Raw genomic sequence first — 144179 nt, forward strand, 5'->3', positions numbered from 1 at the left:
ATGGATGCTTCGTTGAAGATTTCAAACATGGATGTAGAGTCATTGCTAAAGGCAAAAAGAAGGCAGATTGTTTAAGCTGAATGCTGGAATTCCTGAGCTAAAATCAGCCATGTTTTCCAAAAGTAAAAATGTGGTACAGGACATTGATATGTGGCATAAGAGGATTGGACGTGTCAATATACAGAGATTAAAGAACATGCAAACAAGAGGCATTGTCAGTGGATTGCCTAGATTCAAATATGATGGAAATATGCATGTTTGTGAAGACTGTCAGTTTGGAAAGCAGGCAAGGTTGAGGTTTCCTAGAGAAGGAAATATGAGTAGCAGGCCACTTGAGATCATATACATAGTGATGTATGGGGTCCTGCACAAAACCCATCTATCAAAGGCAGTTTATACTCTGTGACATTCATAGATGATTTCAGCAGGATGACATGGATATACTTTCTGGGAGAAGAGTGAAGTGTTGGAAAAGTTCATGGATTTCAAAGCTTTTGCAGAAAAGCAATATGGCTGTTGGATTAAATGTCTGAGGACAGATGGAGGTGGTGAATACACCTCAAAGGCTTTTGAGCATTTCTTGAGGAAGCATGGAATAAGAAGACAATTGACTTGCAGGTATACACCTCAGCAGAATGGTGTGGCTGAGAGAAAGAATAGAGTCATATGTGAAGTGGCTAGGGCGATGCTCAATGAAAAGAGCATGCCAGATTATTATTGGGCAGAAGCATGTGCTACTGCACTGTATATACTGAACAAAACACCTACAGCAGCCATTCATGGAAGCACGCCAGAGATGCGGCTTACAGGTTATAGGCCAGACATTGGACACCTCAAAGTTTTTGGATGCATAGCTTATGTACATGTGCCTGATGAAAGAAGGAGGAAGTTGGATCCTAAGGCAGAGAAATGTGTATTTGTTGGATATGCACAGGATCGAAAGGCATACAAATGTTACAACCCACAAACTAGACAAGTGGTCATCTCACGAGATGTGGTGTTTGATGAGCTTGCTAGTTGGTACAAAGCAAAACATGAGGGTGTCATTGAGTCACTTGAGGCTGATGTGCATGTGAACTTGCCACCACAAGCAAGTTCTAGTTCTACTTCTAGTAGCTGAGAGTAGCAGTGTATGTCCATGGTCAGGACGTTTGAGGCATGAGAGTGTGACCACTGGGAGTAGTGCTATGGATAAAGGAAAGAAGAAGGTCGAAGGAATTAGAATCACAGGTTATGAGTCATCTAGTTCAGAGAGTTTGGATGAGGAGCTTGGCATACCTGTTTTACGCACACCTGGTTCTAGGCAGGACAGATATGTGCCACCACATGCTAGAGTTACAGGTGTACAGAGTGACCCGCATGCATTGCGGAGATCCCAGAGGGTCAGATATCCTGTTGATAGGTTGACATATCGAGATTTTGCTATGCACTATGCATATATGACATCTATGGTGAAGCATGTGGAACCTACATGCTATACAGAGGCTATTGGAGAGCATGTATGGGAGAAAGCAATGGATGTTGAGATGGATGCATTGGTCCATAATGATACATGGGATTTGGTTGCATTACCAAAGGACAAGAATGTTATTGGATGTAAATGGGTTTACAAAGTGAAGTGCAAATCTGATGGTTCTATTGAGAGACATAAAGCAAGATTGGTAGCAAAGGGTTATGCACAAACCCAAGGTTTGGACTATGATGAAACCTTTAGTCCAGTGGCTAAGATGGGCACAGTGAGAGCAGTCATTGCTATGGCTGCAGCTAATGGCTGGGAAATGCATCAGATGGATGTCAAAAATGCATTTCTGAATGGAGAACTACAAGAGGAAGTGTATATGGCACAGCCAGAAGGGTATGTACACCCTAGATATCCCACTCACGTATGCAGATTGAAAAAGGCATTGTATGGTCTGAAGCAAGCACCTCGTGCTTGGAGTGATAAGATGAGCAGATATCTTATCTCTCTTGGTTTTCAGATTTCTACAGCAGATTCTTCACTCTATGTGAAGAAGACAGAGCATGGGATTGTTTTACTTGTCATCTATGTGGATGACTTGATTATCACAGGTGATCATGGTGCAGATGTGATGCATGTCAAGAAAGCTTTGAGTGGGCAATTTGACATGAAAGATCTTGGTGAGTTGAGATACTTTCTTGGAATAGAAGTGGTCAAAGATCATGCAGGTACATGGTTAGTACAGCGCCAATATGCATTGGATATGTTGGCAAAATATGGCATGACAGGGTGTAAGCCTATGAGTACACCTTTGGAGCAAAATGTGAAGTTGCGGGTTGATTATGGTGAGGAGCTTGATGATCCATCTATGTACAGAAATATGGTTGGTAGTCTCATTTACATGACTATCACACGCCCGGATTTGAGTTATGCTGTGGGGCTAGTAAGCCAGTTTATGCAGAGCCCCAGAAAGCCTCATTTGGATGCAGTGAGACGCATTATGAGATATGTGAAGACCACTGCACATTATGGTCTACTTTATGAGAGTGGTAAAAGCTTGGACATACATGGCTACACAGATGCTGATTGGGCAGGTAGCGCATATGACAGGAGGTCTACTAGTGGATATGCTTTTACACTTGGAAGTGCCGTGGTGAGTTGGAGTAGCAAGAAGCAACCTACAGTTGCTTTATCCAGTACAGAGGCTGAATATAGAGGTGCAGCCATTGCTACTTGTGAGGCAGTATGGTTAAAGGGTCTCTTGGCATATTTATGTGAGCCTATTGATGGCAAAGTTGTCATTCATTGTGACAACATGAGCAGTATACAGTTGGACAAGAATCCAGTGTTTCATGCGAGGACCAAACACATAGAGGTCCATTATCACTTTGTCAGAGAAAAGGTGCTGGATGGTATAGTTGATCTTCAGTATGTGAAGATTGATGAGCAGGTGGCTGATATCTTTACAAAGCCACTTAGCAGGGAGAAGTTTGAGTACTTCCGTACTATGTTGGGAGTACATGGGATGAGCTTGAGGGGGAGTGTTGAGAGTCTTGATATCCCAAGCTCATCTACATCTTCATCGGCAGTACATCATGAGCTTGAGAGGGGCTATTGAGATTCAAGCTCGATGTCAGTGTGAGCCAGCTATGCTATGTGCTGGCATGTTAGGTGGGAACATGTGTGAGACATAAATGACCGCGTGTCCAGCTGATCATAGTGTGCGGACATTAGCTAGGGTTAGATGTGTGTGGACACAACTCATAGTGTTGTGTGTATTATGGATTATGGCATTATGCTTTGTGTGAGAAGGGAGATGGGGCAACAACTCACTCGAAGAGCGATACTGCTAGTGCCCCTTACCAATGGAGTTACCAAGAAGAAAGAGGAAGGGGAGTGCCAAAGTCAGAATCAACAGGTATACCACCCTATGGGTGGAAATGGAGTCAGGGCAAGAGAGAGCTAATGCAAATAGTTTTTGAAGATGACGCCATTGCCCCAGAGCAAACAGAGTCCCATACCTTTGTAGCAGGCATGGCTTTGGTGGACACAATGAGAAGGGCCAGGGCAAGGTATCCGGAGATGCGTTGCATAGATGTGCAGTTCCAACAGGTAGATGAAAGAACCGAAGTGGGCCATGCATGGGTGCGCAGTTGGAAAAGGGCCTATGAGCCAAGATATGCTAAGGATCACCCAATCCAATTTGTTTTAGGGGGCATCGCAACAGAAGCAAAAGGCAGAAGGCAGATGGGATAGGCCATAAGCATCTAGCCGCAGGATCCAGAGTTAGGAATATCTGGATGAAATTTTTTTCTAGAACAACAATTGTGGGCTTTGCTGCCTACTAGCGTAGCGTTCATCGTGATCGCTAGGTGTTGGCGGCCAACCACACCGTTTGGCCACCGCCCAAATCGTCGCCCGAACTGAGCGTTGTGCAACAAACCGAGCCTTCTTGTTTTGTAGCAAACTTAACAGTTTCTTGAAGAACGGGTAGTACCCATACGGATGTAAGTAGCAAAGGGGGGATTAGTGGGATATGTGTGGATTAGAGGATAAGCAATAGATGATAGTTGGGTATTGAGTGAAGGAGTTAAGTTTTCACCATTGTACTACTTTGTATTTGCAAAAGCTAATACTAAAGAATGTTGTTGGGATTGGTCTCTCACTTGTCTCTACTCTCTCTCATATTATGCTATCTATTATGAATCATTCCATGTTAAGTGCATTCCTGTCTGGACGAGAACCCCCCTGTCTAGAATCATGACAGGCCTAGGAGCTAGCCTATAGGCAGATATGATTAACTCCTCTAGATTACACAGATGTGTAGCTCAACGTGTCAGTGTTGGCTCATTGCATTGGGCAAAGTTGCATTAGTCGTGCTCTTCAAGAGTTGACTAGGTGGTCCAGAACCATGCAAGTGCTGGGTCTTGACCGGACATCGACAATGGTTGTAGTATAAATGAAGAATATCTTTAATCACTTCATACACCCTTTTTATCTAGCCATTTGTCTGTAAATGATCAGGTCTAAAGATGTTCCCACATCTTCAAAGAAAGTAGTCCAAAATCATTAGGTGAATTTGGCATCTTGATCACTAATTATCCTTATGCACAATCTATGTAATCAAAAAATTCATTAAAAAAAACCTTAACAATATCTACTATAGTATAGGTTGTTTTCACATGTATCAAATGAGCTACCTTTGTCAAATGGTCAACGACTTCCAAAATGGAGCCATATCCTTTACTATACCTTAGGTAAGCTTATGATAAAATCCATGATGATAGATTTAAATTTGCATATTATCTATAGACAATTTTGAATTTAGCATCATAAAGATATATATATATAATCTTACATATGTCACTTAATTATGTAAATCATGCTAGATGCACATTGGCTCCCTATAGGAGAGATCAAGTCCTTATGTAGCCACCCTCACTGCCTGTGGGTCGGGCACCCAAGCCCGTGAACCCCCAAGATCGGGCATCCCCAAGTCGTCATCCCTCACTGCCTTTGGTCAGACACCCCAAGCTCGTGAACCCCCAAGATTGGGCACCCCCATGATCAGGCATCCCAAGTTTGTGAACCTCAAGGGCACGCCACAAGGCCACTCACCAGTCAAACGAGGTGGGAATCTCCTGAGGCCCCACTTCCCAAGTTGGCTACCCACTTGATCGATGAAGCGGCACTCACCTACTCGTGTCGGCACCTCTCACCTACTCCAATGGCATCTGTCACCTACTTGTGCTCGGTGCTTTTCACCTACTCCAACGGTATCCGTCAGTGAGACCACTTTTAGCACTTGGCTCATGATAGGCAAAGGGGCCTATTGTATATAGAGAGACTATGGTGTACCGAGGGGGATACCCAATGCAATGCATGGTCTTGTGATGTCCCAACTATTGGCTACTTCTATCTTGTATGCGTGTATGTCACTTAGGTAGCTCTTGTGTGGTGTCCCATTCTTGAGTCTGTTGGAGTGCGTAGTGGAGTGGGATAGAGAGGTTGCCATCTCCCTAGCCTGTGCCAACTCCTGAGGGTATACTAGCGTAGAGAGAACCCTAGTGATTTAGTGTGCTTGCACGATGGGCATCCCAGTCTGCTACACCTTATATCGTAAAAGCAACATTGATCTCTTCACACACATTTACATGATTTGTCCTTAATAAGAGTTTGTTAAAAAGCTTGTCTCACATTTTTTTTTGATGGATGAAGAGACCTGCTTCTCTCCACTTTGCTATTTAGTTAAAGTATCATTTGCTTATAATGTATGTGTACTCTCCTAATTAATGTACACCCATGTTATCATGAAATCATTTTAGTTGTAAACGATCAAAGAACAATCACCATCCTGATCAATGGTCTTGACCCCATTGACATAGACTAAAGGTGGTTCAACAACCATTAATTTATGATCCAACTAACGATAATGTAGACTTTTTTCTTCTTTAATAAAGTAGAGATAAAGTGAAACGAACTAGTTAGATGTACCTTGATTTAGTGTGAATCCAACATGTAGCTAATTTGTAATAAAGAAATATTTGGATTAATATACATGCTCAAACTCTCTGGAGCGTATGGTTAGGAGTCACCAACCAGAGAATATGTTTATTGTGCATTTCTTCCATGTAAAGTTGGTAGGAGTCACTAACAAGAGAGTGTATTAATTGTGCATTCCTTTGTATGCTTAGTAAACAAGTACCATAACAATTGACCTACCTAACTCACTTGCAATAGCCCAATCGGTAAGGGTTTTGAATCTCTATCGGAGTATCCTCTTTTAGATGTGTCTATCTTTGTAGAAGAATTGTTTTCAATAAGTACTCTTTTTAGAATTCTACGAAGTTCTAAGAAATTTTTTTGGAAAGATTTATGAGATTTGATATTTGAAGCTACAATAGTAGAATCACTGAGAAACCTACCCACGGGCGTGTAGGCGACTTGGTAAAATGGTTGGGTCTTATTGTGAGGACCCAGGTTCAATGCCATCGAGTTGCGCGATGGGGATACTGTGTTGTGAGCCGTATATATCTTCCACCGAGAAACCTCATTTACTATTTTTTGGGATGTGAGAGTGGATATAAAATTTTGAACCCAATACCTTTTTTTTTTTTTTTGGGTTTTTTTTTGTTTTGTTTGGAGGCACCTCACGCCTAGGGCGAATGGAACTCATACAAATGTGTTCAGTGCCCGTTGCCAACCCACATTTGCTATGGGTTCAAACTTCACTAGAGGCCTTCTTCCACTCAGCTGAACAGCACGCGGAAGCTCGGTAACAGAACCGCTGCTCGCTCCTTGTTGCCCTCGCCATAGCCATGGATTACGATCGCTCCGACACCAGCGGTATTCTTCTCTCTCTCTCTGTGTGTGTGTGTGTGTGTGAGAGCACGTATCGGACGCGTTAGCCCATGTACAAAAATATTAGCGTGTACAGAAGAATCTCCTGCGCCAATGAACGCAACATTAGCATTTTATCTGCTTCATGACCTAATCTGCATGTTGAACCAACTTGTTTGGATTCTTTCAGATTGTAAGCCATGGATAAACTTCCTCATCTCCATATTTGAGGGAATGTCATTGAGAGATGTGAATTTGATGCAGCAAGCTTATTGATATAAGTTTTAACATTCTCCCCTTGGTTCTACTTCAATTCATACCATTCCTGCTGCACATCAGCGTCAAAGGATGAAGGTAAAAACTTCTTATGGAACATTTCCTTGAAGTCCTTCCATGTCTTTGGTTCTGTCTCTTCATGGACAATCTTGAGCCACCAATTTAGGACAACATCCTTCAAATGCATTCTCGCCATCTTGATCTTGGACTTTTTTGAATAATCTTCAGCGCCAAAAGCAACATTGAATTGCCTAACGAAAGAAATAGCTTTTTGCGAATCTCTCTTTCCATAAAAAGCATCAAACTACGCTCTTTTTTGCGAGCTTGAACTCCTACATGGCAGCTACTTGTGAAGTTACTTCATGAACCGCTACTCTTTTTGCCCCATAACAGCCTTAGACAAATCAGTCACCATGGACATTTGTGGTTCTTTGTCTTTCTTCTCGTCCTTATGAGGATTTTCAGTACATAATGAGGCGGCTTGGGTATGGTGGGACTTTGAGGTTACAGCTTGACTACCTTCTCTGATGATGGTGGGTGAAGTAAACTTCATGGTTGTCAAATCTCCACGGATCTCCTTGTAGAATGCTCCTAGAGCTCGACTTGAAACCTGCAAAATAAAGCTAAACAACATGAAGGGGGTGCAGGCTTGACTCACCACCTAACCATGATAGCCGTGGGCAAAAACCCACAAGTCTTGGCTGTCCCCACCGACCAGTCTCCACCCCGTGACGTCCCATACCGCCACGGAGCTACCCTCGTGGGCCTCGAGATTGCTGCTAGCCTCGGCTACATGAAACAGGTGCACTTCTGTACTAGATCCAGGCTTCTAACCGTAGAGCTCTCGCAAAGACTCACGAGACTCTATGAACAATTGGCTAACCTTGGCCACACTTCTATAGGCTCCGCCGGTCACTAGGCGTCCACACTTGGGCGCCTGCCCATCCATACTTGGGTGCTCGTCTGTCAGTCTATCCCTAGTCCAGCTCGCTAATCAGCTTGCCTAGCTCCAAGCTTCCCTAAGCCTCGAAGCTAGTCTTGTGTGCGTGTTACACATGGTAGATACACTTTGTGCACATGACAATGGTCTTTGACTTTTCTGCAGTAGAGACTCCTTTCATTCTGAGGTAGGCTTTTATTGTTGCAACACCATCAATCGCTTGGAGCAGAGCCTTCTCAGCAAGAAAGTCTTCAAAGACTTTAGCTTCAGCTCTTCTCTCCATCAAAGCTTGAATCTTTGGATCTGCTTCGAGCTCCTTGTATCTTTGAATCTTCTCATAGTCTGAAAACGGCACCGTTAAAGAACGTCGAGAGTCCGCAGATTGTTGATGAATACTCTTCTCTCCTTCTCCCGACAAGGTGAATGTAATCTGTGGGTTGGCCGAAAATTCTGTCACCCCGGGAAAGTTCTCACAAGAGAAGACTTAGCTTTGATACCATGTGATGTAGAGACACGTGAAAGTGACAAAATTGATGAACTACTTGTAACAAACCCACTTTATCAATAATACCAAATAATACAAGAAAGTTGGATTCATAGAAAAGAGAAACGTGATCTCAATGAGAGGGGAATAGGTCCCTCCTCCTTTGCAGGAATTTATCGAATCAAACCACGGACATAAAGTACCTGAACCTTGACAATAGATGAGAAATGCTCTACAAATGAAGAGAGAGTGCCCCAGTTTATAGGTTTGAGGCTTCAATGCTCTAGAATATACTGGCCTACAGCAACACCACCTCTTCCATCAAATAATCTCCTGCCAAAACAACACTACATGCTCCTAAATTCTGGTTCTAGTGAGTCTTTATCATGTTGCCTCTTTAGGACTAGTTTTGAAGTATGCTTGTGCATGTCTTGCACATGACATCCCCCTCTGCTAAACTTGATGACGGGATTTCAATATGCTTCTTGGATGACTATCATCATCCTATTCCATTTCCGGAGTCCCTCTGTCATCCTTCCTACCCTTTTCACTGAATACCTGACTTGATCTCCAAATCCACTCTAACTCTGAAGAAGATCTATGCATCTGTTTCATCCACTGTCACGATTGTGACCAACTCTCTTAATCTCTCCTTAATTACTCCTTAATCTCTTATTAATTGAAAGGACACCTGTGAAGGGTCACACCCTTACACATGGGTCACTATCAAAGGACATGTCTATTCATTAAAAGACACACCCCTAAGTCCAAAGGACATAACCGTTGATTCAAGAGCCACACCCCTTCCCAGGGATGTGTCTCTTCACTTGTACCCTTTCGGCCTCTATTTAAGAAAGGTCCCTGTCTCAATGCAAACAACTCAGTCTTTCATGCAGTATTTGTCTTATGTTCATTAATCAAGTCTTAATCATATTAATAAAGCTATAAAAGCTTTACTTTGGTATCAGAGCAAACTTTTTTCTGCCTTGTGTTATGCCCAAATCCTAACCCTAACCCTAAAATCAGTCCTAATCCTAACCCTAAAATTAGCCCGCCCAAACCCTAAAATTGGGTGTAGTAAGTGTTGAATGGAAGAGCAAGAGAGAATGCCCCATTAAATTCAGTCTCCCCCAATTTTTGCTGATTAAGTTTGGGCCAGCCATATGCAAGACACTCTTGCATAAAGGAGATAAAAAAAAAAAAAGCCTTCAATCCGGAGGCTTACCTCTTTTCAGGTGGCACCCCTTCATGAACCGGCACCCCTCCCAAGAGCAGTCGCACCCCTTCGTGAAAGTGTTTCCAATCGACTGCCGACGGTGAGCACATGACGATTCGTTGATTTTTTTTATTAAAAAAAACCCAACATACCTCATAATCTCAACCAAAGGTCAAGACTCTAAGGCTTTAATGCCACGTGTACAAACACATAAAAAAAAAAAACCAAACTTACCTTACGGGCCCCTACGAAACGGCGCCACCTTGCGTGCAGTTTTGGCCTGCACCCGCCGCCTTCCTGCATACAGGTTCCCTCGCGCCAGCGTGCAGCGGTCCTCCACGAATTCAGCACCCGTACCTCTCCTCATTGTTGGCATCCTGCCGTCAACGCTTGTGTTTGGATTAGCCACGTGTAGTTGGTGTTTTCCGTGGATTGACGGCTACTACCCTTGGTGCTTCTTCTCCAGCAACACTCTACTACCCTTGGTGCTTCTTCTCCAGCAACACTCTACTACCCTTGGTGCTTCTTCTCTAGCAACACTATTTATTATGGCAACCTCCTTTAGGTGTGATTTTTCCATTTTCTTGGTATAAACATCTCACATAATGTGGAGTATTAATATATCAGAAACTCGCCATTTCATTCTTTGGCGGGCTCTCCACTCCTCCGGGGCCAATATCCCTTTTTACGGGTTCAAAAGCACTAGATCACGTGAACACACATTAGCCTCTTCTCCGACGGCTTATGGCAGAGGAAACCTATGATTTCAGTTATTTACAAGATACACCCTCTCAGTCCATAGTGTCCTCTCCTACCCGTTTTTCTCCACCAGCCTTAGCCCCTGTTCCAGTGAGTGTGCCCCCCTTTTCCCAGCCCATTCATTACCGCATTCAAATAGCCACACCGACTTCTCACTTCCGAGAATTCGACGTGTGGGTGATCCGTGTTCGTACTTCTGCACAGGATCTGGATCATTATTGTTTTATACTCAGGCGTCATCCTTATCTGGGCGCTATCCTCCCTGAGTGTAGCATCATTTTTCATGAATATTGCACCTATTCTAAGGACGTTAATCCATCTTCATTCACGGTGTGCCCCTCTACACCAGAGTATACACCCTTGACACCAATAGCTGTCCCTATCCCTGTACCTTCTTCTCTCGTGCGCAGACTCTCGTGCGAGCCCAGTCCCAGAGGATCGCCCTTACTATACTCGATGGTCTATAGCTGCTTCACCAGTACGTAGTCTCTCCTCTCGGGATTTCCAGATGTTGCACCCTCCAACCGATGGTTCTTACTAGAGCCCAGCGGCGTCATCAACAGCAAAAACCCCCGGAGCCTCATCACCCTGAAGCCTCTACATCAACATCTTCTCTCATGGCAGAACCTGCTGACATACCAGCCCCTCTGGAATGGCAGCCAGCTTTGCAGCAACTTCAATAGCAGTTCCAACAGCAACTCCAGGAGTCTATGGCATCCTTGGCTTCTCAAATCCGGCAACTCCACACGGATCGCCACTCCTACACAAGTTCCGTACCAGCAGCAGATGTTTCAGCAACCGTACTAGCAGGTGCAGACGTCATTCCTTCCGAGGTAGAAGGTGACGACCTTAAAACTCTTTATCGTCTTTTGCAAGCGAGTAAAACAAAGAAATTGGAAATTAAACCCCCTGATTCTTATGGTGGTCAGCGCAATAAGCGCATCTTAGACCAATGGCTCTACAAACTGCGGTTATACTTTGAAACCATGACCCTTTCTGATTCCAAAAAGGTGATTTTTGCGGTATCCCTCCTGCTTTATTGTGGTGGCAACGACGACAGCAAGCCCGAAAAACGGTTACAACGTGGGAAAAATTCGAGCGGGTCCTCCGTAAGTAGTTCATACCTGCCAATGCGGATTTCCAAGCCCATACTCGCTTACGCCATTTGGACCAAACTAGTTCCTTGGCCTCTTATATCTCCCAGTTCACCAACTTGATACTGGAGATTGACTCTTTGTCCCCAGCGGACGAACTTCATGCCTTCGTTGAAGGGCTTAACCCCACACTGCGTGCCGATGTTCAGAAATATAACCCTATCGATCTTGCCGATGCCATATGATATGCCGAGCGCGTTGCAGACATTAATTCTCGCAATTCGGCCTCTTCCGGTCGAGCTAATGACTTTCAAAAAGCCAATGGATCTCGTATGAGGCGAGATAGTCGCAGAGAGTCATCTGGCACTGCTACCTCCCGGCCTAATCCCCAATGGAATAATTCTCAACACCCTCGCGATCAGAAGGATCGTTCTCTTTTCGGTTCCGACGTTCTCAAACCTTCCAACCACGCAGTTCGGATTGTGGACGGGACCAAAGACATGACCAGTCTCGCAATCCTCGTCCTTCTACTGTTCCTTCTGGACGGGATCAACAAAAGACGGGATTGTGCACAATTTGTAATGGACCTCATCGTTGGTTTGAGCGTCCCAAAAGACCAACCCATCGACAGAATTCTAATGCTGAATCCTCCACTTCTGAGGAGAAACCCCTAGTTGTTGACAAAGGAAAGCGTGCAGTTAATCACCATGCTATTGCACATGCTTTAGTGATTACCGCTACTGCTATAGCACAAGCTGTCTCTTCACCGTTGCCCCAGCGGTCTACTCTGGATGTGATGGGATGTGGATGTGATGGTGATGGGATGGGGGGCTGATCTGCTACTTCGTATAGGGATCGTGCATATGTGTGCCATATGGATGGAGATGTGATGGGTGTGGGTGGGCGTTTCTCCCGGATTTTCTTCCAGCCCTCAGTATAGTTCACACCTTTGAGAGATTGGTAGAAGTCCTTGTATTGGCCCTTAACATGTGCTCGTTTCTTACGTCTGGTTGTGTATTGGTTAATCCTTTGAGCATCTCGCTCTCCGATTTGGCGAGTTGCAACATCGCGTAAGAGACGCTCACGTCACGTGTTGTGCGGCATTCCTCGTCATACCAATCGTTTTGGGGCATGGTGCCGCTGGGGGGTTTGGCGGTAGATCGGTTGGTGGATGGGAAAGCGGCTATGGCAGAGGTGTGTAAGATTGTGGTGAGCTGAGAGGTGGGGTCGGTAGAGATGGTCAGAGTAAGTGGAGTCCCCATCATGGTGGAAGTGATCTGGGTGTAGTGGGAGATGGGCGGTGGTGCTGAGGATGGTCAGGAAAAGCTGAGGTTGAAGGAGAGATAGGCATAGTCGGCTCCAAGTGGGTGGGTAGGAATGGTGAAGGTATGTATGGATTTGGCTAAAGCCGGAGAGAGAGAGAGAGAGAGAGAGAGAGAGAGAGAGAGAGAGAGAGAGAGAGAGAGAGAGAGAGATTTTATTAACGTCTTCCAAAAGACCGAACTCGGCCTATGAGACAAGTCAGTGTACCTGTGTGGGGTATCCTCTGTCATCCCAACAAAATGAAAAAGTACTGAACTAAAAAGCTGAATCTGGGTGTGCAATAAGTACAATGAGTGGGGGAGGGGATGGAGCTCTACTACTAGGAGAATGCAAAGCTATATGCATGGAGTATACAATCATGATATGCAACCTAGCTAGCTCCATCTTGTACCATACTGGGGGTATAAAATGATTTTATTAACGTCTTCCAAAAGACCGAACTCGGCCTATGAGACAAATCAGTGTACTTGTGTGGGGTATCCTCTGTCATCCCAACAAAATGAAAAAGTACTGTACTAAAAAGCTGAATCTGGGTGTGCAATAAGTACAATGAGTGGGGGAGGGGATGGAGCTCTACTACTAGGAGAATGCAAAGCTATATGCATGGAGTATACAATCATGATATGCAACCTAGCTAGCTCCATCTTGTACCATACTGGGGGTATAAAATGATTTTATTAACGTCTTCCAAAAGACCAAACTCGGCCTATGAGACAAATCAGTGTACCTGTGTGGGGTATCCTCTGTCATCCCAACAAAATGAAAAAGTACTGAACTAAAAAGCTGAATCTGGGTGTGCAATAAGTACAATGAGTGGGGGAGGAGATGGAGCTCTACTAGGAGAATGCAAAGCTATATGCATGGAGTATACAATCATGATATGCAACCTAGCTAGCTCCATCCTGTACCATACTGGGGGTATAAAATGGTATACATCAATGAAGGGGGTGTCCACAGCTCCTTGAAGAACATGCCTGGGTTTGCTCTGAAGCGAGCCAGTCGCTCCGCACCCTCTCTGTGAAACTGAGCTCTGATCTTTGTCATCTCTCTCAAGTAAAGGCGTGGTGTCCGAAAGCCAGGTGTCCTCTGCCTCCTGCGGGCTCTGAGTGTCTGCTCTCTGGAGAGTAATTCCTTGCTGTGTAGGGGCTGGGAGTGAAAGAAAGAAAGTTGTATTAACGTCTTCAAAAGGCCAAAATGACCTATGAGACCAAAAGGTTACATCATATCCATGAGGTACATAATCCTGGGTACAAAATAGTAATAAAGAAAGATAACAAAAATCTAGAACTTTAAAATCTGATCTAGGTACATGAGCACAGAGCTGTCATATCACCCTAATACATCCCTCATGGGCCGTTGTGACATGGTGCTCAACGTGGTAAAATTGAGCTGGCGCGAGAAGGTCCTGCGATGATGGGAGATGATGGCCCGGATCTTCCTGTGGTGGGGTGGCCATGGGCGGGGGCCATGGGGTCTGGGGCGTTGAGCTCTGCATAACTCAGTGGCTCTGTCGAGTGTAACACCTCTTGGCTGAGCTCCTACACTAGCCTGTGGTCTGGGTATTATGGGTGGATCGGTCCTCGGAGTGCTGGTATGGAAGAAGTCAGTGAGAGCTGGTCCTCGAGCAAGTACAGCTGATCTGGATCTCACTAAGGACTCCCTGTGTCTACGGAGCTCTAGAAGAAAAAGTCCCAAGCATCTCTGATCCGGGAAGTCCATGATCCTGGAAAGTGGTCCAAACCCAGCTCAGAAGAGGCAGTGGAACCTTTCCCGAATCTCATAGTCACGGGGCATCGGCATATGTAATGGTCCTCTGTCTCGGGCTCTATGTGACAGCTGGCATATCCTGTCCTCTGGTGCGGTTGCCCTAGGCCCATATCTGGCAGTCTCCACTCTCAGCTGGTGGGACGAGGTGCAGATTTGGCCGATCGCACATCTCACCCCAAAGGATAGGTGTGTGATCCCAAGGTATACATATGAGGTAACATACTCCACAGGCTCTCCACTGTATGTAAACTGTACTGAAGATCTAGTTATCCACTGTGAGGAGGTGTTAAAGATCATGACCTTGGTCTTTCCAAGGTTCACAGTAAGGTTCCGGTCCTCTGCAGCCCCTCTGGTGAATGAGAAATAAGAACAATATGATCTGCATACAAGAGGATCGGTATCAAGACTCTTGCCAAATGTGCTCCTGGTCCTCCCTGTCTATCTATGTAATCCTAGATCTCGTCAATGTATAGACCAAATAGAGTAGGAGACAAGGGGCAGCCCTACTTCACCCCAATAGTGCTGTGTATGATCTCTGAGTCACCTCCTGGAGCCCGTACTCTACCTGTGACTGACTCATAGAGTGTAATGATCCCCCACAGCATCTCTGCTGGCACTCCCATATCCTGCAGTCTCCTCATCAGTCTGGCCCGTGGGACAGTGTCAAAAGCTTTGCGGAAATCCACAAAGCAGCAGTATATCCATTGCTCGTGAGCTCTCCCCTCCTTAATGATCCCCCGTAGTGTAAAGATATGATCTAGTGTGGAGTGCCCTCTCCTGAAGCCTGCTTGCCCCGGTGCTCTGAGTCTCTGCTCCTCGGACCATCTACTAAGCTCATGCTCCAAAATCGAACCACAAATCTTGGCCAAGGTGTGACCAATCATGATAGTCCTATAGTTGTTGGGGACCATGGGGTCACCTGCTTTCAAGATAGGTACAATAGTGTTCGATGACCAGCTGACGGGGAAGCCTTCACATAAAGCCCTGTTAAACATGTGAACCAGTAAAGGGGCTAGCGTGTCTCTAGCATGGGAGAAATGCTCGGTGAGGAGTCCATCATGATCCTGTGCTCTCCCAGTCTGCATCCTGTCAATAGCATATCTCACCATGCTGAGGTGAAAGAAGGAAGAGGTGGCTGAAAGGCTGCACTTGGGTGGGGTGGGTTGGCACGGTGGAAGACGGGTGCGAGGGGTGAAAAAAGGATGGCCCAGTGCACTGAGGGTGGTTGGGATGGGATGGGATGCTTAGCAGTCTGAAGGTGGGGGTGAAAAAAGGATGGCCCAGTGCACTGAGGGTGGGTGGGATGGGATGCTTAGCAGTCTGAAGGTGGGGGTGGCGACGGGCTAGGGAAGAGGTGGCTGAAAGGCGGGTGAAGAGCTGGCTGAGAGGTGGGGACAGCGACAGGCTGACTGAAAGGCGGCGCAAAACGCGGAAAGGTGAAGGGCTGGCAAAGGACAGGAGGAGGGCGGAGGGATGGCCGGGGTGCAAGAGTGTGCAAGCTGGGAGGGCACACTGGTCGAGGGTGGGAGCTCCAAGCTCAAAGCTTCTCCTTTCTCGCATAATGTATGCTTTTCTTATGTTAGTGTCCCGAAAAATAACCCTTTTTCATGCCTTTTTCTAGGCGCCTAGGTTTTGAGAAAAACCAGCTTTTCTCTACACACGCATGTGTGCACTGCATACCCGACATGCCCCAGCTGTGCGGATCTGAGCAACGTCTCTACTGTATGGACAATGCCATGTGGCTGTACAGCCCGTATTGCGTGTACGGCTGTACCGCATGCTGCGCCTGTACGGCTTGCTGTACCTCCCTGCTTGCTGCAGCAGTACAATCAGCAGCAGTGCCGCTGTATGGGCCAGACACATACCTAGGCTATGCCGATCATGTAGCAACAAACGGTGAGTTACAAATGATGGAGAAGCGTTTTTGGAAGTACAACATAATTTTCAAGCACAGTGTCACCATTTGGGCATTCTCAGAGCTTGTGACCTCTGGACGAGATTTGGACCTATGGACAAGCTCCATAGTGGACATGACGTCTTATGGCAGGGGACTTATGTCTACGTCAAGGGTCATGTGGATTGGCACCTCATGGCATGGCACCTCACGTGCACACCTTACTCAAGTGCCACATGGACATGCATCTTACTTGTAGCCACCTAAAGGGTAAGTGCAGAGGCTGGATATGGGCAGATTGGAGGAGTTTTGGTAGCTCAATAGGCGCCAAGCAATGTCTAGGACATGCATCAATGTTGGGACATATATTGGGTACAATATGAACATGTGTTATGAGATTTTTGATGATAGTTTTGGGTCTGAAAAGGCCTGGCCAACTGGCAACTGACCACCGTATCCAATGCTTATTTACAAGCATATTCATGTTCCTTCATAGACCATCTTGCGTATGGGAGATGTGTGTTTGCAGCCATTGTTCCCCCAGGCAAGAAACAAGACATTTCATCAGCAGGTAGCTTCTTCCATGAGCGTTTATCTCATGCTTTAGTGGAGGACAACAATTCATAACCAAGTAATCTGTAGTCCATGCACATCATTATTGTTCGCATGGCATTCATATTCCATATCTGATGTAGATTTGTGGACAGCTTTGTAGTAGGAGTACGTCTTAGGTAAAGAGTCTCTTTCTTCTACTTCTCTCTACTTCTGTGTCATCATTGCCCATGTGATTTGCATTAATCTCTATAGCTTCTTAATCGTCATCAATGGCGCTTCCGCATAGTTAGCATGCTACAACTTTAAAACTTGTGTGGAGTGCTTATTTTAGAAGTTTCCTACAACCCTAGAAGGAGCAAAACACGCCATTGTTGGTGGTGAGAGTTGGAAGTAGGCATCATGCCATCTATAAGACTGGTGCTGGTGCCATTCCTGTGGATTGACCACAACCTGGTCTGATGCTGTGGGCTGGATCAATCGGTTTGAATAATACTTTAAGGTAGCATATTCGAATTGAAAACAAAGGTGCTCCAAGATTATCTGTTGAACTGACGAAGGAGGTAACCTAGGTGCTGCAGCTCAATTCACAACAAACATAATCATCGGGAGGTTATCCATGGGCGGACTTTGTTTGTCAAAAGTCAAGCATGTGAATAGAGAGCAGCAGTTACAAAAACCAAGCCAACTTTAGTACTAGTTGTCATGTTAATGCTACTATTTCGACCTTTTTTTTTAACTTTTGGTTATTTTTTTTGAAATTTTGATAATTTTTTCATTGCAGCAGGTACAGATGATGACATTCCACCTACTCAACCTGGCCAGGCATCTAGAAGTGGGAGAGGTGGTGGGAATGGAAGGGTGATTAGTGGAGCTTATCATGGACAACAACAAACTGCAGACCAAGATCTTCGCAAGCTAGAGCAAGATGCATATTTTGCTGTTCTTCAGGCCTTTAACAAGCAAGCTGGAGTTCTCACTTGGGTATTAATTAGTCCCCTCCCCCTCGCCTTTTAAAACCTGGTGCTACTTACTTGTTTATGTGTTGCCTTCAATAAATTCCAACCATTATGGTGTTAATAAGTTGGTAAGTGGTGTGAAGTTTGTTGTTTGTGTAGAGAGCTGGAGCTCCCCTCGCCTGCGCACCTGTTCTCCCCAACCATCACCATTCGCCACACTTCCCCATCCTCCGCTTCCACCACCCCCCTCCTGAGCGCTCCCATCCGCCTTCACCTTCGCCCGCCTTCCCCTTCTCTTGTGTGCTGCCTACCTGCCCCTTCTCCTCCATCCTCGCCTCGTCGTCCTTTTTCTCCGCCTCCTTCCTTGCGCCCCCCTCTGCATCCGCCTTCTTCCCAGTGCCGCCCTCTATGTGCAGCAGCCCCCTTTCCGCACCCTTTTATACCCCTTTGTTTCCTGTGTCACCTGTCCTCGCCTTAGCCTTGCCCCGTCGCACCTCTTCGCCCTTCAGGTCCGCCATGGGTTTTGGTGCATTGGCATTGATCGGCTCTCTCTCTCCACCCTTCCAGGACTCCATGGCAGCGGCTCCGTCACCCCCGACCGAGGCCGCCGTCCCCTGCCTTTTCTCCGAAGCAGATCTCCAACTCTCCTAGCATCAACTGTAGCCTCCCTCGAAGCCTCAACACTTGTTTGCAAGATTGTGGGTAGCTGGCCCAACCACCAGCATGCAGCCATCTTCGAGACTTGCTCTAGGCCAGTCTCCTTGGTGAGCCAAGCAAGATCCTCGGACGCGGCTACTACCTGAAGTTCGACACCTATGCAGCTTCGGATCACATGCTTCAGCTGAGCCCCGTTGCCTTGCACACGGCCTAGGTGTTTTTCGCATGCTGGCAGCATGGCTTTGATCCCGCCTCCGACCCTCTCGCTAGAGTATCCAGTTGCAGTCTGTTTTCCAGAGCCTCAGGAAAGAGTACCCTCCACTTCTCCTTGTCATTGGGAGAATGATAGGTCAAATATTGGAATCCCTGGCGATAGCCGCCTCGATGTTGGCGCGTGTAATTGGGATCTCTTCACTTCACTTCAGCATTTCCTCACCACAGACAATACTACACGTTGTCAGGCGTTTTTCTGAAAGATCTTTTGGGCTCCTGTATATATGGTGTGCATGGCAGGTGTGAAGGTTTTGCTTTTGAGGGCGTTGCCAGGTGTACAGGTGGAATGGTTTGGTGTTGAGCGTGTTGCAGGCCTGTCGGAAATGAGATAAGCTGCAGGTGCTATCAGCCGTTCGATGGCTTGAAATGTGGGCGTGTCAAAAATAGAGTGGGCACTGGAGAGTTGCATTTGAAAAGGGTGTGGAAGCCTGGGGGGTAATTAAAGATTAAAGGGCCAAGGTAGCATTGAACAATGAAAAGGAATAACATGGGCCATTTTTCATAATAAATAAAATAAAAAAAAATAAGGATGAATGTGGCCTTCTGGAAGGTTGGCGTGGAGCTTTGAATGGCTGCCAGCGGGTTTTCTCCAGAAGGTTGGCGAAGCGTGGAAAAAGGCGAGCGAGGTGCAGCTGCAAAAAAAGGACGATCGCCTTGTGGTAAGGGGGGGCTCTCCAGTGGTTCTACTGCTCAGGCGCTGCAGCTGCGGAAGACGTAAAGAAGACTGCCTTTGGTTCGAGGCCTGGCGAGGAAGCGTGGAGTGTTGGCTGGGGCAGCCCCTGGGGGTGATCGAGCGAAGGCTGAGGCGAAGCAGGAGGGACGCTGCAGTAGCCAGAGGCGAGGGAAAAGGACCGCCTTCCTGGGGAGCTGGCGGGTCCAAAAAGAAGAGCTGTAGGGACAGACAAAGAGCGTGGTGGCCGCCCAGGTGTGAAGAACTGAGCACAGAAAGCTGGCTGGCGGGTGAAAGTGGACTGGCCGCCTTGGGTCGACCAGAGGGGCTTTGGTGCGTGTGGAGGCCGCCTAGGTAGCTGCTGGCGAAAGGAGAAGACTGGCTGGTGATGGGCTGGCGTTACAGGCAGCAGACATGGTTCTTGGGGGTTCTCGGGCGTGTGCAGCCACAAGCGCGTGCAGAGGAGGGCTTTGGTGAGTTGCAGCTAGGCGGATAAGCCGTCGTGTAAAGCTGGGGGTCCCCCCTTTGAAGTGCAACCACAGACGCGGACAGAGCCGTGGGAGATGTGGTGTAGCCGTCGGGTAGAGACTGGGTCGGGCTGACAGTGTGGGAGAGCTAGCGAGCGAAGACAAGGTTGGTTGGCGCAGTGGGTGGCACAGAGATGAAGGGAAAAGGTGACAGGCGAAGGGCGAAGGACAAGTGGCTGGCGCAGAGTTGTGGGAGACACTGTGAAGGTGCGCGAGTGGCTGGCACAAGGTGAGCGCCTTTGAGGTGTGGACAAGTTGCTTGGGCTGGAGTGTAGAGGCCGCCTATGGGCAAGGTGGGCGCAGCTGTGACTGGCGTCAAAGGTGACGAGCAGCTGCAAACGCAAGGAGAAAAGCAAGGTTGGCGTGTTCGTGGGTCGGGCTGACAGAGACAGGTCAAGAGGCCGCCGCCTTGTGACGACTAGTGATGTGAAGCGCAGCTGAGGAGCGCAGAGAAGTGGCAGAGGAAGGGTGGTCAAGGTAAGGCTGGCCGTGTAGGAGCTAGTGGAAGCACTGGCGAGCTGGCGGGTTGAAAAGGAGTGTGGCCGCCTAGGTGTTGAACGCAAGCAGGCTTGGGTGCAGCAAAGGCTGGAGCGTGGACGGACTGAGGTGGTGTGGCCTTGGTTCGGTTAGTCAGAGTGGACGCTGATTGTGGGCTGGTGTGGGCCGCATAAGTGAAGACTGGAGCGTGGACGGACTGAGGTGGTGTGGCCTTGGTTCGGTTAGTCAGAGTGGACAGAGAGCCGGGTGCCGAGTGAAGAGAAGAGAAGAACAGGTGTTGCTGCTTGGTGGTGGGCCGGTAGCACTGCAGAGAAGCTGCAAGTGGGTTTGGACTGGCTGGCAGAGGATCAGCACACAGAGAGAGACAGAGAGATGATGGTCGAGCTGTTGCTGGCGACACATGCAGAGGTTGATGGGCTGCAGAGACTTGAAGGTTAGCTGGTGGGGCGCCTTCTGAAGAGTGAGTGGCCGGGTTCATTCTGGTGTGGTTGGTACAGCATGCAGGCGAGAGGTTTGTGATTGGGGATGTGGTGTATCCTCGGCAGCAGTGACAGGCCTGAGTGTTTTGTTTATGGTTGTGTGAGTAAGGCTTCTGTGTCGGGAGAAGCTTGTATGATGTTTTGATTTGGAATATATTGCTGGGTGTTTGCTTTGTCTATGGTGCCCCTATTTTCTGCTGTCTGTCTGGCGTGGGTTGGGTGGTGAAGTGTGAGAAGGTTCCAGCCGGTGGCTGGTGGTGCCTCCGTTCGTGTTGTTATTCCAAGTTTGCGGGGTGAAGGGCTATAGAGGCAGTGGTCTTTCTTTCTTTTTTTCACCTCACAACGTCATCTCCCTTCAATGCCTCCGGGGAGGCTCCATCCTTCAGTTGGTGGAGTACTGAGGCCTTCTTGGCCATCAGTGCTTCATTTGCTGTCAGATGGGCCACCTCGGCAGAGCTTGCCTTTGTTGGGAGTCTAGGTGAGCTTTGCATGTTGGTCGTGCCCCTTCCTCCCGCAGAGTGGAGAGACCGGACCGAGTGCCACAATGCCACCTCCCTCCCCCAGCGAGACAGAGTCCAATCACCCTAGGCCTGAGGATAAAGGTGGGGGTAGTTGGGAGACGAACCGGTGGAGACAGCGCCGATGCCCTGCTAGAGTAGCAAGCCCTCGCCAAGCGAGATAGTCCGACGGGATCTAGGCAGAAACGGTTGTGTGAGCATTTACCTTAGGATCACGTAGGAGTGGAGGCCGCACGCGCCCCCAAGAGGGACCCAATGTTAGTTCCAGTCAGGAGATCAGTCCCACGGAGTGGTTTGGTACCAATCTTCCCAATTTTCCGGAACTACAACCCCCCCAACACCAAAACTTCAGGAGGATATGATCCCATAGCAGCAGCAGGTGCCCTCTCAGGATCAAGTGTAGGTGCCGTCTTCCTACTCTCCCCCCCCCCCCCCCCCCCCCTGACGGGCTTCCTTCGGTTCCTTGCCCCTTCTCCCCCGGTGTTTACCTTCCTTGATCCCCCCCTGCCCCCCCTTGGACTAGTGTAAACCAGGGTTAGAATAATCCACAGTGAAGGAAAGGTAACCCGTGGTTAGGGTTAGGGCTTAGAGCCGGGCGCTGGACCAATAGGACCCGCCCATAGGGCTAAGGGCTGTTAGGATTTGGAGCCTAATGTGTGTAAACTTATTAATGTATATGTGTGTGTGTACATGTGCTTAGGTGTGAACACCCCTTATATCTGGATAAGATAAGTGTGACATGTGTCATAAGTATATTTGTGAGTGTGATTTGTTTGGGTCAAAAGATAAGGTTTATCCATGAATGCCTGACGACTGGAAAGATCTGGGAAATGAATGAGCAGAGGGCTTGGTTGTGTAGTGTCTGTTCCAGCTCTCCATGCATCCGCAAAGGGATGTCCATCAACCTTGAGCTTCTTGGAAAGCTCTAGAACATCGGCCTTAGGGGAGCTCCCCTCAGGCATGCCGGTAACTCACACATGAAGCATGCAAGTCCTCCTTTTTTCTTCCTCCAATGTCTCATTGATAATCTCCGATAATCTCCGAAGAGGGTGTAGACGTGTGATTCGTCACCTCTATCCACTCCTTAGCGGCATCTTGCTTGACTACTTCAGCCCACCCTTTGGTGAGCTCATCCTTTGTAGCTTGAATGTGTGCTTCCATGTCCTTCGTTATCTCCTCCTTGACCTCCATTCTCACCATCCTCCTTCATCCGGGCTTTGCATTCAGCAAGCTCTTCTTTGAGCTTTGCGATTTCCTCTCGGTGAAGCTCCTAGAGCTCCTCCATCTCCTGGGCTTGGTGTTCTTCTTGCAAGAGAAGAATGTCCCGCATGTACAACCCTTTCTTGGACGCGGTGGCGAGTGGGTGCTTGTCAGTGGAGGCGGCGGGGTGTTTTTGACATACAGTGGATTGGTTGAGTTGCCCCAGGGTTAGGCTGATGGTTAAACCTTTGGCTATTCCAATTTCTTGCTTCTGTGAGTAAGATCTTTTGTAGTCCCAGTGATTCAATGAGTTGCATCCTGAAGCAACATATGTAAGAACTGGTTGATAGGATCTCCTTGATTTCGAGACTTAAGGTACTGCCCTAGGAGTCTACGAGTGTCGTTAAGATTCCAGTAACGAGTAGCATGAGGAAGCTTTTGTTGAAAAGCTTGCCTCAAGTTCACACCCAATTTGGGGGGTGGAGAGTAGCCTGAACTAGTTTGTCCATGATAGTCGGTTGAGTTAGGCTACTTATGGTTTGCATTTGGAGAGAGAAAGAAGAAAGAAGTTATATTAAATGTCTTAAAAAGACCCAATGGGTCTATGAGTCCTTTGCGAGGAGTTGTAGAGAGCCGTAGTGGGAGGCTCTATCAACATTCTCTTTCCTCAGGAGCATCACTTGTCAGCTGGTCGTACTTGTAAATGCGGGAAGATTTTGTTGGGCAGAAGCCACACTTTTGGTTACCTGGCTTCAGCCTGTCTGGGATGATACAGGGTGGAGTATGTTTCTCAGTAACCGAGCAGCTTCTTCTGGTGGTGGAGGACTCCGGCACCATAGTCCCCAGAAGGGCACAGTGGGTGATTACCAAGGAGGATCAGGTGGGCCTCAACATTTATGCCCCTAACTCTGTGGCAGGTCGAGCAGACTTCTGCAGGACGATTTAGCAAGGTCTCCCTTGGGGTGATTTTTGGTGTATAAGGGGCGACTTAATATGCTGGAGACCACGGAGGATAGACAAGGAGGTAGCCAGGACACTGTTTCTGGTGCAGGGCTTGCAGCCTAGGAGGAGCTTGTCTTCACCATCAAGGGAAAGGACCCTTGGAAGCTCCCGGAGTTTGGGCGTAGCCTGTTGAGTTTAAGATTCTCCAGATGTTTCAGGAGTGCATGCCCCAACCTCTCCCGTCTGGATCGATTCTCTGTTAATAACGAGTGGGCTTGTGGATGAGGCGGTTTGGTGGGTATTTTAGCCGGTACTTCCTTTTCATACCATTCATCCGTCATGCTCTCTCTAGAGGACCCGTGGCGATAGGATAGTAGTCAACAGAGCCTCTGCATACCTGAGAGCTTGATCCAAGACCCTAAGATCTGCAGTAGGATTGAGGAGCTATGGGAGAGCTTGGTATTTCATCAGGGCATAGCGGCGATGACTCTTGACTGGGCTGAGCGAGATCAGCGCCATTTTCTAGGAGGCAGCACAGACCAGGTTATCAGAGTTTATAGAGTAGGAGAGGAGTCTCCACCGGAGCCGAGCCTCCCTTCAGCACCTACAAGAGTGCACACTAGACATCCTTGGATTGAGGCTGAGATGGCCACAGACCGCACTGAGATCAGTTCCATAGAGGAGAGGAGAGTGGAGTCTAGATTCCATGCCCGCGTGTCCTTTTGGTCTCAGGCTGGTGACAGAGGCGCAAATGATTTCTTTGAGATGACAGGGCCTCACCATCGGAGAGATAGCATCCGTAGGCTTTGGGGATTGGACGACACCATTCTTTCTGACCAACTGTTGAGTCCATCAGGAGCATATGGACGGACATCATTCACACTGTCCGTGGTGAGTGGGAGAAGCTTCGAGGTGGCTCTAAGTGTATGCAAAAATGCTGAGAGGCTTTTTTGTGGATTTGGAGCAGCGCTTCTTTCCTCAGGGTCAAAGACCGCGAGGTTACTTAGCATTAAAGGCCACCTGTCTGTCTGTTCCCCCCTCCCCCCCATTGTATGAGATAGCCTTCCTCTGAGAGCTGCCAGCCAGTGAGGAAGAGTCCCTCTCTGTACCCTGTTGTTTTTCTTGTCTCCCATGATTGAGACTGGATCTTGTACTTAACTGTTTCAGCTGCATTTTTGGTAACTAATGGAAGGATCTTTTCTTGGAAAAAGAAAGTTGGTAAGTGTTATTAATGTCGGGATGATACTTAGCATTGGTGGGCTTGTGTTTCTTGCACAGGCCAAAGTACAGCTCATGACGACGTTACGGAAAGAGTTGAGGATTTCTGATGAGCAGCACTTGAGCATTGTGCAGAGCATTGAATCAAACGGTAGATCTTGTCCAATCAGGTTTGGTGTGCATGTTCCGTGTGTGTCTTAGTGTAGGCTTGGGACCGTTATGTTGAGAGTTAAATTCACTGCTTCTGTGGTCATTACTATGAGCTCATGTTTTCTTAATGATTCTGCCATTCCATGTTTTTGATTATAAATTGTCTAACAGAGAGCAGAGGCTGCAGGGGGAGGAACGTGCAGGTCCCATGTATGCCATGCCACCAATGTTGGACCCTGTTTCAGCTTTAGTTACAGATGCTTCTCGAAAGAAGCAGAAGGCTACACATGTTTCACAGGCAGCTTTACCTCCCCCTGGCATGAAAGCCACTACCCTTCCCTCTCCCCCATCAGCTCCTGCTTTTTTGGGAAAACGAGCAATGCCTGCTGGATCAAGAAGCAGCAAGAAGAGAAAAGGGGGGGTATGTTGAGTGCTCAGTCTCATTTGCCGTCAGAGAGACACAAATCAAATCTGAGTATCTGCCTTGGTTTTGCAGGCTCGTCAGCAGACAAATGTGTCCTCTTTAAACACCAAGCCAGTTTCATCTGCCGCTTTTGGTTCAGCTCCAACAATCAATCCTTGGATAGGAAGAAGAGTGCAAACAAGGTGGCCTGCTGACAACACGTTTTATGAAGCAGTGATAATGGACTACAATCCAGAAAATGTGAGATTCTTTGTAGTTAACTCCTTCATAGTTAGCTTTCACAGAGACTAGAGTAAAATAAGTCCATCCACTTACAGTCAAGATTTCTCAGGAAGGTGCTGATATGGTGGTTAAGTACTTCTTTAGCAGCTCTATAGTCGTCATTGGTTAGCCTCATTACTTGAGCAAAATCTCACATCGTATTGTCTTTCTATTTGCTTGTGCTGATCCCACTTCTAACCATAGTTATGAGAAATGGGAAAGGGAAACAGAAACGGAATCTTGAGAGGGCTGAAATGGGAACACCACATCAGCAAGGGAGGTAACAAGCAGGGGAACCTGGAGAAGGAAAGAGAATAAGCTAGAGAGGGGAAAGGTAAAGGAAGGGATTCAAGAGGAAAGGAATGGGGAGAGCAGAAGAAAGGTGGGTGAGAAAAGACAAAAAAATGCAAGTCATTTGACATAACCATGGCCTTCTTGGGGGCAGGGGGCATTTTGCAGAGGGAAATTGGTAAACACACCATTTCAGAAATGGGAAACAGTAAAAAATGCGTTTCAGGCCCCCGAACCAAGAATCAACTCCTAAAAGCCCCACATTGTGGCCATCTTATGTAACTATACTTCTAAGGCCTTGGAATTGAAAAAACTTATTTTTTATGAATGTCAAGGTGGGGGGTTTTTGAAAACTTAAGATTGATCGTTCCAACCAACAAGCCTCTTCTTTTTTGACTGGGGAAATATTACGAGAGGTTTATAAAAATGTTTGATTTTTGCGTCTATTGATTTTAGCCATGTTTGCTCCAGGGTCTGCATGCCCTTGTGTATGAGCTCAATGCTGAGAATGAGACTTGGGAATGGGTCAATTTGAAGGAGGTTGGCTGCATTGTCTCGCCATTGTTAAATATATGCAACCATGGATAAAATGCAAGTTTTGTTATCATGAAAAGTTGGAAGGCCATTTATTGAGTATTTTGTTCTCGTAATGTCATGCAGTTGTCATCAGATGAGTTGAAGCTAGTTGATGGACCACCTGTTTCTGTTACGGGCAAAGGCCCATCAGCATCTTCTCTCGGAGGCCAAGGGATTGCAGGAATTGGAAGCAAGAAGGCAGGTGGAAGAAGTGGCCTTATTTCTTCAGGAGGGAGGGCTAGAAGTGCGAGCAAAGGACCCATCAGCTCATTTGAGAAATCGGCTCCTTCAGGTGTGCTTGGAAGGAATTGGAAAGGTTCCACAGCTGAAAATGGAGTTGACGTGAAGGGATTGCGGCAGGTTCTATTGCCTTCACTTGATGCGCTTGTCAAGCAGGTGAGCTCCGTATGCTGTTTCTCTGGTTCAAACTTTCAAAAAGTGGTTTAGTTAATCATTCACAGTACATGCTCATGCTGCTGTGCATAATAATACCATCATCTTTGAGTAGACCGTTGTCTCAAATCTTTTGTGCCTCTTTCTTTGTGTATGTGTGTGTGTGTGTGTGTGTGTGTGTGTGCGCGTGTACATGTGCACATGCATGTGTGCATCTCTCTCTCTCTCTCTCTCTCTCTCTCTCTCTCTCTCTCTCTCTCCCAGACTACATCAGAGGGAGATTACAGAGATACGGGCTCGACATCAGCACCATATCCAGGAGCGGCTAGCTCACTTACACTCACACCCGGAGATCATGCTCCAAGGGATTTTTGCCTCGCCATCGCCTATGTATCGCATATTACGCCCCCATTATGGTACTGGTTGGAGCTAGACAGATCTGCATTGCATTCTTGTATACCCTACGCATATAGGTTGCATATTGAGCCTTTAGCAGTAGTGCTCCATCCTTCACACGCCTCCACTAGCTCAGTACTCTCATAGTTTATTTTATGTTTATTTTGTCCTTTTTTTCTAGACATCCAAAGGACATTGACAGTTGTACATTGATTTGTCTCATAGGTCGAGTTCGGCCTTTAGTATACGTTAATACAGCTTTCTTTCTTTCTTTCTTTCTCTCTCATGGAAACATTGTACTACCTTTTTGGTCTCATAGACCGACGGAGTCTCTTGAAGACATTAATATATCTTTCTTTCTTTCTCTCATGGGTATCATTGACACCTCATCTGTAGATGCTTGGTGAGCTGGAAAGGACTTGTTGAGGGAGAGGCCTCTCCTCTGGAAGTACAAGGATGCAGAGTCCCGTTTTGCCTTCTTGAAGAAAAGGGTCACCAAAATATACATTGGAGATGACTGCACACCCCTACAGGTGGAGCACAGAAAAGCCGGGATGGTTGAGGTTATGGACTCTCGGAAGGCCTCTCCTCCTCAAGTTCAAGGAGGCGGAATCCTGTTTGGCCTTCTTGAAGAAGAGGGTCACTCTTGCAAGCACCAAAATATACCTTGGAGATGACCTCACCCCCCTACAGGTGGAGCACAGAAGTGGGCGGTCTACCGTGATGGCCCTGTAGTCATTGCCGAGCATCGCACCAAATAGGGGGTCTATGGGACCATTTCAGCTCTACAAATAGCCACCTGGAATTGCAGTGGCACCTTATGGTTGGAATCCGGATCCAGGAGGATTTTCTGAGACCTTTACAGGGCGGGACATCATCTTCTTCACAGTGACACATCTCCGCACCATACTTACAGTTGTCCAGAAGGATGAGGAGGTGGATGCATCTATGCTTGTCAGGGGATTGGGTGGTACACAGCAGGATGCTATTTTCTGCCAGATACATTCAGCTATGTATAGAGTTCTCTAGTGGATGGGCAGTCACACAGATATTACAAAGTTTTCGAGGGCGGAGGACAACCTACTTCTGGGGACTTCAATGCAGGGAGCAATCAGCTCAGGCTCTCTGATTTTGACAGGGACCCCATCATCTAGCATGACTTGGATACTAGGGACATGGGTACTCAGAGGACATCACATGACCCCGGTCATACTACCCTCTTTGGTAGGTCCTTCATGGAGATAGGGGTAGCACATGGGCTCATCATATATAACTGCATGACCATTGGCCCACCTCAGGAGGTCTCAGATGCTTTCCCCATAACGGGGGCTCTAGTACAGTTGACTATTCTCCCCTGCCTTTACCCGACACATCCTCGACTTTTCTGTTCCCCCCCACCCATAGGTGCAGATCATACTTGCCATTTGCTATCGCATGCAGCTTTCCCAGACAGCCCCCAGAGACCCATTTTAACCTACACAGAGATCCACTTCCACCATGACCTAGGTAATGTTTATCAAGGTCATTTCGAGTCCCAATTCTCCACTCTTGATCTTTCAGCCCCACTATCCACCATCACGGCCCAGCTCACCACCTTTTTGCATGATAGAGCGTGCAACTGAGTGGATCTTTCATTCCCTTGGGAAGGTTTGGGTGGTTGGTGAGGTTCAAGTTCTCTCTTCATTCACGGGTGAGTGGCAAACCCAGGGTTTCGGAGAAATTCTTTGTGCGCGCGCGTGTTTCTTTTATCTCAGCTTGGGTGGCACAATGGTGAGTGGAAAGGCACAAGCATGTGTGTTTTGCCAATGTGGAAGCACGTGTGTCATGCAGAGGTGGACGTGTGTGCCAACTCATGGTGGTGTTGGCTGGCAGTTGTACCAGTGGCTCCTTAGAGGCATTTTGCTCACAGTTTGTGGAAGAGAGACCTGTGGATATACACAAGAATGAAGTAGACCAAATGTCAGCTCAACCATCAAATGGTCTGAGGACAACTTGGAAGCCATTGCGGGAGCCAATGTGCACACCTAGATCTGCTGAGGAGATGCGGGACTGATGGCTGAATGCTGAAGATAGCTTCTTCTGCTGCCTTGGGCTGAAGCACAAGGAAGTGTTATGCTGAAAAGATGTATGCACAAGTCCTAGGACTCAAGCACACACGGAAATTGCTTTGTTTCACTGCTGAATGATGAAAGAGTGAGATTATTTATGCAAGGGACTGAAGGGCCGCTCATATATGAGCACATGCTGCAAGTCGGTTTGCTATGGGCACCTGGCCCTTTGGCCTGTTCTTGGGAACCCACAGGCTCCATGTTCTTGGGGACCCATAAGTTCCAAGTCGGTTTGCCAATGGGCACCTGACCCTTTGGCCTGTTCTTGGGAACCCACAGGCAGGCTCCATGTCTCCCCAATTACACACCGCAATAACGCATTTGACCTAGGCTTGTGACGGGCACCCGACTAGTGGCCTTATAAGTGATCGACCTTGCGATTAAGCATAAACATAACGAAAACACACAGACACTGTCATCCAGCTCACCACCTAACCACTAGTATTTTAGAAGATAGGAGGATTAGGGTCAGGCAGCTCAGTGTTCCATGTGCAAAGTCCTTGGCATCCCATACCACTAGTATTGTAGAAGATGGGAGGATTAGGGGTTAGGCAGCTCAGTGTTACGGAAGTTGAAACTCCATGGTGGAGAGAAAGAAAGAAAGATATATTAAACTTCTACTAAAGACCGAATGGGTCTATGAGAACAAATTGATACAATAATGTCCATGGCATATCTTATCATGGAATAAAAAATAAAACAGAAACAAAACATAGCTATCTCACTGGGGTGATACAAAACTGTCTATGGAAACTCATCATGGAATAGCGGGAACATGGAACATGAGAGGAGCATCAGCCCCCAATAGATGGTATACCACTCTCCAAAATATCAAGCATGGGGCTAATGAGTATGGCCAAGAGGTCTCCTTCAGCTACATCACGTGGAAAGGTAGCTCGATGGCTATGGAGCATGTCTTGGATCTTGGATCTCAAGTTGTTGAGGGGATTGTGGCTGACGTCCAACAGGCTGGGAGCATCGGGCACGTTGGAATGCGGAGGCCCGGTCCGAGGTAACTCCACTCGGGCAAGGTGGGTCCGGAGAAGCTCGAGGTGGAGAGAAACAAAGAAAGAAAGTTATATTAATCTATGGAAGACCCCAAGGGCCTATGAGACCAATAGTAATACATTATACAATGGTACCATGGATATATTGAGCCATGGAAAACTGAAAGAAAAAGTAAAATGAAAACATCTGACAGTACATGTGATCAACAGATGATCCTGTGTAGAGTGAGATATGCTGTGATCAGCTAATGTCAATACCCGGCCATAACCGATTTGATGGTGGAGAAGATGTCAGGCCTTTGTGATGGGAGCATGACATGTCGGCGGAGAACCTCTCGATTCCGTCTCTGTGTGGCAGAGGGTCCTGATGCTTTGGGTCGGGGACGTCTGGCTCGAAGAATGGATCGAGCTCTCTCACTAAGAACTCCTCTGGGGCGTGGAGCTGGAGCGTGGGTATAGGTGTTGGGCTCTGATGTAATAGTAGAGGAACTGTTGTGGGCAGTAGATTCCGATGTGGATGTATGTACCACAAAGAAATCTGTGATGGCTCTCTGTGAGGTGTCCTGTCAGAGCGGGGCTGTCTCTCAGCATGCTGCCTCAACACTACATCCCTGTGTCGTCTGAGCTCCATCAAGTATATGCCCAAGCATCTCTGATCCTTAAACTATATCACCCCTGTGAGAGATCCGAATCCCTCTTGGTAGAGGCAATGGAATCTCCCCCGTATCTCATAGTAAGCTGGGCAATTGAGTATATAATGGGCCTCATCCTTTATTGCTCCTGTGATGCATACTGTGCATGTCCTCTCCTCATGTGGGATATCCTCAGCTCTGCTAGTCTCTACTCTGAGGCGGTGGGAGGATATCCTTGGCCGTCTGTGATACGCATGGCATGTGACATGTGTATCTGTATGTATCCTGGGATCTCAAAGAATCCATCCTTGGAGAGTCTCAAGAAGTGATCTCTATAGAACTCACACTTCTTACCAATCTCTTGATGGGGAGAAACCAGAATTAGGGTTTAGAGTTCATTCATGGGAGACATACACAGAGAAGCAAGGGAGAGAGAGAGAGAGAGAGTTGTGGGGATAAGTCAACTCATGAGGCATGAGTGTGTGACTCCCCTATCACACATGTATATTGCACTAGTACACATAGTGCACTTAGTACATTAAAAGTACTAAGTGTACTATGTACTATAACTTATGGGCTTGTACACACTATATAAGGGTGGGCATAACGCCTTTACCCCAACAACCTCCCACTTAAAGGCAAAGTGCCCTTAAGTAAAGGAAAAGAAAAAATCAGCATGTACATGATAATATACAAGGCCATATCAAGGCTGAAACTGGCCTCATCCAATGCCCATCAAGTGTCTGCAATGAGCAAACCGCTCCGGAGGCAAACTCTTTGTCAACAGATCAGCCGGGTTGTCATCCGTGTGAATCTTAACAAGCTGAATTTGCTTGTTCTCTATCACCTCTCTGATGAAGTGATACTTCACATCCACATGCTTCGTCTTTGCATGAAAGACAAGGTTCTTTGCCAACTGGATGGCACTCTGACTGTCACAATGCAACAATGGAATATCCCCTGTATAGCCCAAATCAACCACTAACCGAGATAGCCATAATGCCTCCTTGCAAGCCTCTGTGGCTGCAATATACTCGGCCTCTGTAGTAGATAAGGCTGTGCACTTCTGCATCCTGGATATCCATGACACAGCACCTCCTGTGAATGTAAATACATAACCGGTAGTAGACTTCCGGTTATCTGGATGACCGGCATAATCCGAATCCGTGTAACCATGCACTAATGCATCCTGTTTGCCAAAGCAAATGCACAAATCTTGTGTGCCCTTCAGGTATCTCATGACACCTTTCACTGCTTCCCAATGCTTCTTGCCAGGGTTGGCCATGTATCTAGAAACCACTCCCACTGCAAATGCAATGTCCGGCCTAGTAGCAACCATGGCATACATGAGACTGCCACAAGCTGAAGCATACGGAATCTTGGCCATATCAGCCCTGTCTCTATCTGACTGTGGGCTGTCCATAGCACTGAGTTTCACATATGGAGGCAAAGGAGTACTAGCCTTCTTCCCCCCGTCCATATTGAACCTCTGCAAAACTTTGCCAATATATTCCTTTTGAGACAAATACAACACATGCTGATTTCTGTCCCGAAGTATCCGCATACCCAAGATGTGATTTGCATCACCCAAATCCTTCATATCAAAGGTTTGATGCAGCCTCTGCTTCAAGGCATCCATCTCTTTACGAGATTTCCCGGCAATCAACATATCATCAACATACAAGATGAGGATCAATAGACTGCCATCCAAAGCCTTCTTGGTGTACAAGCAGTGATCTATGTCACTTCTCCTGAATTTCTGTGATTTCATGAATGTATCAAATTTATGATACCATTCTCTTGGTGCCTGTTTGAGCCCATAAAGACTCTTTTTCAGCTTGCATACAAGCTTCTCCTTTCCACTTATTGCATAACCCTCTGGCTGCTGCATATATATCTCCTCATGGAGATCACCGTGAAGAAAAGCAGTCTTCACATCCATCTGAATCAAGTCCAGATCATCATGTGCAACCAAAGCCAACACAGCTCTAAGTGTGGTCATTTTGACCACTGGAGAGAAGATTTCCTCAAAGTCCACACCATATTCTTGCTTGAAGCCCTTAGCCACTAACCTGGCTTTGTATCTTGGCTTAGCATCTGGTGCAACTTTGAGCCTGTAAACCCACTTGCATGGCAAAACCTTCTTGCCTGCAGGCAAAGGCACCAACTTCCAAGTTCCATTTTTATGCAGAGAATCCATCTCTGACTTCATGGCACGCTCCCATAGAGCCTTGTCTGCCCTCTGTAAAGCCTCTTTATAACATGAGGGCTCCCCACAGTCAGTGAGCATCAAGTAGTCAACCCCTGGAACAAACCTGTCAGGGACTCTGGAGGGTCTAGTGGACCTCCGTACCCAATGACCATCATTTGCAGGTTGCTGTCCAGCCTGCATATCACCCATTGGTGGCTCCTGTTCCATGCCATAAGGCTGAAAAATCATGCCCGGTATCTCCTCCAACTGTGGTATATCCATAGGGATATCTTCTGCCATATCTGGCTGTCCATTTGGACCATTTTCAGCACCATTTAAGGGCTGGTTTTCCTGCTGTAATGGCTGATTTACAGCCCTTTGTTGTTGTCCATGATGTCCATCATCATCAAAGATGACTCTGCTAGGCTCCTGTTGCCTTGCAGGCTCCTTATACATGCATGTTTCATCAAAAATGACATCATTGCTGCGTATGATCTTTCTATTCATGGGATCCCAAAGTCTATACCCCATTTCACCTCTGTCACCATATCCTAGGAATATGCATTTGTGAGACTTAGGATCAAGTTTGGTGCGCATTTCCCTGCGTATGTGCACGTACGCAACGCAACCAAACACTCTCAAGTGCTTGTATGACGGAGGCTTCCCTGTCCATACTTCTTCTGGCACTTTCCCACCAAGCCTCGTGTTAGGTGACCTGTTTATAAGATGAACGGCTGTCATAACAGCTTCAGCCCAAAAACCATGAGGTAATGCAGCATGTGACAACATAGAACGGACCTTCTCCTGTATGGTCCTGTTCATCCTCTCTGCTGTCCCGTTCTGTGGAGGATCATAAGGAGTAGAGAGCTCCCTCTTGATGCCTTTAGCATCACAAAAGTCCTGAAACTGTTTGGACGTATACTCTCCACCATTGTCGGAACGCAAAGCCTTCAGTGTTTTGCCAGTTTGATTCTCAACATGAGCAACAAACTTCTGAAACACTGAGAATGTATCACTCTTCAAACGAAGAGGATAAACCCACACCTTGCGTGTGGCATCATCTATAAAAGACACAAAATATTTTGCCCCTCCCAAAGAAAGCTGAGGCATCTCACATACATCTGTATGCACAAGCTCTAACTGAGCATCTTTCTGTCCAAGAGCTTTCTTGTGGGGGCACTGTAGTTGCCTACCATATATACAATGCTCACAAAACTGAAAACTTGAAAACTTTAGAGAAGGCAAGTAACCCAAACGAGACAATTGCTCCATTCCCTTGACACTCATGTGTCCCAACCGGCTATGCCACATAGAGATTTCCGGCAGCTCGGTTGCATTTACATTAGCATGGTGACAAACACCTGCATGCATAAAGTAAAGAGTGTCCATCTTAGAGTCTCTGGCAACAACCAGTGAGCCCTTACTAATTTTCCACTTTCCACTACCAAATGTGGTAACATAATCAGCATCATCAAGCTGTCCAGTAGAAAGCAGATTCTTCTTGATCTCAGGCACATGCCTGACATCATGGAGCATAAGCTGTGAGCCATCTGTAAACACAAGCCTCACATCACCTCTGCCAAGAATCTTACATGCATGGTTATCACCCAAATAAACTACTCCATTTCCAGCAGTATACCTGACAAACAAGTCTCTGCAACCTGTGACATGAAAGGAGGCACCTGAATCAATGATCCATGAGTGCATACCATGACCACCTGTAAGAAGTGAATGGGCATCAAGTGAAGACGTAAATAGGACCTCATCCTCACTGTCACCTGTATGTGACACATTGATTTCTTCAATCTTGACTCCACTTTTGCCCTTTGGCTTTACATCTTTGGCTTCATCTTTGTCTTTGTCTTTGCCTTTTCCCTTTTCCTTTTGATCATTTTTCCATTTGTAGCATTGCTTTTTGATGTGTCCCTTCTTGCCACAATAATGGCATTCCAAATCCTTTTTGGAGCGAGACTTGTTCCTTCCCCGTTCTTGGCTTTTACCCCGTTGCTGGGATCTCCCACGTGCATTCATTGCATTGGACTTTCCAACAGAGTTGTTTTTCCTGTTCATCTCTTCTTGAAGAAGAGCACCCTCAACATCTGCATATAACAGCATAGCATTCGAATTGCTAGTGGCTGTCCTGAATGTGTCCCAACTCTCTGGCAAAGTGCATAAAAGAAAAGTGGCTTTGAACTCATCGTCCATCGCCAACTTTTGATTTATAACTTGGCTGACAATACCATTAAACTCATTTAGATGGGCTGTCATAGACGCCTCTTCCTTCATCTGAAGACCTATGAGTTTCTTCAACCAATACACTTTGCTTGAGGCACTTTGTTGGGCATACAAGTCCTGCAATCTCTGCCACATTCCCCAAGCTGTCTTCTCTTCACGAATGCTGAAAAGTAATGAGTCTGACACAGACAACATGATAGTAGATCTTGCCAGCTCATCCATATCTTCCCACTCTTCAGCAGTAAGAGAAGCGGGCATCACACCCCTTTCTTTGATAGGCTTGTGCTGCTTTTTCTGGAGCAACACATTGTAGCACTGGGTTTGCCAAATATCATAATTATGCGAGCCTTCAAGCTTCTTGATGTGAAGCAATGAAGAGCTCTCACCTGTGGTTGCCATAGCAATATGCAACCTGTAAATGCCTGACTCCTTGCAAAATGTGCAAACACTGCACCCAAAAGCACACAAAGTGCTCACAGTTGTTCTCCCAAGCTTTATCTCCCACTGCGGAAGCAAGAATGCAACTTTTCTCCCACTTTATGTGATGAAAACACCAAAATCTGGTTGCTGCAGATTTTGGACAGCACCTTAAATGTGCTCTTTTGCCCTTCCAAAGTACTGTACAGCAGTACCAAGTGCTCACCAATGATGTACCAAACCTGTACCGGCAATTTCAGCAGCTGAAATTGAACCTTTTGGTCACTCAAAATAGTGTACAGCCATGCCAAAACTTGCACAAAGCTGTGCCAAATCTGTACCAGCAGGTACAGTAGCAATAAATGCTCTCCTGGCTGTCCAAATGAGTGAAAATCAGACTTTAACAGTCCCGAACACTGCATACAACAGTTCCGAACAGAAATTGGGCAAAAGCCCCTTGACTGCAAGCTGATTTTTGAGGATTCAAGGCATAAATGTCTTGCCTGCTGCTTTGCCAAGCTCAACAAGCATACAAACTTGAAAAGCCCCTTGATTTGAGATCAATTTCTGATCATGCATGGTACATTGACGCACATGAAGGCATCCAGAGTGTTCACGATGCTTCCCCCTGGCCACATATACATCAAATACATGAAAGCCCCTTGATTTACAGGCACATTGAGTGCTTGTATTCCATCAGCACATTATCCACAGCATCAAATGCGATTGCCTGCATGCAAATCGACCAAATTGGCACAAAAGCCCCTTGATTTGCACTGTAATTTGCTGCAATTTGCTGCAATTTTGCCCAAATGTGCGATTTTTCACATCATACAGCATGTATGAGTGCTTAATTGCACAATTACATCAAAAGCCCCAAATTTCGACATCCAATTTCCTGCAAATTGATCCTGATTTGACCAATTTCCTGCAAATTGATCCTGATTTGACCAATTTCCTGCAAATTTATCCTGATTGTGACCAATGTCACCCAATTTTGCCAATTTTGCTCAAAAAATTGAGCAATTCGGCGCCTGTATTTGCTCAATTAATGATTGTACTTGCTCAATTGCAAATCCCAAAAAAAAATGAGGCAAATACCTTGTAATTTCTGATTTTTCTCTGATTTGCAGGCGGGTTGATGAATTTGTTGCTGATGCTCCTGCTGTTCTGTGTAGGTTTTGCAGGTTGCAGGTTAAGGCTTCTCCCACACAGTTGTGTGGAATGATGATGCTGCTGCTGATTGTTGGTGCAGAAAGAGTGCCTTCTATTATGTTTCCAGACGAGTAGGTGCTGTTGGCCGACTTGAGGAGAGGCGCAATTGATTCGGCATGGCGGCTTCGAGATCCAAGCTGAGTTGGGAGGACACGGGAGCCTCCTGCGTGCGGGCAGTCGCGTAGCTGTTCCAGTCCGTTAGTTGAACGCCCAACGCCACCAGTTCGCCTTAGTAGCCTTCGCCTAGCGCATCTACGCCCGGCGCTTGGGCAGCGATCAGCATTGAATGGGGTAGCCAGCCGACACGTCACCTTCGCTATGCTGCCTTCGCTCAACTTCCGCCTAGACTGTCCAGCGCTGACACGCCTGCGTGTGAAAAAGGGCAGAAATGGCTGCCCGACTCCTCCAGCTACGCTCGACTTGGTATTCGCTTCGCTTAGCGATGGCGCCTTCTACATGCCTGAAGTCGACGCTTTGTGTCCAGGCCCCTTGCTGCAAGCCTACATAAGCTGAATCATCGACTGTTGCTGCGCCTCTTCACACACAGGCTGCGCCCAACCTGTTGGTCGTTTCTGGCTTGACTGGAGACTCTGCTTGTACTGAAAGGCTCTGATACCAGTTGATGGGGAGAAACCAGAATTAGGGTTTAGAGTTCATTCATGGGAGACATACACAGAGAAGCAAGGGAGAGAGAGAGAGAGAGAGTTGTGGGGATAAGTCAACTCATGAGGCATGAGTGTGTGACTCCCCTATCACACATGTATATTGCACTAGTACACATAGTGCACTTAGTACATTAAAAGTACTAAGTGTACTATGTACTATAACTTATGGGCTTGTACACACTATATAAGGGTGGGCATAACGCCTTTACCCCAACATCTCTCATGTCTGGTGTATGTGTAGCTCGAGTAGATCTAACCGGATGATCTGGTTGATCTCTTGACGTGAGAGATCAAGGTATGGCGAATCTAGGCTATATTGAAACGGGAGGAGACGGTCCATCTGTATGCCATGTGCATGAAACCACTTGTGACTTGACTACCTCTCAGAGTACCATGTGTGTGTCGGTAATGGTGGTGGCCGTGTCGCTGAGGAGGGCAGTCCAGCTTGTCTCAATCTCACCCTCTCCCTCTCGCTGTATAATTACATAGAGGACTCTAGTGCTAGTCGTGGGAGGCGATCTCTATCAAGTGTATACATGCTGAATATAAGTGAGATTTTGAAAAAGGGCATCTCTAACTAGTGGGGCCACCCCAAACTCTGCATGTAGAATGTCATGTGGTACAGATGGCTTACTCTTGATCATGCGTGACAACATCATCACCTGTAGCCTCGCTATGCTCCTCTAGTGATCCTTCCCTAGACCTGGCCCCCAAAGGGCTGCACCTACTGTGTGGGAGAAGGAAGAATTAGGGTTAGGTTAATTCATGTGTGGGAGACATACACAGAGAGAACAAGGGAGAGAGAGAGAGAGAGTTGTGGGGATAAGTCAACTCACCAAGTGTGAGTGTGTGACTCCCCTATCACACATGTATATTGCACTAGTACACATAGTGCACTTAGTACATTAAAAGTACTAAGTGTACTATGTACTATAACTTATGGGCTTGTACACACTATAAGGGTGGGCATAGTGCCTTTACCCCAACAACCTCCCACTTAAAGGCAAAGTGCCCTTAAGTAAAGGAAAAGAAAAAAAATCAGCATGTACATGATAATATACAAGGCCATATCAAGGCTGAAACTGGCCTCATCCAATGCCCATCAAGTGTCTGCAATGAGCAAACCGCTCCGGAGGCATGTGGCTGCAATATACTCGGCCTTTGTAGTAGATAAGGCAGTGCACTTCTGCAACCTGGATATCCATGACACAGCACCTCCTGTGAATGTAAACACATAACCGGTAGTAGACTTCCGGTTATTTGGATGACCGGCATAATCCGAATCTGTGTAACCATGCACTAATGCATCCTGTTTGCCAAAACAAATGCACATATCCTGTGTGCCCTTCAGGTATCTCATGACACCTTTCACTGCTTCCCAATGCTTCTTGCCAGGGTTGGCCATGTATCTAGAAACCACTCCCACTGCAAATGCAATGTCCGGCCTAGTAGCAACCATGGCATACATGAGACTGCCACATGCTGAAGCATACGGAATCTTGGCCATATCAGCCCTGTCTCTATCTGACTGTGGGCTGTCCATAGCACTGAGTTTCACATATGGAGGCAAAGGAGTACTAGTCTTCTTCCCCTCGTCCATATTGAACCTCTGCAAGACTTTGCCAATGTATTCCTTCTGAGACAAATACAACACATGCTGATTTCTGTCCCGAAGTATCCGCATACCCAAGATGTGATTTGCATCACCCAAATCCTTCATATCAAAGGTTTGATGCAGCCTCTGCTTCAAGGAATCCATCTCTTTACGAGATTTCCCGGCAATCAACATATCATCAACATACAAGATGAGGATCAATAGACTGCCATCCAAAGCTTTCTTGGTGTATAAGCAGTGATCTATGTCACTTCTCCTGAATTTCTGGGATTTCATGAATGTATCAAATTTATGATACCATTTCCTTGGTGCCTGTTTGAGCCCATAAAGACTCTTTTTCAGCTTGCATACAAGCTTCTCCTTTCCACTTACTGCATAACCCTGTGGCTGTTGCATATATATCTCCTCATGGAGATCACCGTGAAGAAAAGCAGTCTTCACATCCATCTGAATCAAGTCCAGATCATCATGCGCAACCAAAGCTAACACAGCTCTAAGTGTGGTCATTTTGACCACTGGAGAGAAGATCTCATCAAAGTCCACACCATATTCCTGCTTGAAGCCCTTAGCCACTAACCTGGCTTTGTATCTTGGCTTTGCATCTGGTGCAACTTTGAGCCTGTAAACCCACTTGCATGGCAAAACTTTCTTGCCTGCAGGCAAATGCACCAACTTCCATGTTCCATTTTTGTGTAGAGAATCCATCTCTGACTTCATGGCACGCTCCCAAAGAGCCTTGTCTGCCCTCTGTAAAGCCTCCTTATAACATGAGGGCTCCCCACAGTCAGTAAGCATCAAGTAGTCAACCCCTGGAACAAACCTGTCAGGGGCTCTGGAGGTCTAGTGGACCTCCGTACCCAATGACCATCATTTGCAGGTTGCTGTCCAGCCTGCATATCACCCATTGGTGGCTCCTGTTCCATGCCATAAGGCTGAAATATCATGCCCGGTATCTCCTCTAACTGTGGTATATCCATAGGGATATCTTCTGCCATCTCTGGCTGTCCATTTGGACCATTTTCAGCACCATTTAAGGGCTGGTTTTCCTGCCGTAATGGCTGATTTACAGCCCTTGGTTGTTGTCCATGATGTCCATCATCATCAAAGATGACTCTGCCAGGCTCCTGTTGCCTTGCAGGCTCCTTATACATGCATGTTTCATCAAAAATAACATCATTGCTGCGTATAATCTTTCTATTCATGGGATCCCAAAGTCTATACCCCATTTCACCTCTGTCACCATATCCTAGGAATATGCATTTGTGAGACTTAGGATCAAGTTTGGTGCGCATTTCCCTGCGTATGTGCACGTACGCAACGCAACCAAACACTCTCAAGTGCTTGTATGACGGAGGCTTCCCTGTCCATACCTCTTCTGGCACTTTCCCACCAAGCCTCGTGTTAGGTGACCTGTTTATAAGGTGAACGGCTGTCATAACAGCTTCAGCCCAAAAACCATGAGGTAATGCAGCATGTGACAACATAGAACGGACCTTCTCCTGTATGGTCCTGTTCATCCTCTCTGCTGTCCCGTTTTGTGGAGGATCATAAGGAGTAGAGAGCTCCCTCTTGATGCCTTTAGCATCACAAAAGTCCTGAAACTGTTTGGACATATACTCTCCACCATTGTCGGAACGCAAAGCTTTCAGTGTTTTGCCAGTTTGATTCTCAACAAGAGCAACAAACTTCTCAAACACTGAGAATGTATCACTCTTCAAACGAAGAGGATAAACCCACACCTTGCGTGTGGCATCATCTATAAAAGACACAAAGTATTTTGCCCCTCCCAAAGAAAGCTGAGGCATCTCACATACATCTGTATGCACAAGCTCTAACTGAGCATCCTTCTGTCCAAGAGCTTTCTTGTGGGGGCACTGTAGTTGCCTACCATATATACAATGCTCACAAAACTGAAAACTTGAAAACTTTAGAGAAGGCAAGTAACCCAAACGAGACAATTGCTCCATTCCTTTGACACTCATGTGTCCCAACCGGCTATGCCACATAGAAATTTCCGGCAGCTCGGTTGCATTTACATTAGCATGGTCACAAACACCTGCATGCATGAAGTAAAGAGTGTCCACCTTAGAGCCTCTGGCAACAACCAGTGAGCCCTTACTAATCTTCCACTTTCCACGACCAAATGTGGTAACATAATCAGCATCATCAAGCTGTCCAGTAGAAAGCAGATTCTTTTTGATCTCAGGCACATGCCTGACATCATGGAGCATAAGCTGTGAGCCATCTGAAAACAGAAGCCTCACATCACCTCTGCCAAGTATCTTGCATGCATGGTTATCACCCAAATAAACCACTCCTTCATTGCCAGCAGTATACCTGACAAACAAGTCTCTGCAACCTGTGACATGAAAGGAGGCACCTGAATCAATGATCCATGAGTGCATACCATGACCACCTGTAAGAAGTGAATGGGCATCAAGTGAAGACGTAAATAGGACCTCATCCTCACTGCCACCTGCATGTGACACATTGATTTCTTCAATCTTGACTCCACTTTTGCCCTTTGGCTTTACATCTTTGGCTTCATCTTTCTCTTTGTCTTTGCCTTTTCCCTTTTCCTTTTGATCATTTTTCCATTTGTAGCATTGCTTTTTAATGTGTCCCTTTTTGCCACAATAATGGCATTCCAAATCCTTTTTGGAGCGAGACTTGCTCCTTCCCCTTTCTTGGCTTTTCCCCCTTTGCTGGGATCTCCCACGTGCATTCATTGCATTGGACTTTCCAACAGAGTTGTTTTTCCTGTTCATCTCTTCTTGAAGAAGAGCACCCTCAACATCTGCATATGACAGCAGAGCATGCGAATTGCTAGTGGCTGTCCTGAATGTGTCCCAACTCTCTGGCAAAGTGCATAACAGAAAAGTGGCTTTGAACTCATCGTCCATTGCCAACTTTTGATTAATGACCTGGCTGACAATACCATTAAACTCATTTAGATGGGCTGTCATAGACGCCCCCCCTCCATCTGAAGACCTATGAGTTTCTTCAACCAATACACTTTGCTTGAGGCACTTTGTTGGGCATACAAGTCCTGCAATCTCTGCCACATTCCCCAAGCTGTCTTCTCTTCACGAATGCTGAAAAGTAATGAGTCTGACACAGACAACATGATAGTAGATCTTGCCAGCTCATCCATATCTTCCCACTCTTCAGCAGTAAGAGAAGCGGGCATTACACCCCTTTCTTTGATAGGCTTGTGCTGCTTTTTCTGGAGCAACACATTGTAGCACTGGGTTTGCCGAATATCATAATTATGCGAGCCTTCAAGCTTCTTGATGTGAAGCAATGAAGAGCTCTCACCTGTGGTTGCCATAGCAAAATGTAACCTGTCAATGCCTGACTCCCTGCAAAATGTGCAAACACTGCACCAAAAGCACACAAAGTGCTCACAGTTGTTCTCCCAAGCTTTATCTCCCACTGCGGAAGCACAAATGCAACTTTTCTCCCACTGTATGTGATGAAAACACCAAAATCTGGTTGCTGCAGATTTTGGACAGCACCTTAAATGTGCTCTATTGCCCTTCCAAAGTACTGTACAACAGTACCAATTGCTCACAAATGATGTACCAAACCTGTACCGGCAAGTACAGCAGCTGAAATTGAACCTTTTGGTCACTCAAAACAGTGTACAGCCATGCCAAAACTTGTACAAATCTGTACCAAATCTGTACCAGCAGGTACAGTAGCAATAAATGCTCTCTTGGCTGTCCAAATGAGTGAAAATCAGACTTTTACAGTCCCGTACATTGCATACAACAGTCCCGAACAGAAATTGGGCAAAAGCCCCTTGACTGCAAGCTGATTTTTTGAGGATTCAAGGCATAAATGTCTTGCCTGCTGCTTTGCCAAGCTCAACAAGCATACGAACTTGAAAAGCCCCTTGATTTAAGATCAATTTCTGATCATACATGGTACATTGACGCACATGAAGGCATCCAGAGTGTTCACGATGCTTCCCGCTGGCCACATATACATCCAAATAATGAAAGCCCTTTGATTTACAGGCACCTTGAGTGCTTGTAAGGCATCAACACATTATCCACAGCATCAAATGCGATTGCCTGCATGCAAATCAATCCAATCGGCACAAAAGCCCCTTGATTTGCACTGCAATTTGCTGCAATTTTGCCCAAATGTGCGATTTCTCACATCATACAGCATGTATGAGTGCTTAATTGCACAATTACATCAAAAGCCCCAAATTTCGACATCTAATTTCCTGCAAATTAATCCTGATTGTGACCAATGTCACCCAATTTTGCCAATTTTGCTCAAAAATTGAGCAATTCGGCACCTGTACCTGCTCAATTGATTGAATTGATAAGAAATTCCCAAAATTAAAGGCAAATACCTCTTAATTTTTGATTTTTTGTTGCAGGAAAGGGGGTGTGCTGAATTTGGTGCTGCTCTGCAGAAATCTGATGCTGTTGAGCTGCATTAGTGCAGACTTTTCAGAAGAAGATGAGATGCTCTGATTTTCTGAAGGAGAGCATCGCTTGCCCCCAAGTTGTAGAAGAAGGGCTCCCACGCCAATTTTGCTCTGCAGAAATCGATCGGAGAAGTCTGAATTGATCACTGCATTACCACAAGCGGTGGCAACGACAAGATCCACAGACTGCGAGTGGCGAGAGGCCCACCCTAGCAGAAGATTGGTATGGCGAGGGGGCCGGAACTTCAGATGACGAGTGCTCGTTGCTGATTGCAGGTGCTCGTATGTGCTGTTGACGGTGCTACGGGTTTAATTGGCTTCGCCTGTGTCTAACGCTCGCCACCTTGTGTTCGGTCCACGCTCGATGCATGAAAGCCTTCGTCGGCTGCGAATGATTCAACGCCCGCCAGAGCTACACGGCTCACCGAAACTAGCGACTACGCTACGGGTCCTCGCTCACGCCCAGCTGCCTGCAACTTCTTCGCTCGATTGGCACCCGCCTGCTTCTTCGCTTGATTGGCTGCGCCTCCTTCAATGGCTAACGCTCGCTTATCAATGGCCTGCATGAAAACCCTGTGGACGCTCCACCCATGCAAGTGCTCCATGCCATCGTTGAGCAACCAAAGCCCTTCACAAAGCTTCAAGGGCGCCCTTCTCAACACCTACAGCTCTGATACCAGTTGTGTGGGAGAAGGAAGAATTAGGGTTAGGTTAATTCATGTGTGGGAGACATACACAGAGAGAACAAGGGAGAGAGAGAGAGAGTTGTGGGGATAAGTCAACTCACCAAGTGTGAGTGTGTGACTCCCCTATCACACATGTATATTGCACTAGTACACATAGTGCACTTAGTACATTAAAAGTACTAAGTATACTATGTACTATAACTTATGGGCTTGTACACACTATAAGGGTGGGCATAGTGCCTTTACCCCAACACCTACTAAAGACCCAATGGGCCTATCAGACCAAAGTGATACAATAATGTCCATGACATATCTCATCATGGAAAGGAAAATAAAACAGAAAGAAAACATAAACATACCTATCTCACTGGAGTGATACAAAACTGTCCATGGACAGTGTTGCCAGGCGTTTTAGAAACGGTAGGTATGAAACGGGTTTCATACGTTTTGAAACGTTTCATAAAAGGTAAGAAACGGGTACAAAAAGGTTTCATACAAAATAGAAAAAACATGTATATTTTTTACTTGAAATATACAAAAGAAAAAAGTGTTGACATAACTTATAAGAGACCACATTGAATTCATTTCAATAAAAACAAAATACATGTAAGGTATGATGATATCACAAATCATGTGGGTAATCACTGATGACTAAACAGAAATCAAAAGGATCACCATGTGGGTGATGAGTCATGACTCAAAATCCAAGATCAAAATAAATAACATGTCCAAAGTTCAAACTAAATAACATGTCCAAATAAAATGATACTGGCAGCTGCTAGCTACTATCTGCATCCTCATCTGCATCCTCATGCTCATCCTCATCTGCATCTTCTGCCTCTGCTGCCTCACTCTCAAGGTCACTGCCGGTAGCCGAGTCCTCAAACGCCTCATCCTCTAGAGGTGCAGGTGCACCACTAGTACTAGCCTCTCGAGAAGATCGTGTAGTGCGAGCTGGAGCCATGATCTCCTCATAGAGCATAGAATAGATGTCTCTCTCCTCCTGAGGAATGTCGGGAATCTCCTTGCACTTCATGATATCAATCTTATCTGGATTCACTTGGCGAGGCTCAATGGGATGACCCTTTTGTTCTAGCAATCGGAGATTGCAATGACAAAAGACACGCCTCTCCAATTGTGCTTAGGAGAGTCTATTTCTCTTTTTCGTGTGAAAAAGAGCCCATGTACTCGAGTTTCTCTCACAAGGCCATGAACTGCAATCTTGGGAGAGAACTCTCAATGCAATCCGTCTCTACATTGTACAAAAAAGAATGTTAAGTTAGAGTCAAAAAGAGTAGGACTCAAGAGACAAAGATACAAGATTCAAGAATCAAGAAACCTTACCAAGTTGGGTGTCCCAATACCGTATTTCTCCCACCAAGACACTAGCTCCAACTGTGTCTCCCTGAGCAATGCAGTAGCTCGCCCAAACATATGGCTACCATTGCGCTAAATGAGAAGCTCATCCTCGAGCTTTCTCATAAGCTGTATATCACCTCCCACTCCCACCAACTTGGTAATGTACTCGATCCATCCTGACTCTAGCTCCTCATTGAGGTATTGCTCCTCATTCCTCCAAAGGGGATGCAAAATGTGAGCAACAGCATGGATTGGCCTATGAAACCAATCCCAACGCCGATTCCAGATCTCCTTAATATCTTGAACTCTACATGTAACATGTGACATACATAAGAGATCAAGATTTATAAAATAACTTATAGGAAGACTCAAGAGAAAGACTCAAAGACTAAAGTTAAAGCCCAAGGGTGAGCACCTGTCACGCGACAAGGTAGTGAAATCATTGAGAGCTTCACCAATTCTGTCCATGAACTCATAAAGCAGCCCAATGGTACTCCCCTCCATGTTTGTGAGCCGAAGGACACTAATACATGGGCTGAAGTGCCTTCACAAGTCCCTCTGCATCCTGCCACCAAGTATCTCTCATGACCATACGAGAGAATGCTATAGACTTGGGCTCATCCTTGTCCTCCCATCAAGGTGGTTCCAAACGTTATGTATTGTACGGATCCGTACGTACTGTACGTTGTTTGGTACGGAAAAAAATTTTAAGGTACGTAAAAATACGTACCATTGGTAAAAATACATAAAATCTCAGAAATTTCAGCCACCTACATAAAATTTCAGTCCATGTCCACATTGACATATAAAACTTTCGAAATAGAGACACAACAAGGTCAAAAACCTACTAATTCAAAAGTGAGAAATTAGAATCACAAGTCAATGCATGATTGCTCTGACAAATTCAATGCACAATGCCATACAATTTCAATCAGGATTCAGCAATCATGCAATGCATAATATTTAGTGGGCAGCTCAGCTGAGAGAGAGAGAGAGAGAGAGAGAGAGAGAGAGAGAGAGAGACTTGAAGGAGAGAGAGGCTGAGAGCTCTATGCACGGTCCACAGAGGGTGGGCTGAGGCTCTGAGAGAGAGAGAGAGAGAGAGAGTTATGTTGCTGCCTTGGGGGCCTGAGCAAGGGTGGGTGGGTAGCGAAAACAGAGAGAGAGAGAGAGAGAGAGAGAGAGAGAGAGAGAGAGAGAGAGAGAGAGAGAGAGAGAGAGAGAGAGTGCAACTGTAGAGGCCCTTACCGGAAGGTGTGCGCCGTACAGAGTCCAGACGCTATCGCAGGCGAAACCCAAAAAAAAAAACGTTTATCGCAGGAAGCGTTTATCGCAGGCAAGCAAAGCAAAGCAAAAAAAAAAAAAAAACCGCGTACGGATCGATCCGTACGTACAGATCCCCGTACGGTACGGATGTACGGTACGGATTGGATCCGTACGTACGTTTTGATCCAACCTTGGTATGAAGAGCATAACTGAACTCCTATATAGAAAAAGGGGCATCCAGAGCGGCACACACCTCCACAATAATCAAATGTGGCAATGCATTCCAAACCTTCCTCTGTGCCCTATGTCTCAAATCAGAGTGTGGCTCAGCAGTAAGAAGCTAGCGATAGAAATCAGTGGCAACCTGTCTAACCATAAGAGGATCTGAGTGAAGACTGCCATGTGAATCCTGCAACTACCTGACACTATCTCTGGCATGAGATGGGCCGTGAGTAACAAAGAAATGTTTGTTGCACCCGCCACCCATCTGTGCCCAAAAGGATTCCTAGGCATGGTAACATTACTCCACACGCTGCTCCAGAGAGTGATGAAGTTCTGCCCTAACAATACATAAAGAATCTACAACCCATTGAGAATGAAGATGTTTCTCGTGCTCTTTCTGTAAGGCAGCCACTCTACGTCTAATAGTCCTTTCTAAATCCAAGGCCTCTTGCCTCTTAGACAAGGCACATGTGTGATAAAAGTCACTAATATCAAAGAGAGCAGAGGGTGCCAGAGGCCAAGCTTTGAGAGGCCTATGAGAAATCATGAGATCTTCAAATAACAAGCATACGATGAGATAGCTCTGCATCTGAAAGCATACGATTGAATGCGTACATGGGGTGCTGATCCGTGGCAATTCGGATCTCTAATACATAAAACCACTGGGCAATGATCCGATTTAGAGGTGCCTTGAGCAATAAAAGTATGCCCCCCTCCCCCGCCCCGCGGTCGAGCATCCAATCATCCATAGAAAATCTATCTAACCGTGCATAAATACATCTTGCATCCCTTCTCCTGTTAGACCATGAATAAAGAAGAGTGGATGGTCTCCTCGAAATGTCATCCTCATGCCAACAATCTCAACCATGAATGGAGAGTATAAACCTCTCCGAAGACGCTCTTTCAAGAGGATGCATCAAGCCCTCATGTCCACCTCTTTTATCCATTGGAATCTCAACCATGTTAAAATCCCCACCAATAATCCGATGGTTGGCAAGAGGCATCAGCATAGTGAGAGATTTCCAGAAGACAATCTTCTCACCTCTATGGTTAGGAGCATAGAGGTTGAAAATACCAATGCGTGTAGTAGCCTACATAAGAAGGATCCACTGTGCTCTCACATGCAAAATGACACCATGTCCAATGATGCAAGGCAAGATCAAAGCTGAAACAAAGATACAGACACGACCCTTGGTACCAATAGCTGGTGACCAAAAGGTGTGTCCCGAGAGAAGCTTGCCTGATCTCCCACACTGGCTAGCATCCAATTTATGCTCTTCAAAGAGCAATACATCCATAGGTCGACCTATAACTACACCAAGGTGGTTCCAAACGTTATGTACTGTACGGATCCGTACGTACTGTACGTTGTTTGGTACGGAAAAAAATTTTAAGGTACGTAAAAATACGTACCATTGGTAAAAATACATAAAATCTCAGAAATTTCAGCCACCTACATAAAAGTTCAGTCCATGTCCACATTGACATATAAAACTTTCGAAATAGAGACACAACAAGGTCAAAAACCTACTAATTCAAAAGTGAGAAATTAGAATCACAAGTCAATGCATGATTGCTCTGACAAATTCAATGCACAATGCCATACAATTTCAATCAGGATTCAGCAATCATGCAATGCATAATATTTAGTGGGCAGCTCAGCTGAGAGAGAGAGAGAGAGAGAGAGAGAGAGAGAGAGAGAGAGAGAGTTGAAGGAGAGAGAGGCTGAGAGCTCTATGCACGGTCCACAGAGGGTGGGCTGAGGCTCTGAGAGAGAGAGAGAGAGAGAGAGAGAGAGAGAGTTATGTTGCTGCCTTGGGGGCCTGAGCAAGGGTGGGTGGGTAGCGAAAACAGAGAGAGAGAGAGAGAGAGAGAGAGAGAGAGAGAGAGAGAGAGAGAGAGAGAGAGAGAGAGAGCAACTGTAGAGGCCCTTACCGGAAGGTGTGCGCCGTACAGAGTCCAGACGCTATCGCAGGCGAAACCCAAAAAAAAAAACGTTTATCGCAGGCAAGCAAAGCAAAAAAAAAAAAAAAAAACGCGTACGGATCGATCCGTACGTACGGATGTACGGTACGGATTGGATCCGTACGTACGTTTTGATCCAACCTTGCCTCCCATGCTGTCCATTCACGACACACAATAGTGCGTAATAAGCCATGTCGCACTCTCACTAGTCTCTCCACAATAAACATATATGCAAACCGAGTTTTGGAGGGCTTTAGAAGCTCAAGATCACTATTGGCCCTGTACATGCTCAAAACCTTTGGCCTCTTTGTGACAAAGTTCACCATGGTAGATGCAGTGGAAAATACATGGCTCACCCAATCAAGCTTCCCCACATCCTCAATCATCAAGTCAAGGCTGTGTGCTGCACAAGGTGTCCACACAATCTTGGGGAACTCCTCCTCTAACATCCTGCCCATGGATACACAATTGGACCCATTGTCCGTGATCACCTGCACAATGTTATCAGGCCCAATTTCATTGATTGCCTGGCGCATGTGGGACATAATGAACTCCCCTGTAACCACTATCCCTGGTGCTTATCAGCACAAAAGTTGCATTTCCACTTTCCGGAGCCCGAGCCACCATATCTAGACTCGAAGGTGACATTGTTCCAAAGAGAATCACCTGTTTGAGGCATCCTATATCATGTTCTCATTTTTACTTTGTGTAATGAGGAGGAACCTGTTGCCTTTGAGGAAGCACATGATGATGATCATTGGATGCATGCTATCCAGGATGAGTATAACTCTATACTTAAGAATAACACCTGGTATTTGATAGATCTATCTCATGGCAAGAAGGCCATTGGTACTAAGTGGGTTTGCAAGTTAAAACGCAAAGTAGATAGTAGCATTGATCGCGGCTAGACTTGTTGCAAAGGGGTATGCCCAACAAAAGGACATTGATTATGATGAGACCTTTGCACCCACATCTCGTATGACTACCATTAGGTGTCTCATTGCTTTGGCAGCGCATCATGGGTGGAATGTACATCAGTTGGACATTAAGACTGCATTCTTGAATGGTGATTTACATGAGGAGGTGTACGTATCGTAGTCTCCTGGTTTTGTTGTGAAAGGAGAATAGTCTAAAGTATGCAGGTTGGGAAAGGCTCTTGATGGCCTTTAGCAGGCTCTTAGAGCATAGTATGAGAAGATTCATGCATACTTCGTTGCAAATGATTTTTGCACTAGTCCAACAGAGAGTACCCTCTATGTGAATAGGACTAAGGACACATTTTTGGTCATCATTCTATACGTTGATGACATGCTGCTTACGGGACCCAATATAGATCAGATTTCAATCTTTAAGGCTGATTTGCAGTCATTGTTTGAGATGTCAGATTTGGGACCCTTGCATTACTATTTGAGAATTCAGTTTATGTAGCGCAATGATGGCATTGTTATGTTGCAATCTAAATATATACAGAAGCTATTGAAGAGGTTTAATCTTGAAGACTGTAAACCTGTGGCTACATCTCTGGAGAAAGGTACTCGACTTAGTCTTTAAGATGCAGGATACTCTTTTGATGCTAGTTTGTATCAACAGGATGTTGGATCCCTTCTTTATGTGTGTAACACGAGGCCAGATATATAGTATGCGGTCTCACAGTTGAGCAGATTTATACATAGCCTAGGTACGAAGCATTGGCAGGTTGTTAAGCGGGTTTTCCGCTATTTATAGGGCACTGAGTATTTTGGATTATTTTATCCAAAGAGGCGTGAGTCACAGCTGCATGCTTTTAATGATTCAGATTGGGCTGGATGTTATGACACACGAGTGTCCACTAAGTGGGTTTTGCTTTCACCTTGGTGATTCATGTATATCATGGCTTAGCAAGAAGCAACCTACAGTGGTCACTTCCACCTGTGAAGCTGAGTACATGGCAACTTTTACAGCTATAGTTGAGTGTGTGGGGCTCAGACGTCTTATGGCTGATTTGGGTGTTGGACAGTCGTCTAGCACTACGATTTTCACTGATAGCCAAAGCGCATTAGGAGTTGCAACAAACCCAGTGTTTCATGCTCACACTAAGCACATTGAGGTGCATTACCACTATGCTAGGGAAAACTCTTTGCAACAGAGATCAGCTTGGTCTATGTGCCTACACATGACAACATGGTAGATTTATTCACGAAGGCTCTTCCTCTTGAAAAGTTCGAAGCTTTGCATAAAGCTTTGGGCTTACTGCCTTTTCAGGATTGATCGGCCATACCCTGTACATGTTCACATCATCACTCCAAGGGGGATTTGTAGCATTATATGGTAGTGATGTGTGTGAACACACTTAGTACCGTCGGGGCACTTTTTCCCTCACTAGGAGGTTTTTTCTCCCGTGCGTATGTACACCCTCTTACCTACTCATTTTGGGGTGTGTACTTATCTTTTGTATCTGGCACACATTTGTTTATTCTTATCTAGTGAGTTTGTGTGCTCTTAAGCTTCTCTATCTTGTGTGTGTGCATTGTTGCAACCCTAATCCTAATTCCAACACTGGTTGAGTCGGGACTCTCTCTCAGCATGCTACCTCGACACTACATCCCTGTGTTGTCTGACCTCCATCAAGTACATGTCCAAGCACCTCTAATCCTTAAACTGTATCACCCGTGTGAGTGGTCCGAATCCCTCTCAAAAGAGGCAACAGAATCTAGGCAACTGAACATATAATGGGCCTCATTCTCTCCTGTGGTGGATATTGTGCATGTCCTCTCCTCATGTGGGATATCCTTATCTCTGCCAGTCTACTCTCTGAGGCGGTGGGAGGATACCTTGAGCTAGCTGATCGTGATACGCATAGCATGTGACATGTGTATTTATTTGTATGTATCCCGGGATCTCAAAGAATCCATCCTCGGAGAGTCTCAAGAAGTGATCCCTAGAGAACTCATATATATATATATATATATATATATATATATATAGAGAGAGAGAGAGAGAGAGAGAGAGAGAGAGAGAGAGAGAGAGAGAGAGAGAAATGAAATGATATATTAACGTCTTCAGAAGGCCAAAATGACCTATGAGACCAAAAAGGTTACAACAATTGGTGGATCTGATACAATGTCTGTGTAAGGAAAGCTAAAAACAACTAAACAACTAATTGAAACTGAAACAACTATGAGGAAAAGTACGGTACTAGGAGCTCCTAATGGATAACATCTGGGAGGAAAACTCCAGCAACCAAGGTAAGCATCATACACATCACTATCCAAAGATGTCTCTCATCGGTCGATGGCGGATATCCTCAATGTCCTCCATGGTGAGTACTCTGACTGGACGTCTCCCATGCCGTGCTAGTATGGTCCTGATCCTCTGTTGAGAGAGAGAGAGAGAGAGAGAGAGAGAGAAATGAAATGAAATGTTATATTAACGTCTTCAAAAGACCAAAGTGACCTATGAGACCAAAGTTACAACCATATGACATCTAATACACTATATATATATATATATATAGAGAGAGAGAGAGAGAGAGAGAGAGAGAGAGAGAGAGAGAGAGAGATTAATCGTCTACTAAAGACCCAATGGGCCTATGAGACCAAAGTGGTACAATAATGTCCATGGCATATCTCATCATGGAATGGAAAATAAAATAGAATGAAAACATAAATATAGCTATCTCACTGGGGTGATACAAAACTGTCCATGGAAACTCGTCATGGAATACTAAGAACAAAAAAACATGGAAGCAACATCAGCTCCGAGTAGATGGTATACCACTCTCCAAAATGTCATGCATGGGGTTGAGGAGTATGGCTGAGAGGTCTCCCTCAGCTATGTCACGTAGGGCCTATGAGACCAAAAGTAATACAATGGTACCATGGATATATTGAGACATGGAAAACTGAAAGAAAAAGTAAAATGAAAAACATTTGACAGTACATGTAATCAGCATATGATCCTGTGTACAGTGAGATATGCTGTGATCAGCTAATGACGATACTTGCCTCGGCCAGAACCGATCTGATGGTGGAGTGAATGTCAGGCCTCTGTGATGGGAGCATGACATGTCGGCGAAGAACCTCATGAATCTGTCTGTGTGTGGTGGAGGGTCCTGATACTTTGGGTCGGGGACGTTTGGCTCGCAGAATGGATCGAGCTCTCTCACTAAGAACTTCTCTAGGGCGTGGAGCTCGAGCGTAGGTACGGGTGGTGGGCTCTGATGTCATAGTAGAGGAATTGTTGTTGGCAGTGGATTCCGATGTGGATGCATGTACCACAAAGAAATCTGTGATGGCTCTCTGTGAGGTGTCTTGTCGGAGCTGGGGCTGTCTCTCAGCATGCTACCTCAACACTACATCCCTGTGTTGTCTGAGCTCCATCAAGTACATGCCCAAGCACCTCTGAACCTCAAACTGTATCACCTGTGTGAGTGGTCCGAATCCTTCTTGGAAGAGGCAGTGGAATCTCCCCCGTATCTCATAGTAAGCCGAGCAACTGAGCATATAATGGGTCTCATCCTCTACTGCTCTTGTAGACTATGATGCATACCGTGCATGTCCTCTCCTCATATGGGATATCCTCAGCTATGCCAGTCTCTACTATGAGGCGGTGGGAGGATACCTTGAGCTGGCCAATCGTGATACGTATGGCATGTGACATGTGTATCTGTACGGCCAATTGGTGACATCCCCCCAGGCTTCTATTGAGTTGACCTCAACTTAAAAGCCTCAAGATATGCCTGCAACAATTGCGGATAATCTGCAAAATAATCCTCATTTACCCATTTGGCATCAATAGGCAAATAATTCTTAAACTTCACAAGGTATCTCCTGGAAAGCTTTCCTGCAGGTAGCTTTCTCTCCTTGTGGAAAACAATCTGTTCTGGCTGGAGGATCTCCTCAAGCTCTTCAATCTCTGGCGGATCTTCTGTGACAGGCTCATCAGGATCTGGCCCCACATATTTCCGAAATAGACTCACATGAAAAGCATTGTGAATCTTCCAATGACTAGGTAAAGCAAGCCTGTAGGACACTTCATTGATTTTGTGAATCACCTTGAAGGGTCCATAATAGCGAGGAGAAAGCTTAGGATATGATCCTTCTTGTCCTGGCCTCTTTCGAAGCCTAGCCTTCTCAAATTTCAGCAATACCCAATCACCTTCTTTGACTTCCATGTCCCTTCTATGCTTGTCAGCAGCCATTTTATGCTTATCCTGAGATCTTGCAATGGCTGTCCGTACCTGACCAAAGGCAACATCCAAGTCACGAACATATTCATCAGCTGCAAAAATCTCATCCTTTGTACGAAGGATGGGTGGCAAGACCACTCTGCCATAAATAATCTCAAACGGAGCCTTTCCTGTGGAAGCATGGATCGTATTGTTGTAGGCAAACTCAACAAGTGGAAGATACTTCTCCCATGCACTCTTTTGATCTGCCACATAACACTTCAACAAATCCAACACGGCCGAATTTGCAGCTTCACTTTGGCCATCCGTTTGGGGATGATAAGCTGATGAAAACTCAAGCTTAGTACCCATATTATCAAATAAAGCCCTCCAAAATAGACTTGTAGTCCTGGGATCTCTATCCCCAACAATGGATTTAGGCATACCATGATGCTTGAAAATATTAGCAAGAAAAAGCTTTACCATATGATCAGCTTTAATGGTAGCTTTAATGGTTTTCTTGACGGGCAAGAAATGAGGTTGCTTGCTAAACCTGTCCGCAATAGTCCAAATAGCATCATTCCCATGCTGGGATCTAGGCAAATCCATAATAAAATCCATCGTGATACTTTCCCAAGGTTGCGAGGGAATAGGCAATGGCTGAAGCAAACCTGGAGGCTTTTGCCTATCAAATTTCACCTTTTGGCAAGTAATACATGCACGCACATAAGCCTCAATGTCTTTACGCATGCTTGGCCAAAAGAAATACCTCTGAATCATGCGTGTAGTAGGCATAATACCTCTATGACCAGCATAAGGTGGAGCGTGACATTCGTCCATAACTTTTGGACGCAAATCCTTCACCACACATAGGCAATTATCCTTCATAAGACAACCCTCGTTGATAACATAAGAGGCATGTGAATGACCAGCCATCAAATCAGTCCATATATGGCAAAAATCAGCATCCAAATGATACAAATCTCTCATAGCAGATAGATCTCCATGAGAGGCCACTGAGACTGCAGCAACATAAGGCCTCCTAGATAGTGCATCGGCCACCACATTTTTCTTTCCTGGAGTATGCACAATCTGAAAATGAAACATGGAAAGAAAATTTGCCATTCTCATCTGCTTCTCTGAAAGCTTGGTTTGGGATAGAAAATATCTCAAGCTTTGATGATCTGTCTTGACTACAAATTCAGCCCCAAGAAGGTAATGTTTCCAAATCTTTAAGGCGTGAATTACAGCCAAGAGCTCTTTCTCATAGATATCCATATGAAGCTCAGCATCATGCAAACGACGGCTCTCGTATGCAATTGCATGCCCTTCTTGATTTAGGACAGCTCCTATGCAATCACCACAAGCATCACATTCAACCACGAATGACTTGTGCAAGTCAGGAACAATCAATACTGGACCACATATGATCGCATGCTTGAGCTGCAAGAAAGCATCCTGTTCCTTTGAGGTCCATTTGAAAGCAGTTTTCTTCTTCGTGAGATCATGTAGAGGAGTGGCAATCATAGCAAAATGCCTTATGAAACGCCTGTAATACGAACATAATCCCAGAAAACTACGTACTTGATGTACGTTTTGCAATTCGGGCCAATTCCGAATAGTCTCTATCTTTGCAGGATCCATTGTAACTCCATCCTTGGATACAATATGACCCAAATAATGAATCTCTGAAAGGAAAAACTCACTTTTCTTGGCATAGACGAAAAGTTTATGCTTCCGCAACTCTTCGAACACTGTGACCAAATGAGTTCTATGTTCCTGCTCATTCTTGGAGAAAACCAAGATATCATCAAAGAAGACTCCTGTAAACTTGCGATGGGGTCGGAATATCCTATCCATCATTCGATTAAAAGTAGCAGGAGCATTGGTTAGACCAAAAGGCATTACCAAGAATTCATATAATCCGAAGGCTGTCCTGAATGCAGTCTTATGGACATCTTGTGGCACCACACGTAGCTGGTGATAACCACTCTTCAAATCAAGTCTGCTAAAGCAAGCCGAACCATCAAGCTTATCCAAGATATCATCAATACGTGGAATAGGAAATCTGTTCTTGATGGTAAGCTTGTTCAAAGCTCGATAGTCCACACACATACGGAATGATCCGTCCTTCTTTTGAACAAGAAGCACAGGAGAGCAGTAAGGTGAGGAACTGGGCTGAACCAAACCTTTCTCTAAAAGCTCGTTGACCTGCTTCATAATTTCTTCTTGTTGTGCAGCACTCACTCGGTATGCGGGTTTGTTAGGAGGAGAACTACCTGGCACAAGATCTATACGGTGATCTTCGGGCCTTTGGGGAGGTAATTCACCTGGCAACGAGTCAGCAAAACAGTCGTTGAATGGATTAAGAAAATTCAGTCTATCATTAGACATAGCATCCACATTTTGATGATTTAGCACAAGACTATCACGCACAAAAACCAAGTACGCTGAAAGACTCTTTTTCATTGCTTTATTAATTTGGATGTGTGATACAACTGGGATAGAATCCCCTTCTTTGCCAGCATCAATAAAATGCACGCGGCCTTTATGCATAAAAGAAATCATATTAGACTTGTAGTCTTTGCGGGGCTCAAGCCTATGATGCCACGGCTTGCCCAACAATACATCACATCCATTCAGAGGAGCAACTAGGAAATGCTCATTGTCAAGGTAGCCCTGGATATGGATACGCAACTTCCCAATCAAAGGGGTAACCTGCACCTCTTTACCAATAAATGCAGCTTCGGCTTCAATCTGAGGTCCCATGTTTTCAACCTCAATACCCAATGCAGCTGCCATTTGCATAGAGATGAAATTGTCAGTTGCACAGTCATCAAACATGAAGAGTGCGGGCTGATCCTTGATTTGCCCCCAAGCCTTGCAAACCATACGCTCTTTTGCATCATGACCTGTATTTCCTTGCACATCAGGAACTGCATGAACATTTGCTTTGGTGTGCTTGTCCTCGTGCTTTGGTTTGCGATCTGGGCATTGCCGAAACATGTGGTCTTTGCTACCACAAGAAAAGCATTTTCCATCCTTAGCATATTGCTCTCTTTGCTCCGGAGTTAATCCAAATTTGTTCTTCCTTGGGCCCTGTTCTTTAGATGTGTTATTTTCAGCTTTACCACCCTTGTAGGGCTCCCGGAAGTTCTTTTTAGGTGGCTGTCCACCCTTTTGCTGATTTGGGGCAGCCTTGTCCTTCCCCTTGGAACCTCCTTGATCCTGCTTGATCTTGAGCACCAATTGCTCCGTAGCAAGAGCAGAAGTTGTAAGTTGTTGCAATGTATGTTTCGGGTGCAATTCAATACCCGATCTATATGCAGGTTGCAATCCAGAACGAAACTTCCTCTTTCTTTCATCCTCAGTGATTTGCATGAAGGGAGTCACTTCCAGCAACACTTTCCAGAATTTGTTAACATACTGTTGCACACTCTCGTTATCTTTTTGCTCCAACCTGTCCCAGTTTTGAGTGAGAGTTTGCTCTGCATTGGGTGGCAAGAACTGAGCATAAAATCTATCCTTGAATTCCTTCCAAGTAGAAATGGGATCCTTGGTGATCTTTTCAGTGATCCACCAATGAGCAGCAGTCCCTTTCAAAAACATGCTAGCATGGCGCACCTTTGACTTTTCTGTGAAGTCCTCATCGCTAAAAGCAATGTCGAACTGTGCCACAAACGCTAACACCTTAGAAGCATCATGTTCACCATGAAAGACATCAAATTTGACAGATTTATCACCTGCTTTGAATTCCTTGAGCTTCCTGGCATGAGGCTCATGGTCTTCTCTTTTTCTTTTCCCCTTATCCAACGGGGTAGCCCTATCTGCATGGGCTCCATGGGCCGTCATAGAAGCTTCATGGGGCACGGTGGCATGTGCCATGGTTAGTTAGTACGAAAGGTACGATACGGTACGGTACGATAAAATATGGTACTAATTGGTACCTTAAAATTTTTTGAGGTACGGTACGATATTAGTACGTTTTTTTTAAAAATACTTCCTAAACTTAAAAATTGTAGACAAGAAGTTACAAAATAGTAGAACCATGAACATAATGTCATCATGCCATTAGAGTACAAAATTGCTACAAAAGGATAGGCCAAAAACTCATGGCATGGGCGACCGCCAACATGCGTACATACATGATACAGTATACTACATACTACAATACATCATCGATGGGCTAGAAGGAGATAGATGCCCAATGCCTAGAGAGCTATAACATATCAAAAGTCTACATCATCACCAACATCTGCATGATCATCAATATGATCACTACTAGAGTGTCCATCAAGAGAGTTCTCTGAAGAGGACTCTTCGAAGGTGGACGAGACACTCTGGGGATCATTCTCGCTAAGTAGGTTGCCATCATCATCAAACAAGGGCTCTCTAGGCAGTGGGGTATCATCATGAGGGGGCAATGGAAGCTCACTATAGAGCTCCATGAAGATTGCCTCCTCCTCCTCATCAGGCAATATGATCGCTTGCCTAATATGGCAATGGCAAGTGCACACGCTCCTGACAAACGGCTTCCTATAGGCTGCAAAGGGCGATGAATGGCTCTCTAGAAGACTGAAATTGCTCCACGCAACAACAACAACAACAACAACACCACCACCAAAAAAAAAAATAAATAAATAAAAAAAAATCCGTACGGTATCGCACGAATCCGTACCGTACCGTACAGCAGGTACGTACGATTTCAGTCGTACGACGTACGGAACTAACCCTGGCATGTGCTCCACGAACTCGAAACTCAGATGCATGTGACTTACCTGCATATGGCATGGTCTCTCCATGAGACAACTCAGAAGGCAAAATTTTTCTGGAAGTAGACCTGTCACCATGAGATACATGTCTAGCATGCATGTGACTTTCATGCCCTCCATGAGCACTGGCATACATATATCTGTCAGGCTTAGTGCCTTGGGGAGAAGATGCATGTCGAGAGGTGACAGTCACCTCTTGCTTTTGCATAAAAGATTTCAGCCTCTGGGATGCGGGATCTCCATGCTTCAAACGAGGTGGATTTCTGAATTTCAGCTCTCCGTCATCCCCCTCTTTGATATCACCTTTGCGAAGGAGATAGGCAAGTGCCAACTCCCTTGGTTTCTTGCCCACTTCACGAGCCATTGATTCGAAAGTTACATCAACCATAGCATCAGCCTTCCTGGCTTCAATAGCACTTTGGAGATGTGGATCTTCATGTAAAAACTTTAACTCTTGCTCTTGAGCCTGCAAAAGTTTTCTCATATGTTCCATTTCAGCCCTCATAGCATCAGGCTCTTGTTCAAGCATAACTGTCTTTCCTGGAGACAGTTGACCCTTTGATTCACTATCCATAACCCTTTCAAGGGGCTTGTGTCTACCTCGCAGGGCATCAGACCCACGAGAGGCACTAGATGGACCCCTCGAATTTGGCACTTCCAAAGGGTTGCCTTGGCTGTCCATTGTGTTTTAAGTTTGCTAAAAGCGGGATGTCCAGTACACAGGTTTGTTTCCCCACTAGGAAGAGGGAAACAACCGTGCTTTGATACCAATGAAACCGATCCCGTCAAGTGGGAAAGACTCCGTTGGACACCCACACGCTTAATAGCACAACTTTAAAACCACAAATATGAAATGGACAACTTAAAACAACTTGAAATTTAAATGAAATGAAATGGAAGATGGACACCAGCACTGGGGCCGGAACGGGCCGACCCCCCCCTCAATATATGATATATTTATTGGGAGTATTTAATGAATACAATGCTCCATGGGTTCCAAGAACCAGATAATGTCCATGTACATATGAAAACAGTACCAAACAAATAGGCTCGAATTTCGATGTAGAAGCTCGAAGCAGAACGGCCACTAGTGTGGTCCAATCGCTACGGTCCTGTGCTTTCACTGGACTCCGCGGAGAGCGCCTCACTGGTGTTCCGAGACCACGCACAAACAGGCGCTCTCGTACTAACGCCTGGCTCTCCCGATCTCAGCACCTTTGGACCGAGGTTCGCCAATATAGCTTGGACAACCCGGCACCGAACGGGTGTTGGCCGAGTGGGATGAATCCTTTGTCAGATTTAAATATAAAATACTTTACTCAAATCTGAAAATCACTTACTTGTAGATGGTTGATAGAAAACCAATACTTGTGGTATTTGTGTAGAATATGAAGCCACCCTTGTTGAAGAAATAGTTGCTTCGTGTAGAATCACCAAGACAAGTACCACCATAAAGGGCACAGCCGCCTGCTGTGAGAGAGAAACATCCACTTGCAAGGGAGGAGAAATGAAATGATATATTAACGTCTTCAAAAGGCCAAAATGACCTATGAGACCAAAAAGGTTACAACAATTGGTGGATCTGATACAATGTCTGTGTAAGGAAAGCTAAAAACAACTAAACAACTAACTGAAACTGAAACAACTATGAGGAAAAGTACGGTACCAGGAACTCCTAATGGATAACATCTAGGAGGAAAACTCCAGCAACAAAGGTAAGCATCATACACATCACTATCCAAAGATGTCTCTCATCGGTCGATGGCGGATATCCTCAATGTCCTCCATGGTGAGAAAGAGACCTGGCTGCTGATTGGAGATGGAGTGCACAACCTCTTGCCTGATTGGAGATGGAGTGCACAGTCACTTGCAGCCTGCTGGACAGAAGGAGAAACCACCTTGTTGAGATGGCACAGCTGCCTGCAGGAGAGGAGGTGGAGTATGCGCAGCTGTTTGCTGTAGATGGAGCACACAGCCACCTGGCTTCGAAGAGGAGATGGTGTAGATGCCTGCAGGAAACAGGCGGAGTCTGCTGGTCGGGTAAAACATGCACAAACTGCTGGAGAGGGCAGCCCGCTGGAGGTGGAGCCACCTGTGTGCAGAGTACAGTTGGCTGGTAGAGTCGCCTGGTGAAAAGGGCAGCCTGCTGGGGAATCAACGCAGCTGCCAGCTTCAGTTCAGGCAGCCGTCTGGTTGCTGCAAACAGCCGCCTGGCTTCAACATGAGGAGAAGATGGCGTGGAGTATGCAGCCGACTGAGAGAGTATGTGCAGCAGATTCAATAGCCGCCTCAGGAAACATGCGCAGAGATGGTGGTCGCCGGTTCTCTACGTAAGGAGGTGGAAGCGAATCCAGTATACGCTGAAGGGAAAGGCCTTTTCTTTTTAATAAAATTAAAGTGGAGTTGTACTATTGATGATACCCACGTTTGCATGTGGGGAACTAGTGGGAGTAGGTGACCATGCCCACCCCCACACGCACTTAAAAGTGGGGCTCCCCACCTTGGCCCCTAAGTGAGTGCCCAAAGGGGGTGCCCACATTTAAGTGAATGTGAACACTTAACCTTATAAATTAAAAGGTTAGAATAAAATATTAAAAACTACATGTGCAACATACTTACCACCTGTTCACATGCACTAAAACTTGTCAGAATACAGAGCAGACTTCACGACTCACTGGCAGGCGTCCCCGCTCAGTAAGTAACACGTCAAGCAGACAAACACACAAATACATGTCATGCGAAAACAGTTTCAAACATGCAAAATATGTGTGCATGTGCAAATAGTATCATGGACATATCTCCCGTTCATGGAACAAGTACAAAATATCTGTCGGCACAAAACTGGCACGACATAAAAACATAAAAACCTGGTCTTCCTTTTTTTTTTTTTTTTCCGGAGAAAAGATCCTTCTATTTCCGGAGAAAAGATCCTTCTAAAAACCTGGTCTTCCTATGGAGTGACAGTTCCATAGGTAAGACACAGTTCCAAGCACGAGTCTCCCTATGGTGTGACAGTCCCATAGGCAAAAAACGGCACGAATACTGGCTCTTCCATGGCGTGACAATCCCATGGATCGAACACAGTCCATGTCATACACGGGTGGCACTGGTCTGGCTCCCGTCCATACGACACCATCCTGCTAACACACGGGTGGCACCAGTCTGGCTCCCGTCCATGTCAGCAAAATACTGGCCTCTTCACACGAGACACTGGCCTGGCCTCAAGTGAACGAGACGCAAAAACTGGAGATGGACCAAATGGTCGGCCAATTGGTGACAGAGAGTCTCAAGAAGTGATCTCTGTAGAACTCACACTTCTTACCAATCTGTGACGGAGACACCCATGTCTAGTGTATGTGTAGCCCGAGTAACCGGATTATCTGGTTGATCTCCTAACGTGAGAGATCAAGGTATGGGGAATCCAAGCTATATTAAAACTGGGGGAGATGGTCCATCTGTATGCCGTGTGCATGAAACCACTCGACTACCTTAGAGTACTATGCATGTGTCAATAATGGTGGTGGCAGTGTCGCTGAGGAGGAGGGCAGTCCAGCTCGTCTCAATCACTTCCTCTCCCTTTCACCATATAATTGCAGAGAGGACTCTAGTGCTAGTCGTGGGAGGCGATCTCTGTCAAGCGTGTATACATGCTGAATATAAGTAACAGTCTAAAAAAGGGCATTTGTAACCAGTGGGGCCTCCCCAAACTCTGCACGTAGAATGTCATGTGGTACAGATGGCTTACTCCTGATCATGCGTGACAACATCGTCACCTGTAGCCTCTCTATGCTCCTCTAGTGATCCTTCCCTAGGCTTGGCCCCCCCCAAAGGGTTGCACCATACATAGCCGCTGGTCGTACTAGAGTATCAAAATGCTAGCACTTAGTGCGGGGTTCTTGGAAATGTTCTTGGAAACAGTGTCTCTCCATACGGGCTAGGGAGGCGTGCCCCCTGGCAAGTCGCTCAGTGGTAGCTGTGGTCATGCAAAACATAGGGCCTATAAAAGTGGCTCCTAGATACACATACTTTTGCACAATCTCCACTCGGGCATCTCTGTATATGAAAGAAAATCGTGAGGCGATTGCATAAGATGTGTTGAAGACCATAACCTTGGTTTTGTCCAAATTGACCGTAAGGTCTCTACCCTTCCAAAATTTGTCCATCGGCATTTAAGTGTTTTTGTAAACCGTCGGCTGAATCTGAGATCAAGACAATGTCATCAGCATATAGTAATTGTAGGAAAAATGGGGGAAAGACAAAGCTAAAACTGAAACTGAAATGAGAGCAAGACTAAAAGAAAACACAAAGCTTAGACATAGCTTGAGATGAGTGTAGACAAGACACAAGATTGATGCTTTCATTGATGTGACACCTACAATATATAGGTGAGAAGTACAAGATTGAGTAGACTGACTTATGGGATAAATGTAGAGGTGCCACATGGCACTAGACTCAAGACACAAAGACTCAATTGAAACTAGACTAGAGAAATAGTACACCTAGTGTGCACTTATTTCCAACACCCTCCTTAAGTGGACACTAGGAGGAAGACAAAAAGACAAGACTATGCCATGACAAAAGATAAGACCAAGACAGAGAGACTAGACAAGGATTGAGAGACAAGCTAGAAGACAAACATAAAGACTGATAGACTGAGAGACAAGACATGAGAGACAAAAGATCCTGAGACACCCCTCCTCAAGTGATATCATCATATGGATCCACAAGGGTAGGGACAAGAGTGGATCATAGACAGACAGAGAGAGAGACAATCAGCCAGTAGAGTGGTCCCACAGAGAGAGAGACTTTCAGATAGACATGAGAGAGACTGACAAATAGAAGATAAATGGGGACATAGACAGAAAAATGCCAAGAGAATGTGGGTAGCTAATCCACAAAAGAGAGGCATATAGACTGATAGATAGAGTGTCAAAGACATGTGACAGGATAGACACACAGGGCAGACACATAGACAGAGAGACTGACTGATTGTAGATAGACAGAGAGATGGACCTAGATAGATAATCCCTCCTCAAGGTCAATCCTCCTGCTAGAGTGGGTAATGCAGGGGTGCCTCTTGGATAGGGACTAAGATAAGTCCATGTAGACAAATAGACATGATATTACCCCATGATCTACATCATTGGTGATCAATGGTGGTAGATAGCATGAAAGTATAGACAAATATGAGAGAGATGGGAAGGTCTTACCATATTTGGCAGTGTCTAATCCCGTACATGAGAGACAGATAGATAAAGGGAAGGTCTTACCACTTGCTGAAATGCAAGGGCAGTGTCTAATCCCGTACAAGATAGAGAAGTAAATGAAATTCAGTATTGAGATTTTTTTTTAATTTTTTATTTTTCAAGAGATAGAGAGTAGACTGAAAATAGAACACAACATACACTTGATTTCTGCTTTAAATTTGCTGCTGCGGGTCTGGCTGGTCCAATGGACAGCTAACCCACATGTGAAGATGAAGAGGAAATGGGAAATAACAAAGGGAAAATGCCTTTTGCACAGATGTTGCAAATCAGGTCCAAAATCAGCATTGGAGTTTACCTTCACAAAAGGAGGTGTCGAGCTGATGTCAAGAAGACCAGAGATCCAAAAATGACGAGTTGTTGCATGAGTTGAATATCCAGGAGGTCCACGACTTGAGAAGACACGTTGATGAAGAAGAGAGTGCGGGGGTAACTGCTGCATGTGCAGTACTAGAGTACAGGCCGGTAAGCTCAAGTAGAGAGGCGGTAGCTTCATGATGAACCCCCGCAGCAGCAAGAAGGAGAAGACGGGCAGTTGTTGGCGCAGATCTGGAGTTGCACGCTGGAGCAGAATCAACAGGCCGAGCAGAGACAGGAGAAGATGGCGCAGCTGACTGATATGACGGGCTCACGCTTGAAAAAGCAGGGCCAGCTAAGCGGCGGCCAACAGCAAAGGCGGCGGCCTGTTCTGAACTAAGCGACTGTAGGCTGTCGCTTACAACTAGGAATGGCAACGGCTGAGTCAGTACTTGAGCTGCCATGGACTGTGGAAAGCAAGAGCAGCGAGTAGATAGTCGGTGAGCTGAGGCTATGGTGGGTTGAAGGGAGCCAGGATAAACTTGCTCTGATACCATGTAGGAAAAATGGGGGAAAGACAAAGCTAAAACTGAAACTGAAATGAGAGCAAGACTAAAAGAAAACACAAAGCTTAGACATACCTTGAGATGAGTGTAGACAAGACACAAGATTGATGCTTTCATTGATGTGACACCTACAATATATAGGTGAGAAGTACAAGATTGAGTAGACTGACTTATGGGATAAATGTAGAGGTGCCACATGGCACTAGACTCAAGACACAAAGACTCAACTGAAACTAGACTAGAGAAATAGTACACCTAGTGTGCACTTATTTCCAACAGTAATATGGGCAGTACTGTTTGAGCCAATGGTGAAGCTCTACCTCCGAAACTATCCACAAATACTGCGATCTCATCAATGTATAGGCCAAAGAGTGTAGGTGAGAGTGGGCAGCCCTGCTTTAACCCCAATAGTGCTACATATATCTCCCGAGGTCCCACTGGGTGCACGTACTCGGCCGAATACTGCCTCATATAGTGCCATCACACCCCATATCATGTCATGTGAGAACTGGAGCTCCTGCAAGCGTCCTATAGACGAGATCGAGGGATGGAGTCAAAGGCTTTGTGGAAATCCACAAAGCAGCAATACACATGTCTCTTTGAGGACCTCGCCTTCTCTATGATGGCCCGTATGTTAGAAGTCTAGCATGGTATCATACTAAACTAGAACATGGAAGAAGGCTGCAAGAGAGATGAAGCAAACACTGAGAGATGTATTTCCATGATGTGACCCCTGCATAAATAGGGCCAAGTACAAGACCATGAGCAAGAGTGCTTATGGGATAAATGTGGAGGTGCCACATGGCACACACTCAAGACTCAAGACAAAAACTAAGACTAGACAAAATGTAGACTAGAGAAATAGTACACCTAGTGTGCACTTATTTCCAACACCCTCCTTAAGTGGACACTAGGAGGAAGACAAAAGACAAGACTAGAAGACTGACATAAAGACCTATAGACTGAGAGACAAGACAGAAGACATGACAGACAAAGATCCTGAGACACCCTCCTCAAGTGATATCCTCATATGGGTCCACAAGGGTAGGTACAAAAGTGGATCATAGACAGACAAAGAGAGAGACAATCAGCCAGTAGAGTGGTCCCACAGAGAGAGAGACTTTCAGATAGACATGAGAGAGACTGACAAATAGAAGATAAATGGGGACATAGACAAAATGCCAAAGAGAATGTGGGTAGCTAATCCACAAAAGAGAGGCATATAGACTGATAGACAGAGTGTCAGAGACATGACTGTAAGATCACACTGATAGACACATAGACATAGAGACTGACTGATTGTAGATAGACAGAGAGATGGACCTTGACTAATAATCCCTCCTCAAGGGCAATCCTCCTGCTAGAGTGAGTAATGCAGGGATGCCTCTTGGGTAGGTACAAAGATAAGTCCAAATAGACATGACATTACCCCATGATCTACATCATTGGTGATCATTGGTGGTAGATAGCATGAAAGCATAGACAGATATGTGAGAGATGGGAAGGTCTTACCATACTTGGCAGTGTCTAATCCCGTACAAGATAGAGAGTAGTTCTGAAAATTAATTTTGAAGAATAAACTAGAACTGAAAATATTGCAGCATAGAAAGATAATCCATTTTGGTTTTACCTCAGGTCTTCCACCCTTTCAGGGGTAACCCGAGAGAGAGACTGCTGCAAACAGAGAATTCTGCAAATAGAAAGAGATGAAGTACAAAACCACGATACCCAGAGAGACCGGAGAGAGCAGAGGTGCAGAATTTTGGGGCAGAGCTCGTGGGCAGAGAGAGCAGATAATGGCGTAGAAGAGGGCGGGGGCCAGGAGCAGCAGCTGTAGAAGATAGCGTGCAGTATTGGCTGGGCAGACAGAAGCAGCGCGGGCAGAATGGCGGGGCAGAGATTGCGCATGAGCAGGAGCAGCACCTCGCCATGAACAGGCCCGTATTAGCAGCTGGAGAAGTGCGCGCAGCAGCAATGGCGGGGCAGAAGTGTGCAGCATCTGAAGAGGTAGGCGGGCAGAGTGCAGAAGAGGGTGCAGCCTGTTGAAGAGGTGGCGCACAGGAGCTGGCAGCACCATGATGATCCTCCGCAGCAGCAAGAGTGAAGAGACGGGGCAGATGTAGAGGTGCGGCCAGAGGCTGAAGGGAGATGCCGGAGAAGGATAGCGGGGAGAGGTAAACTGAAAGGAGAAGATGGAGATGACGAAGCTAGGGCTGCAGCAGACTGAGAGGAGAGGAGAGGGGATCTACATGCTCTGATACCATGTTAGAAATCTAGCATGGTATCATACTAAACTAGAACATGGAAGAAGATTGCAAGAGAGATGAAGCAAACACTGAGAGATGTATTTCCATGATGTGACCCCTGAATAAATAGGGCCAAGTACAAGACCATGAGCAAGAGTGCTTATGGGATAAATGTGGAGGTGCCACATGGCACACACTCAAGACTCAAGACAAAAACTAAGACTAGACAAAATGTAGACTAGAGAAATAGTACACCTAGTGTGCACTTATTTCCAACACCGTAAAGTAAAGATATGGTCCAGCATGGAGAAGTTTCTCCTGAAGCTTGCCTAGCCTGATGCTCTGTTTCCCATCCTCTCTGCCATAGAGCTCATCATGTCCTCTAGTACTGCCCCATTATTGTGTGACCAATCATGATAGTCGTGTAGTTACCTGGGTCTGTGGGATCTCTTGCTTTGTGGATGGGGACAATGGTGTTGGTAGTCCAGGAGGGTGGGAAGCCTTCACAGAGTGCTCTGTTAAAAAGACTGGCAAGAATGGGAGCCAATACGTGGTGCCCATGGGCAAAATGTTCCCCGTGTAGATCCTCATGATCTTTTGCTCTCCCATTATGCAGCTTTTTAAGAGCCCTAGTGACATTGGGGGAATCAAAAAGATAAGATGATGTAGGCCTAGGGATGTGTGACATTTGTGGTATAGGCTGGTTTGGCACATCATACAGTTGTCGTGCATAGGCTTCCCTAAGGCTAGGATCTGTGATAGGTGTAGGTGCTCTTTGTTCTTCCAGAATGCGCCAAGCTTTTGAGTTGTCCTCGCCCAAAAAGAGCTGGTATAACTCTTGTTCTCGTCTGGCAAGAAATGGCTGTTTCTTTCGGCGAGTGAATGTACGGAAGATGCGTTGCATCTTATGTGCTGAAATCAGCCCATGTTCCCTCTTGTGTAAGAGGCGAAGCCTGGTGGTTTTGCACTCTTCATCATACCATCCATTCTGGGGTTGGGATCCCACTGGCAAACTTGCTGTGGAGCATGTGGTGTAGGGGAAGCTGGCGTGGGCGGAGTCATGGATGATGGAGGAAAGTTGGGATGTGATGGTGGAGACAGGGAGGGTTAAGCCGAGAGCTGAAATGTGGCGGGAGAGGTGGTCCTCATAGATGTTGTCAAGATCATGATGGAAATGAGTCCGGGTGAAGGTGGTGACATGGGGTGTGGGTGTGGGTGGTAAGATGGGGCATGAGATTGTGAAAGAAAGTAATGCGTGGTAAGCTAGTATGGGGGGAGGAGGGATGGTGAAGTCTGAGATGTGTGGTATAAGAGCGGGAGATCCCATGAGGTAATCCACCGTACTAGTGCCTCCCCCATGCGGAAAAGATGTAAGCCTGTCCGACTGCCCATTTGGACAACCCATTATATATAACCAGCTCATGCATAGTCCCCATCTCCAAGAAGTGTCTACCATATGATGTTGCATTCCCCATATTCTGGTTGGCCCTCTGGAGGCCCATCTCAGCCAAGTCAGTTTCTGACAACATAATGGCATCTCCCTGGAAGTCATGTGTATGCACTTGTTCCCCTTTTGTCCGTGCATTAAAGTCTCCTAATAGGAGGACCTCTCCTTGCTGGGAAAACTTTGCAATGTCTGCAAATAATGATGCATAGGGAGTCTCCCCTTTCTCTGTCAACCTGCATGCTCAACGTGCATGCATATTCTGATTTCTCTGGTGGGAAGTAGCATACTGCAATATGCATCACTCTCAAGCCAGGCTTGGCTAATCGCATCCACATAAAACGAGCCTCCTCATCGTGTCTAACCATTGTGAGCATGCCTCTCAAATGAGGGCGAAACAAGCATGCCACTCCTCCCGAGCCACGCACCCCTCAGTTGTGCGTGTTTGTCCTCTGAAAGCTGATTCCCATGTATAACCCTCCACTTTGGGTAGCCCTCTCGAGTCTCTTAGGACTTTGATGCGTTTCTGTGTAGAAGATAATATCCCTATTTGTGTAAGTCTCTGTGAAGCCTCTTGTGTCTGACCATAGAAGAAGAAGAAGATGAAGATTGTCACTGGGGGCCAAATATGACCCATGGGACCAACAATTTAGTATAAGACAAAAAAAAAAGTCTCTTTCTGGTACTATGAAGGGTAAAACTAGTAAGCTAGTGTGTGGCATAATGTGACTCAAGCTCATCTCTATGTTTGAAGAGTCAAGTGATGAATGCCCCCAAAACAGTGGGTGTGGCTGTAAGTAATACTTGTGGCAGCTGTGTGTGGCCTTCAAGGAGTTTATTGAGACCGCCTCGAATATGTGTATATTGAGGACAAACCATGACCATATGTTCTTCTATCTCCATGGCCTTCATGTCACAAAATTTGCAAATTCTTTCTTGTCTTGGCACCTTCTGTCATGCTCCTCTTTCAATCTCAAGCTTGTGTGATCTTGTCTGAAGACATGCTATGTTCCTGCGTGCATGGGGTGGCATTGGTGTGCTTATGTATGCTTGAGTGGTCCTCTCCGAGAGAGAGAAATGAAATGATATATTAACGTCCTCAAAAGGCCAAAATGACCTATGAGACCAAAAAGGTTACAACAATTGGTGGATCTGATACAATGTCTGTGTAAGAAAAGCTAAAACAACTAAACAACTAACTCAAAATGAAACAACAACTATGAGGAAAAGTAAGGTACTAGGAGCTCCTAATGGATAGCATCTGGGAAGGAAAACTCCAGCAACAAAGGTAAGCATCATATACAGCACTATCCAAAGATGTCTCTCATCGGTCGATGGCGGATATCCTCAATGTCCTCCATGGTGAGTACTCTGACTAGACGTCTCCCATGCCATGCTAGTATGGTCCTGATCCTCTCTTGTAGTCTCTGCCGGTGTCGAGATGGGCCTCTCATCTTGGGGCGCTTGGACCGCCCCAGCTCTATAGCCCGATCAATCAGTGTACCTCTGGTGCGGCTATACTCTGGGGCTAGCTACAATGCTTGCTGGCCTGACTACTCAATCTCTGGTCGAAAGAAGTCTGTAATCTGCCTCTGTAGGTGTCTCTCCCTCTCTGATCCCCTCCCTCTCAAGAGACCCTCTCTATGTCTACGTAGCTCCAGCAAGTATAATCCGAGGCATCTCTGATCCTGGTATCTCATGACTCTGGAAAGTGGTCCGAAACCCTCTCTGAACAGGCAGTGAAAACGGCCTCGTATCTCATAATATACTGGACAGTGACATATGTAATGTAACTCTGTCTCTGGCTCCATCTGGCACAACTGACAAATCCTGGCCTCAGCTGGTACTCCTCTGAATGTGCCAGTCTCAATCTCTAGAGCTGGTGTGAGGATGTGCGCATCTGACCAATAGCACATTGTACCCCATGAGAAAGATGAGTATCCATGTATCTGGGTCTAATCACAAACCCATCCTCCGTGAGCTGGAGAAGATGATCTCTATAGAAAGCCATCTTCATACCAAGCTCGTGTGTCGGCTGTATCCATGTCCTCCTAGTGTCCAGCTGAGTCAAGTCCTGCTTGATAATTCTGGTAATCTCTGCCCATGTGAGAGAGGGAGGGTGCATCTAGGGAGTACTGAAATGGAGGTAGCCTGTCCATACTAAAGCCATGCAGTTGGAACCAAGCTGTCATCTGTGCATACCAACATGGTCCGTCTCCCTAACTGTCGTGAAGACTCCAGGGCTAAGCGAGAGAGAGAGAGAGAGAGAAAGAAAGAAAGAAAGAAAGATATATTAACGTCTGCAAAAGGCCAAAATTGGACTACGAGACAAACAAGTAGTACAATGATGTTCCTCCAGTCATCAAGAGGAAAATGTGGAGTGAGAATAAAAAGTACAAGTATGACACGACCATAGGGGACTTAATAGTGGTGTACAAACGAGAGGGTGTCAATGGAGTACTAGGGCTACTAATGCATCTCTATATGCTAAAGGGTGATACAAGTATGATATGAGAGAGAGAGAAATGAAATGAAATGAAATGTTATATTAACGTCTTCAAAAGGCCAAAGTGACCTATGAGACCGATGATCCTGTGTAGAGTGAGATATGTTGTAATCAGCTAATGACGATACTCGCCTCGGCCAAAACCTGATCTGAAGGTGGAATGAATGTCAGGCCTCTATGACGTGAGCATGTCATGTCGGCGGAGAACCTCACAAATCTGTCTCTATGTGGGGGAGGGACCTGATGCTCTTGGTCAAGGATCGAGCTCTCTCGCTAAGAACTCTGTGGCGTGGAGCTGGAACATGGGTACGGGTGACATGGTGCTCAAGGTGGAAAACTGAGCTAGCGCGAGAAGGTCGTGCAATGATGGGAGGAGATGATGGCCCGGATCTTCCTGTGGTGGCGTGGCCGTGGGCGAGGGCCATTGGGTCTGGGGCGTCGAGCTCTGCATAACTCTCGAGTGTCACACCTCTCGGTCGAGCTCCTACACTAGCCTATGGTCTGGGTATGATGGGTGGATCGGCCCTCGGAGTGCTGGTATGGAAGAAGTCAGTGAGAGCTCTCTGTGTGGTCCTCGAGCAAGTACAACTGATCTGGATCTCACTAAGGACTCCCTGTGTCTACGGAGCTCTAGAAGAAAAAGTCCCAGGATCTGGGAAGTCCATGATCCTGGAAAGTGGTCCGAACCTAGCTCGGAAGAGGCAGTGGAACCTCCCCCGAATCTCATAGTACACGGGGCATCCTCATATGTAATGGTGCTCTGTCTCGGGCTCTGTGTGACAGAGCTAGCATATCCTGTTCTTTGGTGCGGCCGCCCTAGGCCCATATCTGGCAGTCTCCACTCTCAGCTGGTGGGACGAGGTGCGGATCTGGCCGATCGCACATGTCACCGCAAAGGATAGGTGTATGTCCATGTAGCTTGGACGGATGATGAACCCATCCTCTGTCAGGCATAGGAGGTGATCTCTGTAGAAGGTCATCTTTGTCCCTAGTGGACGACTAGGTGAACTCCATGTCCTCTGAGTATCCAGTTTGACATTGTCCTTCCTGATAACCCTATTGCGCTCTATGCGGCTAAGAGCAAATGACGGGGCCTCTATGCTGTACTGGAAGGGGGGGAGTGCCTCCATCTGCATACCGTGCATGCCAAACCAAGTGCCTACCTGTGCATACCAGCACTTTGTATCTCCCTCAAGTGTCAACTGTCTCGAGGATTCCAGGGCTAGCCGGGGGTATCTATCAAGTGGAAGCTCCCATAGCCTATGCCAGTATGTCACTGACTGGGACAGAGCCTCTGTGACTATTGGTGCAGCGCCCATCTCTGCCCGCACAATCTCATGTGGCACTGATGGTTTACTCCTAATCATGCATGAGATCATCGCCACTAGGAGCCTCTCCATCGGCTTCCACCCATCATATACCTCCTCTGTATCTGTCTTGGCCGGCTCTCTTCTCTGTCTCCTCCTGTGGTATAAGCTAGGACCCCACATGGGGGCACCATACAGTAGTGCAGGTGTAACTAGAGTATCAAATAGCCAAAGCTTCGTCCTCGGCTCCTGAAACTGTATCTGTGAGCATTGCCTCTCTAGCGAGCCAAGGGCTGCATATCCCCTCGTCAATCTGGCATCGGCCGCCTTCCGCATCGAGAATTGAGGTCTAGCAAAAGTGATCCCAAGGTATACATATGAGGTAACATACTCCACAGGCTCTCCACTGTATGTAAACTGTACTGAAGATCTAGTTATCCACTGTGAGGAGGTGTTAAAGATCATGACCTTGGTCTTTCCAAGGTTCACAGTAAGGTTCCGGTCCTCTGCAGCCCCTCTGGTGAATGAGAAATAAGAACAATATGATCTGCATACAAGAGGATCGGTATCAAGACTCTTGCCAAATGTGCTCCTGGTCCTCTCTGTCTGTCTATGTAATCCGAGATCTCGTCAATGTATAGGCCAAATAGAGTAGGAGACAAGGGGGAGCCCTGCTTCACCCCGATAGTGCTGTGTATGATCTTTGAGCCACCTCCTGGAGCCCTACTCTGCCTGTGACTGACTCATAGAGTGTAATGATCCCGCACAGCATCTCTGTTGGCACTCCCATATCCTGCAGTCTCTTGATCACTCTGGCCCGTGGGACAGTGTCAAAAGCTTTGCCCAATTCCACAAAGCAGTAGTATATCCATTGCCTGTGAGCTCTCCCCTCCTCAATGATCGCCCGTAGTGTAAAGATGTGATCTAGTGTTGAGTGCCCTCTCCTGAAGCCTGCTTGCCGCGGTGCTCTGAGTCTCTGCTCCTCGGACCATCTACTAAGCTCATGCTCCAAAATTGAACCATAAATCTTGGCCAAGGTGTGACCAATCATGATAGTCCTATAGTTGTTGGGGTCCACGGGGTCATCTGCTTTCAAGATAGGTACAATAGCATTCGATGACCAGCTGACGGGGAAGCCTTCATATAAATCCCTGTTAAACATGTGAACCAGTAAAGGGGCTGGCATGGCTCTAGCATGGGAGAAATGCTCGGTGAGGAGTCAATCATGATCCTATGCTCTCCCAGTCTGCATCTTGTCAATAGCATCTCTCACCATGCTGAGGTGAAAGAAGGAAGAGAGTGGGGGACGAGGTTCAGGTGGATGGGGGAGAGGTGGCTGCTCGGGGACATGGTAGAGAGAGGTGGCATAGGTGTGCCAGGTGCTGGGTGAAGTAATCGGAGTTGGAAGGCAAGATCTTGGAAGATCCTCCAGGCCTCCTTACAATCCCTTCCAAGAAATAGCTGGTTTAGCTCCTGCTCAAGCCTTGCTAGGTAGGCTCTCTTGTTTCTCTGTGTGAGACGTCGAAAGATCACTCGCGCCTGCTGGTGAGTGGTGGATCCTAGTCCCATCTCCCGATGTAGACGGGCTCGGGTATCACGACATTCCTCGTCGTACGAGCTATTCTGTGGGATAGTCCCTCGTGGTGATGTAGGGGTGGCTCTGGAGTGTGGGAAGGCGGCTGCAGCGGACGTATGGAGGGTGGCGGAGAGGTGTGTAGTAAGCTCATCAAGTGGGATGTGGGGGTCGAGGTCGGAGAGGATGCGGTAGACGTGAGCAGAATAGATGGAAGAGGTCTCTCTGGTGAAGTGGTATCTCGGACGGTGATAGGGCAAAGCAGGTGGTTGCATGGTGTATCGGCATGTGAGTGAGAAGGCGAGGTATGCATGGTCGGCTGCAACACTGATGGGGCGAGGAGAGATGGTAAACTCCGGAATGAGTGGGATCAAAGAGAGGGATCCCATTAGGTAGTCCACTGTACTAGTTCCATGTCCGAAGGGGTGAAGGAGTTGGATCTAGGCCATCTCTAGCTTGTGAGCCCCACCGAGGGCTAAGAGATACTCTCCATAGTCTGTGCGGGTTGCTGTATCCTGTGATGCCTGCTCCAGATCTGTACCCATTGTGTCAAATCTCATGGTACATGGGATCATCTGTCTCAAAGAAGGGTACCTGTGCACCTGCGGTGCGGGCATTGAAGTCTCCAGCCAGGAGGATGTTCCCTAGACTAGAAAACTTCATAATGTCACCATAAAGGGGCAGGTACGGGGACTCTCCATAGGTGGCATATTTAGAATTGGAGGGTGCAAAGTAACACACTGCAAGGTAGATGTCTCGGGCCCTCTCTATCTGGATCCTCACCCACAAAAACCGTGCGGCCTCATCCCATCCGACCACCTGTATCACATGTTGAAGCTCCTCCCTATATAATAAAGCCACCCCTCCCGAGCCCTGGGTACCGCCTACTGTGCGTGGGTCTGGGGCGGTGAATAGACTCCCATATGTATCCTCTCACCTTTGGAAGCCGACTCCCCTGGCACTGATGAGTCTCTGTGTATAAGACCAAGTCTCTCCCTCTAAATGTCTCCTCGAACAGACCTGCATCTGTCCTCAAGGTGCCATTGCAGTTTCAAACCGCAATCTCTAGCTTGGTCTCATAGGTCTCGCACCGTCATTGGGCACGTCGCTCGGTGATGATCACCCTCGCATGTCTGTACACTGCCCATTTTCCTGCCTTCCGTGCATCCAAGATGCGTGGCATGCAGTCCCTCCTGTCCCACCTGTGCTAGTGTGAGATCGTCTTCGAGGTAAGTCTTTTCTCCTTTTAGTGCCCGCCTTTTGGTAAGGACTGCTTGCCTCGCCTCCAACCCCACAAACTCGAGGATGAGTGCACGTTCCTTGGTGGTGTCTTTGCCCACCCTCCATGCCTCGACGAAGGGGGTATCAGCGATTTCCAACTTTCTGCATAGTGCTATGGCGTCCTCTTTCGGCGAGGCTCTTTCCTTCCATCCCACCACTCTCACATTCAATGCCCTAATCTTCCTTCTTTTCTCCTCTTCAAGTGTGTCATTGATGAGGTTTGGGGATGATGGTGGGTTCCGTTGCTTCTTGGCAACCTCAATCGAGCTGCCTGCTTCTTCCACTTGTTTCTGTGTCTTCTTAATCACCTCGGCCCATGTGGTTGCCTTGTTTGCCTTCTTCTCCTCTTGTTCCTGGAGGGTCTTTAATTGCACTCTAATGTGCATAATAAATATGTGTGCTGCCATTTTATGTACAAGATAATGATGGCCACCAAGCCACTACAAAAACATGTCGCATAAATATAATGTTGCCAAAAATATAATATCTCCATGGACATGGTGATGCCAAATGTGCATCCAATATGCCGCCCGCACTAGCCCTACCACTAATCTGCTATCAAAAACACAAGCACAAGATTATATCTAGTGACTATCTACCTAACATGGTGCGACCAATACTTGGCGGTAAGTCATTGACCATGTGGCAAATAATAAAAAATATCCCATAAGAATAAACCACAAAAATATTTCAATAATTTGCATAATCCATAACATCCACCCACACAACCTTCTGAAGTCGATCAACCACTTGCTTCACAGCTCATCATTGAGGGATAGTTGAATCTCTCTTTCTTCGAATTGAGTACGTGCCCTCAAGGTCTCGTTTTTCACTCTAAGGGTGGTAACTTGGGCCTCCAGCTCCGTGATTAGTGAGGTGTGGTGGCTGGTTTTTGCGTCCATCATTTGGACCATTTCCTCCTGCATCTTGCTTAGCTGAGTTGCCATGTAGGGCTGCATGTCTGCCTTCCACCTATCCATCTCCTCTTGCATGGAGGCACGCAACTCATGCCCAAGGTCATCACTATCCTTGTTCTCCCTGAGCTTCTTTTGTAGGTGCTCAATGTCAGTATCCTGCATTTTGCATACTTCTCTCATGACGAAGATCTCGACATCTTATGCAGCCATGAAGAAGAAAAATCGGCCTGTCTTGATCATGATGTTATTTGTAGACGAGATGGAGGAAGCTCACACAGTCGAGAAAGGGAAAGTTCGCCTGGTCATGAGCTGATTAGGTCCCAGAATCAAGAAGAGGTAAGTTTGCCTGGTCATGAACTGATTAGGTCACACAGTCATGAAGGGGGAAAATCGCTTGTACCTCTACTGGCAAGCGTGCAGCGCGATCTGACAGAAGTGGGAAAGTTACCTGTCATGACAGGCCTAATGCCATCTCCAGTAATTGGTGAAGATATGCAGATGAAGGAATGGGCTGATGTTCAGGACGAGATGCCTCTGCTAGGGGTCAAACATGCCATTAATAAGGTGAATGGAGGTAATAAAACTTTTATGGATTCTCTCGGACTTGATGCCATGGCTTGTCAAAGTATTGACTGGGCTAAGAAGAGAATGTATCAATCTCTACAAGAAAAAGGCATGTCAGAAGTTCAACACGTAGAGGGAAATAGAGGAGAATCTTCTGCAAACTCAGTAGAAGTCTCAATTTCTTCTGAATTTGTGGACAGACAAGTAGCACTGTTTGCCTTATGTGGGTTAAATCTACCAGACATGAGATTAAGGGCTGGCTGGAAAAGGAGATTCTACAAGCACGTGTGTTTAGAGAGATCTTCTATCTAAAAAAAGGGTACTACAATGTCCTTCTAGCTGATCCCACTTGGGTTCCCAAGGTGCTTGCCAAGGCCCCGTTGTTTTTTATGAAAAGCTTTATCCATGTTTTACCATGGGACCCATGCTTCAATGTGGATAATGGGCTCATCAATGCATGTCCAGTCTGGGTGGAATTTGTGGACCTACCACCTTGGCTATGGCTCTCTATTGGAGATTTTGCGAAAGCACTTGGAAGACCCTTGTTTGTTCCCTCTAATCCATCCCTTGGAAAGGGCTCAAACAAGGTTTGCATTACTTGGGATACAGAGGTTCCCACCCCCTCAGAAATGAATATAAACCTGGGTCAATATGGTAAGCTAAAAATTAGCTTACATTTTGGTTCATTTGCAGGGGCTTGTTTCCATTGTGGGAAATTTGGTCATTTTGCTAGGGACTGCATGAAAGCAAAAGAACTATTACAGACTGGGCAAGTACAGGCTAGTCAAGTGCAGGCTGGGAAAAGCAAGCACTTAACTCCAGAGCAAGGACAAATGAACAAGGGAAGGAAAAATTCTGAACAACATAAGACAACACAATCTCCGACCTTAGAGCAGGTGTACTACTGGATAAAAAAGACCTCTTTGCTTAATTCAGAGGTTCCATCATCCAGTAGGGATATTGGCAAGATAGGAGAACAGAAAGGCAAAGCAAAGATGTTGGATAATTTTCAGCCCCACGTAGAGAAAATGGTCCAGGAGAGTCAAGAAGATAGATGGCATGAGATCTTCAACAGGGGAATTATAAAAAACAGAACCGTTTCAGCCCCCCCTATCTATGTGAGGAATGCATTTGAAATCCTTGGTCAGGAGGAGTTTGATATGCAAGACATGCCCTCAAAACTTGATGTACAGATGTCAGGAAAGGTACTTCATAGCACGGAGGTCCTGAGAGATTCTGAAGAGGGAGATGAGAGAGTATTGAACTCTCAACCACAATAAAGTGCATGGGACTACCAGGATGCTCTTGGAATGTTAAAGGATTGAATGCTAGACATAAGTGGGATGCATTTTGGGATCACATAAATGAATGGGGGTTGGATGCTTGTATGTTGCAGGGGCATAAACTCTATGGTAAGAAATCTAAGAGGAAGTAGAGATTCAAGAGACTGAAGATTTTTTACGTGGGGTTGGAGCATGGTTACAGTGGGGTGATAACAATAGTACATGACTCATGGAACCCCACAATGATAGCTAACCATCCCTCGGGCAGAATTTTGGTTATTGAAGTGTCCAAGGGAGAAGAACAATTCTGGCTGATTAATGTGTACGGAGCACACTCATCTAAAGAAAGAAAGGAGATGTGGGAATGGATTTGTGGTCTTGACAATCAGCAAGCATGGATCATGGCTGGGGACTTTAACATGGTGGTCAGACAGAGGGATCGGTTAGGTTTCAACAATGTAGTTATGGGTTCGGAGAAAACCAAATGGGAAGAGCTTATTATACAAAAGAGGCTGGTGGATGCCTGGGACCTTGGGGACTGGAGTTCTTCACCGGGACATACATATTTCAGCTTGGAGTATATATCTAGCTCTTCCTGGATTGACAGAGTTTATTTCAACAAGGATGCAGAATGGATCCCTCACACCTTTAAGGCATGGGTTGACCACGCAACCACCTCTTTTGATCACTTTCCCCTAAGGTGGGTTTGGGAGAGCAATAATTGTTGGGCTGAGGATAGATTGCCTTTTCATAAGAGGAAACTCATTGTCAATAATTCTCTCATCAGGGAAGATGCTTTTGTGGATGGAACTAGAGCTGCAATTACAAGGTTGGACTTAAGGGCTTATCAATAAATTTGTGGGAGAGATGCAATGCTTAATCAGAAAAGTGGGAAAGGACATGGCAGCAATGAGGAGAAAAGAACAAGAGGCACTGTAGGAGGAATGGGATGCTTTGATTTTGATTAGACAGTCCAGACCCTTGTCACAAGTAGAGTTGAGAGAGTTTATCAAATGTAAAAATATGTGGGAGGAGCTAGAAAATAGGAGAGCTCAAAAAGGGAGATTATTGTCAAGAAAGCTGTACTTTGGTCAAGCTCAAACCCCCTTGAAATTCTTCTTCAAAGCTCTCAAAGAGAAGAGGGATAGAGAATACATATCCAATGCTAGGGATAGCAATGGTAAAATGATCTCAGACCCCAAGGAATTGGTTGCTGGCCTGGACCACATTCCTTGGGGATACTCTAAGCCTGAAGGAGGATGAGTCCATGGAAAGATTCTTTGCTGAAAATTGGCTTCTGGCCATTATCCCTCAGGCAATGGAGATGGACCAAGCCAAATGGATTGAGAGGAATATCCAAGAAGATGAATGCTTGGTTGCTTTGAAAGCAATGGGGAAGGATAAATCCCCTGGTTGGGATGGCCTTACAGTGGAGTTTTTCCTCGAGTTTTGGTCATATCTCAAGGTTCCAGTCACCTACATAGTGAATAAGGCCTTCAAGCATCAACAATTGGAGAAAAGTGTGAAGGAAGGGCTAATCAAAATGATTCCTAAATAGGTGGCCTGCGAATGTTTTTCACATTGGAGGCCAATCACCATGCTTATAGTCTTGTATAAAATCATAGCTAAAGTTGTGGCAATGAGAATGACTCCTTTATTGCAAAATGTGATTTCCCCCAGACAACATGGCTTTATTAAGGGGAGATCCATAATGGACAACATATATGCAACCCTATTAGGGAAAGAGCTGGCAGAGAAGAAGAAGCAAAAATGCATCTTGTTGCAACTCGACCTAGAGAAAGCCTATGACTAAGTCCATTGGTCATTTCTTAGCAGAGTACTTGCCAAGTTGGGTTTTGGACCCTTATTCTCAAACATTATTTATGTGCTCAGCTTTGGTGCTAAGTCAAGTCTTATGCTCAATGGCTTTGTGGTTGGCTCATTCAACCTTAACAGATCGGTCAGACAGGGCTGCCCACTTGCTCCATTGTTATTTGCTGTAATTTCTCATCTTTTGATTCTAGCTCTTGAGTTGGCAGCTGCTGAAAATCAAATAAAAGGTCTACAAGTGAATGATGAACTGCTAATGGTGATTTAATGCTTTGCTGATGACTCACTTCTCTTCTTGGATGCATCCAATGAAAATGTTAGAAAGGCTTTGGCAATTGTACAAGTCTTTGCAGATGCATCTGGCTCCAAATGTAACATTCACAAGTCAAGGTTAATCAGTTTAACCGAGATTGAATCCTTTGATGTAACCAGATGGGGATGCCAAGTTGTGAATAAAGGCGAGATCTTTAGACATTTGGGATGCCCCATGGGAGTGGATGTCTCAGGTAAAGACATAGCGGACTGGCTTATGGACAAATTCATAGCCAAATTTAGAGCTTGGGATAACGTATATCTTCTCTTTCATTCAAGGGTAGTAATAGTAAATAGGGTGTTGTTGGCATGGTTTCACTTCTTTACTCCTTGTATAGATTTTACAGCTCGCCTCTGGAAGAGAGCTCTAAGCTATGCTAAAGCTTTTCTATGAAAGAATAAGCAGGGCAAGAGACCATGTTCCTTCTTGGCATGGTAGAAGGTGTGTAAACCCAAGAAGGATGGGGGAATTGGCATCCTAGACATGGAAACACATGCAATGGCGAGAATGCAAAAATGTTGACTTCCTTTCTACAGTAGAGTCATGCTTAAAGAGCTTTCTCTGTATATGACTGTGAGTTGGCAAGGCAAATGGAGGGGACTCTCTTGGATTGATAAGATTTTTTCCCATGCTGCCCTTTGCTGAATTTCTGATTAAGAAATGGAAGAGGATCATTCCCTTCATTCATTGGCCAGGATCTCCCAAAATCACGGAAAATTCACTAAACATGTATAAAATTTGGTGGTCCCCAGTTTTTTTCCCTCCGTTAGTTCTCATTGAGCCCAAAGTGAGCAAATGGCTCAACAACAGAGGGATAAGCAGATTTGAGGATTTCTGGGATGGTTCTCTTCTGGGGTGGAGAGATGATGAACAGCTATCTATCATTTATGGTCTCTCAAGATTTGATAAGAATCATCTGCATGTAATTATTGGTAAGGTCAAGACGCTAACTATTAATACTTCTCAACTCACGAAAAGGTGGATCAAAGATTGGGGGTGGACAGATGGTCTTCCCCTTGGTCGGGAATCAACTGCCAAGCTTTATCAGATGTTAATGCAAGAGAAGAGAGATTTTAAACGTTTCAATACAGTATGGAAAGTAGCTTGGCCGGACAAATGCTGGGAGTCCAGATGCAGAAGAATTCGGGGATCCAAACTGCCAACACATGCTCAGACTTTTTTGTGGAGAATCATGGTTGGGGCTGTTCCGTTAGGCTGTAAGCTGATGATTAGAAATATGGCCATCGAGGATTTCAAGCATGCCTTTTGGGATTGCCCGGCATTAAGATCCTTTTGGACAGAGCTCTCTAAATTGTGTGTGTGTGTGTGGGGGGGGGGGGGGGGGGGGGGGTTGTGGGGTGGGGACATTTTTGGGCTGCAATGTACATGGTCCCATTGGGTTTTGGGTAAAAAGATTGGTCCAGCAGAGGAGAGTAATAGCCTTTTTGGATTTGCAAGATTTACATGCCTGTGGGATATTTGGTCTACGAGGAACACTCTGGTCTTTGTTAATGATGGCATGCAAAGTGTAGATCCTAAGAAGGTTATCTGTTTAGTGAAAGCTAACATTGCTACTCTGGTGAGTGTAAATAGATGGGAGTCAGATACAATGAAACTACTCACTAAGAGGATATTGGATTGAGCAGTTTCTGTGGGTAGTTCTTCTCTAGATTGTTTGAGAAGACTAACCCACAGTTTATATGTACTCTTTTCATATTATTAATATAAATACATCTTCACTAAAAAAATAAAAATAAAAATCAAAGAAAGTAATAAGAGCTGAAACGTCAAATCTGATCCCAAAACAAAAAGTCTGCAACTCTCATATCACCCAAAAATATTCCGCATAGGACGTTACAACATGGCACCTAATGTAGTAAAGCTGGGCTGGCGGGAGAAAGTCTTGTGGTTGTGGGAGATGATTGCTCTGATCCTCCTGCAGTGATGTGGGCGTGGGTGGGGACCACGAGGTCGAGGGTGTCAGGCTTTGCATAGCTCAATAGCTCTGTCTAGTGTCACTCCTCTCAGCCAAGCTCCCGCATCAGCCTGAAGGTTGGGTGTTTTTGTCCAGCTTTTATGTTTTATGCAAAGTGATGATGGATGTGTTAAGGCTATGGCCATATTTAAGTGTTTTAATATGCATTGATGGTATCAACAAGTGTGGCAAAGATCCTAGTCCCCCGGGCACCCGCCGCGAGTTTCAGCCTTGTAAGAGAAATTGGAGTACATGGGCCTAACTCCATACCAAGAAGAGAAACAGACTGTCCACAACAGAGTTGGTGAGGTTAGTCTTTTGCCACTACAATCTATGGTTGCTTGAGCAAAAGGACTACCCCATAGAGCCCCGCCAAGTCAACCGAAACAGGATAGACATCACAAAGTGCAATGAGCTACGCGATATTCCACAGGAGGAGAGGGATATATACACCACGCTCTACGAGGAAATCATTGATCCATCTCGTGGCACACAATCTCAGGTAGGAGCTTCAGCTGGTGCCAGTACTTCGCATGCACCTCCACTTGATGAGGATGCATTTCAGGCGTCTTCTAGGAGTGGCACTAGTAGTGAGGATGAGGCTGATGATATTGAGCCTGTAGATGATATGGATCTGGCTGAGGGTCAATACGTTGACGAGTCTTGACTCTTGAGTCTTCTGTTGTAACAATCATGACTCAGGATTTAGGATTTCATTTACAGTTTGACTTGTGTTATTTACATTTATCTTTACTCTAGTCTCTTCATGAATCATGTGACATGGTTTATCATTGATGACTCCAGAGTGCAGGGATTTCATATACATGATTCACATGTAATCTTCTTTGAGTCATTATTCGTCTATGCTTCTGCTATAATCATTGTTGTCTGTTGAATGTTCATTTATGCTTTTGTATACAATGATGAATCATGATCAATTTGTGTTTGCTATGTATCATGTATGAGTCATATTCTGTATATGTAAAAATTTCCATAGTTATTTTTCAGTCCAAATGAAAACCGTTTCTTACATTTCATGAAACTCCTACGAAACCTATGAAATTCATTTCATACCTTCCATTTCAGAAACGCATGGCAACTATGATTCAGTTCTCTATACGGCTCAGCAAAAACAGTCCAAAAGCCTCCTAAACATGAAAGCGACCAAGGCCCAAGGTACCCTTAAGTAGACGATACAGAGACTGTCGGAGAAGAAGCAAACGTGCACAAACATAACAAAAAGTTTCTGCTTTTTCGATATGCAACAATTTCAAAAATGTCTAAGCATACCTTTTAATAGCATCTTCTCCGTTCACCTTTGACTCTGGTTCGTCTTCGATCCTAAGTGTCCCATACCACCGGGCCTTGGAAGACAAAAAGAAGCCCATAGATTAGAACCCAGAAGATCCACATGGTGGTTTTTCTCCTCTCCTTTTGGACTGTTTCCAGTATAATTGTGGTAGGTCTGGCTCTGATACCAATGTAAATTCCCTTGGCTAATAGATCCTCTCATTAAGCATAAACATAAGGAAATGCGCACAGACACTAGTTTGTAGCATCCGAGATAGGGCAGCGCATGCAAAGTCCCTGGCATCCTGTACCACCAGTACACACCTATCGGATGTGAGAACAAGTAGTCTCAAGGCTTCAAGTCCAAGTCTGAGGAGCTCTCTTTCAAACTGACTGGTGAAGTCACTTATATAGGCCTCCTATTAACCAGGAGCCATGTCTTATAAAAGCTACTAACTCCCATTCAAGATGCCTAACGGCTAATGTCACATGCACCCATGCATTGAGGTGCTATGTGACACACTAGCTCATCATTAGTGCTACATTTGTACATTATTAGATTCTTTTTTAGGATTTATTTGTCATACGTCGTGACCCCATTATGAGCTCTAGTCCAGGGACATGTCATGCATGAGCTACGTAGGTTTTTTTCCAAGCCTTAGGTGTTTGTGTCTGTCCCTTAACCCACTTGGAGAACCGAGCATGTAGGTCAACCTAGCATATAAACGCAATATAGCAAACATGTAGTGCATGGGCATAGGCTTGCTTTATGGCCACCAGCCTAAGGGCCTTGTTCTCAGGGCAGCCCATAGGCCCTATGGACATGTACGGACAGAAATTTCAGAAACCCCAAAAAATTCAGAAACCCTAAAACTGCTCCAAAAACCCTAAAAACAACTGCTTTTTGGAGGTTTTTATCGCCCAAAAACCATTAAAATAGAGCTGTGGAGGAAGTGAGCTCGCGCTGCTAATTCCTGCCCCCGCCTCTCTCCCTTCTTCTCCCACCTTCCCCTTCCGCCTCTGCCCCAGCTGCTTCGGCCTCTGTCCATTCTTCTCCCGCCTACCCTTTCCGCCTCTGCCCCAGCTGCTCCCACTCTCCCTTTGCTGCTCGTGCCTGCCCCTTTGCTGCCCACGCTTGCCCCATTGCTGCCCTCGCCTGCCCCATTGCTGCTCCCGCCTACCCTTCTGCTGCCCCCACCTGCCCCATTGTTGCCCTCGCCTGCCCCATTGCTGCTCCCGCCTGCCCTTCTGCTCCTACCTCTGCCCCAACTGCTTCAGCCTTGCCACCCCCCATCTTCTCCCGCCTCTGCCCCCCTTCATCCGCACCCGCCTCTGCCCCCAAAAAAATTTCAGAAACCCTAAAACTGCTCCAAAAACCCTAAAAACAACTGCTTTTTGGAGGTTTTTATCGCCCAAAAAACCATTGAAATAGAGCTGTGGAGGAAGTGAGCTCGCGCTGCTAATTCCTGCCCCCGCCTCTGTCCCTTCTTCTCCCACCTTCCCCTTCCGCCTCTGCCCCAGCTGCTTCTGCCTCTGTCCATTCTTCTCCCGCCTACCCTTTCCGCCTCTGCCCCAGCTGCTCCCGCTCTGCCTTTGCTGCTCGTGCCTGCCCCTTTGCTGCCCACGCTTGCCCCATTGCTGCCCTCGCCTGCCCCATTGCTGCTCCCGCCTACCCTTCTGCTGCCCCCACCTGCCCCATTGTTGCCCTCGCCTGCCCCATTGCTGCTCCCGCCTGCCCTTCTGCTCCTACCTCTGCCCCAACTGCTTCAGCCTTGCCACCCCCCATCTTCTCCCGCCTCTGCCCCCCTTCATCCGCACCCGCCTCTGTTGCTCCCGCACTCTGCTTCCGCCTTGTCCTCCCCCATTCCCCTTTTTCTTTCAGCACCAATTTTATTTGGATTCAAGTCGGCCGTCCACACATTGTGGATTGGCTTTATGGCTTCTTTTTCCGTAGCCAATCTTTCGTCACCCCCACTGACCGGGAGAATTATCAATTTTTCTCAAGACGAGCTCACCTCTCTTCCCCACGACATTGACATTGAGGTCCAGACCACCCTTGTTGCGAGAGTTTATGGTTCCCACCCCTCTCGTTCGCCGCAGGCCCATGAATGGCTTCTAGCAGCTCTCCCTTCGGAGCTGATTGTGCACTTCCAAGATACTTGTTTGCTTGGTCGAGGCTTCTTCTAGGTGGACTTTTATTCTCCAGAAGCCACTTCTTAGGCTTTGGTTGGCAGTCCCTTCCCTCTTGGCCCTAGGAAGATTTTCTTTTTTCAGTACCAGGTGGGCTTTGATCCAACGGTGGAGGATCAGCGCCTGACCCCGGTCTCACTGCGGTTCCTTGCTCTTCCTCGGTCCTATTGGAAGCTTTTAGCTTCCATAGGGGCATCCTTTGGCCAGGTTCTAGAGGTACCAGCCCTTGTAGGCTCTCCCGCCTCAACTTCTGCGGCTGTTATGGCCACTCTTGATGGTTAACCCCGGGTCCTTGTGCTTGTTCGTGACCCATCGATTACTGATGACCATATTATGCTTCATAGACCTGACGGATCTCATTTCCGTCAGAGGATGGAGATCGTAGGTAAACCTAACTAGTGTCGGATTTGTCATCGACAGGGCCACATTGCTAGAGATTGTCCCAGATCGAGGGGCCATGCTAGGAGGCGGCGTGGTCCTACCCATCAAATGGCTTCTGCAGTTGTCGAGACTCCAGTTGCTCCTTTGCCACAACAGACCACACAACGTTGGGTTGTGGTTAGGAATGGCAGGCACCCTTGGACCCCCCCTACTTGCCTCTTCACCCACACCCCTAGTGGATCACCCTAACCCTTATGTAGCTCTTGCCTCATAGGATGTTGATCCTTCTTTGGAGGATGAGGCTTTGCAGGCACATGATCTGGATCCTTCAAAGGAGGATGTTGCATTACAGTTACAGGATGATTGTACCCTTGAGGATGATGTTGTGCATTCGCATTGTCTTGGTACCTCTCCAGTTTTGAGGACTAGGCTTGGCTTCTCCCCGGAGTGGGAGAGAGAGGTAAGGTTTACATCGTCAGATTTTCCCTCCCTTACCTATGCGAGCCGTACTTTGGTCTCTAAAGGGGGTTTTTTGTTTACCACGAGATCTGGTCGTTCCTACTCCAAGTCCTTATGAGAATTGTCTCTTGGAACATTTAGGGTCTTGGGGGTTTTTTTCCACGTCGACGGAAACAAATTGTAAATTCCAAGTTTCATAGTGTAGTTCAAGGTTGGATCAAAATGTACGTACGGATCCAATCCGTACCGTACATCCGTACCGTACGGGGATCCGTACGTACGGATCGATCCGTACGCGCTTTTTTTTTTTTTTTTTTGTGTGGCTTTGCTTGCCTGCGATAAACGTTTTTTTTGGGGTTTCGCCTGCGATAGCGTCTGGACTCTGTACGGCGCACACCTTCCGGTAAGGGCCTCTACAGTTGCTCTCTCTCTCTCTCTCTCTCTCTCTCTCTCTCTCTCTGTTTTCGCTACCCACCCACCCTTGCTCAGGCCCCCAAGGCAGCAACATAACTCTCTCTCTCTCTCTCTCTCTCTCTCTCTCAGAGCCTCAGCCCACCCTCTGTGGACCGTGCATAGAGCTCTCAGCCTCTCTCTCCTTCAAGTCTCTCTCTCTCTCTCTCTCTCTCTCTCAGCTGAGCTGCCCACTAAATATTATGCATTGCATGATTGCTGAATCCTGATTGAAATTGTATGGCATTGTGCATTGAATTTGTCAGAGCAATCATGCATTGACTTGTGATTCTAATTTCTCACTTTTGAATTAGTAGGTTTTTGACCTTGTTGTGTCTCTATTTCGAAAGTTTTATATGTCAATGTGGACATGGACTGAAATTTTATGTAGGTGGCTGAAATTTCTGAGATTTTATGTATTTTTACCAATGGTACGTATTTTTACGTATCTTAAAATTTTTTTCCGTACCAAACAACGTACAGTACGTACGGATCCGTACAGTACATAACGTTTGGAACCACCTTGGTGTAGTTATAGGTCGACCTATGGATGTATTGCTCTTTGAAGAGCATAAATTGGATGCTAGCCAGTGTGGGAGATCAGGCAAGCTTCTCTCGGGACACACCTTTTGGTCACCAGCTATTGGTACCAAGGGTCGTGTCTGTATCTTTGTTTCAGCTTTGATCTTGCCTTGCATCATTGGACATGGTGTCATTTTGCATGTGAGAGCACAGTGGATCCTTCTTATGTAGGCTACTACACGCATTGGTATTTTCAACCTCTATGCTCCTAACCATAGAGGTGAGGGATTGTCTTCTGGAAATCTCTCACTATGCTGATGCCTCTTGCCAACCATCAGATTATTGGTGGGGATTTTAACATGGTTGAGATTCCAATGGATAAAAGAGGTGGACATGAGGGCTTGATGCATCCTCTTGAAAGAGCGTCTTCGGAGAGGTTTATACTCTCCATTCATGGTTGAGATTGTTGGCATGAGGATGACATTTCGAGGAGACCATCCACTCTTCTTTATTCATGGTCTAACAGGAGAAGGGATGCAAGATGTATTTATGCACGGTTAGATAGATTTTCTATGGATGATTGGATGCTCGACCGCGGGGCGGGGGAGGGGGGCATACTTTTATTGCTCAAGGCACCTCTAAATCGGATCATTGCCCAGTGGTTTTATGTATTAGAGATCCGAATTGCCACGGATCAGCACCCCATGTACGCATTCAATCGTATGCTTTCAGATGCAGAGCTATCTCATCGTATGCTTGTTATTTGAAGATCTCATGATTTCTCATAGGCCTCTCAAAGCTTGGCCTCTGGCACCCTCTGCTCTCTTTGATATTAGTGACTTTTATCACACATGTGCCTTGTCTAAGAGGCAAGAGGCCTTGGATTTAGAAAGGACTATTAGACGTAGAGTGGCTGCCTTACAGAAAGAGCAGGAGAAACATCTTCATTCTCAATGGGTTGTAGATTCTTTATGTATTGTTAGGGCAGAACTTCATCACTCTCTGGAGCAGCGTGTGGAGTAATGTTACCATGCCTAGGAATCCTTTTGGGCACAGATGGGTGGCGGGTGCAACAAACATTTCTTTGTTACTCACAGCCCATCTCATGCCAGAGATAGTGTCAGGTAGTTGCAGGATTCACATGGCAGTCTTCACTCAGATCCTCTTATGGTTAGACAGGTTGCCACTGATTTCTATCGCTAGCTTCTTACTGCTGAGCCACACTCTGATTTGAGACATAGGGCACAGAGGAAGGTTTGGAATGCATTGCCACATTTGATTATTGTGGAGGTGTGTGCCGCTCTGGATGCCCCTTTTTCTATACAGGAGTTCAGTTATGCTCTTCATACCAAGGTTGGATCAAAACGTACGTACGGATCCAATCCGTACCGTACGGGGATCCGTACGTACGGATCGATCCGTACGCGGTTTTTTTTTTTTTTTTGCTTTGCTTTGCTTGCCTGCGATAAACGTTTTTTTTTTTGGGTTTCGCCTGCGATCATAGTTGCAAACATTCGCGAATGCAAGGGGTTGCAAACGTTTGCAGTTTGCACCCCCTTGCAAACTTCACCTGCACTTTTTGTTACACTTACGAATTGGGCCACTTTTTGGGCATTTCTAACATTACGCGGACACCTTCCGCCCCTTGCGCGTTGTCGACCAGTTGTACACGCCTACGCGGAAGCTCTTCCGCCCCCTGCGACTCGCGAGGCTGCGCGCTGTCGACCAGCAGTACACGGCGTGACGGCGGCGGGCGCACACCCCTGGGCCCTACGCTCTTCCCTCTCCGCGCTATCCAGTGTCCACGACTCCACTGTCGACCAGGCTCCAGCAGAAGCGAGCAGCTGCACCGTGCACGCCTAGGCCCTACGCTCTCTGCTCCGGGCTCCCTTGCGTTTCTCTACTCACCCACGGGCCACAGCCTACAGGCCACAGCGAGGCCCAGCCGCCCAAGGGGCTTCCGACCCGCGAGCTTCCGACTCCCGAGCACCTCTCGAGTCTCTACTACCGAGTGAAGGACTTCCTACCTTCAAGCCTTGGAGATTTGAGAATGGGAAAATCCTCGGGACCGGAGTGGGAATATGTAACCCGCTTGGAAAAGAAAGGAAGAGGGATGTATCAGTGCAGGTGTAAATTTTGTCCTCATGAGTGGATAGGTGGGCCTTTGCGAATTCGTGCTCACATCCTAGCCATTTCAGGGCACGGTGTGGACAAATGTGAGCATGCCCTAGAGGATGTGAAAGATATATGCAGGCGATTGCATGTCAAAGCTGATCCTATGTATGATAAAAAGGCAATTGATGATGCGGTGGGGGATTTGGGGGATGCTGCTCAGGATGTATCAAATGTGGCAGCTTCAATGTCAAATGTATGTGGTTCTTCTAGTACATGTAACGAGGCAGTTTCTGCAAACAAAAGACAAAGAGTCTCTAAGGGTAGCCATTCTCAAGGAAAATTGGGAGCAGCATGGCAATTGCAAGCAAGAAAAAATGCAACAATTGCAGTGCGGCGTTTCTTCTATGCAGAGGACATTGCTCATTGCAAAGTGAAAAGTCCGTATTTTTTGGATATGGTCAAAGGCATTGGCGAAGCCGGAGCCTCATACAAGCCACCTTCATATGAGGCATTGCGGTTGAGAGATGAAGTCAAATGCATAGATAGAGATTTGCTTGGCATAAGAGATAAATGGAAGAAATATGGATGTACAATTGTATGTGATGGCTGGTCCGACACCAAGAAAAGGCCAATCATTAATGTGCTGGCATCATGTATTTATGGCAGTGTGTTCTTAAAAGCTGTTGACACAAGCGGTCAATTGAAATCGGGAGAGTTCATCTTTGGTATCCTTAAAGATGCTATTCTTCATGTTGGTCCTACCAATGTTGTGCAGGTATGCATGGACAATGCATCAAATTGTGTGGTTGCGGGAGAGCTTGTCGAGGCTCAATGGCCTCATATCTTTTTTACGCGTTGCACATGCCATTGTTTGGATTTGCTATTTGAAGACATTGGCAGCTTGACATGGGTTTCCCCCGTTCTTGAGTGGGCAAAGAAGATTGTGAAGTTTATAACAAGGAAGCCAACTCTTTTGGACATGTTTCGAAGGTACAGCAAGAAGGAGCTTCTAAAGCCAGCAGAGACACGTTTTGCTTACACATTTATTGTATTGTCAAACTTGCTAGATGAGAGAGTCTACACTGGCTTGAGGAAGATGGTTGTAAGCGATGAATGGACAAATGCAAAACAGGTGAAGAACAAAGTTATTGGCTTGGAGATTACAAGCAAAGTGTTAGAGACAAGATTTTGGCAGGATGCAAGACAGATTGTGAAAATAATGGCACCTATTTTGAAGATTCTTCGCATGGCTGATAGGGAGGGAGCCACCATGGGATTAGTTTATGAGCTCACAGATAGGATGGTGGAAAGCATACAAAAAATGACAGGTGTTGATGAATGCAAATTGAACCAAGTAAAGGCTTTATGTGTTGACCGTTGGGACATGATGCACTCTCCTCTTCATGCCACAGGCTATGTAGTGCATCCAATTTGGAGAGGCAAGGGACAAGAAGCAGATGAAGAGGTGCAAAATGGATGGATGACATTTATTGAGCGTTATACGCATGGAGATGTTGTTGAGCAAGGTGCATTGATGGATGAGTTGGATAATTACAGGTCATTGAAAGGTACTTTTTCTCGCCCACTTGCTCTAGATGAAAGCAGAATGCATGAAGGGGTAAAGTGGTGGGAGTCTTTTGGTGCAAGCACCCCTAAATTGCAACAACTTGCCATTCGAGTGCTTTCTCAAGGAACTACATCTTCCCCATGTGAGAGAAATTGGAGCACTTTCTCACTCATTCATACCAAAAAGAGGAACAAGTTGAAACCTTCAAACACTGAGAAATTGGTATACATACATACCAACCTTCGACTTGTTTCCAAAATCAAGGCAAGAGGGTATGAGAAAGTGGAGGTAACTTTGGAAATGATCAACAAGGAGAAAGATGATGAGAGACTTCTTTCTTCACAAGAGGCTTGTGAGTCTATTGAGGATGAGGAAGAAGAGGACATGCATGCAGTTGGTACTGAGCAGGCTGAAGCTGATATTGTTGAGACAGATGAGGATGCTACTTCATCTTCTTCCTCTGAAGAGGAAGATGATGAATGATCACGATTCACCATGTACATGACCTCTCACACACGGGCACTTTTTACCTTGGCTGGACAAGGGTTTTTTCCCCGTGTGAGCACACTTCACTTTTAGTGTGTTGGGCTCTTTGCCTTGGGACTACAGTCTAGTACTCTGACTTATGTACTTCACTCTTTATGCGATAATATGAGTATTGAGTACATTTCCAGCAATCTTGAGTCTTGAGTCTTAAGTTCTAAATTCTAACATCTTTTAAGTTTCAAGCTTTCAAGTTTTTCATTGTGTTTTCAAGCATTGACTTTGAACATTTTATTTATGCCCAAAAAAATTATTTTTTAAACCTGCCACGAATGCGAATGCCTCCACCCTCAATGCATTCTTTTGCAAACTCGGCATTCTCGAATGCGAATGCAAGAATGCAAAGAATGCTTGCAACTATGCCTGCGATAGCGTCTGGACTCTGTACGGCGCACACCTTCCGGTAAGGGCCTCTACAGTTGCACTCTCTCTCTCTCTCTCTCTCTCTCTCTCTCTCTCTCTCTCTCTCTTTTCGCTACCCACCCACCCTTGCTCAGGCCCCCAAGGCAGCAACATAACTCTCTCTCTCTCTCTCTCTCTCAGAGCCTCAGCCCACCCTCTGTGGACCGTGCATAGAGCTCTCAGCCTCTCTCTCCTTCAGGTCTCTCTCTCTCTCTCTCTCTCTCTCTCAGCTGAGCTGCCCACTAAATATTATGCATTGCATGATTGCTGAATCCTGATTGAAATTGTATGGCATTGTGCATTGAATTTGTCAGAGCAATCATGCATTGACTTGTGATTCTAATTTCTCACTTTTGAATTAGTAGGTTTTTGACCTTGTTGTGTCTCTATTTCGAAAGTTTTATATGTCAATGTGGACATGGACTGAAATTTTATGTAGGTGGCTGAAATTTCTGAGATTTTATGTATTTTTACCAATGGTACGTATTTTTACGTACCTTAAAATTTTTTTCCGTACCAAACAACGTACAGTACGTACGGATCCGTACAGTACATAACGTTTGGAACCACCTTGCTTCATACCTTACCTCATGGTAAGTGTCTAGGGGAGGATGGTCTCTCCCTTGTTTTTTTAATTACTTTTTGGGATGAGATTGGGGCTGAGATCACATCGGCTCTCCAGGAGATGTGGGACACAGATTCTATGCCTTCTTCTCTCACTGAGGGGCTTATTTATCTTATCCCTAAGAGTGGGGATAAAACATTGATTGGCCAGTGGAGACCTATCACCTTACTTGGGACTGCATATAAGATTCTTGCGAAGGCATCAAGCATCAGATTGCAGCCAATTTTGCAGGATGTCGTTCATGATACTCAGAATGGATTCTTACACGGAAGGAGCATCTTTGATAACATGTTTTTATTTTGGGAGGCTCTGGAATGGGCTAAAGCGAGCAATCAGTCCTTAGCCATTTTGCCCTTGGATTTTGAGAAGGCCTATGATAGAGTGGATTGGGACTTCCTTGAGGGTACTCTTAGCCACATGGGCTTCTCTCAGAGATGGATCAAGGGAGTTTCATGCATGTATCGTGATGCCCACAGTAGTGTGCTCGCTTGTGGTGTTAGAGGAGAGCGGTTTCAGATTTCTCGCTCAGTACGGTAGGGTTGCTCTTTAGCCCCATTATTATATATCATAGTTGCAGAGGCCATGAGCATCTTTCTCCGCTCCACTGCTGGTATTTTTGGGTTGAGGTTGCCTGTTCGTAGTCAAGTGGAGCTAGTGGACTCTGAGTTAGCTCATAACATAGCCATGTTCTTAGAGGTCTCACATACATGCTTATGTTTCTTTTGGGTAGCACTAGAGGAGTTTTGTTTGCAAGGGCACTCATTAATTGGCACAAATTTGTTGGTTTTTGGATTAGTGATTCATTGAGAGTTGCTTGGGGTGCAAATCTTGGTTCTACTTAGATTAGTAGAGGATGCACTGCTAGATATTTGGGATGCCAGGTTGGGATTGATATTTCTCTTGCACAACAGTTTTATCTGGTACTTATGAGTATCCGGAAGAAGCTTCTTCATTGGAGCTCCAGGAGATTAGATTTAGCTTCCAGAGTTTTGGTGGCTAATCAAGTATTGCTTGCCTTGGCTTGGTCTATTGTCTCTTGTTGGTGCTTCTCTCGTGTGTGCATTGGTCAATTGCGGAAATTGATCCGCAATTTTCTCTGGTTGGGTTTGGATGGCACCTCAGACACTCGTGCCAGGGTAGCTTAGCTCACAGTTATTCAGCCCAGATGAGAGGGGGGGTTGCATATTATCGATCCGGATGTTTAGTGCACGGCATTGCTCTGCAAACTTGTGGTTAGAGGTTTCCTACTAGGAACTGAGCCTTGGAAGGATTTGAGATAGAAGGGAATAGGGGATCTTGCACAGTAAACCACAGAGCAGGGAACAGGCCTCGCCCCCTTTTTAGGAATTTATTCAGAAACAATCTACGGGCACGTTGGCGAGGATCAATACAACCAATGAATACAAAACAAACAGATATGCCATTGTAGGATATCCAAGTCAATGTCGATGTGTAGGCTCAAGATCTCCGATGAGCACACGACGGGGATGACCCACAAGTATCTCTCACCAGGCTAGTACCAAATCTAATATCCAAATCCAAATCCAATGAATCCAAGTCCAATGAATCCAAATTCAAATCCAAGTCCAAGTCCAAGTCCAAGTCCAAGTCCAGATCCAAGTCCAAGTTCAAATCCAAGTCCAAAGTCCAAGTTTAGATCCAAATCCAAGTCTAAGTTCCATTACCAAGTTCGATGTTCATGTCCAAGCTGCATGCCCAAGCTATATGCCGAAGTTCCATGTTTATGTCCAAGCTCTATGCCCAAGTTCTCCATGTCCAAGCTCTATGTCCAATTCCAAGAAACACTCGCTCGTTCCATGAGTAATCTCCACAACTGCTATAGCCTTGTCCATGAAGAAAACCATGGAAAAGCTCTTTCTTGCAAGAAAACTGATATAAAACCAGTTTGAATGGTTTTCGAGTGATAAAAACCTCCAAAAAGCAGTTTTTAGGGTTTTTAAAGCAATTTTAGGGTTTCTGAAATTTCTGTCCGTATAGTTCCATACGCGCGTCCATATCGCCCATGCATATGCCCATACAAGTCTAGGGATGACTGTACATCTGAAAAGCAAGTTGGAGAAGGTGTTGATGGCGAAGTAGAAGCTCTCCATGATCATAATAATGGTTAGAAACTTGGACATAGAGCTTGGACATGGAACATAGAACTTGGACATGGGCATGGAACTTGGACATGAACATGGAACTTGGACATAGAGCTTGGGCATGGAACATGGACATGAACATGGAATTTGGACTAGGATCTGGACTTGGATTTGGACTTGGATCTGGACTTGAATTTGGACTTGGACTTAGATCTAGACTTGGACTTGGACTTGGACTTGGATCTGGATTTGGATTCATTGGATTCGGATTTGGATATTAGATTCTTGACCAGCGTGCCTGCGGATTGTTCCTGAATAAATTCTTGAAAGGGGACGGGGCCTATTCCCCTCTCAATGTGGTGTACTGTGCAAGATCCCTATTCCCTTTTATCTCTCCCCTCTCTCTCTCTATATCTTTCTCTCTTGGACACGTGGTTGAGTCTGTCATGCACGCCCCACTGGGCTTACAGTGGTATCTGAGGAGAATTTCTCTTGAAGAAACTTTCTTGGAGTGAGAGAGCCATGTCGAGAGCAGAGGGAGACCAAGGGCCTCATGAAGGGAATAACTAGGAGGCCGATCCAGGACTTCAGGATGGAAACCATGGTCTTGAGAAGAAGAGTACCCTGACTTTCAGCATTTTTGGTGATTTCTCAAAGACAAAGAAGTCCTAGCTTGGAGAGCCAGGAAGGAAAAGGACCAAAGAAGGGCTCAAATGTTTGAAGATTTCATGAAGGATTGAGCCACCAAAGCCAAAGGAGTTGAAGCTGCTAAAGCGTATCTTCAGGCCAAAGGAGTCACCATTGCAGGAGGATCTAGAGCTACCCACTCTATTTATCATGGAGGAGACAAGGAAGCTACTCCTAGGCCTACTCTTTTAGATGCAGTTTCCTTAGGACAGGTAAGGGAAAGGAAAGCAAAGAAGCTAGAGAGATCGAAAGATCATTGGATTGACATCATGCCAGGAAGTTCGACAAGTGGTTTTTAGTGGTGCTCAGCCCATTGCATGTTTCGATAAATAAAGCCATGGGATCTTTGTGGACCAAAGCTGAAACAGAATCCTTTTGAAACATTGAGACTTTATGCTAGCAAAGGACCAGTGTTGGATATTCTAGACCTTTTTTGTGGTTGAACATGATGAGCTTGCATTGGAGCAGTCTTGAACCAAAAAGGCCATGCTGTGGCCTATGAACGTCAAAGACAACAAGATAGTAGATGCATTATCTTGGAGAGCCCTGAGCCATGAGGTTTCTATGGGTTACCCTATGGATTTCATTTTGATGAAGGATCTTTATGCTACCAGAAGACTTCAAAGATGTTTTGGAACAGATTACAGAATAAAGATTTGGTGACTTTCTATGTGATCAAAAAGGATTTTTCTTATGATGCAAACTTGATTATGTGACACAAAGGATTCGAGGCCAAAAGTGAACAAAAAAAAGCCATGCTCCACCTTACGCAGGGCAAATGAAGCATACTGACTACAACTCAAGACTTGGAAAGCTACTTTTATAGGCCTTGTATGGGAAAGAACATTCAGTTATATGTTCGAGAATGTTTGGTTTATCAGAAGAACAAGTTTGACCAACAAAAGCTACCAGGGTTATTACACCCATTGAATGTTATATGGTAGAGTATTGCTATGGTCTTTATCTTTGTACTGCCAAAGTTAGGGAATGATGATATATGGAGGCAACAATTCCAGATGACCCATTGGACTGCAACGATGCCAGATATCTTGGACTTCGCTGTCGGGCGGTCATTGCGACCAGATGGCCCAGATGATTGTATTGGATTTTGTAATCGAGCGGTCATTGTGACCAGATAGCCCAAATGATTGTATTGGACTTCGCAGTGGGGCGGTCATTGCGACCAGATGGCCCAGATGACTGTATTGGATTTCATAGTCGGGCGGTCAATGTGACTAGATGGCCTAGATGACTATTGATGAACTCTCGGGTGGTTCTAGTGACCATATGGCCTTGAGGATAGTCTGAGCGGTCCTAGTGGCCAGATGGCTCAGCATGGTTTCGATGAAACCAAACAGGACAATCCATGAACAGGAGGATCATTACTTGTGCATTGCATACTGATGTATGTTTGAATTTCTTTGACTTTGTGTGTTGTTTTTGATGCGTGGACAATGCTTGGATTTATGGCATGTGATAGTCCACTGGGCTCCAGATTACCTGGCCAGTACCTAGAATACCCAGTAGATGCGAATGATGCATACTTGTTTGTTGACTAGCTTGTGTCTAGTTTTTGTAGAAGGTAAGTATGCATTTATTTTTTTCTAGCACATGTGACATGCCATGAAGATGTACCATCAAGAACAAGGACATCGCTCAAAGAAAAGGCATTGAGATGTTGCCAGATGAGCAGATGACACCACAGATATGGGAAAAGACTAGATGCACAAGCTCACCAGATGGGGCTAGTACCTTGAAACATATGAATGTACTTGATGTACCTTAAAACATATGGATGTACTTTATGTACCAAGAACATATGGATATACCAAGGACATATGGATGTACTTGGAAGATATAGATATGCTTGGAACACTTGCGGTTCCGCGGACCGCAGTTGAGGACAACTACGATGTAAGAGGGAGGGAATGTAACTATTTGGTCCTCCTAGCTCTATTTTACATGATGAAATCCATGCCCGGATACTAGACAAGTGGAAGAAGACATGGAGATAGGGTCCTTAAGGTTTGATTAAGAAAAAGCACCATTCTTGGTCAAAAAGTAGGAAAAAGCAAAAAGTTAAACAGGGTTGACCGCGAGCCAAGGACACTATTGGAAAGAAGAGACTGAGCCGGACCAAAAAGCTAAAAGGCGCTTTCTCAAAAAACAACTCTAAGGCCAAAAAGCAAGGCCTTAAACCCAGAAAAGCAAAGCACCAAAAGTTGAGTAATATTTTATTAATAAAAGTAAAAAGAGCAAAAGCAAAGGCAAAAAGAGAAAAGCAAAGCATAAAAAGGCAAAGCAAAAGCATGAAGGCTTTTTGGCAAAAAGCAGGGTCTCTTACAAGTATAAAAAGGATTGGACTTCTCTTGTAGTACCATGAACAAGATCATTGAACATTGAAGGAGATCGTGGAGTGTGTGTGGACATCATTATGATCATGGAGAGCTTCTTCTTTGCCATCAACACCTTCTCCAACTTGCTTTTCAGATGTATGGTGTCAGTCGTAGACTTGTATGGGCATATGCATGGGCGATACGGACACGTGTATGGAGCTGTACGGACAGAAATTTCAGAAATCCTAAAAATTTCAAAAATCCTAAAACTGCTCCAAAAACCCTAAAAATTACTTTTTGGAGGTTTTTATCGCCCAAAAACCGTTAAAACATGTTTTATACTAGTTTTCTTGCTAGAAAGAGATTTTCCATGGTTTTCTTCATCGACAAGGTTGCAGCAGTTGTGGAAATTACTCATGGGAACTTGGACTACTTGAACTTGGATTTGAACTTGGACTTGGATATGAACTTGGACGTAGAGCTTGGACATGGAACATAGAACTCGGACATGAACATGGAGAACTTGGACATAGAGCTTGGGCATGGAACTTGGACATGAACATGGAATTTGGACTAGGATCTGGACTTGGATCTGGATTTGGATTCATTGGATTCGGATTTGGATATTAGATTTGGTACTAGCCCGGTGAAAGATACTTGTGGTCATCCCCATGGTGTGCTTGGCATTAGAGATCTTGTGCCTCGACATCGACATCGAGTTGGATATCCTACATCGGCATATCTATTTGTTTTGTATTCATTGATTGTATTGATCCTAGCTAGCGTGCCCATGGATTGTTCCTGAATAAATTCCTAAAAGCGGGCGGGGCCTGTTCCCCGCTCAATGTGGTGTACTGTGCAAGATCCCTATTCCCTTCTCTCTCTCCTCTCTCTCTCTATATATCTTTATCTCTTGGACACGTGGTTGAGTCTGTCACTACATGCCCCGTTGGGCTTACATTTGTTCTCAACCAAACTTCATTAAATATGATGGTAAGTGTGATCATTCTGCAATCATTCAGTTTATTCTTCATTTGTTGCATATTTTCCAATTGCTAAGATTGCACATCCACAAGACAAAGTCCACCCCCTTTTTATTTTTCTTTTAGGTTCATCACACTCTGAAAAAGTTCTCATTAAAGCTTGGGTTAGTCTCTTGTCTTAATAGTTGTCTTTTCTTTCAATCTGGTGGAAGGGCATTCCATCAAAAGCTAAGCATGATCATTTGAGGACTTCCTTGTTGATGTGCAAGAGTCGAGTCTTCATGTAGATCCGGCCAGAGGGGCACCGAATTTTGTATGGGGCACCTTTGTGTCTAACCTCAAAACCAGGTTTCTCCCACCCTAGTACTTAAGGACGAGTTTTACAGACTCTCTCAAAATGGATCACCTATGCTGATGTACAACAAAGTCATCACCATGGCACAACGGTTTTGAGCCTCAATCTTACCATCAGGCTTTGACTATGCCTTAGTATGAGGAGATGATGCTGAATGGAGGGAAGCCCAAGCAAGACTTGTTAGGCTCCAAAACCCAACAGCAGCAACAGCCATTTTTTTCCAGTTACCTTGTAGCATGCAGTTGCCATTTTTTTTTCTTTTCAAATACATGTAATTGTGCATCATGGGTGCATCTATTGTTAAATGTTGATTAAGTATTTGCAAGGAAGTCAAATGACCTTTCAACACTGCTTTCATTTGAAGGGCTTTAAATTGATGGAGTAATACCCGTTGTTGTCAGGTTGATAAAATTGCTCAGGAAGATGACCTGGCGAAAATTGAAACGGTCAAGAGGGCAGCAAAGGTTGGTTTGGTTGATGTTTTGGTCTAGAGCAAATAGATTACTTTGGAACAACACTTTTCAACGAATGAAAAAATGATGGAGGTTTTGAGTGGCTTGTTCCCTGTACTAGATTAAAACTGGTTTAAAATAAAGGCAAGTAATTTATGAGTGAAATGTGTGCAGGAACATGAAGAAATGCTAAGGAAGGCATTAGCTGAGGTTGGTGAATTTTCAGACGAAGGAGAAAGTGGTAAGTTTCTCAAAGAAGCAAAGTATGTGTGAGGTACCTGTGTATGAACATTACTCGTGTAGATGATGAGGTTTTGTTTGTGCATTGTCTTAGGTTCTTGTGAAGTCACTGTTTAAGTAATGATTTATGTGCCAGCCATATAGTCTACAAATGTTTGTAGCATGTAGGCAGAGTAGGAAAGGATGAACATGGACCTCCTTTCTCTCAAAAAGGCTCTTGCATGGAGGGCGCCAGCCACTGTGCAGGAAACTTCTTCTGAAGAAGGTGACATCCTCCAATTCTTCCTCGGCCTTGGCCATTTTCCTATAGAGGTAGGCATGGCAGATGCTGGAGGATGGCATTAATCCCTTCTGTGGTGGGGAGGAGGGGGTAGAGGCTAGATGCTGAAGAGATGCAATTTAAGATTGCTTTGTAATGCAAAGCTAGAGAAGCAGCAGGGATCTTCTTTTGATCCCCACGAATGGAGGTGTTTTTTTATTAGCCTCATCAATGTTTTCCAATTTGCACATAACGTGCCAAATATTGCGTTTGATTTCACAAAAGCCTCAATGTCCACCCAAAGTCGAGCTTATCTTAGAGGCTTACTACACACACACACACACACACACACACACATACATACATATATACATGCATGTATGTAGGTGTATATATCTATGTGAATATACATATATGTACATGTATATGTATACGTACAGGCCGACAGGGAGAAAGAAAAAAAGAAAGAAAGATATATTAAGCGTCTACTAAAGACCATCACGGCTCTGCCATAATTCTTAGCGGATAAGCCCAATTTTGGCTTGATTGTGTATCCGGGACACCGCAATTCGGTACACACTCACACACACAAAAATTAGAGAGCAAGAGAGAGAGACTCACATCCAATGATGCTATGTGTATCTTCTAAAATGCCCAAACAAACGAACAATAGATTACCCTGGCATTCATGCTTGAGGATTAACTCAATAAATACCTCACACTTCTAAGAACATAGAGTCAAAATACAAACCAAGTCATTTTATCATTAGCAACGTTGAAATGATCATTACCAAACTATCATTGAACCCTACGAGTGGGCTTTGGATATCCCAAATACTCCCTCCAGCAAAAACGATGCTCAAATTGGAGAGACTTTTGAGATCATTTGAAGCAAAAGATAATAATCGAAAAGAGCAATTAACAAGAGCAAGGGTAGGATACAAGACAAATCCTTCTTCTTCTTCTTCTTTACAAAGGGCATTATAACGGACAAACCTTATGTTCTAGCAATAGTTGAAAAGGGTACTCTGTTGACTAACATATTTAAACACTTGCAAAGTAGTTTGTTGATTAAACTGCGTCAAAATAGACTCTTCAGTGAAATGTTTTTCCTTTTTCAAAGAAATGAATTAATCTAATCACACTTTATTAAAGGGATAAAATAATTGAAAGCTTCAAGAAGTCTTTTAAAAGTACTCACAGCATCACCCACAACTAATATTGCTATTATGGGGGCTTATTTAGTCTCGCCCATTTATTTCAGGCATGGATTCTTTCAGTTATATTGGATTTTTGAGATTGTCTCGTCTCACCCACTTGATGGGACATGATTATATCTTGGATATATGGATTGTCTCGTCTCACCCACTTGATGGGACATGATTATATCTTGGATACCTTGAGGTTGGTTGCCATGGGCAATGCCAACTACTATTCCTTTGATCAGTTGGTTGCACTTTTATTGCAGGAGGAGGAGAGTCGCTCTAACAGAAATGCCAGTATGCGTTCCGATCAAGCATTTGCAGCCAATGATAGGAATAAGGAAAAATTTCAGAAATCTGCCCCTAAAAATACAGCAAATCAGTCTTCTTCTTCATCATCCCAGGGTGATCAGAAGAAGAAGAAGAGGTGTAATTACTGCAGGGCTGCAGGCCATGATATAGCTGAATGAAGGAAAAGGATTGCTTCTGAGAAGAAGAAGAAAGAAAAGGGACTTGCGGTCTCCACTGCCTCTGGCAATGATGCCACTCCTAATGAGCATGCTCATTTTGCCACGGAACAGTCTTGGAGTTTCATAGTCCAATGCCATTATGATTCTTTTGTACATGATGCAGGTGATGCTTGCATGTCAGTTTCAGCTTCCACGTGGTTCTTTGATAGTGGTGCTTCTAAGCACATCACTTCCTGCAGGACATTGTTCACTTCCCTTGCTGATGCCCCAAAGGGGGGTTCTGTGACGTGTGCTAACAATGCATCCTATATGGTTAAGGGTGTTGGGCAGGTTGCAGTCACTTCAGTTGCAGGCAAAGTTGTCACTCTGGAGAATGTTTTGTATGTGCCTGGCATACGCAAAAATCTTATTTCCATTTCAGCTTTTGCTACTTGTGGACATAAGATTGTTTTTGATGGGCATAGGTGTGCAGTCTATGACTTGAGTCATGCCGATGCTATTGTTTTGATTGGTACTCTTCAGGGGGGCTTGTATAGCCTGGATGACAGTTCAGCCCATGATGCCCATGCTGTGGATGCAGATGTACTCCCTGACACATATTTATGGCATGAGAGGTTTGGTCACCTCAATCTTAATGCCTTGGTACGGTTGCCACAAATGGTTGAAGATATGCCACAGATGCGCATGCCTACTAAGAAACATATCTGTGAAGCTTATCTACTTGGCAAGATGCACCACTTTGCTCTCCCCAAAGATGGCAGAGTTGGGGAATCTCGCAAGTTATTTCTTGTTCACAGTGATGTGTGTGGTCCCATGAAGACCGCATCTATTGGTGGCTTCTACTACTTTGTCACCTTCATTGATGACTTTACCAGGTACACTTGGATATTTGCATTGAAGTCCAAGTCGGAGGTGTTCACATGCTTCAAGCACTTCATTGCCTTGGCTGAAAATGATGCAGGCTTGAAGATTGCCAATATGAAATTTGATAGAGGGGGAGAATACATGTCTAAGGAATTCAATGATTACTTGGCAGCCCGTGGTATTCATCATGAGTGCACAGTGCCTTACACTCCTCAACAAACAGGACCATTATGGAGATGGCTAGGTGTATGCTTAAGGGCAAGAATTTGCCTAATATGTTTTGGTTGGATGCAGTGATATGTGGAAATTATGTCTTGAACAGATGCCCAACTAAAGCATTGAGAACAATCACACCCTATGAGGCTTGGAAAGGTTACAAGCCATCCATTTTCCATATGCGTACTTTCGTGTGTTTGGGCTATGCACATGTGCCTTCACAGAGGCGGACAAAGTTGGATGATAAGGCTATCAAATGCATATTTTTGGGATACAGTGCAGAGAGTAGAGGTTATAGACTTTATGAGCCCTCATCACGTAGGGTGGTTGTCAGTAGAGATGTTATCATCCTCTATGCCTTTGCGGGATTGCAAAATGCAGTCCACACTTGGTGTCTCGGACATTTTTGACAGTCTTGTGCCATTGCTTCCGATGTCTCCGATGATGCACCACAGGGATACACTCCTCCACATACTGCTCATTTACAGTCTATCACGCAGTCTGGACAGCCACTTGTTGTGACACAGATGCCACATGCTCTTGAGGATGTTGTGGAAGAGGCAGTAGAGCAGGAATTGGCTGACATAAGACAGCCTAAAAGAGCTCCTCGTTGGCTCTTTGAAACTTTGAAGGACAACAAGTTAGATGCTCCTTTGCCAGCCCGTACGAGAGCTGCAGCCAAAAAAAATTTGGCAAACTCGGTTGCTCATGCTTTGATTGCTACAGCATGTGATGAGGAGTCTGTTTGTCACAGAGATGCCTTTTCAAATAAGTTGTGGATGCAAGCCATGCAAGATGAATTGAACTGCATTCATGCCAATCAATCATGGGAGTTATGTGACTTGCCTGCAGGTAAACATGCCGTGGGGACTAAGTGGGTTTACAAAGTGAAGAGGAAAGCTGATGGTTCAGTTGACAGGTACAAAGCCTGTCTTGTGGCCAAAGGCTATGCTCAGAAAGAGGGCATTGATTATGAAGAAACCTTTGCTCCCACTTCACGTATCACCACCATTAGATGTGTTATTGCCGTGGCTGCCCACAATAATTGGGAAGTGCATCAGTTGGATATCAAGACATCATTTCTCAATGGTCTATTGGCAGAGGAAGTCTATGTTGCACAACCTCCTGGCTTTGAGGTTGTAGGTTCTAAAAAAAAGGTATGCCGGCTTAAGAAAGCCTTGTATGGATTGAAGCAGGTACCTCGGGCTTGGTATGACAAGATTCACACTCATTTGCTCAGCCTTGGTTTTCAGAATAGTCCCACAGAGGTGACTTTATATATCCGCAAGAGGGGGGCAGATTTGCTGATTTTGATCCTCTATGTGGATGGCATGATTCTCACTGGGCCACATCCCAAGAAAATTGCAGATTTTAAACGGGAATCACAGCAATCATTTGCTCTTACGGATCTTGGCCAGTTGCAGTATTATTTGGGCATACAATTTGCTCGGACTGAAGGGGGGATTATTATGTCACAATCCAAGTACATTGGGCAGCTCTTACAGAGATTTTAGTTTGAGGATTGCAAACCCGTCTCCACCCCATTAAAGACTGGTTTTCGTTTCTCTGCTGAAGATACCAGTGGACCTTGTGATGCTACCTCTTATCAACAGGCAGTTGGCTGTTTACTTTACTTGTGTCATACTCGGCCGGACTTGCAGTACGTGGTCTCCCAGTTCAGCAGGTTTATGCACAGTCCCACTCATCACCATTGGCATGCAGTGAAACGTGTCTTCAGATATATCAAAGGCACACAACACTTGGGCCTTTTTTACAAGGCTAATTCTTCACTTATCATGCATGGGTTCACTGATAGTGATTGGGCTCGTTGCTATGATACACGCCGATCCCATAGTGCCAATTGTTTCAAGCTTGGCTCTTCATGCATCTCTTGGTTCAGCATGAAGGAAGCGACAGTTGCCACATCTACTTGTGAGGCTGAGTACAGGGCAGCTTTCACCGCCACAGTAGAGTGTGTTTGGCTACGGAAACTACTTGCAGATCTTCTAGTTGGTCAGACTACTCCTACAGTCATTCATACTGACAGTCAGAGTGCTTTGGCTATTGCACGAAATCCTGTGTTTCATGCTCGCACGAAACACATTGAGGTTCATTACCACTATGTCAGAGAGAGCGATGGTCAGATGGTGACATTCAGTTGTCTTACATTCCCACTGAAGACAACTTGGCAGATCTCTTCACGAAGGCTCCCCCGCGACCAAAGTTTGAGGCTTTTCGACAAGCTTTACACTTGGTACCATTTGTTACGTGATCTGCTACTCTGTACAGTCATAGGTTGCTATATCCATATTGGACGAATTTGTGCAACCATGACCTTTAGTCTTCAAGTATCTTGAGACGTTTCCAAGATACTTCAGCCCATATCCTCGAAGGCTACTCTATGGGCTATCCATAGGTGTCACTCATTCCTTGGTATGTGCCTTGTAGGTTTAGATATTATCAGTTAGGACCTATGGTACAGCGATTCTGTTTCGGGGGAATTTATTTTAATAAAAAGAGATATTTTTCCATCCAAAAATATCTAAAATTTGAATAATCTCTCTCTAGAATAATTTTTCTCTCTCTAAGCTAAAATAGGTAGAAACAAGATCTTTTATTATTCTAAAGAGGGAATTGATTATAGGGGGAAGATACTGGACATCTTGAGGGGCTGGGAAGGAATCTTACATTCTCTCCCACTTGAAAAACGCAAGATGTCCTCATCTTGCAAACTGGGGATAATCCCGCAAGCGGTTCGGCTTCTTTCTCCCAGGTGGCATCTTCAAAAGGATAGAACTTCCATTTAACCAATAATTCTCTCAGAATTCTATTCTTAAGAACCTTTTCTCGAACATCAAGGATTTCTCCAGATTGGAGTTCCATCTACCCTTTGGGTTGAAGAAGTTAAGATTTCATCATCAAGCACATGATTCGGGCTTGTATATACTTTTTAAGAAGGCTGACATGAAATACATTATGTACTTTAAGATGAGGAGGCAGAAGAAGCTCGTAGGCTAGTCATATTAGGTGTATCATTTGCACTCTTCATCACTTCAGCAATTACATCTTCTACAGCACGCTTTGCTTCTTGTCTCCGTCTCCTATTGCTTCCGTTGTCCACGTCACCCAACAGTCATGTATCAAGAGCATGAACAATAGACAGCTTGGACTAAGGATTTATGGATTCACAGAATTTATCCTCAAAGTATGGAGTTGGTTTTATGTGCTTGTGTTCAGCACTCTTTCCATATGGATTATTGTGGATCATAAATCAAGTTTATGAGCAATCTATTTGAAGGTATATCTCAGAATATCTTATGGATATGGTGACGAGATATTTCTTTTGACTTCATAATGAACCTCGCAAAGAAAAGCTAAGTATACTTTGACTTTTACAAAGTTGATGCTTTTTGTAATTAATTGTAATTGTTTTTGGACACTTAACCCTTGTATACCTGTAGAAGGAGAATTGTGTTGTTGTTTGCCTTGAACTGTTTCAGGTAAACAATATTAATGGTTGAAAAGCCCGGTTTACATCCAAGGACTATGGACTATATTTTTGGCATATCTTTGCTCGAGGATTTATACATATACGATGGTTTGGCGCATCTATATGTTTATCATTCCCTCTGTGATTCTTGAGCTTTATATACAGCTCTACCACTCCCTTTACTGGGATGGAGTATGTTTTTCTTGTTTCCTATTCAATTGGAATGCAATGGATATCTTATGGATTGAGGTTTTTTCTATGGAGACATACTTATGGAGAACCCGATGTCTGTGATTCATTCTTATGTTAATCTTGGGCATGTGTATGGATCTTGTGGTAGCATATGCCACTTGGAGGCCAACGACATGACATGATTGTTTTTGGAATCTTTGGTCTGTACAGACATTGTGTTGTTGGGGCCTAGATTCATGGTCTGTATAGGTGCTTGTGCCTTGGGGCCAACATTTAGGCATGGTCTGTACATGTATTTCTACTTGGGACCTGTACATCTCTTTGGTCTAGACAGATATTTATATTTGGAGCCTGTAATGGATTTTATGGACATGTGAAGCATGTTGAGGCTTGGGCATGTGTATGGATCACAGGAGTGGTGCTCTTATGCTGTCCAATGGCATGGCAAGATGTTTTGTGGCTATGTATTTCACTTAATCTCTTTTTGTAGGTACTTAACTCATAGATTTATGAATATTTGAGACACGCTTGGCTCTTGTGCCTGTGTCTAGTTATTATTAGAGTTATTGATTCGGGATATGACTTATTTGGACAAATAAATATATTTTATGTCCTTTTCTCTTTGAATTGGGAGGCCCTTCTATGACCAACCTTTGGGGTTGGTGTTCTAACTTCTGGGCACCCAAAGGGTTCCTAGGAGCTACCTTTTTCCTTGGGCCATTTCCCCTTTAGAAGCATGTCTGATCTTCCTTTACCTTGTTAGTCACCTTGGACGGAAATGGCTTTCACACAGGTACTGTTTCTAAATGACGTGACAATGTTCGAGTGCCACCATTTGGTCCCTTCACCAGTCTTGATCAATGTTTTGGGGCAAGCCCATACACAGAACAAAACCAAGGTGAGAACAGGGATTTTCTAGAGAAGAAAGCTGAAGAATTTACTAGCAAAGTTTGGCCCAAAAGATGGCTATAGAGCATGAGCAACATGGGTTTCTATTCATTAAAGTGACTTGTAATGTTTATAAGTCAGTGTGTTCACACATTATTAATGATGGATTGGACATATTGTTATTTTGGGGAGGGATTTCAAGACAAAAGGAGTCACCTGGATAAAACTTGGGGAGCAAGTTTTGGAGAAGCAAGCATCTTATATGTATAGAGCTAGTTGACTTTATAAAAAGGGAGACGAGGCTCTTGTTTTACAGGAGATGGGGGTACCCACAAATCATCAAGCCAGTGACTCGGGCTAGGTATATATTTCTTAAGCAAACTGACATGGAATACATTATGTACCTTGAGATGGGGAGGCAAAAGAAGTTTGTAGTCTAGATCGCCCACTTTCTTTATAACAGCATATGGCCCACAGTATCTAGGAGAGAGCTTCTTGTACTTCCCTAAGGATAAGGAACTTCTTTTTGGTCGTACTTGAATGAAGACCATATCTAATTCTTCAGACTCTCTCTCTAATCTCTTTTTATCTGCATACTTCTTTTGCCTATCTTGGGTTGCCTTTATATCTTTCCGGATCAATTGCATTTGCTGGTCCATGTCATCAAGCATTTGTCTGGACATTTCGACTTTGATCAATGGGTCAGACCAAGTCAACGGTGTAAGGCAATCTTGCCCATACAAAGCTTTGAAAGGACTCATCCCAATGCTTGGATGATAAGAAGCATTGTAAGCAAATTCGACTAGATGCAAATGGCTTAACCACTTCTTGGGTTCCCTGCCGCAGCATGACCGAAGGATATCTTCTATTACTTGATTCAATCTTTCAGTCTAGCCATATGTTTCGGGGTGATAGGCTGTGATGAGATCCATGAAAGTTCCTATACGTGGATGAGGCTTCTGACTACATTGAGAGATTGGGGGACAGAGGAGCCCAGCTAGCAGGTACATGGATCCCATTATTGTTATATGCTGATGATATTGTGTTGATCTCTGACTCCCCTGAGGGTATGCAGCGTCATCTGGATGCTTTACATGAGTTTGCACATGATAGTGGATTGTCTGTCAACCTTGGCAAAACCAAGGTTATGGTGTTTAACACCACGCCACAGTGGGTTAGGCGATCAGCTCCCACATTTACATATGGGCAGGAGATTGTGGAGTATACAGATGCATATACATATCTTGGAGTAGTATTCAGTGGGCCAGTGTTTTCGATGAGGAGAGCGGCAGAGACTAGATTGACTAGAGCACATGCAGCCCTGGGTGGTTTGGAGAGGATGTGTTCGCAGGTTCAGTTTCAGGAACCTCGAACGGAACTTTGGCTTTTTGACACTCTAGTGACATCAGCTATGCTTTATGGAGTGCAAATATGGGGACCGTGAGTGGGCCATCACAGCGCAGGCGGGTGGAGAGGTATGGAGAGGCCTTTGGTATCTATGATTGCTAGGATTATTAGAGCCAAGGCCGTGGTACCTCATGAGATTATTCGAGCAGAGCTGGCGGCTGCCCCTCTGGTGATTGAGGCTTACGAGATCAATCTCCTACATACATGGCTTGTGGGATCTCCCCCGTGACAGATATACATGCCTCGCCCTTGAGTCCTCCCGACAGTTAGCTTTACAGGGAGACACGGCTTGTTGGTATGGACAGATGACATCTTGGTTCCAGGCACATGGTTTTAGCATGGACAGATTGCCTCCCTTCCAGTATTCTCTAGAGGCACCCTCTCTCACTCTCACACGGACAGAGATAACCAGACTCATCCGTCAAGATTTAGTTCAGCTGGACATTAGGAGGACATGGATACAGCCGACTAAGGAGCTGGGCACGAAGATGGCTTTCTACAGAGAGCATTTTCTTCAGCTCACAGCAGATGGTTTTGTGATCAGGCCCAGTTACATGGATGTACACTTATCTCATGCAGTACGATGTGCTATTGGTCAGATTCGCACATCCTCACACCAGCTTGAGATTGAGATTGGCCGATATAGAGGTATACCAGCTGAGGCCAGGATATGCCGAGTATGCCATGGGGAGCCAGAGACAGAGCTGCATTATATATGCCATTGTACTGCATACTATGAGATACGTGGTCGTTTCCACTGTTTATTCAGAGGGGGTTTTGAACCTTTTTCCAGAGTCATGGGGTACCAGGACCAGAGGTGTTTGGGATTGTTCTTGCTTGAGTTGCGGAGATATAGAGATAGCTTGCTTAGGCGCACAGAGAGCCAGACTCAGAGGCACATTACAGACTTCTTTAGTCCAGCCATCACTGCGCCAGATGGACCACAGCAGCAGCAGGACATGGATACCGCCCACACCAGCGGTACACTGATTGATCGTGCGATTGAGCTTGGGTGGTCCAGACGCCCACAACTACAGAGGAGGGCATCCCAGCATAGACGGAGGTTGCAGCGGCGGATTCGGATTATTCTTGCGAGACATGCGGGACACCCAGTCAGGGTGCTGACCACAGAGGATATTGAGGAGATCGGCCAGCGTCCGATGCGGCACATATTATGAGATGGAGGCACCTCCATAGTGTACCCCCCCGTCCCACATGATATTGTATCCCCTCACTGTACTCCACTCACCTCCATAGCGTAGCCCCCCCTCACTATATTCACACCCTGTAAGGGTTTCTGTTTACCTTCCAGTTCCAGTTTCATTTTCTAGGTGCTAGCAGTATCATCTTTATTTTTCTTTTCCATTTTCTGGTTTTTTATCCAGACATTGTATTAGATCCACCATGATGTAACTTTTTGGTCTCATAGGTCATTATGGCCTTTTGAAGACGTTAATATAACATTTCATTTCATTTCATTTCTCTCTCTCCCTCTCTCTCTCTCTCTCTCTCTCTCTCTCTCTCTCTCTCTCTTACTCTTATATGGCTCACCCATATGGGAACCCAACCTCTACCACACGAAGAGGAGATAGGAGCCACACCCGTGGTTACTGAAGCCCTGTTCTAGTCTGACATTTTTGTTGAGGATATGGGAGCTCCCCAGACAGAGATACCCACACCTAGCACTTCTCTCTTCCAAGCAGTTAGCAGCAGATGGCGATACACAATGTTGGTACACCCAGATGTGTACTTGGCTGAGATTACATGGCATGAAGATTGATACACTCCCTCCATTTGATTACAGCTTGGACTGCCCCTTCTTGGACCTTAGTCGCTTTGAGCAGAATAGGGTGATCAAGATGGACATCGTGAGGCTAGATGCAGAAAGGACATGGTCGAGCCCCACCCTACCACTAGGCACGAAGATGGCCCACTATCGGGACCATTTTCTACATCTCTCCCCAGATGGCTTTGTGACACGGTGTACATACATGGACACCCATCTCTCACATGGCATTTGCAGTGCCATTGGACAGGTCCACACTTCATCACATCAGCGAAGGGTAGAGACTGACAGATACGAGGGGATGAAGCCAGAAGACCACATTTGTCAGCTATGTCACTAGGAAGTGGAGTCAGAGGAGCACTACATATGCCAATGTACTGTGGACTGTGAGATACGAGCATAGTTATCACAGTACGAAAATACGATATCGTACGGGAATTTTTGGTACGATATGAAATTTTTAGATACCGTACGATAAAATACGGTTTTTTTTTTTTAACTCTTACAACCTATGGATCTTCGAGCTTGAATGTGAGGGAAGGTTGGGAGGGGAGGAGTCTACAGTGCTTGAGGAACCAGAACATGGATATGTGTCTCTCCCAGTTGGATCTCTTGGATTGTCTCCAAAAAAGAACCTGGATGGGTAATGCAATACCAAAGATCTCCCAGTGTAGCGTTTATGACTAAGGGACCGTCCTTGCACAAACAAGAGCAGTGCATCTAGGGTGATAGCTTTAGGGACTTCTCTCTAGATCAAAATGGCCATGTCCAAATCTTCTCCCTCGTGCATAACTTGAGAATCTAACTGTCTAGGTATGCACTCTTGCGGCACGTGTCGGAGCTAGGGACTTGCCAAGCACCGTGTGCGAGCCACGAATGGCTGCAAGCACACAACCAGGAAACTAGCAAGCTCAAAACAGGGAGCAATGGTGTGTCACTCACCGCTCATACCGCCGTCGTGAAGGATTCTCGCGCCGCGATGAAGAAGGAGCTGCTGCCGCCGCTCTACCGCCTCGCCGCCGCCATGCCGCCACGCAATGCTCGATCGCTACACTCTCTCTCTCTCTCTCTCTCTCTCTCTCACATACACACACACACGCTGGGGAAGGAGATGGAGAAGATGAAGCAAGAGAACTCCTTGTATTCAACACTCCGAGAATGAGAGGTTTTAGGTTACATTTGACTTTTATATATGACCTGGCCGTTCACACATGGGCGCCCACACATGGCCGGCTGATCCTAACCCTTATCTTGATGAAATTCGAGGTGCGCCTCTCATCGGCGATCACCCAATTCCCTTACCCTTTACATGTGGTGCCGACAAGCCCGGCCCATGACTCAGAATACGTAAAATAATTATATGACGTAAAAAGTAATACGTCTTAATGTCCGCCATAGGTTAACATGCCCCTCTTGCTGATGTAGATTCCGCCCTCGGAAGCTATGGTATGGTAAGCTCGACAAGGTTTGTTGTGGTAGATTGTATCTGCAAAACAGGGAAGTAGAGTGAAAGCATGCTTGGTCTTCAAAAGATATAGAGTGTATCAAAAATAAAATCAAGCATGTTAGACCACAATGGAAGTATGCCATGAGAGCCTAGTTTAATAGGTCACATTAAGGAGCTAGCGTAGCAAAGTAACAAGAGTTTAAAATTATTGAAAGTAATTCAAGAGTTAGCAAGGTGTCGAAGGTTAATCAAGGTCTACAACTGACCTAAGTCAAGGAAAATTACCAAGCTTAATAAATAAACAGATGACCATAATGTGTCTATTCTAAGAACAAGCTAATCCCAAGAGCCTAAGGACACAAGAAATATCAGAGTCATAGGAGTCTTTTGCCTTTATTTCTTTTATGCTGTGATAATTTTTACAAACAATGGCGACCTCCCCAAAGCAAAACTAGCATCGACCCTGGTGCCATGTTTACCACAAGGCCTTCTCCAGGAATCTACTAGCTCACCTTAGGCAAGGCTACCCCCTACCAATCCAGAGCATCGGTCTGGAGTGGAATACTCCTCTCCTACCAAGTGTCAATAGGGCGATAGGCCGACATGAAAGCACATAACAGACATACATTGCCATTTTTTGTAGACCTTTCTTTTTATTTTTCATTTATCTCTTTGGATTTTTGCTCCCAAATTATCATGCGTTCTTACATCTTTTCGACAAAGGGGTAGAAGCTATGTCTTAGAGGTCAACACACACGGCCAGGTTGTTCAAGCATTAAGATGGTTTTAACCCTAGACCTAAGACAACCATATTCCAAGGTTAACTAAAGACATCATGCATTCCCAAGAATTTCTAAAATAAGGTTAAACTCAATTAATGATTTACACTAACACCATAGGCAACTTCAAAAACTAAGTAGTGCTTGATAAATTCCGTGTGGTCATGCATTATAGTTCATGTAATTAATTGAACAGTAAAAATGTAAGAGAGTGGGCATGGAAGAATTACACCTGTATTTTGGAGATCTCCTTGATTCGATGAGAAATACCCGCAATTTGATGTAGATATCCATGTATGAACATTGCGGCAGTCCCAGGACTATGAAAGCAAACCCACCTCAAACTTTTCAACTTGTACAATTAACTAACAAGCACTATACCTCGAGAGGCACATCAGTGGAAAAAATTAAGGACTCGTTTAAGGACACAAAACTAGAAACAAAAAACACTAACCTATCTACCAGTCACTACACTAATACTGAGGATCAAGGTAAGAGGATGTTGTAGAGTTCTGGCTGTAGCCCTAAGGCTAAGCCTCTATCCGCATCATCCAAATAAATTAAATCAGCCTCGGTAGTGCCATGAGTCTCATCCGTCCATTTATCGTCAAATATATCTTCTTCGTCCTCTCATCCACATAGACTCGTCAAGAATGTAACTATGTGAGGATAGTCATCCTGTGGAAAGGTAAAGACTTAGGCTATCGGGGATACGTCCTCTACGGAGTAGGGGTCAGTCGTGGTCAATAGGCGAATTAGCCATTCTAATTCCTCAACATTTCCCTCATTGGCTAGTACATCTATATGACCCAATTCGGTTTTAATTACAGGATAGCACATGTGAAATATGTGAGAAAGGTACAGATGATACCTCTCACCAAAGGTGGGAGTGGATGAAGTGTGTGATGCTCGTGCATCTGCCATATCTGCAAACACAGATATAGCATCAGTAGGTTCATGAAGACATGTCAATCTTGTTTCTAATTGTGTGCGGATAACTCTCCCCTTAATGTGCTCTTACTCTTTTTACTATATATATATATATATATATATATTTTCTTTTCTTTTCTTTTCTTTTCTTTTCTTTTCTTTTCTTTTTTGTGTATGAAGCTATATATATACATTCCCTCGAATTTGGAAGTTACATGGTCAGGGGAGAAGGTTAAGGAGGAAGTAATAGAATGTCAAACGTGAGTACATGCTCCCCCCTTCCTTGGGTAGATCATTTTTTTTGCAATGATGTTGTAGCCCCTTGGAACCAATTTGTCCAGTGGGTTATAGGTGGTGATGTGGGCAGATAGCTTTTTATGACCCGTGTGGCCACATCAAGTTGTAGAGATGTTAGTGTACGCTCCCATGAATGAACGGAGGATATGGCTTCCAACGATACATTTACAAGGGGAGACGTATACTCATTGGTTTCTTGGTGGGTATTGACAAGGGTAGGTGTAGAGCGTGCAGAAACTTCTATATCAACGTGTGAATGGCATGAGGAGCTAGAAGCTTCCTGTGACTCTCCCCTTCCTGAGCTAGGTGGTATCGATCGATATCGTTTGGGAATCCAAACTAGCTCTGGAAGAAATGGTGTGGAGTACTCTGTTACCTTTCCCTTACCACGGTCTTGAATTGTCGTTGGGGTGGCAACATTTGGCTTATAAGATTTTAGAGGCGATGCAGAGGAATTCACTCTTTGATCGGTCGGTCACTTGCTACCTCCATTACCCCACAGGCCCCCTCCTTGGCAATTTTCCCCTTCTTAATGCCCCTCTTTTTCTCACCAAATTCAAAAAAAAAAAAATCTTCCCCAATCCGGATGATACCTAGTCCTGAGTCTTCTTGCCCTATCCTGTAGTTGCTTGGCTTCCCTATCCAGATGTCGCCTGTTCTTGGGGCTTTCCTGCTGCATGCTCTCTGGGGTCTTCCTCCCTGTCCTTGCGTCTTCCTGTTAAACAGAGCCGTCAAATATGGACCAATCTTTGTTTTTGTGTTGGGCCCGGTTAGCTTCCCAATCTGTTTCTTCAAATTGTGGTACAGGACCTCCGCCCAAGCCACTCTTGTTCCGGCTTTGACTGCCTTCACCATCCCGAAAGTTTTTATGAACATAGTATGGTTTGTGTGTGATCATATCCACCACAAAACACACGTGCTTCTATTTGTCCTCATCTGCCATGCTGGTAATCTTAAATTCCTTGGCCCTGCCCTTCAGCGGGCTAAATTCCTTGATCAAGTCCTCATCGTCCGCCGCCTTCCCCCTCAGCCGACAAATTAAACACTTCAATGACGTATAAATGGTTTAAGATCTTCTTCTCACCTGATGGTAGAGTGATGACGTTTGACTTTTGAAGCTGCTCCAACTGCTCCGCAGCTCTATAGTTGTGTTGGAGCTCCTTCTAGGGCAACTTCGTGAATTGCTTTAGTCCCATTTTATCTAGCCAGTCAACATGCTTGTATGCCTACGTGTACAGGGTGGATGATAGATACTAGAATTCCACCATCCTGTAAGATGCGAGAAACTTAGGGTTGAGGGACAAAATGCAGGGGTGACAGTAGAGTTTAGCACAGTTTTAGGTTAATTATATTAATGGTTGAAATGCCTGGATTATGTTCAAGGGCTATGGATCATATTTTTGGCATATCTTTGCTTGAGGATTTATACATATACGATGGTTTGGTGCATCTATATGATTTTCATTCCCTCAGTCATTCTTGGACTTTATATACAACTCTATCACTCCCTTTACTGCGATGGAGTATGCTTTTCTTACTCCCTGCTCTATGGGATGCATTGGATATCTTATGGATCAAGGATTTTTTTTCTATGGAATTCTATCATCGGCTGAAATGCATGTAAAAAACTGTGTCGCAGGCATACTTATGGAGAACCAGAATCTCTATGCCTGTGATTCATTCTTATCTTATGAAAGAGTTGGTGCATCGAATGTCACCAATCCCTAATTTTGCGGAGCTTCTTATGTTAATCTTGGGCAATGATTGTGTTTGGAATCTCTGGTCTGTACAGACACTGTAGTGCTGGGGCCTAGATTCATGGTTTGTATAGATGCTTGTGCCCTAGGGCTAACATCTATGCATGGTCTGTACAGGTTACTTGGGGCTTGTACATATCTTTGGTATGGACAGGTATTTATACTTGGGCATGTAATGGATTTTATGGACATGTGAAGCATGTTTAGGCTTGGGCATGCGTATGGATCATAGGAGTGGTGCTCTTATGCAGTCCAATGGCATGGCAAGTTGTTTTGTGGCTATGTATTTTACTAAATCTCTTTTTTTAGGTACTTAAAGCTACTTATGGATTTATGAATATTTGGGACACGCTTGGCTTTTATGTATGTCTCTAGATATTATCAGAGTTGTTGAAACGGGAAATGGCTTAAGTTTTTTTTTTCCGATATGCTTGGCTTCTGTGCCCGTATCTAATTTCTAATCATGGATCTAGACTTATGGCTTTAATGCCGGATTATGGAATACTACAGATTGCCAAAATATCTACTATACTTGAGTATTTCAGTGCTATCAGGCTTACACAATTGCGGATAACTTTTTTATAAGACGGAGGGGATGTCAACATTTGGTTCCTTTACCAGTCTTGATTGGTGTTTTGGAGCAAGCCCATACACTGAACAAAACCAAGGTGAGAACGTGGATTTTGCAGAGAAGAAAGCTGAAGCATTCACTGGCAAAGTTTGCCCTGAAAGATGGCTACAGAGCATGAGCAACATCGGATTCTATTCATTAAAGTGACTTATAATGTTTATAAGTTAGACATATTTTTATTTTGGGCAGGGATTCTTGGACGGACAGAAGGAGGTGCCTAGATAAAACTTGGGGAGCAAGTTTGGGAAAAGTAGGCATCTTATATATAGAGCTGGTTGACTTTATAAAAAGGGAGGAGAGGCTCTTGTTTTAATTATCATGCGCAGCCGACTGCAGGTTCTCTCTGGCCATACAGCAGTCGCATCTGGTGGCGTACTGTGCGCTGGTCGACTTTATAAAAAGGGAGGAGAGGCTCTTGTTTTAATTATCTGGCAGCCGACTGCAGGTTCTCTCTGGCCGTACACCGCAGCAGACAGCGGTTCTTTCCCTCTCTCTCAGTCAGAGTACTCACCATGGAGGACATTGAGGATATCCGCCATCGACCGATGAGAGACATCTTTGGATAGTGATGTGTATGATGATTACCTTTGTTGCTGGAGTTTTCCTCCCAGATGTTATCCATTAGGAGCTCCTGGTACCGTACTTTTCCTCATAGTTGTTTCAGTTTCAGTTAGTTGTTTAGTTGTTTTTAGCTTTCCTTACACAGACATTGTATCAGATCCACCAATTGTTGTAACCTTTTTGGTCTCATAGGTCATTTTGGCCTTTTGAAGACGTTAATATATCATTTCATTCCATTTCATTTCATTTCTCAGTGCTGGCTAAACAGCAGGCGCAGCTGGTGGTATTTCTTGCGCTGACCGTACAGCAGGGAAGCCGACTCTCTCTCTCTCTCTCTCTCTCTCTCTTCTTTGCCCTGGCCGTACAGAACAGCCGTACAGCACAGATTTCCAGCTCCTTTTCTCCCTCTTGTGTTGGCCGTACAGTACACTGCAGCTGGTCGCTTCCCTTGTCCTCTCCCAGCTGGTCTGTTTAGACAGCCGTACAACTTCAGTTCAGCACCCGTACAACCCTTTGGGTTGGTTTGTGGCCCGTCTTCTGCAAGAAGGGACAAGCTTGAGTATTGTATACGCTTTGTGAAAGGTTGCTGATGCTTTGTGGAAAATCCGGTGCAAGATTGCACCCGCACCTTGGTTTCTTGTAAAAGCTTCTATTTGCATAAAGAAGTTCCTAGGGGGTCTGGCCATTGCTGCTCCATTATTTTATTGTGGTTTCTTCTGCTGTGTTTCAAAGCTCTGTTTTGTATTTGATGTGTTTGTCTATTCTTCCGTGTCCTGTTCAGTTACATCGAGGTCTCTGACTAGGGGTCTAATAAATGCCTAGGATACCTATACATCATTATAGCTTGCAAGTACATCTGACTTGTGTGGGACTTGCACATAGACTTTTACACTGGTTCGACCCTAGACCTAGATGGTGCCTAGCGACCTGTCCTTGAACAAGGGCTTATGAAATGTAGTGCCCATCACAAAACGAGTCCCAAGTGTAGTGACTAGCTAGAATGGCCACATGGCACCCAAGTACAAGAGGTGTGCACGTGACACTTTGATGCTGAAGGGAGGGAAGCGGTCCAAAAGTTCTTAACGATAAGCTAGGGTTGTCTAAAATCCCTTGGTTTCTCCTTGCACATGTTACCCTCCGTTTTTCCTTATGCTTCAGGGAGTTGGCCAGCTGGTCTATGCTTATTCTTCCTATTTAAAGAGTTACATTGGTCTGACGAGCTACCCACTTGCTTTTTTTTTTTCTCTCTTTTTTTTTTTTGGTGGTGTTGAGGGGGTGGGGGTGTTGGTATTCTCCTTAGTACAAGACTTTCTCGTTGCTGACTCTGCCCTTCGCCTCCAGAGAAGTGATAGAAACTCAGTATGTTGATTTATCTAAGATCAACATATCTACTCTTGGGTGTATTGACAACGTAAGCGGGGCTGTCATAGATGGTTGTCTTTGGTATGCATGATTGAGAAGTTTTCTGACTGCTCTCCGCTGGAGTCAAGATCTTTTGTTAAGTTTGGAAAATAGCCTAAATTTTCCATTGGTACGTCCCTTCTTTAAATTACAAGGGAAAGGTGTGGCAGGACATGTATCAGTATGGCTTGAAAGTTGGTGATTTGTTTTGAGATATGGTATTTGCAATTATTTTTCTCGAGTTGCTGTGCTTAATGCAAGTACTACAATCGAGAATTTGATACTTCTACCCTCTCTTTCATTTGTCTTTGCCATAGATGAGGAACAACACCCTCCCTTTTCTCGAACTCACTTATTGAACCTTCAAAGAGAGCAAAGAAGCAGACATGTTAGTAGGGACCGTAATGGTGATGATGACGAGGATGACACTGCAGGGGATATAGCAGAAGGATTGGACAGGGAGCCTTTGATGGGAGATGGTGGTGTTGCTTCTGATGCAGAGGACGATCATCAGGACGATGATGATGGCGATGACGGCTAGCTTAGAGTTTGCCACCTGTAGGAAATTCTTTCAACAAATGTGAGGGAGATACCAGCATAAGTGAAGGTTTGGAAAGGTTCCTTTGAAAGAGGGTTTGCCATTTCACCCCCATTGGGACAGTTTTCTTTGTATATGATGTTCGCTCTAGCTTCCTGTGCAGAAAATGATGCTGCTGCGATGCTGAGAAGGTTACCCTTCAACATTTGTCCGAGTGTCATGGTGCAGATTTTGGACGCTGTTTTCGCATACATCTGTGGGAATGCTTCTCTTATGTTTCAGTATTAAGCAGTGTGATGAGCGATTGAACATTCGGGTCTCATACTGGTTAAGTTTGTGAGTGATAGAGGTGGTTTTGTAGTCTCCTGAAGGAGAATGTAAGTTAGAGGTTTTTTTTTTTTAATGTCAGCTTCCTGTTAGTTGGCAATGACATTGAACTTTTTAATACTGATTCCATTCAATGCTATTTGTTATCAGTAGGAGCCAGTCATATCATGCTTTATGAGAGAATATGCAACCATAGCACCAAGAAAATAGAAGAATGTATGCTGCGCATTTATGTAACTCAAGGTTTCTTCCTGCGTGGAGTCTCTTGCTCCAAGCAACTTTCCATGACATCCTCTTTATGGAATTGTAGTGAATACTGAAACAAATTCTGCTTTGGGGACCCCTTTTGTGTCATGCGCTTAACTTCAAAGCGCTGATATGTTGGCTTCATTCAAAAATCAGGTTTTGCGGATTTGATAAGCTGACGTCCATTTGTCTTCCCGCTACATGAGTTTTGTCATCATTGGTGCATTTTATAGGGGCGGGAGCTAGCCCAATGGTGTAGGACTTGAGGCTCTGGATGCTAGGGTGCAAGTTTGAAAAAACCACCACCAAAAAGAGAAAAAAAAACCAGGCATGCACGTGCATGCGTGCGCACACGCGCGCGCGCACACAAACAAGGAAGTGAACCTCACAAAAAAAGAAGAAGATACAGTGATTTGTTATTGTTGATGAAAGCTATTGCGAAGTGTTTTGTTCCCGCCAGAAAGGAGACTTTTTTAAAGTAAGAATAAAATCATACAAGGGAGGTCTCAAACCAAAAGGTAGGGAGATCTCAACCAATGGGGAGAACTTTGTTGCCTGTATAAGCCTCATAGTAGTGGAGGAGAAGAAAACACAATGGTTCTACTCTCCCAGAAATCTTCTATGGTTTGTTTGTGTGGCAGCTCCAGAAGATCTCTATATGCAGGCCCAAGTGGCCAAAAGAGAGTGAAAGATGTCACTCCGAATATTGCAAATAATGTTGGGTATCATGAACGTGAATACCCTCGAAGGCCTTTGGGCATCTGGCATTCTTTTGCCACGTCACGGTACTAGCATTAATCTCCTAGGTGGTGTCAATTCTCAACTGAGGTGGTGTGTCGTGATTGGGTAATATCCTAAAGCATACATTTATGAGCTATACAAGTGTGTTCAAATCAGGGCTTACCTTAGCCTTGTCGAAGCATGTGTCATTGGGGTTTGCCTTCTCAATGCAGGTGCACTAGCACATTGATCACGTCCTCACTCCATTGTTGTCACACTGGAATGCTCCTTTACCAAAGGGCTGAAGGGAGATTGCTCAATGCCTAGATGGAGGCAAGAAGAGATTGTTTTTCGCGATGGTTCTGTCTCACAAAAAGAAGGGGAAGAAGAAGCTAATCAAAGAGGAAAACCTACAATCAAACCTATTCAAGTACGCAAGCATCTAACAAGCATAAATTCAAAAGCATACAAGCAAGCAAGAAGAGGGAAGGAGAGCTCACAAGTAAACTATTGCAAGGGAATGATTTTATTGCTTATTGTCAAAAATGACTTATACAAGTGACTAGTTTTCACACTAGGTCAGCCAAACTAAAAAATGGTCCGGTCTCTATTACTTGTCTCAAGCAAGCATGTACACTTAGTGCGTAGACATTCCCTAGTTGACATTAAGCTCATGGTAAGACTAGTTTATATGTTCCAACACTGTCTTACAATAGTTAAGTGCTCGTGCGGGTAAGATGGTAATGTCCCTTATAGTAGGTAGGTTGGGCGAGCAAAACTATGTTAACCAACAGAGTGGTTTAACATACCCCTCTTCCTAATGGTGATCGTATTCTAGTGTCACCCAAGTCGGTGATGAAGTCAAGTCGATGGTAAAGTCGCTGCTAGAAAGTGGATGGTGTGGATGGTTCAAATATGCCTATGGAGAGGTTAAGTGGCTAGTTTCGGACCGTTGACCAACTAGATGTAGGGCAAAGTGATGGGTAGCGTTGTGAAACCCAAATGGTAGACAGCTTTTTGAGGTGGCATGGAAAGTGAGAGATGTTGCAGAGGTGTTTCATGCAGGGCCTTTGTTGGTTGTGGAAGTGGTGTGGACCCTTCAACATTAGATAGTTGGTAAAAGCGGTCTGCACACGATGACAGGCGAAATGAGTGTGAGGGCCCCATGGAATGATTCACATGGGTGGATGGAAATCCAAGATGTTGTGGCACGATAGAGTATTGTGCCGAGATCTCATAGCATGATGTTGAGAGAGTGGGCTTTTGTGTGGCGAATATGTCAGCTAGGGCGAGGTTTTATTGGTGTTGAATTGGAGTCGAAGCAGAGGATATAGGCATGAGAGTAGCTTGTTCGAGGTACTTGCAAGGTCAAGGGTTCTCTAGGCAATTGGTTGTACTATGGGCCAGGCTTGTGTCAGCCATTGTCTCCATCCTGAGATGTACTAGGAGGGTTGGCGTTGACAAGGTTAGTTACAAGTGCATGTGTGTGTGCGTGTCATGAGAAATTCGAGAAGTGAAAAAAAATTGTCATGCTTGTAGTGAAATATGCGGGTCACGTGCATGGGCAATGGGTGCAAGATGTGTCCATGTGTATACTTCTCTAAATAAAAACTTTTGCAACACAACTGCTTTCTTCGACTCTCTTGGCTGCTTTATTTGACATTTACTTGACAGCCCTTGTGCTAGGCAGTCAAGGTCAGTAGACTTCTTGAGACATGGCAGTGGATTGGTACATGGTTGTGTCCATAGGTGCAAGGGAGCTGGGCGGCCTCTGTGGTTGCAAGGATGTGGTGTTGTCGAGCTTGTGGAATAGAGGCAATGTGGATCAAGGAGTGGTGTGGTCGTTGAACACGAGACCATGGAAGGTTCTTGCTGATTATGGAAAGGTCCAGGCGATGGGTCGTATTATGGGCCAAGCTTACACTCGTTGCCATGGTCCCATCATCCTGAAATGCACTTGGAGGGTTGTCGATGATGAGGCTCACTGCAGGTTGATGTACGATCAGTGCCTGTCTCTATAACATGCATAGCCCGTGTATATATAGCAAGTGGTGTGTGCACTGGGCAAAAGGTGAGCCTATGTAGAAGTTTCGTCCGGTAAAAACTCCAACATACTACCTTCTTCGACACTTATTTGTCTGCTTTCTTGGACTCTTACACATGGTATGAGAAAGAAAATTGGTAGTTGAGGCTACCGATAAGATAGGTGGAAATGAGGTAGGATTGTCCATGAGAATGGAAGGATTTTGGAAACCTAACGTGATGACATGGTGACATGAGTCAAGGTGATGATGTGACGACGTGAGCCGACTTTGTTTTTTTTTTGACATGCATGAAACTCCTTTAACCTTACATGTATTGATGTTTTATGTCTCCTTTATCCATACATGCATGAAACTCCTTTGATATAACATTCATACCTAGACTCTTAAGTGTTTAGTTAGAGATTTCTCACCCAAGTAAACTTTGTTTATCCCACCATTTTCAAAAATGAACACAACCTTACCAATTCCTTTGAGTGGATATGAGGAGTTATTTGCACGAGATTGTGTTTCCTTGAGGAGCAAACCCAAGGGAGGAAAACAAACCATGCTCACAAGTAATGTGCTTGTTAGCACCACGATCAAAATACCAGACGCCCTTTATTCGGTAGCTCATAGACAAGTCCTCATCCAAGGGTCTAAGGGGAGTAGGTTTTCGATTTCCAAATGAGTCAAACAGGGATGTCCTCTGTCATACCATACTTGGATAACATGTCCAAGCCATATTGCCTCAGTAATAGTAAAATTTTATCAAGGTGATAACACCACCTCTCTCTACCAAGAAAATATCGCAGTTTTCTAACAATAAAATTCTATTTTTCATCTCAAACTTCTACTTCAAAAGCATCCTAGTATTATGTATGTTAGTATTACTATCACGACGAGTAATCAAGTCATCCACATAGATGAGTAATGTTATGATCCCTTGATCTGTCTTTTGCATATAAAGTGAAAAAACTTCATGACATATCTAAAATTTAATAGTAATAATATACTCCTCGATCTTGTTTGACCATGCTCTAGGAGCCTATTTCAAGCCATACAAGACTTTGCGTAACTTGCACACAAAATCTAGATGTGCATCACTCTCATAACCTGGTGGTTGCATCGTGTAAACTTTTTCTTGTAATCGATGCAGGAACACATTCTTTACATCCATCTGATGTAAAGACTAACCCTTTGTTATGTAGCCGTAGCAATGATAGCTCTCATGGTTTCCATTCTCGCAACTGGGCTGAATGTCTCATCATAGTCAATGCCATATTTTTGCGCCTAACCCTTGGCAATAATTAGTCTTGCTTATATCTATTTGTCACCGATCCATCAGAGTTATGCTTACCTTTTACACCCACTTACATCGAATTGCCTTCTTATACTTAGGCAAAGGCACTAATTTCGATATCACACATTTGTATCTAATGTTGCCAACTCCTCATGGCGTCTTTTCACTTCTTATTTTCAAGTGTCTGCTCAAAGTAAGTGGGCTCTATCTCATATATTTCTTTAACCATGTAAGCCTTGTTGTATTTGGTGAATATTAGCCTTGCACCATAGGGTGCATCACCAGATAGTTCTCGAGGTCCACTAAGCAGCTGTTGCTACTGTACATGTGGGACATCATCATTACTTTTTACATCTGCATCTTTAGTTACCTTTAGTGGTGCATACCAATGAAAGAAAACTTCTTACATGTGAGACATTATCATTACTTCTTACATCTATATCTGTAGTTACCTTCACTAGTGCATATCAGCTACTCATCTCATCAAAGACGTCTTTGCATAATTTTTACATCTGCATCTTCAGTGGTGCATACGAGTGAAGGCAACTTCTTACATGTGTGACATCATTATTACTTCTTACATCTGCATTTTGAGTTGCCTTCATTGGTGCATACCCGTTACTCATCTCATTAAAGACATCTCTGCTTACTCGTATCGCATCTCACGAGTGGTAGGAAAAAGCGATGTTGTTTTTCCCATGTTATGCTAACACACATCCTATAGTAAAGGCAAATGTATCATAATGGACATAAAAAAATATCCTAGCTTAAAGGTAATCATAGCCATTTATATAGTTGATATATGAATGTAAACTTATAATGGGCCAAGGCACTTATTCCCTCCTTAGTTATTAGGAGGGTTTTTTCCCCAAGCAAGTGTGCACACGCTTATGAGTGAATGTGCAAGTGATCTTATCATGTCACTTTATTTGTACTTTACTTATTCTCATCAATCTGTGTTTCTCTGTCTTTGTTTACCTATTGCATGTGGCTGTGCATTGCTACCTTTGTCTCCACACCAATAAGAATTGCTCTTCGAGAAGGTGATGATGAGAGCAAATGACGGAGGCAAGAGCCCAAAGAACTTGCTATGAGAAGCAAATAATTATGTGATATATAGGTGATGCATGCCATAGTAATCAAGGATATGCCATTGGACTCTTTTAAGTCTCAACATGATTTTTTAACGTTATATGTGTACTCCAAATATGCCCATTAATGAAGAATATTCAATATATACAAAATAAGACTTCTAGAATAGAGTTCCTTAAAGTGCTAAGTAGGTTGTTTAGAAATATTACAAGATGCCATCCTTAAAAGTCCTTGGTTTTAGTTGATGATAGTACAAATTTGACGTTCAAAAAGCATATGATTGTAGACATCACCACCTTTTTATTAGAGGAAGAAAATCATTCTTATGCTTGTAATTATGTTGCTCTTCTTCCACTGAAAGATGAAAAAGCCCAATAAAATTTTGATCAATTGATGAAACTATTGGAGACAATATGTTTACCTTTTATACGGCTCATTGGATTTGCTTTAGATGGTGTATCTTGAATGAGGGGTGTAAATAATGGGGCGCTTACCAGACTACAAGAACGGGAGGCACTTGTGGTGACAGAAGCATGTGATCGTTTTGGAGAGTTTACTTTTATGGATGCTTTTACCAAAAAATCCATGCATGGATTAAGAGATCTACACATCATCACAAAGATCTTGATTCCTTGATGAAGTCTTTTAGCCTTAAACTCCTACAGCTATTAAGAATCCATGAGCTTTGGTGGCTATCAACAGGATAAGTTATGGAGAGGTTGGTGAAGGTAATGCATGCCGTGTTGAATGAGTTTCAAGTGCATGATGTAACTCTATTTAAAATGGTAACCACATTTCAATTGTAAATTTTGATCCATTTTATAGCTGACCTCTTATTTGAAATGAATGAGTTAAATAAGAGGTTTCAAAAGGATAATGTTGATATCACAGAAATTACAATGGCTTTGGATGCTATCATCGATCTCTTAACAAAGAGATACTTAGGAGATCCATTTGAGTATGGCTTTAAGAACTTGAGAGTTTTTTTAGGATTACAAAGGACAATATTCTAGTACACACTAATGAGGTTGGATGCATTCATAGCCTTGCTTTGCATTTCACTTTGTTGCCAAACTCTAGAAGTGATGATTCACTTAGTAGTTGCATTGTCCTTGAAGGGAATTGGTTAGGAAGATAATCAAAGGTATTGATGCCAAGTTTACTGACTTATCTCTTTTTTATTACAGCAAAGCTTTGTTCACCTACAAGCTATGGCAAGGACTCTAATGTTTGTGAGTGATGAAACTACTAAATTTCAGATTGGAGAGATGAAATTAATAGATGCATTGCAATGTGAGTTTGAAATAAATTGCTTTTGTTTAACATTACAGAAGGTAAATCAAAGTTATGGTTTTACAAGACATGGGAGCATCATCGTGGTTAAGATGAGTGGTTAGAGTCATTTCCAAATTAATGAAGCTTTACTAAAAGTGAAATCGGAATAAGGATGATGATAGGAGTAGTCTTACTTTGACTACATTGGATAGACTTATGCTTCTATCTTTGTGAGTACCGCATAGCCTGAGCGACGCGGATTGGAAACCTAAGACTCAAATGATTTTTTCCAACCTACAATTCAAATGCTTTTTACTAGAAGAACAAGGCAAATGCAATTATGAATACATAGATGATAGCACACATATTTGCAAGTTTACAAGCAAGATAAATTAAACTTGAGATAAATATATATGTTGGAATTAGGGTTGCAGGAAAGCACACAAAGCTTGGAGAAGAAGAAGCAAGAATGCACACAACACAAAGTGTATTAGATTGTGTCAATGTACAAAAGATAAGTTAGCCCTAGAATGATGGGCGTATATACAAGCCGGGGGAAAAACCCTCCTAAAGAGGGAAAAAGTGCCCCAGCGGTCCTAAGTATGTTCACACACATCACTGTCTATGTATATGGCAACAAATCCCCCCTGGGAGTGATGGTGTGAACGAGAGCTGGCACTCATGTATAGGGGAGTGCCATGCCCAAAGTAGATCAATCCACAAAGGGGAGCAAGCCCAAAGCTTTGCGGAAAGCTTCGAACTTCTCACGAGGAAGCGCCTTTGTGAAAAGATCGGCGAGATTGTCCTGTGTTGGCACATAGGCCAAGCTGATCTCTCCTGCTGAGAGTCTCTCCCTGACATAGTGATAATGCACCTCAATGTGCTTTGTGCGAGCATGAAAAACTGGGTTTCTCGCAACTGTCAATGCGCTCTGACTGTCAGTGTAGATAGAGGTGGCAGACTCCTGTCCAACACCCAAATCAGTCCCATAAGCCGTCTGAGCCACACACTCAACCGTAGCTGTTAAAGCCGCCCTGTACTGAGCTTCACAACTAGAAGTGGCCACAGTAGGTTGCTTCTTGCTCAACCAAGATATGCATGAGCTACCGAGCATGAAACAAAAACCACTTGTGGATACTCTTGTGTCATAGCAACCAGCCCAATCTGAGTCCGAAAAGGCATGTAAATCTAGCGGTAACGATCCCCCCTTGGGATAAAACAACCCAAGATGTATGGTGCCACTCAAGTAGCGAAAGATGTGTTTAACTGCCTTCCAATGCTGAGACCCTGGGCTATGCATAAACCTGCTCACCTGTGAGACTGCAAACTGAATGTCCGGCCTCGTAATGCATACATAAATGAGGCAACCAACAGCTGTCTGATAGAGTGTGACATCAAAGTGATCTCCAGCATCATGAAGACTCAACTTCAAACTTGTCTCCATTGGAGTAGCAATAGGCTTGCAGTCTTCAAGGCCAAATCTCCGCAACAATGTCTCCATATACTTTGTCTGACACAAAGCAATACCTCCATCACACTGCTTAAATTGTATCCCCAAATAATGATGCAAATGTCCCAAATCTGACATCTCAAAAGAGGCATTCAAGTCAGCCTTAAAATCAGCAATATGACTCTCATTTGGTCCTGTGAGCAGCATGTCATCGACATAGAGAGCAATGATTAGATGTACACCATCCACACATTTAACATACAAAGTGCTTTCTGTTGGACTATTCTGAAAACCATGTGCAGTCAAATATGCATGTATCTTTTCATACCAAGCTCGTGGAGCTTGCTTTAAACCATATAAAGCCTTTTTCAACCTGCACACTTTGTTTTCCTGCCCTCTTTGAACAAAACCACGAGGCTGCGATACATACACCTCCTCATGCAAATCTCCATTCAAGAACGCAGTCTTTATATCCAACTGATGTACATTCCAACCATTATGAGCTGCCAATGCACAAATACTACGAATGGTAGTCATACGACAAGTGGGAGCAAAGGTCTCATCAAAATCAATTCCCTTTTCTTGAGCATAATCCTTTGCAACAAGCCTAGCCTTATAGCGATCAACACTGCCATTTGGCTTTCGTTTCAACTTAAAAACCCACTTACATCCAATGGCCTTTTTACCAATAGGCAAATCACACAAAGACCATGTACCATTTTTCATTATAGCATCATATTCACTTTGCATTGCAGCCAACCAATTTTTTGATTTTTGTGCCTCATCAAATGAAAGAGGTTCTTCCTCTTCACACATACTAGACACAGCCAAAGCATAACAATATGATGCATAAGAGGCATGCTGAAAACCTGAACGAGTACGACTAGATATAGGTGTATCAATTTTACTATCACGCAAGGTTTGCACCAGCCATTTAGGCATACCTCTAGCCTGCTCATTTTCAGCCCTATCCTCATGAATTATATCCTGTAAATCTGCATCAAAAATAGGCTGATCTATGATGTCGTTTGAAATCTGCATAGGCTGAATATTTGCCTCATTAGGACTTACATTTGAATTCCCACCTGTAAATAGAGGCAACAACGTATCAAATACATCCCATGAGCTCACACCTGTCTCTTTGGTACATGATAACAAAGGCTGCACAGCATCTTCCACAAAAACAACATCTCGACTAATCAAGATACGCTTTGACTGCGGATGATACAATCTGTAACCCTTGCTCTCAGCACTGTAACCAACAAAAATGCATTTGACAGCCTTATCATCCAATTTTCTGCGTTGTTGCACAGGCACTAAAGCATAGGCCAAGCAACCAAAGACACGCAAGTGACCAATAGAAGGTTTCCTGCCATGCCAAGCTTCATATGGAGTAATAGACTGCAAGGCCTTAGTGGGACACCTGTTGAGTACATATGCAACACACATGACAGCCTCAAGCCAAAACGCATGTGGCAAAGCTTGGCTCTTGACCATACATCATGCCATCTCCATAAGTGACCTGTTTTTTCTCTCAGCAACACCATTTTGCTGAGGGGTATACGGCACTGTACATTGGTGTTTTATCCCACGATTAGCTAGAAATGCATTAAACTCTTTAGACATGTACTCCCTCCCTCGATCAGAACGGAGGGTGCCCACATTACAATTGGATACATTTTCAACCATAAGCAAAAACTGTTTGAAGCACAAAAACACTTCGGACTTTGCCTTTAGTGGATATACCCATGCATGCCTTGAGTAATCATCAATGAAAGTCACGAAGTACAAGCGTTTACCAAATGACGGAGTTTGCATAGGCCCACATACATCACTATGTACAAGTTGCAATTTGCGAGTGGCCTGCACAGAACCATCCTTTGGAAACGCAGAACGCTGCATTTTGCCCAAAATACAGCCTTCACAAACATGTTTTAATGGTGCCTCAAGAGGGGGCAATGAAGCAACCATATCAAATTTCTGCAAACGCAGCAAACTAGCAAAGTTCAGATGACCAAAACGAGCATGCCATAGTTTTGCATCTGAAACTGCCTTTTCATCAAAAATTGCATTTGCTGAATCTTCCACACACTTGTCATAAGAATTGAGCCTATACAGCCCACGAAACAAGGTTCTAGAGACAATAATCGTATCACCAGAAGTCAAATCATGAACAGTACATCTGTCATCCACAAATTTGACTACAAGTCCAAGTCTAGCACGCGCAGAGACAGACAATAGATTCTTCTTTATCCCTGGCACATACAAAGCATCTGAAAGTGTGAAAGCGCTGCCATTTGTAGCCGTAAGCATAATTTTACCAAAGCCCTTCACTGGGTAAGAAGCATTATTGGCACATGTGACAGTATTCCCATTAGGGAGACAGCCTCAAGACAAGTGAACATATCACGATGTGAGGTAATGTGCTTTGTAGCACCACTGTCAAAATACCAAACATGAGAGTCAACAGAAACTGCCAAACATGCATCATGTACAGATGGGTCATACTGGCAATACATGCTAAACGCCCATTCTGTATCTTGCACAACATTTGCAGAATCTGCATTTGTAGAAGCATTCGCTATTGTGGCTGCATTTGACTCTTTCTTCTTTGCCTCTTTAGCCTTTAGCTTAGGGCAATTCTTAATGACATGATCATTAAGAATTGCCTTACAATAGTTGCACCTGGTCTTTTTCTTGCCTTTATCAAGAGCCTTCTCAGACTTATTGTTGCTACCTGTGGAAGGAGAAGAAGTTGCAGACCTACTAATAGGAGAAGAAACAGTGGAAGGGGCTGCCTTACCACTTCTTCTCTGCTGCTGGGCAGCAATAAATGCTTGATCAACTACACGCTGCCTGGCCCTGTTTTGCCTGAACTGCGCTTCTTGTAAGAGCTTGTTGACTAAAGTATCATACTTGACAGCATCAGGTCTGTCCTCATTAAGAAGTCTCCACGTGGAAGTAAAAGTCTGATATGTCTCAGGTAAAGCATCAAGAACAGTCTGCACAAGAGAATGATCAGGAATAATCTCACCTGTAGAAATCAACTGTTCTTTGAGATCTTTAATCTCAACAAGAAAAACATTCATGTCATCATCTTCTTGCATAATCTTCAATTCTAGCTCTTTACGCAGGTAAGCGATTTTTGCCTCGTTACGACCTGCATACAAACCAGCTAGAATATCCCAAGCCTGTTTTGCTATTTTAGCTGAACGAATATGTGGGGTGATGTTACGTTTGACAGAAAGTGCAATCAAGGCATGAGCCTGCGCATCTTTACCATCCTCCTACATCCACAGAACTTGGACGTACATCCATACCCTGCACAATGTTCCACACTCCTTTTGCAACCAAAACATGCTGCATCATGTATGTCCAAAGTGGGTAGTTGCTGTCTCCATCTAATTTGTCATCAGCAGATAACATGCGAAATACATCATTGTTGTTATCAGCCATGGCCACTGACTGAAACTGATGCAAAAGCTACCTGTAATGAAGCAAAGACTGAACAGAAAACAACTCATGCTATGTAGCACGGTCCACAATAGAGTACGTATGCCTGTTTTGCAGAAAACTGCACTGTCAAAATTTCTGCACCGAAATTTCTACACAAAATGACGAAAACACCTGTGCAGAACTTGAAATGCAAAAACGGAGCCCGAAACGACCTCAGATGCGATTTCTGAGAACGCTAAGCCCTATGGGCTTATTTACAGAGTATAGGGTGCAAGCGCTCGTGAAAGCTCACCTCAATCGGAGAACGTGAGTCGGAGGGTGCTGGCGGTGTAGCCTTGGGAGCCGATGCCTGCTCTGATACCAATTGTTGGAATTAGGGTTGCAGGAAAGCACACAAAGCTTGGAGAAGAAGAAGCAAGAATGCACACAACACAAAGTGTATTAGATTGTGTCAATGTACAAAAGATAAGTTAGCCCTAGAATGATGGGCGTATATACAAGCCGGGGGAAAAAACCTCCTAAAGAGGGAAAAAGTGCCCCGACGGTCCTAAGTGTATTCACACACATCACTGCCTATGTATATGGCAACAATATACACAAGTCCAGACTCCTAGTCTTGTGCAATGTAAAGTAGAAAATATGTACACATGTCTAGACTCCTAGTCTTGAGCAATGCAAAAAAAAAAAAAAAAAAAAAAAAAAAAAAAAACTTGTAGTAGGTGGTAGATTTGATGATTTCGGTTTGTGATAGTAGCAACTAAGAGTAGTGAGCTTGTGACTCCTTGGAATTCATGCATAAGCGGTCTCTATAGAAAGGGTAGGGAGTGTCGTGAGGAATCTATCCTCTATGGCATCGTGGTAGCATGTGAATCCAGCCATAGGTGAAAGAATGGTATGATCCACGACCAACCCTTCACTTCTGAGATGGACCTCAAAGATGACAGGATCCAAGTACCAATGAACCTACGTCATGCAAGGAGGAAGATGTGATCATGGTGGGTCGTCGATGATAAATCCATGGCTAGCTAAGAAGTGAATTCTTCACTCCATTCCCCAGTATATGGTCAATGTGGAATAAGGGAGCATCAAGAAGATCATCTTACACTCTTAGAGTCGGTTCTCCATTCTGGTATGTGGTTAATGTGGAATAAAGAAGCATTAGTAAGATCATTTTCCACTACTAGAGTAGAGTCTCTATTTGGAATTTTAGAAAGGTGATCGACATAAACATGCATACGTCCCTTTCTCACAATGATGGTGAAGTCGAATTAGCAACCATCTGGTGATGCACCCTATGGTGCAAGGCTTATATTCACCAAATATAACAAGGCTAGATGGTTGAAAAAAAAAAAAGCAAATGTGTGTCTACACAATATTGATATCACATATGATACCGAAGAAGCACATCCAAGCCACTACAAACACACATCTAATTAACACATGAACATGTAAACAAGGGAACATAAAGGGGTTCGGTCACCACCCAACCATAGGCTCTAAACCACACACGCACTATGTTAAGCCACCCTCGATCTAGAGATCAATGTAACCTTAGCAAGCCCGCATCTGCAAGGCGTACCCACCCCTATACGATGCACCCTCAGTCCTTATGCGATCGTCTCACTGGTTTGAGTAGCTAGTGCTGAGTTCCTTTTGGAGTTTGCACTCCAAAGGAAAAGTTCCATAAGAGAACTCTCCATAAATGAGGTACAAACCTATCTATATGATCGGTTCTTATTGTAATAAAAACCGTGTCTGAACACCGAGAAATATTAATCACATTAAGTGCATGGGATATAACATTCTCCCCCTTAGAGGACAAAATCTAGATATTGGTATCAACATGAGGCAACAATATGCCATGTTTTATTCATATGTATGATGCCTCCATCTAACCAACCACTGAGGAATAATCCTATTTCGAAGTGTCTGATCCTGTGTGATCCCTCACACATAGGGAACATAGACAAATAAATACTCAAGTCTTGCAAACTCCTAGTCAAAAACCAAGTTATCTCCTACACCCAACATCTCTTTCAATAATCTACTAACATGAAAGCCAGGATGCACATGTACTCCATCCGGGAGACGCAACCTGTAAGTAAACTCATTAATCTTTTTTAAGATCAATTAAGGTTAAGTAAATCTTGGAGACAACTTGTAGACTTTTCTAGTCTACATTACCTAAGAATATTTTGGAATTCTGAAGTTGAAACTCATTGACCTTCTTCCATGACTCTTAATAGTCACTTTTGGTTAGTATAAGATTGTGCTCTATCCTTGTATACTTTTTGTTCTCTCTCTTGAAAACTACAATATCTCTTGGTGCTCTTTCTAGAAATTAACCCCGCAGCACCAACTCAGACTCTTTCTAAGCTAATCATCCATGGGGCTCCAAGCTAATAACCATATATCAACATAAAAGTGCATCTTAGTAGCAGAATGCTTAGCACTATTATAAATCTACTAAAGGAAGATACTATTCCCAATCAGCCTATCTTTGAGAGACATACACACGGCAATGCAACCACAAAATCCATAGAAATACTTTAGCATTTCTTCCAATGGATACAACAAAATCCTTGCCATTTGTTCCAATGAATATAACAAGCCACCACATCTCAAGCGCTTAGCTTTATTGACGTATTACTGACAATTTTGAACATTTACTCGTGGACATTAGGTCTTCAACTTTAGACATCTCTTCCTATCAAATGCTCAATCCTTAATACACTAGAATTCCTTGTAGAAAACATCATGTGACTCCTTACACCATCTATAGTGTCGGCACATAGACCTTTGCCTTTCAAAAAATAGACCTTTTCATTTTGGAAGAGCAATCCATTCTAAATAGAATACTCTTTCAATCCATTCTAAATAGAATACTCTTTCAATCCATTCTAAATAGAATACTCTTTCAATCCAATACTCATAGGGGTCATCCTAGCCTGAATTATATCAAAGGTTCTACTAAAGAATGTATCTCTAGATACAAGCCCTTGAGAGAATCATAAAGGAGGTTAGAATGAATCTCAACAAAAGAAAGTCGATTGACATGTCCAATCATGCTTAAGACATATTCTACCTTATTGGTGATTGTTGGTAGATCCTTTTCAATATATCCTTTTTAATAATGTTGTCCTAGCCTGAAATGTGTCTTAGTTTCTACTAAAGAATCTCTCTCTCGATAGATACAAGCCTTTGAGAGAATCATAAGGGTCAAACTAAATCTCAACAAAATAAAGTTGATTAACATGTCTAATCCTCCTTAAGGCGTATGGCCATCTTATTGGTAGATCCTATATTCTTTTTGGTAACAAATCTCAAAGACAAACTCTCTTATATAAGCTCAGAATGAGTCTTTCTCCCCTCAACTCTGGAGAGTTATTAAATTATTTAAGGGATGCATTATTATCCACTTAAATAATAAAAGTTACAATAAAAGTAGAACAAATTATATATCCACTTCTTCAAAACATGAATAATAGTATATAGCTCTTTATCATGCATTGGTCATTTAATGTGGGACAATTAACTTTTTACTGTAAAAAACAAATAGTCTTCCATGTTGGCACCAGTCTAATCGAAAATCTAGGTTCACACCAGCAAGCTAGTTTCCCTGTAGGACGTCACTGTTGCATTTTTTTGAAGCCTCGAGAGCATGCTATTGTGTAAGCATTGCATGCATATATGTGTTTTGTGTCCACACGTATCCACTTATTACCGTTATGTGCATCTTGTATAATGTTTATCTCACACCAATGATAATCTCACTTGATCGGCCTTGAGGAGCTATTTTGATGGCATGCTTGTGGATCGACAACGCAATAAGAGCACAAGATTGAGGCCTTCAATGCCCAATGTGAGACATTACCATGTGTCGAAAAGAGCCAAGCAGAAGAGAAGGCCACCTATGATGAGCAGGCCATGCAACTATTGAAAGAGATTGTCTATACAAGAGAAAGAGAGAATTATCTACTATACTAGAGAAGGAAGTAAAAGTGATCAAAGTGAGGTTTTTTAGAGAGGTGAACCCATCATGAAGGGGCATCTAGTATTGGAGAGGGGGAACATCATCGAGATGGTGCCTGAGAGAGGGCTGCCTGCTTGCACACACATCTAGGAGGGGAATTTAAAAAAATGTGTTTGACCCTGCTATCATCACACAAAAAGAAGGAGGGACATAGCATAGAGGGGAGCGCTTAAAGAAAAATCTCTAGAAGGTAGAGATTAAGATGCACAAAAGGGTAGATTTAGAAGGGTTGCAACCGTTTTGATTGGAGGAGGGCATAGCTTTTGATAGGCCGGGAGAGGCTACACCCAACACAACAAGGAGGAAGAGTGTCCTATGCAAGTCACACTTTTTTATAGATGATGATGAAGACCATTATAATGAGTCAGTACGCACGCAAGCTTGTAGTGTTAAGCCACATTGGGAAAAGAAAAGAACTTTGGCCAAAGAAAGAGGGCACACCCATATTTTTTAAAACAACATTCTTTAAAAGAAACACGAAAGGGTGCCTTTGAGCATACCCTTCGAGATGGGCCAGAAGGGGGCACATATAGCCAAGCCACCACGGAAGCAGCAATCAAACACCATGTGGGCAACACCATAACGCCGCCATGACAGCAGCACGACCAAGGCAACAATAGCCACCTTGCGCGAAGACAAGACATGACCATGCGTCAAGAGCCATAACAAGAAACAGCGGGCAAGATGCGTCGGTGCCACAACAAGAAATGGTAGACAACAACTGTAGGAGAGCAAACAAGAAATGGTAGACAACAACTATAGGAGATATGACCATGCGTCAAGAGCCATAACAAGAAACAGCGGGTAAGATGCGTCGTTGCCACAACAAGAAATGGTAGACAACAACTGTAGGAGAGCAAACAAGAAATGGTAGACAACAACTGTAGGAGACATGACCATGCGTCAAGAGCCATAACAAGAAATAGCGGGCAAGATGCGTCGGTGCCACAACAAGAAATGGTAGACAACAACTGTAGGAGAGCAAACAAGAAACGGCAAACAACTGTCGGGTGCTACTTCAAGAAACGTCCGTGAGGAGAGCTAACTCTTTCTCTCTCTCTCTCTCGCAATTACTTGTGATAAAATGTTCAATATTGTATATATACCCTAAAACCCAAGCCTCAAAATTCTATGTGGGATAAATCCCACATCATGTGGCAGTTTGTGAAGAAGTTCGTGACTCATATACATACTCTCTTGTGATTTTACATACACACACACACACACACACAAGCTCTACTAAAATGTATGATTATGTTGATTTATTATGTTCCTTGAGCATGGAGAGAATCCATACACACTCAAGAATGGCAAGAACCTCGACAACAACAAATGAATTCAACAACACTTAGTGAAAGGAGAAGGAGCTTGAGAACTTTCAAGCTGACCAAGAAAGCTAGAGATAAGATATTTTTGTTCAATATACCATTTTTTATAAATTGCAACACTCTTATATACTAATTAAACACATTCAAAAAAGATTATTCATTGTTAAAGTGTGATGAAAATAATTTTATATGTGGCGACATAAATATATTAGAATTAATATACACATTTTGTCTTGATTGTATCTTGTGAAGATGATTATCTCTATTTAATACACACGTCTTGTGCATAAACATTAAGCCTATTTCAGTGGGATGGATATTTACACAAGATTGCATTGCACATTCCATATAGTGGCATAGATGCACACTCCAGCCATAGGTCTCTTTCTTGTTGGGCTTGGTTTTGGGAGTTGAGAGTTATCAGTTTTGAGCAGCTTTCTTTGCTAGGTGTTATTGGACCTAGGTTTAGCTCAATAGCTTAGGCTCAAGAATATTTCCTAACAGTGGCATGCCCAGTGGGACCCTTTCCTTTGCATTGTGGTCCAGTTACGCGAACCTAGAAATGTTTTTTCATGGAGCTCGTAGTACATTCCTATGTTTGTTTTAGGTTGCTAACTATTCTTTTGGACTTATGGATAGTTGAAGCTTTAACACCTAAAAGCATAAGAGTTTTAGATATTTTACAACTCAAACTATTGAAAAAGTTGATAAATAACATAACTCTTTAGAGGATGATGAGGCTAGTTTCCTAAGAATATGGGATGAGTTTCTCGATAATCTTGTGATGACCAAGCTTTAGAGGTTGAAGAGATTGTTGTGAGTAAAGGAAAAAAAAGAGTGTAAGGGAGACAATGATGCAATCAAGACTTCTCTTAAACCTAGAAAAGTTGATATAAAGCCTTATGACAAGATTGGGAGTGAGGACACGGAAACTCATGTTAGAGATTGCGTTCTTCAATGTGTAATAGATAGATACATGTACCCCAATTAGTGGAAAGCATGGTTTTCAATAACTTTGAGTGAAAAAGCTAAAAATTAGTTCTATGACATGGAGAAGCATGAAGCAAATAGAATCACTACTTGGGAGCAGTTAGTAACGGCCTTTCTTTAACATTTCTCACCTACCCTGAGTCCATTAAATGTCTTAATCATGCTGGGAGGTTATTTTCAAGGAGAAAATGAGACAATGAGAAGTTATCTGGGTAAAAAATAAGGAGCATATCTTATGGTCAAAGTAGAGATGGGTTGGCAAATCTTTCTTTGATAAAAGGTAGAGTTTGTAAGAAAACTTTAATAGCGAGTGTATGAAATTTTTTTAGGATATATGCTTACTCTTAGTGTAAAATTGGCAATTTTTGCTCTAAAATTTACCCAAAAAATGCTACCTTGGGCTACTATATTAAAAAAGTCACCATTCTTTTGGGTCTAAAATACACGAAAGGGCAGATTTAGAAGGGTTTCAACCATTGATTGGAGGGGGGCGTAGCTTTTGATAGACCGGGAGAGGCTACACCATGTGCAACAAGGAGGAGGAGTGGCCTATGCAAGTTAGAGTTTTTTATAGATGATGATGAAGACCATTATAATGAGTCAGTACGCGCAAGCTTGTAGTATTAAGCCACATTGGGAAAAGAAAAGAACTTTGGCCAAAGAAAGAGGGCATACCCATATTTTTTTGAAATGGCATTCTTTTAAAAAAAACATGAAAGGGTGCCTTTGAGCATACTCTTTGAGATGGGCCGTGTAGAATAGATCGCGCAAAGACAGGACATGATTTTGCGCCAAGAGGCACAACAACAAATGGCGGGCAAGAAGTGTCAAGCACCACAACAAGAAACAATGACAATGGCCTCGGGGAGAGAAAACTTTCTCTTTGTCTCTCAATTACTTGATGAAATAAGCTAATGTTCAATATTGTATATATACCCTAATACTCAAGCCTCAAAACACTATGTGGGATAAATCCCACAGCATGTGGCAGCTTGTGAAGAAGTTCTCACCCTTAAAAAAAAGGAAGACATATACATACTCTCTTGTGATTTTACACACACAAAAGCTCTACTAAAATGTATGATTTTTTATGTACCTTGAGCATGGAAAGGATCCACAATGACAACAACCTCGATGACAACAAATGATTTCAACAACACTCAGTGAAAGAAGGAGAAGGAACTTGTGAACCTGCAGGCTGACCAAGAAAGCTAGAGATAAGATATTTTTGTTCAATACCATTGTTTATAAATTGCAACACTCTTATATAATAATAATAACACATTCAAACAAGATAATTCATTGTCAAAGTGTGTGATGAAAATAATTTTATATGTGGTGACATAAATATAGTAGCATTGATATGCACATTTTGTCTTGATTATATCTTGTGAAGATGATTATCTCTATTTAACAAACATGTCTTATGCATAAACATTGAGCCTATCAATGGGAGGGATATTTAGACAAGATTTCATTGCACATTCCATAAAGTTACATAGACGCACACTCCAGTCCCATAGGTTCTTTTCTTGTTGGGCTTGGTTTTGGGAGTTGAGGAGAGTTGTCAATTTTGAGCAGCTTTCTTTGCTCAATGTTCTTAGGCTTTGGTTTAGCTCCATAGCTTACGCTCAAGAATATTTCCTAACATATTGAAATAAAGTTACTCCACTAGCATTTGTTTCAACCACAAAAGGTTTACTTGGATCTAAAATTTGGAGTAGAGGAGCTGTAGTAGCTTCATCCCTTGGTAGAATTCTTGAGCTTCTAGTAACTCTATCTAGATCTAGGTAGGATGGAATTGAGGTTTAGGAATACCACTTGACTTTCTTTATCTTAAAAGGTTGTGGCGGTTGGGACCCAAATATAAGGGTTCCCATCATAAAAGCTTGAGCTTCTAGCAAATTATTAGGGATCTAGTGAGGCTTGGGTTATGGGTAAGACTCTATTGCTTAGGATTCTCATTTGGCATACTTCTCCTCATGTGGGTAGGCTTATGGTTGAATGGTTATGGGTAAGACTCCATTGGGGTTCTTATTTTTCATACTTCTTTGCTTAATCGTTAAATGGTGTGACTGGCACCTCTTTTCTTGGGCATCGTACTATCGATAAATTAATGCTCCACCCTCATATTGTATTGTCTAGGAACTGGTGGCTAGCTCATGTGTTTGTATGGCTCCCATTATGAGGAATAACCTTGATCAACTTGGGCATGTCAACATCCCTATATTCACATGAGAAGGTAGCCTAGGAGACCATATGGTTTAGAGATGGCTTGTATTAGATTTAGCACACTACCATCATCTCATAATGGTCCACACGTGGAGTAGATAGATTGTACTCTTGGACACCCTATCCTAACATTGCGAGGCATCCTAGGAATAGGTCCCAAGGGAGGTGGGACATGCATACTAGTTTTTAGTTCATCTTTATGAGCCATAGTTATGTATAGTGCCCGTGAACATTGCAACATAGACAGCCCATAAAGACATGATTGTACAGACATAATTATGTAGGCCCCTGGTCTCATCGCGTCAGTGTGCCATCGTCTGCTAAAAACTACTATATATGATTACCATGCCCCCTTCCTTCATGCATTTACCTTTGAGTTGTTCATCAAACCACTACTTGTGTTTTAGTTGTTCAACCATCAAACTATTGCTTGAGCCATAGTTTTTCAACCATCAATCTATAATCAGACTACAATCTTTGCTCACTTAGTTGCTAGCACCAATTATCTTTCATGAAATTTCAAGATTAAGGTTACATCATTAGTGTTGATATTCATCCCCTCTAATAATAGATATAGACGGTAACCCTGTACCACATGTTACCAACCTTGTTCAAGCGTAGAGATGAAGAGATGCAAATGCTATGTGTGCCATTATTACTATGGTGGAAGATAGCATGCTATCATGGTTTTAGAGCATGTCTCCTTAGTTTCTGAAGCATAGGTTTTGTTTACTGCAAAGCCAGTATGAGACCGTAAATCCCCAAAAAGTTAAAATCTCAAAATAAGCTTCAACAAGAGAATTTGAATGAAGGTGAAGAAGTGGAGATGCTCTCACAAAATCAAATATCTCCATGAATAGATGGCCGCAATCTGCATGAGTTGAATATGATTGTTTTTTTACATCTTTGAATGTGGGTGACAGGCCTACTCCTCTTATATTTGAGGAGTTCAACACATTACTTTGTGATGAGGAGATGTGAATGTAGATATAGTCATAGTGGTGGCGACTAGGCCTTCTTCACTAACACAAAGAAGAAGCATAAGAATTGTAACCCTTCAAATAATCAGAAGAAAAAGCTAAATGTTTTTATTGTAACAAGGGGCTCAAAGGAATGCACAAAAAAGCAAGAAACTACCAAGAATGGCACACTAAAGACTAAGGAATAATCCACTCATATTATAGAAATAAGCTACTTGTTATTATTGAAGAAGTGTGTAAAAGAGACACTTAATGTTATAGCACATGATGATTCTTCAATCATCGGCCAATAGGGCTTCTAGGCACATGATGATTCTTCAATCATCGGCCAATAGGGCTTCTAGGCACATGACTAACCGCAAGGGATTGGTATTCCTCCCCATTAGAATTTTAGTAAGGAGTGTCAAACCTTCTTTGGCAAGGCTTGAGTTTTGTGGATGGGTTTCTCTTTTTATGGGAGGATTTCAATAGGATAAGGGTTAGGATCGGCCGGCCATAGTTTGCTTTTCTAGCTCTCTTTAAGGACAATTACACCTTTAGGGACTATCATGGAATTTATAAAGCAAGGGGATAGCTATAGTGTAAACAATTTGTGTCAGACACCACATGCTTTGAGATTTTTGCTTATTGGCCACTCAAACATTAGTTTTTCCCAAGGAATTTATAAACCATTTATGTGAACAAATTGTGTTGCTCACCCTAAGCTTTAAACTTTTTGCTCGCCAATCCGTGAAACATTAGTATTTCCCATGGCATGAGGTTATGGCTAGCATTTGAGCTAAGCAGAGGTTGCTTTCTTTTTTGTGTTTTTTTCCAAATGGAAAGTCAAGATAGACTCTAAGTGGAGGTGGCATTTCTAGAAGGAGACATCTCTAACACTAAAGGTGTAAAAGTGATACCTATGGGTGGTACTTGTTGTGGATTGAATCCACATATTGATGAGTGCCCATGGCTCTAGCAGCAGGGTAGGTGTCAATCATTTTGCTAGGATGCTCATCCAATCTTTATCAAGAAGCAATGCTTTTGTGGATTCTTCTCTTGTTCATCCTATAGGTTTTATTGACAATTGTAACTTGTAGTTATGACAAATTCGTTGGGCGCGGGAAGTTCCTACCCATCAATCATACTTTCAATTTTTGGAGATTAACCTTTAACATTTCATGCTTGTTTCGAATATAGATGTGGTTAGCATCCCAATCATGGATTAGTCTACATAGGATGATTCCATATATATAAGCTATTGGTTAAAGTTCATCACCACATAGGATGATTCCATATATATGGGCTATTGGTTAAAGTTCATCACCACAAACATATATATGGGCTATTCGTTAAAATCGCTCTACTGGATCAGGGAAGTATAGATCCTCAAAGTGACAAGCAAGCCTCACTCTCCTTTCTCAGGTTGTAGTAGCAGAGTTGATGAAATTTTCAAAGGCAAAGGCGATCATATCCTAACTCTGGGAAAGTCCAGGAATGCTAGACAGATTTGGGGTATCCATCTAAAAATCCAATTCAATTTATGAGTTTTCAATTTATGAATTCATCTCAAACATAATCTTAGCAAGTGAAAACATTTTTTTCACAGATTTACTTTAAAATTTTAGGCAATTTCTGTAGCTTTTCATAAGTTTACAACAGCGCTCTGATACCAGCTGTGAGACTGCCCCCTCCGTGCACCACCAGAATCCCAATTGATAGCAGCAGCGAAAGTAACTTCCTCTTGCGTGGGGCAGGGTTTCCCACTCGGGGCCTCGCCCTCGAATGTCCGGACACGAGACTAATCTGGTGGTCATTCCGAAACCGAAACCGAGAAAATTTCCCTTGCCTGAAAAACGGGGACGATTCCACCTTTTTGATTTTCTTAACGAATTTTCTAACGAGGTCAAGAGACTAAACTAACCTTCACTTGATTAAACCATATAGAAGGAAAACTATTAGAGACTTAACTTGAAGAAATCAACGCTTTTTCCTAACTGAAATCAGGTACAGTCCCGTTGATCTATTCATTTGAGAAGTCTTCAGGTTATTATTTAACTATTCGAGTTCTAAGCGTATTCCTATTATTCAATTTCATTATTAAAACTCTACTCATTCCAGCCTAACCCCATCCAGCCCCCATGGGTTAGCCACCGCCCAACCACTGAAATTGGTAGAACCAGAAAATTACTCACCCACCCATAATTGAATGCCTTTCTTAACTTTTGCTTTCGAATACAGATACGCACACACTCCTCTTTAAAACTTAACTTATAAAACAATCCAATGATAAACAATTATTGGTTACAGATGTCATAACTCAAAATTTCCATCCAATCCTTGTTTCTAAAAAAAATAGTATCACTCTGGACTCTCCGTTGAGACCAGCTGGTCAGCAAACGAGATCCAGTTAACAGATTACAATAATCATTGGTCCATCATACAATCTTCCACGACATACGCATGGGTGTCTTAAGCACCGCGAGCCCATGCATCGCCTAGTCAGAACCCTCCAGGATCCTCCTTAGGTGTCCTAGCACTTCACTCAGGGACCGCTTCGTCAGCCCTCATCCATCATACCAGAAGCGCACCATTTTAACCGTACCGAGGCTGGTCAAGACCTAGGCAGGCTTTGCCGTGTGAGCTATCCTTTGAACACTCCCCGCTAGCTATTGCAACCGAACTTCCCTTAGAAAAGCACATACCAAATGCTCCCTCCAGCATTCTGGCGTAAGACAGTCCTTTAAGAAAACAAGGTTTCTATGCAAGTTTTCGGTTTGATTTTCTTTTGAATACAATGAGTATATCTTAAATCAGTATCCCCAAAACTTCATAATCGTAATACTGAATTTCAAAACAGAATTCCTCAAATTCTATAACCTTGATCCTCAGATCAATTCAAAGGGTCTTAACTTAGTTTCAGATTTGGTGGGAGATTTGAGTGTATTTTCTTGAATTGGTCACATCTTCTTTCCTTGAAACTGACGAAAGAGTTTGGTCTTGGTCATAGTCTGATTTTAGGGTTCGAGTCTGATAAGGTTCTTCCTGAACTATCTTTCTCAAAAAGGGGGATGATATTTCAA

The 144179-nt window shown here is 44.5% G+C and overlaps 2 protein-coding genes across 12 annotated transcripts; one reads left to right on the forward strand and one right to left on the reverse strand.

Moving 5' to 3' along the window:
- The first annotated feature begins 6606 nt into the window (after positions 1-6606).
- On the forward strand, positions 6607-120127 carry EML3 (Emsy N Terminus (ENT)/ plant Tudor-like domains-containing protein). 11 transcript variants are annotated; one of them, XR_015266835.1, is made up of 11 exons: positions 6607-6805; positions 17889-18088; positions 25106-25215; positions 25367-25616; positions 25692-25859; positions 26643-26711; positions 26832-27143; positions 100259-100321; positions 100484-100550; positions 119444-119733; positions 119828-119963. XR_015266835.1 is itself a non-coding variant. In XM_086804404.1 (11 exons), the coding sequence occupies exons 4-11, from the start codon at positions 25121-25123 to the stop codon at positions 119665-119667; spliced, it is 1248 nt and encodes a 415-aa protein (XP_086660530.1). In that variant the 5' UTR covers positions 6607-6805; positions 6990-7153; positions 17889-18088; positions 25106-25120; the 3' UTR covers positions 119668-120127. The 11 variants fall into 11 exon arrangements, 10 of the variants coding, with proteins under 10 accessions (XP_086660530.1, XP_086660529.1, XP_086660525.1 ...); XM_086804404.1 differs by adding an exon at positions 6990-7153 and having other exon boundaries at positions 119444-120127; XM_086804403.1 differs by adding an exon at positions 6990-7153 and having other exon boundaries at positions 17892-18088; positions 119444-120127.
- On the reverse strand, positions 46105-46652 carry LOC147635105 (uncharacterized). The gene is made up of 2 exons (XM_086803481.1): positions 46529-46652; positions 46105-46420 (listed from the first exon to the last, which is right to left on the reverse strand). Exons 1-2 carry the CDS (start codon positions 46615-46617, stop codon positions 46204-46206), a joined length of 306 nt encoding a protein of 101 aa, XP_086659607.1. The 5' UTR covers positions 46618-46652; the 3' UTR covers positions 46105-46203.
- Positions 120128-144179: the final 24052 nt, after the last annotated feature.

This window comes from Cibotium barometz, chromosome 10 (genome assembly GCF_041138505.1).
Source record: "Cibotium barometz isolate CiBa-2024 chromosome 10, ASM4113850v1, whole genome shotgun sequence".
NCBI lineage: Eukaryota > Viridiplantae > Streptophyta > Polypodiopsida > Cyatheales > Cibotiaceae > Cibotium > Cibotium barometz.

What these genes read in the sequence shown, in the direction of transcription:
- EML3 (XM_086804394.1), top strand. Translation starts at nt 6,778, where the DNA reads ATGGATTACGATCGCTCCGACACCAGCG. An exon ending in AAGCTGGAGTTCTCACTTGG is followed by an intron (nt 18,089 to 25,105) that starts GTATTAATTAGT and finishes TTTCTTGCACAG; the next exon opens with GCCAAAGTACAGCTCATGAC. An exon ending in GCAAGAAGAGAAAAGGGGGG is followed by an intron (nt 25,617 to 25,691) that starts GTATGTTGAGTG and finishes TTGGTTTTGCAG; the next exon opens with GCTCGTCAGCAGACAAATGT.
- LOC147635105 (XM_086803481.1), bottom strand. Translation starts at nt 46,617, where the DNA reads ATGGAGGGGAGTACCATTGGGCTGCTTTATGAGTTCATGGACAGAATT. An exon ending in ACTACCTTGTCGCGTGACAG is followed by an intron (nt 46,421 to 46,528) that starts GTGCTCACCCTT and finishes TGTTACATGTAG; the next exon opens with AGTTCAAGATATTAAGGAGA.